The sequence below is a fragment of the Microtus pennsylvanicus genome, chromosome X (genome assembly GCF_037038515.1).
Source record: "Microtus pennsylvanicus isolate mMicPen1 chromosome X, mMicPen1.hap1, whole genome shotgun sequence".
NCBI lineage: Eukaryota > Metazoa > Chordata > Mammalia > Rodentia > Cricetidae > Microtus > Microtus pennsylvanicus.
In genome coordinates, this window is record NC_134601.1 from 117,485,580 (window position 1) to 117,607,475 (window position 121,896).

Genomic DNA, 121,896 nt, shown 5'->3' on the forward strand with positions numbered 1-121,896 from the left:
CCCAAGTATATTAGTAAGCATAGTTCCTTGGTAGCTTAATCTTGTCTGTATCTCCAAAGATGTTCTTGGTGAGATTTTGATAGGAATATTAAGAGACCTGCTTTTCCATTTGTTAAGATCAGATAATCTTTTGTGCGCTGAGTCATTCAATCCAGGGGCATGGCATTTTTATTTATGTATATCTTGTTCCTTGTTTGATTGTTATTTGGTATTTTTTTCAACACATTTAATCTTCCATATTTAGTGGCTGTAAATGGTATTGTATTTTAAGTTTTTATTTTCGTTACTAGTGTATAGTAGTAGAATTGAGTTTTGTGTATAGTAGTAGATTGAGTTTTGTTTATTTATAGTGCCTCCTTCTTGGATTTATGTATTCACTTAAAGTGCTTTGAAAAATTTTGGGGATCGGCCACATCTATAATTACATAATTTGCTGATAGGGACAGTACATGCCACAGTAAGCTTGAGGAGGTCAGAGTAGCTGGTTGTCTCCCTTTACCATTTGGGCCCTGGTTCTCAAACTCGGGTTAGCAGGCTCAACAGCAAGTACCTTTATTTTCTGAGCCATCCTGATAGCCCCAGAGTCGTTTTAATTCTCTAAACACTTGGAAATATTCACGAATGAAATGATTTAGCTATGAAAAAAACTTTTGGGACTATATTTGCATGTGTATCCATATTAATTTTAAAAGGGAGATAATAAATTTGAGAGAGAATGGAAAAGACACAAAAGAAGTTGGAGGCAGAGAAGGAGGAATGGAAATGGTATAAATACAGTTCTCTAACAATAAGTGAAAAAACAAAAATTAAATACAATTATAAATGCACTTTTGTGGTTATAGAATTATTTAAGTAATCCATTTTCATTGAATAAAGTCATTGCAGTTTGCACTCTTTGAGGACATATTCCATATCATCTAAGTTGTTGAATAAAGTCATTGCAGTTTGCACTTTTGGAGGACATATTCCATATCATCTAAGTTGTTGAATTTAAGCATGGAGACTTTTCATGGTGTTGCTTTATTATCCCTTTGATGTCTGAGGGTGTAATACCTAATATTGGCAATTTGTGTTTTATTCTTTTATATTTGTTAGTCTTGCTAGAAGTTTGTCAATTTTGTTGATTTTTTAGTAAAAAAAAAACCTTTTTGTTTTGTTGATTTCTCTGTTGTTTTTCAGTTGTCAATTATGTCTATTGCCTGTGTCTATTATTTCTTGGCTTTTGCTTATGGTGAATTTCTTTTGCACTTCTTTATCTAAGTTCTTGAAGCAGGTAGTTATGTAACTGAATTGAGAGTTTTCTTCTTTCAGTGTAAGTGTTTAGTGTGATAAATTTCTCTCGCAGTGTTAGCTGGATCTCACACATTTTGATATATATTTTTATTTAAATTTAATTCAGTGTCTTCAATATTTTCTCAATTATCATCGACATGTTTTACTTAGAAGTATGCTGTCTAGCTTCCAACTGTGAGAGGAGTCCCCCAGTATCTTACAAATATCGGTTTCCAGTTTTAATCCATCAGTCTCTTACAAATATTGGTTTCCAGTTTTAATCCATTAGTATTATACAGCATATTGCATATTATTTCAGTTCTTTTAAGTGAGTTGAGCTTTGTTTGATGGTCAAAATACTGTCTATTTTGTCCTATGGCACATACAGAGAACACATACTCTTCTCTTATTGAATAGTGTACTTTATAAATGTCCATTGGGTCTTGTTTGTTTATCGTTGGTATTGAGTTTATTGAGTTCTTATATATTATTGCTTATTTTTGTCTAGATTATATATCAATTATTAAGAGAGAAACACTGTAGTTTCCAAACAATTGTAGGTTTGTCCATTTTGTCTTCCAGATTCATATTATTCAGTTCTCTCAGATGATGTATGCACATTTAAGATTCATTTGTCTTCTTGGTGGATGGACCCTTCTTCACTATGGGAAACAATATCTCTGGTAATTTTCTTCAAATTGATTTGTACTTGATGTAATATCAACTTAGCCACTTTGGCTTTATTTCAGTAATAGCTACTGTTTTCACAATATATCGTTACTAACAGCCTACTTATAGCATCATATTTGAAGGTAGGTTCTTGTAAATACTGCATAGTACTGTCATGCTTTTAATTCAATAATACAGCCTGTTGATTGGTATTCTTCACCAGTGACAGGAAATGTGATTATGGGTATGTTAAGGAATGAATATAGCATTTGATAAATTTTTTCTGTCTCTACTCTATTTTAAATACTCCTGCTTGCATATAGGCTATTTGAATACTTTTAGATATGAATTATACTTTCTTTGTAGTGTTTTGGAGAATATATCCTCATATAGTTTTTTCATAATTTCTCTAGTTATTACATTATAGATATATAATTTATCAACTTACTGTATATTTGATCAGTTCAGCTGTGCCCAGAACTTTTATTTCCCTTTATGTATTCCTAGTTTCCTATTTATAAATATAATTACATCAAATATTTTCTCAACACTCATTTAGAAACACAGCAGGCAGTGTATCTTTTGTTTAAAAACAATTCAGACAACTAAGGAGAAGTAAAATGAATTGACTTGTCCTTTACTCTGTCATTCTTTGTTCTTTTGTTGTTTCTTTTCTGTTTAAAGAACTTCCTTTAGGGTGTGGGATGGAAAGGCATGGTAAAGGACAAAGGATGGGGAAGGCTAATACTAAAGACTGCTGCAAAGACTGTAACAAAATCTATTATAGATGCTTCCGAAAATGGAGTTACCCTATGACAGGGAGAGGGGGCAGTGCCTCCCCCAGACTCCAAAAGCTATCAAATAAAAAACTAAATATCAGATATAGCTTGCAACTTTTTTTGAATTGTTGACCAGTGGGGTTCTATAGACACTTTCAAACATTATGGGCTGTTGCCATTGCTCTTGACACCTCTCCAGAACTTGATGGTAAGACAGTTTTGCTAAAGACACCACACACTTGAGTCATAGAACACAAAGAAGTCAAGCTGAAAGATTCACTCCCATGGAATAACTTTACCAGGTTGTGAACTCTGTGAGCTACAGTAGCTCTGGTCTGACACAAAAGTGGCCAGACTGTTATGGGAGTAACCAATCACATTCCGATTGGTGTTAAGGCCTGCTCCACAAGAGGGAGCACATGCCTAGTTCCATTAACTGGGTCAAAAACCCATGGCTTGAAGGCGTAAGTCACAAACAATGCCACACCAGTTTGGAATTATGATTAATAGGGTGGTATTTATTTAAAGGGGAAAAAACTTACAGATCACTGTCAGCCCTCTGCATAACCAGGAAGGAAGTCAAGTCACCGGCGGAGCAGGAAGTGAAGAGAGAGAGGAGAGGGAAGTGGCCGCTTTTTTAAAGGGAAAGAGACCACGCCCCAAGGGGCTGGTATCTCAGCGGCGATAGGCTGGAGGAATGGGAGGACCTCCCGTAACACCTCCCCCTTTTGTTTAAATAAGAGAGTTCTAAACCTACTATGAAATTATATACAATAAGTACAAATATCCTATTCTAACTAGCTTAGGTCTTGTATAATAAATAACTTGGCCAAGTCATGAGAGAAAAGTAACTACATCTATATAGTCTTCAACCCCATCGAAGATCTGAGAAGGGAAATAATGTTACCTGGTTAATTAGGAAGTTCAGTAAAACAACTTCCAAAACATGCAACAAATCACAGAGACAACTAGCTACCTAGGCAATCACCCAAAGTCACATTAGCAGTGTTGAAGCAACCAACTTTGGCTAAGGCCTAACATAACTGACACACCATTTTCAAAGGCAAGCAACTTTCAAAACTATCTTACCCTGTCTTGGCAGGATAAGACAGCCCTGTTTTATCCATTGATGCATGCTCTGTATCTTTGTCAGTGGTTGAGGTATGGGCATTTCTTTGCCCCAAGGCCAGTTCTGCCAAAAGGAAAGGCTCCAGGTGGAGTGTCTTTGGTGCTCAACATTCTCTCGGGAATAGAGTGGTGTTGCCAGGAGCAATTGTGTCTCACTACCACAAAACTCTGAGTTAGATTAAAGGCCATTTTCTACAGCTCTTTGAAGAAGTTGAAGACTATCTATCTATACTGAGTATAATCTCTATATATCTAAAGAACCTGATTAGTCTAATTATAAATGACAAACTTAGATGACTATTAGTCTATATAATTCTCAATATCTATCTAACTTAAAGATTAAGACAATAAACAACTGTGAAACAAATGAGGACAATGACCTCCAAATATAAACAATGTACAAATATACATTGCAGTAGGTAAATATATATCAATACACAAACATTATATAAGTATCTTAATCAGAGGTAGAAATGTACACAGCAATATGGTAAATATATACAATACAATATATGTCAATACATAAAAATGTTTTAAACAAGGTAGAAACATGCATGCATACAATAGTCAATATAATTTAACTTTGTATCAATATACAAGAATCTATACCAATATATTTGTCTAAAAACAGTAACTCACAATTACAAATCTATTATCCCATCATCCCTCTTTTTTTTTTTTCAAAATGATCCCTGAGCTTATAAAATTCCTCCCCCAACCCTCAATCGTATACTAATTATAATCAACCCCTAAATGATGTCCCTAAACCCAAGGGCAAACTTTACTGGGAGAGGGGACGTCGTCCTCTAGAATTACTTCCAGCTGTCATGGGGGCGACGTTCTTTCTGGGGGATCCTGTGAAAGTAAAATGATGGTTAAATTTCAAGATCAAGTCTTTTAATATTGCCAATAGTCTCTGAGTATTTTGTGCAGGTCTGGCCAAAATGTTGTATAAGATGTGCACCATTTCAGCTAACCAAGTTGGAACTGTCTTGTGCAGCTGGTACCCAAAGCAGGTCTTGTTGTAGCGCTATCAGTATCATGACGTCATATCAACCAGGTGGAGTTGTTGTTATGGGGCCCCATCTTCTTCCTGGAAACTTCAAATGTCACTTCAGGAAAAACTCATTGTTCATTATGAAAAACTTAAGCATTAATCATATAGACATATATATATATTCAATGAAAGACATGATAGATATATTCAATGAAAAGTATGATAGATATGAAGAAAAGCAAAGATGTTTTCTAAACTCATATTTCTTTCTGTCCCACATCATGGCTCTTGACATGAGACAGAAACTCCAGAAACTCTGGGTTTTTCTCTTACTAACAGGCTTGGAATTGGAGAGGGACTGAGCCAGAGTCCAACTTCAAAACCAGCTTTATAAATTTAGAAATATGGTTTAATATTACTTACACAACCCATTCAGTTTTCTTGATATTTCCTATCGGGCAGGTATTTTTCCATCTGTCAGTATCCAAACATCCAGGGTCCCTTGAATTTCTCAAAGATGAGTGTTTTCCTGTGGAGATAAGAACAGAACCCTGCCCCCATTCTATATGTTTTTCTTACCACCTGTATGAATATAATCATTGTGGATGAGTTGTCATTTCTCCTTTCCAAGAGGTTTCTCTTCTTCAAATCGAAACTTTATTAATTTTGATGGTATCCACAATTTTTCTTCTCCTGTGGAAACAAGAGCAAAACCCCTTCCCCAACGTAGCACATCTCCTGGCTTCCACTGAGAGGTCAGCACATCTTTGAAATAAATCGGTTGATTTAGTTCAGCAGACTTTTCCATTATCCAATGTCTCTCTGCTGCTGTCGTTCCTTTCTCATTAGCGTTAAGAAAATTCAAGGTTAATAAAGCATTATGTAATCTATTTCTGGGGGTATTTTCGGTCCCTTTCTGTTTGTTCAGCATATCCTTTATAGTACGATTTGATCTTTCTATAACTGCCTGACCTGTAGGATTATTTGGTATACCTGTAATGTGTTTTATTTTATAATAATCAAAAAAGCGTTTCATTTTCTTAGATACATATGCTGGACCATTATCTGTCTTTATTTGCGCAGGTATACCCATGATGGCCATAACTTCCAATAAATGTGTGATTACTGAATCAGCCTTTTCTGAGCTCAGGGCAGTAGCCCATTGAAAACCTGAATACGTGTCTATGGTGTGGTGTACATATTTTAATTTACCAAATTCTATAAAGTGGAACACATCCATCTGCCAGATTTCATTTCTCTTAGTGCCCTTTGGGTTACTCCCTGCAGGCAACGGTGTTTGATTATAGAAAGAACAAGTAGGACATCTCTTTATAATGTCCTTAGCTTGTTGCCAAGTAATGGAAAATTCTTTCTTTAGGCCTTTACTATTGACATGATGCTTCCTATGAAATTCTGAGGCCTGCAACACACTTCCAATCAATAATTGATCAATCTCAGCGTTGCCTTGGGCTAGAGGACCAGGCAGACCTGTATGGGACCGGATGTGTGTTATGTACATCGGACAAAGCCTGTTCCTGATTATGTCTTGTACCTGGATAAACAATGAAGTCAACTCTGTGTCATCTGGTATAAATTCAGCGGTTTCAATATGCAAGATAACTCTTTCTGCATATTGTGAATCTGTAACTATATTAAGAGGTTCTTTAAAATCCCTTAGCACCATAAGAATGGCATATAACTCTGCCTTCTGGACAGAATTATAAGGGCTTTGTTCCACCTTACTCAATTCATCTGACTTGTAACCTGCTTTCCCTGATTTATTTGCATCAGTATAGAACGTACGGGCTCCAGTTATTGGAGCATCACGTACAATTCTAGGAAGAATCCAAGAAGTTCTTTTTATGAGGTTAAGTCTACCACTTTTGGGATAGTTGCTATTAATTTCTCCCAAAAAATTAGCACAAGCTCTTTGCCACGGTTCATTGTCTTCCCATAACTTTTTTATTTCTTCAGTAGTAAAAGGCACTATAATTTCTGCTGGGTCTATACCTGCTAGTTGACGAAGTCTCAGCTTACCTTTTATAATTAATTCAGAGACTTTTTCCACATAAGTTTTTAATTTTTTACTTGGTTTATTAGGTATAAATATCCACTCTAAAATAATATCTTCCCTCTGCATTAGAATCCCTGTAGGAGAAATTCTGGAAGGCAATATGACTAGGATGCAGCTAAGATTTGGGTTCACCCTATCCACATGTGCCTCCTGTAATTTTTCCTCAATCATTGTCAGTTCCTTTTCTGCTTCAGCTGTCAGTTCTCTTGGACTATTCAAATCTTTATCACCATCTAAGGTTTTGTTTAAATGAACTATTAGATCAGGTGTTATCCCAACAGCTGGTCGTAGACTGGAAATGTCTCCTAACAATCTTTGGAAGTCATTAAGAGTCTTTAACCGGTCTCTCCTAATTTGTGCCTTTTGCGTTTTAATTTTCTCTAACCCTATTCTGTAACCTAGGTAATTAATAGAATTTCCTCTTTGAATCTTTTCAGGGGCAATTTGTAATCCCCACCTAGGCAAGACTTTCTTTACTTCTTCAAACATCCTTTCTAAAGTATCTTTATTTGAATCAGATAACAAGATGTCATCCATGTAATGATAAATAATGGACTTGGGGAATTGTTTACGAATTATTTCCAATGGCTTACTTACAAAATATTGGCACAGTGTAGGACTATTGAGCATACCCTGTGGGAGGACAGTCCATTGATATCTCCTATTGGGCTGAGAATTATTATAAGTAGGCACTGTGAAGGCAAATTTTTCTCTATCCTTTTCTTGTAACGGTATAGTGAAAAAAAAATCTTTCAAATCAATAACTATAAGAGGCCATCCTTTTGGTAACAGAGAAGGCAAAGGAATTCCAGATTGTAGTGAGCCCATAGGTTGAATTACTTTGTTGACAGCTCTTAGATCTGTCACCATTCTCCATTTACCAGATTTCTTTTTTACAACAAACACAGGAGAATTCCAAGGGCTGGTTGATTCTTCAATGTGGTGAGCATCTAGTTGCTCCTGCACCAGCTGTTCCAATGCCTGTAGTTTATCTTCAGCTAGAGGCCACTGTTTGATCCATATTGGCTTCTCAGTTAGCCATTTTAAAGGTAGGGCTGTTGGTACCTCTAAAGGTTTGGTATTTGCTGTATGTTCTTGTACAGCCTGAATGGCTAGTGACCTTTTTCCATAATACCTCATCATATACTTCCCAGAATTATGAGTTCCTGGAACTACAGGAATGTTAATCTGGGTATTCCATTGCTGTAGCAGGTCACGGCCCCATAAATTTATGGCAATATTGGCTATATATGGCCTTAGTCTTCCTATTTGCCCTTCGGGCCCTATGCATTCAACCCATCTTGTGCTTTGTTTTACACGAGATAGGGTTCCAATTCCCAGGAACTGAACATCTACCTCTTTAAGAGGCCAATTCGGATGCCAAGATTCTGGGGTAATGATACTTACATCCGCACCTGTGTCTAATAAGCCTTCAATAAAAGTGCCATTTATACAGACTCTTAGCTTTGGTCTTTGATCATTAATAGAAGTCTGCCAAAATATACGTTTACTCTGTCCAACTGGGTTTTTTGACTCATCCTCCACATGGATTTCATCATTTAGACCAGTATTACTTTTTACAGCAGAAATTGGAGCTTTTAATTTTCTTGGTGAGGCACGTTCTCCACTGTGACTGGGAATGACTGGGCCACTGTTGGCTTGGGGGCCTGCGAGAGGCCCCTCAAGGAGTTTCCCGACGGTATCGGGTTGCCTTGTTTGTCTGTTGTTGACCTGCATTCATTGGACCAATGTCGGCCTTTACCGCATCTCCTACATATACCTGAAGGCCTAGGTCTCCTATCTTTGTCATTCCCAGAGGAGATAATATTCCTAGAAATTCTGTGCCTGCAATCCCTTTTCAGATGTCCTAATTTACCACAATTAAAACACCTGGCAGTTTGATGTCTCCTCATTGCTGTGGAAATCGCTTCTCCTACCCAAGATTCATCGTTATAGCTAAACGTCTCAACATTCATCGTATGCTGAATCCATTCATCCATAGGTGCTGATCTAGACTTTAAAGGCCCAATTATCTTTTTGCATTCTATGTTTGCATTCTCAAAAGCTAGAGATTCAAGAAGTATTCGTCTAGCTTCTGGGTCTGTTACCCCTATGTCCAGAGCCTTAATTAATCTTTGCAAAAAGTCAATAAAGGGTTCTCTCTGTCCCTGCCTAATTCTGGTATATGATTCAACCCTTTTTGCTGGATCTTGTATCCTATTCCAAGCATTTAAAGCTGCTTGGTGACATAGACACAGTACTTCATCATCATAAAGAGCTTGGACCTGTGGATCAGCATATTCTCCTGCACCAAGAATTTGGTCTTGGGAAACCTCAATACCTTTTGCTCTTCCTTGCTGTTCCATATGTTTGGATTCTTCTCTGAAATAAATTCCAAACATCAAGGAAGGTCCATTATCTAAAACTGCAGACACTAACTGATGGAAATCATGGGGGGTAGCTCTAGCATTAGAAGCCCAAGTCCTTATCATTTCCTTTACGTATGCAGAGTGCAAGCCAAAATTAACAATAGCTTGCTTAATTTCTTTTAGATCATTCATTGCTATTGGCGTCCATCTAGCTTCTCTGACTCCCTTTGAGCCTTTAGAAGTTGACGCTTTGTCAGAATTAAGTATAGGGTATGCTGCTAAAACCTTTGGTAAGCCAGTTCTAATAGCTGGTGTTGGCATTGTATCCTGTCCTTGTGCCTTATTACTCTGTTCACCAGCTCCAATCATTTCTTCAATCATTTCAAGTCTTTTTATTATTGTCTCTTTTGAATCCTTAATCTCCTGACCTGCATGAGTTTCTAGTAAAGATTGTATGGTTCTTAGGAGTGCCATGATCTTCCTAAATGATAGAATATGCAAAAGAATACTAAAACCTAGTAACCAGTAAATTAAGTTATCCCCATAGTCATATAAACCTTGCATGATATAACCCATTGTATTGGTAACCAGAACAGTAAAATTCGCGTTAGAAACGGGAACTGCCATATTACCTATTATCCAGCAGGTGGCGCTGTTGCCAAGTCTCGACGAAAACACGGTCCTGTTTCAGAGTCCGCCTAGTATTTGTTAAAAACTGGAAAATGTAAGTTGCTCAACAAAGTAAATGTAATTAAATCAATTCCAGAGATGGAACCAGAAACCAGAATCCAGGGGTAGAGAAGAGCAACCTGGAAGCCGCTTATGCCTCCACGTGACAGAGTCACCCTGAGGGGTTGCAGCTTTCAGCAACCGCGTGCTCTGGTTCGCGCCACTTAAGAGCTGTGCTTGCAAGGGAGATTTAAAAACGACTCAGAAAAGAGCAAACCAGGCGGGCAGAGACTACGCGGGCCTGTGGAGTTTAAATCCACAGGCAGCGGCTGAGGAAGCAAGGGCTCCCGCCAAGCTGAACAAGCGCCCGCCAAGCCGAACTTGCGGCCGCCAAGCCGAACTTCCGGCCGCCAAGCCGAACTCGCGGCTGCGAGCCGGGAGAGGTTCTAAAACCAAACGTTGGACGCCAAATGAAGGCGTAAGTCACAAACAATGCCACACCAGTTTGGAATTATGATTAATAGGGTGGTATTTATTTAAAGGGGAAAAAACTTACAGATCACTGTCAGCCCTCTGCATAACCAGGAAGGAAGTCAAGTCACCGGCGGAGCAGGAAGTGAAGAGAGAGAGGAGAGGGAAGTGGCCGCTTTTTTAAAGGGAGAGAGACCACGCCCCAAGGGGCTGGTATCTCAGCGGCGATAGGCTGGAGGAGTGGGAGGACCTCCCGTAACAATGGCTGGCTAGGTTGTAGCTACAGGGGAGAGCCTAATATGATAATTCTGCAAAATGGGTATAGTATTAAACTACCCTCAGGTTCTTACCATGATATATAGATTAGTGCACTGCTTCACCCTCATCAGAGAAGCTTCTTTTTGCAGTACATGGTGACGGATACAAAGACCCACAGGCTGGTCCTGTGCAGAGAATAACAGACTGTGCAGTGCTTATCCCCAAATGGGACATCTATGTCACAGTCCCTGCCACCAAAGCTTAAGGATCATTGTAGAAAGATTGTAAGACTCAGAGGTCATAGACACCTACGAGGAAATAGTGTTTGCTGGAAATGAGTCCTCACACACATGGACTCACAGTGGCCATGATTGTATGCACAAAACCTGCACAATATGGAGTCAGTCAAAATCCCAGCATGGATGGGGCAGGGGCTCACCCCTGACGGAGAACTATTGATGATTGCTGGCTGCTGTCGGAGAGAGAATGTATTTTCTTCAGGGGTGTGGGCTCTGAAAGGCTACCCATGCTCCTGGAGGAGATGGTTCTTCAGCCATACACATATTGGCCGCACAAAGTGGACTCAGTGGGTTTAAGAAAGAGCGGTTGGAGGACTAGAGAAGGAACTGGAGAGGACAGAATAGAGGGTGGGCTTGATAAAAATACATTATATGCATATATAAAATTATCAAACAAGAAAGCATTTCCTTTAGCCATTCTTTCAGATAGAGATGCACTTTTCAGCTCCACTGTTTTTCCCTCTCCTTCCAAGATTTTCATGACCCAGATGCTGGATCTCTTTTTTTAAAATGTAATTCAAACCATTTTTCTAGTTTATTTTTTTTCTGTTTTCCACATTGCTTAATCTTCTACTGTTCTTTTTTCAACTACATTGGCTATATCCTCTTTCTTCTCAATGTTTGTGTTTATACTCACTTATTAAGTGCATTCTTTGGATATTGTATTTTTAGATCTATAATTTCCATTTATTTCTTCTTTACATCTCCTCTTTGCATAGACTTTGTGCTTTATTAACTTGCTTCAATTATATTTGTCGTTGCCCAGTGAAACATTTTTATGAAAGCTGTTTTTTAGACTCATTTTATTGCATAGTCGGATAACATGCCATACATTTATTTTATTTTATTTTTTTTAGTTGTTGCAAAAAAAATTTCCCTCCCCCTCCTCGCACACATCGCTTCCTCCCCCACTCCCCTCCCCCTCTCCCCCTGCCCCCCACTCCATTCCCCCTCCCTCTCGAGAATGAAGAGCAGTCCAGATTCCCTGCCCTGCGGGAAGTCCAAGGTCCTCCCACTTCTATCCAGGACCAGGAAGGTGGGCATCCAAACAGACTAGGCTCCCACAAAGACAGTTCATGTATTAGGATCGAAACCTAGTGCCATTGCCCTTGGCTTCTCATCAGCCTTCATTGTCTGCCACGTTCAGAAAGTCCGGTTTCATCCCATGCTTATTCAGTCCCAGTCCCGCTGGCCTAGGTGAGCTCCCAATAGGTCAGTTCCACTGTCACAGTGGGTGGGTGCACCCCTCGTGGTCCTGACTTCCTTGCTCATGTTCTCCCTCCTTCTGCTCCTCATTTGGATCTTAAGAGCTCAGTCCGGTGCTCCAATTTGGTCTCTATTTCTATCTCTATCCATCGCCAGATGAAGGTTCTAAGGTGATATGCAAGATATTCATCAGTATGGCTATAGGATAGGATCATTTCAGGTTCCCTCTCCTCAGTTTCACAAGGTACTAGCTGGGGACATCTCCCTGGACACCTGCAAGCCCCTCTAGAGTCCAGTCTCTTGCCAACCCTAAGATGGCTCCCTTAATTAGGATATACATTTCTCTGCTCCCATGTCCACCCTTCCTTTATCCCAGCCATCCCATTCTCCCAAACTCCCCCCATTCTCCCCTTCTCATGTTTCTCACCCCATTTCCCCTTAGCCCCATGCCACCTCATCCCCAAGTTCCCAGGTTTTGCCCTGCAATCTTGTCTATTTCCCATATCCAGGTGGATGACTATATGTTTTTCTTTGGGTTCACCTTCTTATTTAGCTTATGAAAGCTGTTTTTAATCCTAACAACTCTCCCATCCCAAGTGTTGATTTTATTTAAAACTTCAGTTTCAACTAGCTTCTTTTGATATTACTTTGGAAGGGAAGTAGGAGGGATGGTCACTGTCCCTACAAAATAAGCATAGGTATCCAGGGTTCCTGCTAAAACTATGCTGACATCTGAGGGAGGTTCCAACTCTCCTTGGAGACTCCATTTTCCTGGATGGAAAGTCTTCTTACCATTTAGTGGTGAGAAAGCCTCCTGTGACATCACGCAGATGGATAGAGAAAATGCCTTAATTGCCACCAGGTGATAGTGGAAGATTATTGCCATTCAGGGATAATGTTTTGACCTCCTCTTCCACCTCTTCTGACACCACTCTGGAAAGCTGAGAGACCTCATTATGACTATGCACACTGTAAGTCTAGTCTCCTCGCCTAGTCTTTCTGGTGACATTTTAGTTTTTGGTGTTTATTTCATTTGGTTTTTTTTTTGAGGGGGCATGAAGGCCATGTTTCTTTCTGTCCTGTTTAGCTGGAACAGAATAGTTATTTTTGAAAGGTTCTGTCTTGCTAGACAGAACAGTACAACATCCTGCCTACTACTTTGGTTGCAGAGAACAGTTTTTTTCAACTATTATTTTTTTTGTCTGTTCGTGTTGATGTTCCCAAATTACAAGCAATGAGATTGTAACTAAGGTAGAGGGTTTGCTAGGCTCAATCCTTGGTACAACATCAATAATAAATAATGTAAAAATATAAATATAGATAAATGTGTAAAATTGAAGATTTAAGGAAGACCAGGTAGATGATGATGATAATTTCTACAAAACCTAGGAGATAAGAAAAATATGATGTGCTTAAGAGAGATATAAGATCTCCTGAGTAAACTGGGAGCATGGGGACCATGAGAGAGGGCTGAAGGGGAAGGGAGAGAAAGGGAGGGGAGCAGAGAAAAATGTATAGTGGAATAAAATCAACAAAAAAGATTATTCCACAAGAGAGAGAGAGAGCTGTAAGAAAGTTAAATTTACATGGACACTGTGCAAAGGATTTGACAGGACAGAAAGAGCAAGGAAGTTAAAAATCAGAACCAAGATTTTTTTTTAGTTTATAACACAGAAGGGAATACATGAATAAGGGCTTATGTATGGAAGATGGCACAAAGCATTGAGTGCCTTAGGGGTCAGAGATGATTTGGGTGCTATAGAAAGGCCTGATGACAATATAGTCTCAGATCCACAGTGACCAAAAAATGACTTCTGCTATGATAGCAGTGGTAGCAGCATCCGCATCTTTTGAGCCCCTTCACCCCAGAAGCCTATCAAACCCCAATATAAATAACTCCAAATAAGAAGAATTTAATTTACATGTTATCTAGGGAGAACACTGTCCCACCTGTTATTTTGTCTAATAAAAGTTTCAGAAAAGCAAGAATAATTCTTTTTTTTTCATCAGGGCATTGTGAGTATATATTTTTGGGATATTTGAACACAGAGGTTGTCACCTTAAAATGAATTCTGATTATAATAATTGTGAATGCACTGCGTTCCTATTAGATGTCAGATGCTACTCTAGTTGACAAGTTTTAAGTCATTTCATCCTTACAGTGTACGGTCCACACTAATTATTGTATTATCTCCGTTTTGTGCATGATAAACCTGGGGGTGTGGCAAAGAAATCAGAAATACGTTCAGAATTTCCATTGAATTAAAAGCTGGCAATAGCCACCTTGTCTGTTGCCACATTCATTACTAGAGAATCACAAAGCGCGATGCCTTCCAATTCTTTCCCCAATAATTACTGCAGTCCAGCTCTTGCATTATTTCAGTTGCCAGGGTAAAAAGGAACGGGTGTTAGTCTCAGTGCTTTCATCCCTGCCAATTCACTTGATCCATTACCCTTATTTTTCCTGCCTTAAAAAAGTGGGACAGTCATAGCAAGCCACCAACCCTCTAGCCACAGAGAACAAAAGCAATAAGATAGTATTGCAAAATATTTTGGAAAAAACAAAACCCGGAACACGTAGTAAATTACTATTCTACTCAGAGAGAGCTGAGTGGTGGCTAACGGAGAAAAGCAGGAAGTGGGGGAAACCACAGAAGAAAAGAGGGGCTACCTAGTGAGGTGGAAATGAAGAGAACAAAGGCAGAGGGAGACTTAGAAATGCCAGAGGTTCCTTTTGAATTTGATCTACTTCCTGGTTGGCTCAAGACTCCTTTAAGCATGGCCCATGGGTTTACCTTGGTGTCTCATAGATGGTCAAATGAATGCTTCTTTGGATCATTTCCCAAGTCTTCACTCTTGTCTCATCTTCCTCCTTCATCTGCTTTCCCAAAGATTCCCAACCTAAGTTTGTGTGTGTGTGTATGTGTGTGTGTGTGTGTGTGTGTGTGTTTATGCACATTTATTTTGCTTTGTGAAGAAATATACCTGGGTGGCTCTCTCAGGAGCAGAATCTCTGGACAGTGCTCAATCGTCTGTGCGTGACAGTGTATGCATGAGTGTATGTGTGTCTGTGTGTGTTTTCACAGCAGAATTCTTCTGCCTAGTGTAGATTTCATGCCACATTGATTGCATTTGTCTGCACAGAGGGGGCAAAGGAGAAGAAATTCAATGTGATCTTATTATAAACCATTTTTAAACATTGAAAATTCCCCCTTAATAATGCACTTCCAGGGTGGAGCAAATTTGGATCCTTTTGGAGTCAAAACTATAAACAGAAAATTCCTCACTCCTGCATTGAAGGCCACCACGGATCAACTTACTGCCTGAAAATCTGCAGATTCTCCCATCACATTGGCACAAACTCCGAGCAGACTTGAGGATTTCCATGCTGTCACTTTTAGGAAAGATTGAATAATGGCAGTTCAAAGCCCAGACTCCGTGTATTTGCATACTCTGTCTTTTTTCTTGGGAGGAATGCTGGCCATATTTCTCACCAAAATATAACCCCTCAAGAGGCATTTTTTTCCTGCATCTCCACTCGGAAAGAATAGACTATATATAATGCAATTAGAATTTTAAGGAACTTAAGTAAATTTGCAATCTCTTTCACATCCTTTCTGCACTCATTGCTACTCTGTCCCTTGTACAACACTACGGTATATATTGCTGTGTACAGCACTGTACTGTCCTCCTCCAACGACATGACCATTGTTATCTTGAAATCAGAATAGCTGTGATTACCTGCATGAGAACCACAGAAGACTGACCCAGCCTGTTGGCATTGCCTCATGAAAGAAGAAGGCGGCCCACAAGACTCCCGAGGAATGTGAGGTTGCTTCCTCTCTTCCTTCTCCCAAGATATATAAGCAATGAATAATTGCTGGGGGTGGAAGAAGACATCTTTCATAGGGTAGTTGCCAGTAAGCTGCCAGTGCAGTAAGTAAGCCCTCATTCACATCTTTTAAGTAAGTCCTATTGCACTCAATGGTTCACCAAGCTACACTTGGTGGAATCGTGTCTTTTGTCTGTCGTTGTGCTCTGTGTCTGAGATGTATAGAAAGAGACTCCCCAGAAAAAGTTAGGTGATAGTTGCTGACAGATCAGATAGTCCTAAAATCAAGTTTCAATTATGTATTCTCATCATTCAAAGGCACTCAATGACTCCCATTTGCCCATAGGATAAATTTCAAAATAGGAGCAGGGTGAAGCAATGTCTTCTGGACACAACAGGACTCCTGCGCTCAGGAACTCATCCAGCTGTGATTTCAGTCACAAGTCTGCAGAAGATCAAGCAGTCCATATTCTATCATGAAAGGGGAGAGGCTCGTGAGCTCCTACCACTGAAAATTGAAAATTAATGACTTCTGGGGGAGGGGAAACCAGCTGTCTTTAAAGGCTGGAATCCTGTTAGGTTGACCACAGTCCAGTGAATGGTCCCATTCCCATGAATATATGAGCAACACAAACTGGATTCTCTGAGTTGTTAAATGAAAGAGGAGGTGGGGAAATGGACTTGGAAGGAGTTGCAGGAAATAGTGAGATGAATATGATCAGAATACATTTACAAAACTAAGAATTAATAAAAATAGTATGTTAGAAATCTTGCTAGAAAGCTACAATAAGCCACACAGTATAATAGTATCGTTAGGAGCTTGTTGTAATAGGAGCGGTGGGGCTGCGTCCCCAGCACTCCAGCTGCCTGGCTAGCTTATGCCCCGAAATAACAACACTCAAACTGTATTCAGTTAAACACTGCTTGGCCCATTTTATCTAGCCTCTTCTAGGCTAACTCTCGCACCTGGACTAGCCCATTTCTAATAATGTGTGTAGCATCCCAAGGTGCGCTTACCGGGAAGATTCTAGCCTATGTCCATCCTGGGTCGGAGCTTCATTGCGTATGTCTCAGAGAGCAGAGCTATTGCATCTGCCCGGGAGCATGGCATCTCTGAGCTCACTTCTTCTTCCTCCCAGCATTCTGTTCTGTTTACTCCACCCACCTATGTTCTAACCAATAAAATGGGCCAAGGCAGTTTCTTTATTTTTTAACCAATGACCTTCCTCCATCAGGAGCTATAGAATGGTGGGATAGAATGGAATCTGGAAATAAACTCTTACGTTTGCAGTAAAAGATTTCTTTACATTATCTCTTATGGAGTCTCTTGTGGAATATTATTTCAAGATGTGTTAAATTTGTTTATGCTGTGGAACATTTAATGATGCAAAGATGTGTTGCATCCTTTATATTGCATTTGTTTAACTCAGTGAAGCTGTGTTACTTTGTCTAAAACACCTGAATGATCTAATAAAGAGCTGAATGGCCAATAGCTAGGCAAGAAAGGGATCGGCATGGCTGCCAGGCAGAGAGAATAAATAGGAGGAGGAAAAGAGAAGATGGAGGAGTGAGAAAAGGAGGAGAAAAAACACTATGGGCCAGCCACCCAGCTACACTGCAAGCCACGGATTAAGAAGGAAAGAAAGGAGGAAGGGAAAAAGGGAAAAGATATATGGATGGCATAATTTAGAAAAGCTGGCTAGCAACAAGCCAAGCTAAGGCCAGGCATTCATAAGTATGAATAAATCTCTGTGTGTGATTTATTTGGGAGCTGGGTGACAGGCACCCCAAAGATCAAAGACAAAAAAACAAAAACTAACCAAACAAAAATACCCTCCAGTCTCTTCAGTTTAGAATTTTTGTAAACGTGTCTTTCTCTTTCTCTTGCCTTATTCCTCTTGATTTCTCATCTCAACTCTTGACAGACCTCTCCCTTCTGCATATGGAAAACTCATCAGTGAAGATTTTCCCTGGTTTCCAGACCAGCAGCATGAGCTTGACTTGGGAACTGGTGAGGAAGGCAGCTGCCTGCTCTTCACCCCAGACCTGCTGACTCAGCACCTCTGGTGCAAGGATTCCACAGTCTGATGGAATGTCCCTCCAGCTTTGACAGTCCTTCTGATCAGGAACTGCACCCCTCCTGGGTGCTTTCTGGATCACTGGAGCCCCTGTCTAAGTTCTTGCGAGACTTCAGTGTTTGCCTTTCTCACTTGGCAAGCATCAGAAGCCTTCTTTACTTCCTTTGTCTCCCTGCTGTTCCCTCTCCTCCCTGTCTTTCTGACTCCACCACAGAGACTCAGTTAGCAACTACTGATTGGCTGTACTTAGGTGGCTGAGCAGACTTCACACATTTGGATAGCATCTTCTTAACTTTTACATCTGCAAGGAAGACACAACCTTCCAAAATGTATCCTTTAGTTCCCCCGGGCTGAAACAGAGTATCAGGCTGATGGCTTATGGTCATAAATCTTGCAGCACTTCTTAAAATTTAATTTTTTGGAAATACTGCAAATAATTGTTAAATACCACTAACTCATCAATTACCCATAACTAAGGCGGATCTCAGAAAAATCTTGACTGAGCCAACTTTTGTCAGTCAAGTAGCATAAGGCAAAGGGTCACTAAATAATGAAGGAGAGAGATAAATTTGATTAACCAGTAACCTCTTGTGGCTTTCCACTCACATCTGCCTCACTGGATTGAGAAGTCACCTTTTTCCATAAAAATATTCAGCCCAATCTCATGAGAGACAGGACGTTATCTCTGAACTCACTGGTAAAACAAGGGTCACTCTCACAGCCCTGAAATGGTGATGTTTCAGTATAATCTTACTGTATTTTCTCTCCTCTGTGAATTAAGACATGAACCCCAAATTTTAACACTTCCATTTCTAAGTTTCGTTTCTAAGTGCCGTGGTACTCAGAGAGAAGTTAAGACACAATACGTAGCTAACGTCTATTGAAAGCAGAGGGAAAAGGTTCTTTGTATAACCCCTCTGTGAATAAATAAGGCTTCCATGTTTTAACTCTATGACTCTAGTCTAGCCTGAAATGTTTCAACAAGATGTTCTCCTGTTCATAAACTATTCTGAGAAGAGTTAACAGCAAAGCTTTTTTTGATCTAGCATCTATTTAAAAGATTTTGACCATGAAACACCACTACAAATATATTTCCTTTTACATTACATTGATTTTCTATCATCATGTTATATATTATAAATACATATAGTATGTACATAATGAGGCTTATATAAAATACATTTTGAAAGGGTCAGATGTAGATAAAATGAGTAATATTGATATATTCATACTTTAAAGGATTTTCCAATCATTATGTCTTTCTACTCCCATTCTCTCCTTCCCCATCCCTCTTTTTCTCTCTCCTTCCCTCCTTTCTTCATTCCCTTCCTTCCTTCCTAACAGACAGCTATGTAACCCAGGCTGACCTTGAACTCATGGTCTTGTCAATGCCCCTAAGTGGTGAATTTGCAAGAACGCATCACCATGCCATTCTCTGCTATCGTGTTCTGATAGCTCAAGGGAGGCTATGCTGTCACGGGGAGGGGCATTGCAATTTCAGACACCAGCAAAGCCCAACATCTGCTAGAGGTTCCTCTGTGAGAAATGGCTTTCATGTTTCTCTCCAGGAAAGCTTTCTCTACGTGGTAAAACGATTAACGTGTGAACCGTATGTACTAGAGACACCTGAAATTCTGGGGACCAAACACCCCAGGAATGACTCTCATTCAGAAAAGAAACAACCCAATGCCTTGAAAGCTCAAAGGGATGAACCAGTGTTCAGTCTGCCTGTGAGTTCTCAGAAGAATCGAGCCCTGGTTGCAACCGAGCGTAACCCGCTAGTCAACATACTCTGTGGGCTTTTGGGGTCTGTATGTCACTTTCCTGCCCTCAGAGGACATTTCCTGCAATTGTCTCATGAATATGCTTGCATACAAATCTTTATTTTGAGGTTTGCTTGAGAAAGAGTAAGATACTTGTTAATAGCTTTTTAAAAATCATCACTGGTTTTGTCTATGCCCTACCTGTCTAGTTAGAATGTCATTATTTGGTGTAACATGGCTGAGGCTGAGTTCCTACTAGGGTGCAATTGCCAGGGCTATCATACTTTTTCTGGTTTGATATACTTACGTAAGCAGCAGTACCTTGATCTGTAGTTTCCTTATGAGGATAATATTTCAAGTTACATATCTATCTTTAAAGGGTTATTAGTTATATCCATGGGACATAATTTGAAATGCCCCTTCACCTGGAATGCAAAATGGTAAGACTTTGAAATAAACTGACAGGTGCCGCCACAAAAGAGCTCTCTTGTCAACTCTTCCTACTGTGATACTTTCCTTCCTTCCTTGGGACACCTCAAAAGCCACATAGGACACATGGAAAGGACTCGGATAGCAACCTAGATATTAAATAGCAGTAAAATTGAATCTGTTTCTCTAACATTTGCTCCCTGCACTGCAATGACTGTTCCATTCACTTCGGAGGTTTCATCTTTGCATTTTGGAGGCCATTGCTCTTCAGAATCCAAGGCCTTATTGAAAGAGTCAAAACCAACCAAAGGACTGGGGTTAATAACAGCAACAAATACTGGCTTACAAGGTAGCAACTTACCCTGGGGTCTGGGAAGAGGTTATAGTAGACTGAGCAGAAGTTCCATGGCTTAATATCCACAACCTTTTGAGTTTATTAGTTTGATGTCTGAAGGAAGAAAGAGTATTTGGGTACATGGAGGATGGAGGGATAGAAAGCTGGAGGAACTGGAAATATTCTTTCCTGTTTCCATGGCATGATTTTGATCTTTTGTAGAGAACGGTAAGGAGAAATGACATGGAAGGGGCCATTTTATGGCACACATACTCTGGTGAGACTAACACCCAGTAGTTTTGCTTTGGAGCGCAGGTGACAAAAAAATATCACACAGTGGAGAAGAGAGACATTCTCTGGCTGACGGCCCAAAGCAGAAAGTCTCTCTGGAATTACATCATCGACTATTTAGAGAGCATAGCAATGGAGTTAGCTTGGTGGAGAAACTGGAATTCTCCCCACCAGTGGCAGTCACAGTAGGCAGAGGCTATTATTGCTCCTTGTCTCAGCAGATGGCAGTGACCAGGAGAAGCCATTGTAGGGGAGAAGAAAACCTTGCTCGTGGTGGATGTGTAGGGCCTGAAGTTGCCATACTCCTTCCTAAGACCTCTGTGAAATTCTGCCAGGGACAATGAGAAACACTCGTTTGGGAAAGGGGGGGGGGTGCTATTCTGAAAGTCAGTAATGTTAAGGAAGCAATTAGTATCATGAAGCCAGGAAGTTTAGATTAATTAGAACTCATTTGTATCCTCAAAGAGACATTTGAGTGAGAATAATTTGGGCTTACTATGAAATAAGCAAATCATCACTTATATCAAGTCATTTCTCCACCTTGACTTGGCAGTACAAAACTGGCTCCACCGAAGGTGTAAGAACAATGGTTTTTCTAGCCTGTTCCCACCAGGGAAGTTTTGGGTGAAGGAGCAGATTCCGAAGCTTCACTTGATAGTGTGATTTAGAACAAGTGAAGAGGGGAACTAATAGTCATAGTGTTCCTCCTCAGCAGGTCTGTGGGGACAAACGTCTTGCTCTCCTGAGTAACAGAATTATATGTGTTGAGTATGCAGTCTCAGGGAGTGCATTGTATCGCATGGCCATCATCTGCATATCACTTGAGTATTTTGTGAGCAGAACCTTTAGATTCTTCCAAGCAAAGCCAGAGTTTATGGTAACAAGCACTTTCTTGAATGTGTAATTTATAAATCTGATTGTCCCCATGCAAATCCTTGCTATCTCATCTCCTTCTCCAGTTGTGATTGACTGGCTCAGCTGTGAAGGGAGGCCTCAACTTATCAAGATGTCCTAACTCTCCTTATGAATGCTATGGGACATTGGAGTAGAAGCTAAGACCTCCTGAATTGAGCTAAACCCCAGGCTAATGCGTGGGCTGCTGAAAGGCAGTCCCTTCTGGCAAATTGCTCTGCATTGGTTTCAGGTGGGTATTTAATATATTCAAGGAATTTTTGCGTGGGAGACACTGCAGGCTGACATCTTTGAAGTATTCGTAGATTTTTCCCTAGGATCCCTTGTATGTCTCGGTAAGATGCTTTCCTGTCTTTTAATGTAACAATTGCCAATTGTGAATATACATTGACTTTTCATGTTGCCCAGCTAAGCACATCTTATTTCCGCCTAGGATGCTATCTACACCGAGGCACACTTCTGAGTAATTTCCATGAAGGATTTGTTTTGGAATGGGTAAGAGAGATGCACGTTCGCTCGCTCATTTCAAGCTTCTTTGAAAACTATTTCTTCTTTGAAAAGGAATCTAAGTCCACCATAAATATTTCCCAGGGTCAAATTTTAGAAATATAATGAAAGGCTCAAACACTTTTAATCAGAAAGTAGTCAGTTTTTATTTGAAGTCCCGTATATACTGTTGGGAACAAGGGTTTAGCTTACATGGACAACGGGCAAATAAAACTTCGAGAAATATAATTTATTAGAAATTGTCAGGAATAAATTCTACAAGTAAGAGCCTTCAAGGGGGTTATAGCTATTGCTAACAAACTTACTCAAATTCCAATAATAACTGAACAGTTTTTCTCTAAGAGTAAGCACTTCACTTGGTAATTAGAATCTCAAGATGAAGTCTTGAACATTCATTAAGTACCCTCCAAACAGCATGACTAAGAGGCAATTAATAACAGACATTTAATACTAGTCAGATTTAGTAAACATTTGTTTCTCTTGAAACTTGTTGGTCATTTGCCAGATAGGCAAAAGGTTTACTTCATGGATATAGCATATCTTCTAGAAAATATGCTTGGCGTTTGAAAGTGGCGCACTGGGAAACAGTATGCTGTTTCCACGGTCTTGGAATGTCAGAATCCTGAATTCTATAACCATCGTCCAGCCAGCCCAAGCAATTGCAGGCAAGCAGCCTAATATTTCAGATCCTCTGGGCCCTAATCCCACCATGAAAGAAATATAATAACCCAACTCAGTTTCTTAATACTATTCCACCCTTAGCTGAAGGCTGTTTCTCGCCTTTGTTTTGCTTGCTTTCTGTGAGACAACTAATATATTTGATACCTTGAGATCATTTTAAATGCTTTTCCTTTTTTGCGTTCTATAACCAAACTATTGTAATACCAATCATCATTTTCTTGAATTGTTCTATAGTTTTAAAATAAGTAAGTAATAATTGTACACTTTTTGTCTGGAGAAGATGACTTAGGCTCCCTGAAGCATATCTCTAAACCCTGGACAACGTGAGTGGCAACTACAGGAGAACTCTGCAAAGGGAGGAAGGCTCGGCTTGGAATCTTACGACCATAGGGATGACACAGCAGCCATTATCTTCTTTCAGCTCTCATCAGTCGGAGAAGGCAGCTGGGACCTGGTATTTGCAGATCCATAGCCTGGCAACACAAGACAGCTGTGTTGGTTAGTTCTGGTTGCCATCTTGATTGACTTAGCAAACACCTAGGGCATTAGTAAAGCACCACATTTGGTGTGTCTGGGAAGCTGTTTCCAGAGAAGATTTAAGTGCTGCCCTGACTCCAGGCAGCACCACGGCAAGGGCTAGGGTCTTGGATTGAATTAAAAAGGAAAAGCCAGCTTGAACAATGGCATTTTCCTTTCTCTGCTTTCTGATGTGCCAAGATTCAAGCACTTCTCCCGCAATGAAGAACATACCAATTGATTGCCCAGTGTCAAATAGCTAACCCTGAAAACACACATACAAGTATTATATGGACTGAACAGATTATATTAAAAATATATATTTATACATATATGCATGAAATAGCACTTACTGACAAAAGAGCCCATGAGAAGGTGAAGAAAAATTGGGAGGAGTATATGGGATGGTTTAAAGAGAGGAAAGAAAAGGGAGAAATGTAATTGTATTATAACCTCAAAAAAAAAAATACTTGTTTTAAAAAAAAGAGAGAGAGATTGGAGCAGATTCCCATAGTGATGACTTTCCTTCTGTGATGAATTGCATCCCTCAAACCATGCACCAAAATCAATTCTTCCTCCTTTAAGCTGTTTTTGCCAAGTATTTGGTCACAGCAATGACAGAAGTAACCAGCACAATAAACCTAAGTACCCTCATTCCTCTGCCAAATCAAACTGTCCCTCTGGCAATGTCAAGTGAGCCTGTAGTGCTGGCAGGGAGGAAGGATCAGGGAGCCCCTATAAACAAGCAGCTAATGCAAATCCAGGACATTCTTCTGCCAAGGGACACTGGGTTGCCAGTTATCACCAACGCTGGGCTGTATATTAAGAGTTGTCCAGCCCTTAAAGTATTCTTCAGCCCTATGGCTCAAAAACTTCTTTTCTCCACCTTGAATCAGCTGGTGGCTTTGCCTGGGGAAACCCCCCCTTTTTTTCCCAAGGCAGAGAATCACCAGGAGCTGTTGAGTGCCTCGACATAACAAAGCAAATGGCTCACATTAACAAGCATTGCAAAATCTCTAAGTATTAAATGATTATCGAGGTTACAGTTCACCAAATTCTGTCAGAATGTGAATGCCAAACCTAAACATGGTGAATACCTCTTAAAATAAAACAAACAATGACCACTATTTACTAGCATAAAACAAGTGTTCAGAAACAAATGAAGATTTTTTTCATAACATCAAGATACAGAGAAATCATGACTTGAAATAAAAAAAAAACTGAGAGTTATTACATTACTAGGAAAGGAAAATCAGTTGCTGAAATTACCTGACTTACAAAACAATCATGGTTTTAAAATAAAGTTTTAAATAACAAGTGAATTCTTTTGAAATCAATGAAAAGTAGAAAAAAATTCATAAATGGTACAATTTATAAGAATAATGAAAAGACATTCTTCAACTGAAAAAGACAACACCCAAACTTTTAATTTTGTTGGTTCAACTTAAGAGTAAAGTAACTGATCTCTCAGCCCCAGGAGAACCAGCGTTGGGGTGAGTTTCTGGCCCGCGGCGCCAGCCAGGGACGGGGATCTCGGGGGTCCCTTGGCCTCCTGTCTTTCTTGGGCTCTCTGCAGGACCTCTATTCCCTGGTTACTGCCTCTTTCTTCCTGGCCCACCCAGCTTCCGTCCAGAGCCCTCCCCACTTGCCTCCCCCCCCCCCCCCCCCCCCCCCCCCGCCCTCTTTTGGCTCGTGGCATTGGGAGCTGGGTCCCAGTCCTCGGGGCGCCCGGGCAGGCTGCACTTCCTTTGTTCCTGTGGCCTGCCTGCACCAAGGAGGGTAGGCGCTTTGTTTGCGAGCTGCCCAACCAACACGGAGGCCTGATCTCTCGGCCCCAGGAGAACCAGCGTTGGGGTGAGTTTCTGGCCCGCGGCGCCAGCCAGGGACGGGGATCTCGGGGGTCCCTTGGCCTCCTGTCTTTCTTGGGCTCTCTGCAGGACCTCTATTCCCTGGTTACTGCCTCTTTCTTCCTGGCCCACCCAGCTTCCGTCCAGAGCCCTCCCCACTTGCCCCCCCCCCCGCCCTCTTTTGGCTCGTGGCATTGGGAGCTGGGTCCCAGTCCTCGGGGCGCCAGGGCAGGCTGCACTTCCTTTGTTCCTGTGGCCTGCCTGCACCAAGGAGGGTAGGCGCTTTGTTTGCGAGCTGCCCAACCAACACGGAGGCCTGATCTCTCGGCCCCAGGAGAACCAGCGTTGGGGTGAGTTTCTGGCCCGCGGCGCCAGCCAGGGACGGGGATCTCGGGGGTCCCTTGGCCTCCTGTCTTTCTTGGGCTCTCTGCAGGACCTCTATTCCCTGGTTACTGCCTCTTTCTTCCTGGCCCACCCAGCTTCCGTCCAGAGCCCTCCCCACTTGCCTCCCCCCCCCCCCCGCCCTCTTTTGGCTCGTGGCATTGGGAGCTGGGTCCCAGTCCTCGGGGCGCCCGGGCAGGCTGCACTTCCTTTGTTCCTGTGGCCTGCCTGCACCAAGGAGGGTAGGCGCTTTGTTTGCGAGCTGCCCAACCAACACGGAGGCCTGATTTCTCGGCCCCAGGAGAACCAGCGTTGGGGTGAGTTTCTGGCCCGCGGCGCCAGCCAGGGACGGGGATCTCGGGGGTCCCTTGGCCTCCTGTCTTTCTTGGGCTCTCTGCAGGACCTCTATTCCCTGGTTACTGCCTCTTTCTTCCTGGCCCACCCAGCTTCCGTCCAGAGCCCTCCCCACTTGCCCCCCCCAGCCCTCTTTTGGCGCGTGGCATTGGGAGCTGGGTCCCAGTCCTCGGGGCGCCCGGGCGGGCTGCACTTCCTTTGTTCCTGTGGCCTGCCTGCACCAAGGAGGGTAGGCGCTTTGTTTGCGAGCTGCCCAACCAGCACGGAGGCCTGATCTCTCGGCCCCAGGAGAACCAGCATTGGGGTGAGTATCTGGCCTGCGGCGCCAGCCAGGGACGGGGATCTCGGGGGTCCCTTGGCCTCCTGTCTTTCTTGGGCTCTGTGCAGGACCTCTACTCCCTGGGTACTGCCTCCTTCTTCCTGGCACACCCAGCTTCCGTCCAGAGCCCCCCCCACTTCGCCCCCCCCTCTTTTGCGTCCAGGCGGGCTGCAGTTCCTTTGTTTCTGTGGCCTGCCTGCACCCAGCAGGGTAGGCGCTTTGTTGGCGAGCTGCCCAACCAGCATGGAGGCCTGATCTCTCGGCCCCAGGAGAACCAGCATTGGGGAGAACCAGCGTTGGGACGAGCCAGGGTTGGGCACGGAGACCTGATCCCTTGGTGCCAGGAGAGCCAACATTGGGGAGGCCGCGTTGGGTAGGCAAGGAGGCCTGATCTGGTAAAAGAAGATCCATAAGGGAGTATTTGGAAGAAGAGATGGGCAGACGCCAAGGCAAGAATTCGCCCAACAAACTGAAAAGCAACATGAAGCCACCAGAAACCAGCGACCTCACAACGGAAGGACATGAACACCTTAATCAAGAAGGAGAAAAGATTGACTTCATGAAAGTGATTGACGCCCTTAAACAGCATGTAAAAAACGCCCTTATAGAAATGGATGAGAAATATAACAGAAAGTTTGAAGAATTGAATAAATCAGTGAATGATACCCTAGAAAACCAAGGAAAAACAATCAAACAGATAATGGAAACAGTTCAAGACTTGAAAACTGAAATAGAGGCAAAGAAGAAAACACAAACAGAGGGCCGGCTGGACATGGAAAATCTAGGTAAACGAATAGAGACTACAGAAACAAGCATAACCAGCAGAATACAAGAGATAGAAGAAAGACTCTCAGATTCTGAAGATACCATAGAGAAAATAAACACTATGATCAAAGAAAACAGCAAGTCCAACAAACTCTCATCACAAAACATTCAGGAAATATGGGACACAATAAAAAGACCAAACCTAAGAATAATAGGAGTAGAAGAAGGAGAAGAAGTGCAGCTCAATGGTCCAGAAAATATATTTAATAAAATTATAGAAGAAAACTTTCCCAACCTAAAGAAAGATATACCTATGAAGGTGCAAGAAGCATACAGAACACCGAATAGGCTGGATCAAAAAAAAAACATCCCCTCGCCATATAATTATCAAAACACAAAGCATTCAGAATAAGGAAAAAATATTAAGAGTGGCAAAGGAAAAAGGCCAAATTACTTACAAAGGTAAACCTATCAGACTTACACCTGACTTTTCCATGGAAACCATGAAAGCCAGAAGGTCCTGGATAGATGTACTGCAGAAACTGAGAGACCATGGATGCAAGCCCAGATTACTATACCCAGCCAAGCTTTCGTTCACTATAAATGGAGAAAATAAGATTTTCCAGGATAAAAACAAATTCAAACAATATGCAGCCACAAATCCAGCCTTACAGAAAGTAATAGAAGGAAAATCACTAACCAAGGAGTCCAATAATGACCACAATAACTCAGGCATCTAGAGACCCTTCATCAACACAAACCAAAGAAGGGATACACACAAACTCTAAGACTAAAAAAAATGACCGGAGTTAACAACCACTGGTCATTAATATCACTTAATGTCAATGGTCTCAACTCACCTATAAAAAGGCACAGGCTAAGAGATTGGATAAGAAAACAGGATCCAACATTCTGCTGTTTACAAGAAACACACCTCAACCACAAAGACAGGCACCTACTCAGAGTAAAGGGTTGGGAAAAGGCCTATCAAGCAAATGGACCTAAGAAACAAGCAGGTGTGGCCATACTAATCTCTAACAAAGTTGACTTCAAACTTAAATCAATCAGAAGAGATGGAGAGGGGCATTTTACATTCATAACAGGAACAGTTCATCAGGATGAAGTCTCAATCCTGAACATCTATGCCCCTAATATAAAAGCACCCACGTACATAAAAGAAACATTGCTAAAATTCAAGGCAGCCATCAAACCGCACACACTAATAGTAGGAGACTTCAACACTCCTCTCTCACCAATGGACAGGTCAATCAGACAGAAACCTAACAGAGAAATAAGACAATTAATGGAGGTAATGAAACAAATGGACTTAACAGACATCTATAGAACATTCCACCCAAATAGGAAAGAATACACCTTCTTCTCTGCAGCTCATGGAACCTTCTCGAAAATCAACCACATAGTCGGTAACAAAGCAAACATCCACAGGTACAAAAAAGTATTACTAACCACCTGAGTCTTATCAGATCACCATGGATTAAAGTTAGAATTCAACAACAAGGCTACCCCCGGAAAGCCCACAAAGTCATGGAAACTGAACAGCCAACTACTGAACCATACCTGGATTAAGGAAGAAATAAAGAAAGAAATTAAAGTCTTCCTGGAATTCAATGAAAATAAAGAAACAACATACTCAAACTTATGGGACACTATGAAATCAGTCCTGAGAGGAAAGTTCATAGCACTAAGTGCCCACTTAAAGAAAACAGAGAAAGCTCACATTGGAGACTTAACAGCCCACCTGAAAGCTCTAGAAAAAAAAGAAGCAGACTCACCTAGGAGGAGTAGAAGACTGGAAATAATCAAACTGAGGGCTGAAATCAATAAAATAGAAACACAGAGAACAATCCAAAGAATCAATGAAACAAAAAGCTGGTTCCTGGAGAAAATCAACAAGATTGACAAACCCCTATCCAAACTAATCAAACGGCAGAGAGAGAATTTGCAAATTAATAAGATCAGAAATGAAAAAGGGGACATAACCACAGACACAGAGGAAATTCAGAGAATCATTAGATCTTACTACGAAAGCCTATATGCCACAAAACTGGAAAATGTAAAGGAAATGGATACTTTCTTAGATAAATATCATTTACCAAAGTTAAATCAGGACCAGGTGAACAATCTAAATAGACCTGTTAGTCGCGAAGAATTAGAAGAGGTTATCAAAAACCTCCCTACCAAAAAAAGCCCAGGACCAGATGGTTTCAATGCGGAATTCTACCAGAACTTCCAAGAAGACTTAATACCTATACTCCTTAATGTATTTCACAATATAGAAACAGAAGGGTCATTACCAAATTCCTTTTATGAAGCTACAGTTACTCTGATACCAAAACCACACAAAGACTCAACCAGGAAAGAGAATTACAGGCCGATCTCACTCATGAATATCGATGCAAAAATCCTCAACAAAATACTGGCAAACCGAATTCAAGAACACATCCGAAAAATTATCCACTATGATCAAGTAGGCTTCATTCCTGAGATGCAGGGCTGGTTCAACATACGAAAATCTATCAATGTAATCCAGCATATAAATAAACTGAAAGAAAAAAACCATATGATCATTTCATTAGATGCTGAAAAAGCATTCGACAAAATTCAACATCCATTTATGTTAAAAGTCTTGGAGAGATTAGGGATACAAGGGTCATACCTAAATATAATAAAAGCTATATACAGCAAGCTGACAGCTAACATCAAATTAAACGGAGAGAAACTCAAAGCCATCCCGCTTAACTCAGGAACACGACAAGGCTGTCCACTCTCGCCATACCTCTTCAATATAGTGCTGGAAGTTCTAGCAATAGCAATAAGACAGCATAATGGGATCAAGGGGATTCGAATTGGAAAGGAAGAAGTTAAACTTTCGTTATTCGCAGATGATATGATAGTGTACATAAGCGACCCCCAAAACTCCACCAAAGAACTTTTACAGCTGATAAACAGCTTTAGTAATGTGGCAGGATACAAGATCAACTCCAAAAAATCAGTCGCCCTCTTATACACAAAGGATATGGAAGCAGAGAGGGAAATCAGAGAAGCTTCTCCATTCACGATAGCCACAAACAGCATAAAATATCTTGGGGTAAATCTAACCAAGGAAGTGAAAGATCTATTTGACAAGAACTTTAAGGCATTGAAGAAAGAAATTGATGAGGATACCAAAAAATGGATGGACATCCCTTGCTCTTGGATTGGGAGGATCAACATAGTAAAAATGGCAATTCTACCAAAGGCAATTTATAGATTCAATGCAATCCCCATCAAGATCCCATCAAAATTCTTCACAGATCTGGAGAGGACAATAATCAACTTTATATGGAAAAACAAAAAACCCAGGATAGCCAAAACAATCCTATACAATAAAGGATCTTCTGGAGGCATTACCATCCCTGACTTCAAACTCTATTACAGAGCTACAGTAATGAAAACAGGGTGGTACTGGCATAAAAACAGAGAAGTCGACCAATGGAATCGTATAGAAGACCCGGATTTTACCCCACAAACCTATGAACACCTCATTTTCGATAAAGGAGCTAAAAGTATACAATGGAAGAAAGAAAGCATCTTCAACAAATGGTGCTGGCACAACTGGATGTCAACCTGTAGAAGAATGAAAATAGACCCATATCTATCACCGTGCACAAAACTCAATTCCAAATGGATTAAAGACCTCATTATCAGCCCGAAAACACTGAACCTGATAGAAGAGAAAGTGGGAAATACCCTACAACATTTGGGCACAGGTGATCGCTTCTTAGGTATAACCCCAGAAGCACAGACATTAAGGGCAACATTGAATAAATGGGACCTACTAAAACTGAGAAGCTTCTGTAAAGCAAAGGACACTGTCACTAAGACACAAAGGCAACCTACTGACTGGGAGAAGATCTTCACCAACCCCGCAACAGACAAAGGTCTGATCTCCAAAATATATAGAGAACTCAAGAAACTAGACTTTAAAATGCTAATTAACCCAATTAAAAAATGGGGCGCTGAACTGAACAGAGAATTCTCAACAGAAGAAGTTCAAATGGCCAAAAGATACTTAAGGTCATGCTCAATTTCCTTAGCAATCAGGGAAATGCAAATCAAAACAACTTTGAGATACCATCTTACACCTGTCAGAATGGCTAAAGTCAAAAACACCAAGGATAGCCTTTGCTGGAGAGGCTGTGGAGGAAGGGGTACCCTCATCCATTGCTGGTGGGAATACAATCTTGTGCAACCACTGTGGAAGTCAGTGTTTCGGTTTCTCAGGAAATTCGGGATCAACCTACCCCTGGACCCAGCAATACCACTCTTGGGAATTTACCCAAGAGATGCTCTATCACATGTCAAAAGCATTTGTTCAACTATGTTCATAGCAGTATTATTTGTAATAGCCAGAACCTGGAAACAACCTAGATGCCCTTCAATGGAAGAATGGATGAAGAAAGTATGGACTATATACACACTAGAGTACTACGCTGCGGTAAAAAACAATGACTTCTCGAATTTTGCATGCAAATGGATGGAAATAGAAAACACTATCCTGAGTGAGGTATCCCAGACCCAAAAAGAAGAACATGGGATGTACTCACTCATAATTGGTTTCTAGCCATAAATAGGGGTCACAGAATCTACAATTGGCGAACCTAAAGAAGCTAAGTAAGAAGGTGAACACAAGGAAAAACATATCATTATCCTCTTGGATAAGGGAAGTAGACAAAATTGCCGGGGAGAAAAGTGGGATCTTGGGGGTGGGGTGGGAAGGGGGTAAGGGGAGATGGGGAGAGAAAAGGTAGAAGGGAAGGAGGCGGGACTTGGGGAAATAGGAGGATCGGGATAAAGGAAGGTTGGATAGGGGAGCACGGAACCACAATTCTTAGTTAAGGGACCCACTTTAGGGTGGGCAGGAGAATTGACCCAAGAGGGGCTCCCAGGTGCCCAAGCTGAGGTCCCCAGTTAGTTCCTTGGGCAGCTGAGGATAGGGAACCTGAAATGACCCTATCCTATAGCAATACTGACGAATATCTTGCATATCATCCTAGAACTTTCATCTGGCGATGGATGGAGATAGAGACAGAGACCCACACTGGAGCACTGGACTGAGCTCCCAAGGTCCCAATGAGGAGCAGATGGAGGGAGAACATGAGCAAAGAAGTCGGGACCACGAGGGGTGCACCCACCCACTGAGACAGTGGAGCTGATCTACTGGGAGCTCACCAAGGCTAGCTGGACTATTACCAAAAAAAGCATGGGATAAAACTGAACTCTCTGATCATGACGAACAATGAGGGCTGATGAGACGCCAAGGACAATGGCATGCAGTTTTGATCCTATGCAATCTGCTGGCTTGGTGGGAGCCTAGCCAGTTTGGATGTTCACCTTCCTAGATATGGACGGAGGGGGGAGGACCTAGGACTTACCACAGGGCAGGGAACCCTGACTGCTCTTTGGACTGGAGAGAGAGGGGTGAGGAGTGGGGGGAAGGGGAGAGGGGTGGGAGGAGGGGGAGAAGAGTGGGAGGAGGGGGAGGGAAAGGGGAGGCTGGGAGGAGGTGGAAATTTGTTTTTTTTCTTTATTCTTCTTTTATCAATAAAAAAAAGAAAAAAAAAGAAAAAAAATTAAAAAAAAAGAGTAAAGTAACTATGTCAGCATGTAGAATCAGTCAACTTGAAGACGAATTAATAAAACTTAGTCTAAAAAAGCAGAAATCGATTGTAGAAAACAATGAACAGATTCTTAGTGACCTGTGACACACTAATAAAGGATCTACAATTCACAACAGCAGAGTTCCAGAAGAATAGCACAGAGAAGCTGAAAGAATTATTAGGACTCCCCATTTATCACAAAGAAAGACATAGATAACAGAAACAAAGCAAGCCTCAAACATCATAAATTCAAATGAATCTAAATGAACATACATCATAATTAAGCTCCGAACATAAAAGGCTTAAAGATGCTTCTTGAAAGCAGAAGAGAAAGGATACATTACCTATCAGGGAACCACAATTGAAATGACTGGGCTTCATATCAGAAAACACAAAATCAGTTCTTAAAAGCTGGAGGATTCTTCAGGAATTAAATGGAAATCAATATATTTGCATATGAAGGAAAAAGAGAATTTATTGTTCTCAGACCTACCTTTTAGACTGACTAAGGGGAAATTCTTCAAGATGAAAGCAAATAATGAAAGAAGGGATCTTAGGGCATTGAGACGGAAATAACTGAAATAGGAAAAATATGGCTGATGCAATAAAATAGCCTCATAAATTTTAGAACAAAAGCTGCAGTATCACCTGTCATCAAAGTCAATGTGATTTTAAAGTCTAAAGGGATGAAGATAAAAGTAGGTATTTTTCTCTTTATTTGAAGTGGAAAAATTTTATTGACAATAAATTCTAATACAATATATACCTCTGTTGTAATAGCTAAAATTTATTTGCTATTAAGAAAGCAAACTAAAGAGATACACATAGAAACACTATAAGCAATTCAAACTGGATTAATTCAAAAGTTCAAGTAGCTCATGTAAGACAAGTGAAGGAAAACAGAATACTGAGAATTTGAAGACACTAATTAACAATAAAATAGCAGAATTAGTTCCCAAATACCAGAATTTATGTTAAGTATGAATGGGGGAAACTCACCAATAAAAAGACCGAGATTGCTACAATGAATTGAAAAAAAAAAGACTCAACCATGTTGTTCACAAAAATGTCACCACAAATCCAGTGACATAAGTGGAAAGTAAAAGATGGAAACAGAGAAGCCAAACAAACATTAGCTATACCAAGTGATAGAAGGAATATCAATATTAAAGTGGAATTCAAAGAAAGGAAAATTGCTAGAGACAAAGAATGAAATTGCATAATGCTAATGGCAAATATCCCAAGAATAACTGTGTATCCACAAAAGACCCACAAAATTAATGAAGCGTAAACTAAGCTAGATGAAAGGAGAAATACATAAATTTACAGTTAAGCAAGGGATACAATTACTAAACAGAAAACCAGAAAGGATGTAAGAGCTGAAAAACAGAGCCAACCAGTGAAACACAAGCTATGCACCATCCAGCAACAGCAAATACTCCTATTTTTAATCCTCCATGTAATAGTTACTTAAATAGATAATCTTCAACCATACAGTCAATCTTAATAAATTTGAAAAGGCTTAAACTGTTCATGTCCTCTGCTAATATTGGCATGAAACTACAAGTCAGTAATTTTTTAAAAATTGTCAAAAAAAATCAGGACTTCTAGATAATCTATGTGGCTAGGAGAATGTCCTAAAAGAAAACTTTTTTTTTGAGACAGGGTTTCTCTATGTAACAGTCCTGACTGTCCTGGAACTTGCTTTGTAGACCAGGCTGGCCTCGAACTCACAGAGATCCACCTGCCTCTACCTCCCAAGTGCTGAGATTAAAGGCATGCACCACCACTGCCTGGCAGAAAAAAAAACTTTAAAAAAAATATAGAAATGAATAAAAAGGAAATGCAAAATAATAAAATATGTGGGATGCAACTGGGCAGGGAAACTACAGGCACCAAGAACTTACACGAAAAAAGAGAAACTGTTTTAAATCATAACCTGAAAACTAGAAAAAGTAAAACACAAGCCCAAAACAAGCAGAAAGAAGTAAATGATGAAAGTCAAATAATCAATAAAATTGAAAATCAGAAGAAATAGTAAAAATTAGTGAAATAAAAAATAGCTCATTAAAAAATGGATAAGGCTTTAGGGAGAGACAGAAAAGAAAGAAATCATCAATATCAAAAATGTTTGGGACGCTGTCACTACAGGCCTTATAGAAATTGGAAAGATAATAAGGGAATACCACAGATAATTTATATTAATATAAATACAAATTTTACTATATTATGCTATATGAATTCTATTATTTATCTATTGTTATTTGAATTTATATTACTATAAATTTAGAAGTAAAGGTTAAATTATTTAAAAAATACAAATAATCAAAGCTCAAATAAAATAATACAAGTAACATAAATAGTCCTATAACTGCTAAAAAGGTTGACTGTATACCTTAATAACTTTCTAAAAAGCATATCAAGGCCGAGGCAGTTTCATTAGAAAAGACCACCAAATATTTAGAGAAAAATTCATAGTAACTGTGCATAACTTTTTCAAGAAAATAAAAGTGAAGGAAAATATCCTAATTTATAATGTAAGACAAATGTTGACATCAGAATTCATACAAAAAGGAAAACAGATAAACATCTATATTGTTCATGAACTTACACACAAATATTTTCAACATAATATCTACTGGACTCTAGTAAGATACAAAAATAATACATCATGACTGAGTAGAATTTAAGATATGAATTTCAATTCAAAATTTAATTATAATCCTTCATATCAGTCAGAATAAACAGGTGACAATATTAACTGATTTGAAAAAACCATTTGACCAAATTCAATATCCTTTCAGTCTTGAAAGAATAAAAAAAAGTGATGGAGGAAGGTCATTGGCTAATAAAGGAACTGCCTTGGCCCATTTTATTGGTTAGGACATAGGTAGGTGGAGTAAACAGAACAGAATGCCGGGAGGAAGAGGAAGTGAGCTCAGACTCGACAGCTCTCCTCTCAGGAGCAGATGCCTCAGACAGAGACGCCATGCTCCCAGCTCCCGGGAAGATGCACGTGATGAAGCTCCGACCCACGATGGACTTAGGCTAGAATCTTCCCGGTAAGCGCACCTAGGGGCGCTACACAGATGATTAGAAATGGGCCAAGCAGTGATTAAATGAATACAGTTTGTGTGTTGTTATTTCGGGCATAAGCTAGCCAGGCGGCTGGGGTGTTGGGGACGCAGCCCCGCCGCCCTTATTACTACAAAAAAGCCAATCTCTCATAAGGTCGATATAGAGAAATTATCATCTTCTATTGCAAAAATATGTACATTTAATTTGTAGATAACATCATGCTTATGATTTAAAGACTGAATGCTTTGAACCTGAGATTAAGAATAAGGTAAGGTTGCCTATGGTCAACATTCATGCTAAACATAGTACTAGAAATTTTAGTTGTCACTTCAATGAAGTAAGGAAAAGAAAGACATACATATTGCAAAGAAATAAAACTGTCTATAATAGTTGATGATATCATTACCTATATCTAGAAAATCTCATGAAATTTCTATTTTTAAAAAGCCCTCCTAGATCAGTTAGTAATAATAACATAAAATATCAACCTTTTTCTATGTACTGAAAATGAACATATGGAACTAGAGATGTAAAAGCCAAACCATTTACAGTTAATTTTAAAAAATGAGAAAGGCAAAACCTTAGTGAGTTATATCAGGATCTGACGACTGAAAATTTCCATGTGCTAATGAAAGAAATGGAAGAACTTAATAAATGATGATACATTTAGAATTATGGATTGGATAATTTAGCATAGCAAATTTACCCAAATTGATCTAAACACCTAAAGCAAGTCTTACCAAAATTCCTGTACATTTTTCTATAGACATAGAAAACATTAGTCTAAAATTTTATATAAAGGAAACAAAGGAGGGATGCATTGGTGGTATGAACCTTTAATACCAGCAGTCAGAAGACAGAGGCAGGAGGTTCTCCATGAGTTTGAGGCCAGCCTGTTCTACATAGCAACTTCCAGAACGGCCAGGACTCTGTCACACAAAAAAGGAAGAACAAAAGGGAGGGATGGAGGGAGAAAAGGAAGGAAGAGAGGGAGGAAGGGACTAGAATAGCTGGAACTGTCTGCATAAGGAAGAAAGTCGGAGCAATCACTACCTGGTATTAACATTTGCTGTGCAGTCAGAGTATGACTGTCTGTGGGAACACGAATTAGCACATAGATCAATACTACAATGAAGAATTCAGGACTAGATACACACACGCACACACACACACACATGGTCAAGAGTAACTGCAAAGAGGAAGAGTAGCCTTTTCAATAACTAGTGTTCAAGCAATTGGACTTCCACAGTTAAAACTAAAATAAATCTAAGTCAAATCTTATTATGCTCCATGAAGATCACATTAAGAAAGTGAAAAGACAAGAGGCTGAGAAAACACTTGTATAAACCAGCAAAGGATTAATGGGTTAAAAGCTAGTAATTTTCAAATTTCAGCAACTAAAAAAGACAATAATTTAGTTACAAAATGGGAGCCGTGAATATATATTTCACTGAGAAAGACACAGAGTCAAGCAAGCACGTGAACAGGTGTTCCACATCATTGACCATTAGGGAGATAAAATTAAAAACACAACTGACGTTCACTATACACCAATTAGAATGGCTAAAATTAAAACAAACATCTCTGATACCAACAGCGGCAAGTATGAGGAGAAATGGGATCCCCCGTCCATTTCTAGGAGTAATAATAAAAGGCTCCGTCACTCTATAAAGCAATGCATAAAAACAGCAAGCATCCAGTTACATTATGACTCAGCAATTGAACTTTTCAGAGTTTATCCTGGAGAAATACACTTCAGATGTACTCAAACATATGATAGAGAAAGAAACGATGGCATGTGTATATCGTTGGAATACTATCCAGCAAAAAAGGGAACTATTGATAAACACAGCAACATGACGAATGTCCAGTGAATTATGCCAAAAAAAGCAATCTCCCAATGTTACACACTGTGTGATCCCATGTATATAACACCTTTTGAAATGACAACACACATACCCACCTAGATGAAAAACCGAAGAAATCTGAGTCAGATTGGTGAATTGTATCAGCGCTAATATTCTGGTTGTGATACCACACTATAAATTTGCAAGCTGTTACCATTGAATGAAACTGGGGAAAAGGTACAGAGACCTTACCATGTTGTTTCTTACAGCTGCATCTATACATATGTCAAAATAAAACATTTTGTTAAAAAAAGGAACAGAGCCACAAAACATAACTGACAGCCCCAAAATAGAATCTACTCAATACCAACTTAGTATTAGTTGAGAAAGAATTCCCTATAAGAATGTAGAGACATTTGGACAACTGCTTGTGCAAAATGATACAATTAACATCCTGAAGATGTTTTGATTTGCACTTCCCTAATTGCTAGGGATGATGAACATTTTGTGAGATATCCAAACAAATAGAAATGAAATTATTTAAGGTATATTAGGTTTTATCCAAATAGCAGAAGGAATTATTACAAAGCAGATGACGAGTGTACTAAATTTTATAAAAAATAAATTTAATTTTTTTTGTCCATTGAAAATAACAACCCAAACTCACATGACGAAAAAGAAAATGTGTAGTTTATTCATTACTATCATGACATTTATTTGTGTTAAATAAAGGTATGTACATGCTAATAAAATGCAAACACTATGATTTTTTTGAAGACTGAGACAAGGAAAATAAACTGGCAATTCCATTAAGTATCCAAGTAGCAAGCTCATAAACAAACAAAGAAAAGCCCAGCCTCTTTAATAGTCAGAGAAAGATATATTAATGCACTCATGATACATGTGCTCTCAAGACCTCGCGTTTCGAATCTTCGTCTGAAAATCAGCTTGACAACATGTAAAATGTTTCTGAGCCTGTCCCCAAAACATTACAGCAGTGTATTTTTTCTGATGATTACCTTTTTTTCTGACAACATTTATATACACAGAGATAAAAAAAAATGTTGTTTATAATGGCAGAATTTGTAGGTACTTCCTTTCAGTAGAAGCGGGGAACAAGTAATGCTATTAAATCCACTTAAGAAAATCGATTATGGTCCCTTCCCCACTGATTACAGCCCCAACAGCCAGTCAGCAGGTAAGACTCCTGCAGTCAGCTACCTCCGCCACCACACAGAGATGCCTTGGAGTGCCCCACAGGCACAACCTCCATCTGCACCTGAGGGGTACTTCCTGCACCCCTCCCCCCCCACACATCCCAGCCCCAGCAGCTGGCCAGCAGGCAAGTCTCCTGTGGCCAGGCCACTCTATCACCATCCCCAGCTGCTACAAAGGCCCCTGGAAGCACATCCCCACCTGTACCTTTGGAGCAAGAGAAGGTGTAAGAGGACCCCAGAGGCACCACTCCCACCCGCAGCGGTTGAAGGAAGAGCCCCAAAAGCCAGTCAGCAGGCAAAATTACCGTGGCCAGACCATTCCTTCACCAGCCTCAGCAGCAACAGATGCCACCCAGAGGTGCAGGCCCCTACTGCAACAATTGAAGGAAAAGCAGCCCTCTGAAACACCAACACTACCTGCATCAATTGGATGAAGAATCAATAACCGTACCTATGATTACCCCAAACCCAGATGGGTAAATGGCAGTGTAAGAATACATTCAACAACATAAAGATCAATATGGCACCACTAGAACCTAGTGGTTCTATAACAGCAAGACCTTAACATCCCAATGTAGATGACACACAAGAAAATCACCTTAAAAATAAAGTAAATTTATGAAGATGATAGAGGTCCTTAAAGAGGAAATGATAAATTCCCTTAAAGAAATAGAGGGAAAGACAAGCAAAACATTAGAAGAAATCAATAAATCCCTTAAAGAAAGCCAAGAAAAAAAAACAATCAAAGAAGTGAAGGAAACAGTTCAAGACTCGAAAATTGAAATACAGCCAATAAAATTAAAAAACCACAAACCAAAGGAATTCTGGAAATGGAAAATCTGGGTAAATGAACAAGAACTAGAGATGTAAGCATAACCAACAGAATACAAGAGATAGAAGACAGAATCTCGGGTGTTGAAGATACTATAGAGGAAAGAGATTCATCGGTCAAAGAAAATGTCAAACCCAACAAATTCTTAACACAAAACATCCAGGAAATCTGGGACACCATGAAAAGACCAAACCTGAGAAAAAGAGGGATAGAAGGAGGAGAACTCCAGCTCAAAGGCACAGAAAATATATTCAACAAAATCATAGAGAAAATTTTTCCCAACCTAAAGGTTATCCCTATGAAGGTACAAGATACTTTCAGAACACCAAATAGACTGGATCAAAAAAAGTCTCCTTGTGCATAATAATCAAAACACTAAACATCCAGAATAAAGAGCTGCAAAAGAAAAAGTCCAGATAACATATGAAAGCAGACCTATCAGAATTACACCTGACCTCTCTCGATGGAGACTGAAGACCAGAAGGTCCTAAACAGATGTTTTGCAGACACTGAGAGATCACAGATGCCAGCCCAGACTACTATACCCAGCAAAGCTTTCAATCACCATAGATGGAGAAAACAAGATATTCCATGACAAAACCAGATTTAAACAATACCTATCCACAAATCCAGCCCTACAGAAAGTATTAGAAGGAAAACTCCAACAAAGGAGTTAGCTGCACCCAAAATGAAGAGACAATGGATAATCTCACACCAGAAAATCCCAAGGAAGGGAAGCACAAACACACTACGACCATCAACAACAAAACCAGAAGATAACAGGAATTAACAATTACTGGTCATTAGTATCCTTTAATATCAATGGACTCACTCAACTTGTCTATAAAAAGATACAGGCTAACAGAATGGATATGAGAACAGGACACATTCTTCCGCCACATAAAGAAACACACCTTAACTTCAAAGACAGATATTACCTCAGAATAAAGGGTTGGGAAAAGATTTTCCAATCAAATGGACCTAAAAACAAGTTGGTATAGCTATTCTAATATTTAACAAAGTATATTTCAAACTAAAATTGATCAAAAAAGATGGAGAAGAACATTTCATATCACAGGAAAAATCTATCAAGATGAAGTCTCAATTCTGAGACTGAACATTTATGCCTCAAATACAAGAGCACCCACATTTGTAAGAGAAACATTACTAAAGCTTTTAAAGCACACATTAAACCCCACACACTAATACTGGGAGACTTCAACAACCCACTCACACCAACAGACAGGTCTGCCAGACAATAGCTTAACAAAGAAGTAAAGAAACTAACAGAAGTTATGGCTCAAATGGACTTAACAAACATATATAGAACATTTCACTCAAACACAAAAGAACACATCTACTTTTCAGCACCCCATTGGAACTATTCTCTAAATTGAAGTTAGAATTCAACAACAACACTAAGTACAGAAAATCTACAATCTTATTGAAACTGAACAATCCTTAACTGAATCACCAATGGGTCAACTATGAAAGCAGTGCTAAGAAGAAAGTCCATAGCACTAAGTGCCTAAGTAAAGAAAGTGGAGAAATCTCACACTAGCGAATTAATAGCACATCTTAATAATAATTAATTAATAGAACAAAAAGAAGCAGACTCACCCGGGAGGAGTAGACAACAGGAAATAATCAAATTGAGGGCTGAAATCAACAAAAGAGAAACAAAGAGAACAATTTAAACACTCAGTAAAACAAAGAGTTGATTCTTTGGTAAAATCAACAAGATAGACAAACCCTCATCCAAACTAACCAAAAGTCAGAGAGAGATCATCCAAATTAACAAAATCAGAAACGAAAGGGGGACATAACAGCATAAACAGAGGAACTCCAGAGAATTATTAGGTCATACTTCAAAAACCTGTACTCCACAAAATTGAAAAACCTAAAAGAAATGGATACTTTTCTGAATAGGTGCAACTTAGCAAAATTAAATCAAGACCAGATAAACAACTTAAATAACCTATAAACCCTAAGGAAACAGAAGTAGTCATTAAAAGTCTCCCAACCAAAAAAAGCCCAGGGTCAAATGGTTTCAGCACAGAATTCTACCAGAATTTCAAAGATCTAATACCAATACTCCTCAAATTGTTCCATATACTAGAAACAGAAGAAACATTGCCAAACTTTTTTATGAGGCTACAATCACCCTGATATCCAAAGCACACAAAGACTTTACTAAGAAAGAGAATTACAGACCAATCTTCCTCATGAACACTGATATAAAAATACTCAATAAAATACTGGCAAACTGAATCCAAGAACATATGAAAACAATCATCCACCATGATCAAATAGGCTTCATCCTGGAGATGCAGGAATAGTTCAATGTAAAAAAATGTGTCAGTGTAATCCGCCATATAAACAAACTGAAAGGAAAAAAAACACATGATCATCTCATTAGATGCTGCAAAAGCATGACAACAAATAATCCAATTTAAAGAATACATTTTTGCATACCTCCAGTACTGTTACATTAGTTGTAACTTTTTTCTAAAGCTGTAATGTATTTTTCCAAATGTCCTCTTTATTTCTTCATAAAAACAAGGATCTGTCTAATAGAAGGTGCATGTGCATACACGCATGTGTGTGTGTTTGAGAGAGAGAGGGAGGCGGGAAGGGAGGGAGGGAGAGAATGAACTCAAATGATAGCAGTCCACAGTTTATCCGACATGGCCACCAAGTTCGAGGCCTGCATTTGGGGAAAGATGTTAGTGAATGAGAAACAACTATATACAATGTGTGCAGGCATGGAACATCGAAGACAGGTGGGGACACTCTATGGATCTGCACAGCTGAGATCAAACCTAAGAGTTCTGCAAATATTCAACCCCAGGAGCCTAGTTCTATGTATTGGTTCAATGTGGGAAGAGGTTATAGCAGTGATGAATGGCTGAAGGCTGTGGCTTTTTTTTTTCTGAGTAGTGCCCACTGTACTTCCCTCAAGAACATGAGTAGCCTGTGTGAAAGAGGCCAGCTCTCTGGTAGTGTGGCTCATGAATCAAGTCAGGATAACCTAAAGGTGGAAGAGTATCAGGGACTTTCCTGAGACTGGCCATGTTGAGCAATCTTGTGAGAGCAACTAGATGTCTATCTGTCATAAATGTGATAAATCGCAATTAAAAACACCAACCAGGCTGGACAAGACATGTTTCACACTTGTTCTCCTTCCCTCTGATAAAATTTCTCAGTTCATAGGAGCTGGATATAGCCCCATGGTCGAGTCCATGCTTGGGATGCCTTGGGTCCCAGTCTAGTGCCCAGCACCACCCCTCCAAATGGTTTTATATGTACAATTTTATAATTCAAAAAGCTCTACAGGGTGAAGAAAATCAAAATGATTAAAGTCTCTTTTGTATTAGACATTGTTTTCCTGTTTAAAAATGAATGACAGGGGCTGGAAGATTTCTCTTTCAGAAGACCCAGGTTCAGTTCCCAACATCTCTATTAGGGGGCTGGCAATGGTCAGTGTCCGTGGGATTTAGCGCCCTCTTCTGGCCTCTACAATGCACTTGCACACACACAGGCAAAACACCCATACACATAATATAAAAATAAATACTTTTAAACATTGAGCAGAGCAACTTTGCAACTCTTTTTATCTCCTAAAGTCACAGTCACAGAAACACCACTGGGTACATTGGAGAGATTTTTAAGGAATGAAGTAGGATAAAGCTAACGGGCCTCGGACACACCTAAGGGGATGATAGAATGATATGTATGTTGCAGCAGGGACTGCCTGGGAAACCCATTGCCACAGTCTCTTCATGATGTACATGCTAGCAAGATCAGACAGGCGATTTGTGGGGGTGGACTAAGCACTGCCAACAGCCAAGCAGGCTGAAGGCTGACAAAGCCCTCAGCAGGCAACAGCACTCCTTTCAAAAGACTGAGGAGGAGGTGGAGTCTCGTCCTACCCTTAGTGTTAGGCACTAGAGGGCTGTGCTTTGGGGGTGACTGTGCTTATCTGAGGGTCACAGTTTGTTGCCTCATTTAACAATAATACTGTTGCATTGAAGGCTCTGAGTAGGTAGTGTTTAGTGATCAGTTTTGGATACCCTTATTGGATATTTTAATACTAATTACTAAGGGTACTTTCCCTAATTTTTTCTTTTCTTAGAGAGAAATCTGTCTCACCTGTGAATGAATTTTTAATTATAAATCTTTTCTTTACAACCCTACTAAAGCTTTCCTCCCTCCTCTCTTCACAGTTCCTCTACCACCTCCCCTTTGCCCCCCCACCTCACTTCTCCTCCGTTTCTCTCCAAAGAAGGGCAGGCCTCCCATGGGTATCAATCAAACATGGCATATCAAGTTGCAGTAAGACTAGGCACCTCTCCTCGTATTAAGACTGGGCAAGGCAACCCAGTAAGTAGGAGAAAAGGGGTCCCAAAAGCAGGCCAAAAAATCAAAGATAGCCCCTTCTCCCACTGTTACGAGTCCCACAAGAAGACCAAGCTACACAGCTGTAACATATTCAGAAGGCCTAGAATTTTTAAGAAAGATAAATTGAACATCTGGAAAAAGAATAGGATTTGGCACATACAAACATATTTATAAGGGTGTGTTGTATAGGTGTGCATGTTTATATATGTATGTATTCATATGTGGGATGTATTGTGCATGTGTGCGCGTGCACAAACACACGTGTATGCACAGTTCTCCTCTGATCCTCCTCACGAGTTTGGTTTCTCTAGGGTTCATTTCAGAGCTCTCTTGTCTTTGCTCCTTCATGTACCACACCCACGCCATAGTTAGCAAAGGTATTCCGTCAAACAAAGGAAGTAACTTCTTCCAAACAAATCTGGGTCCATTTTCTACTCAAATAAAATTTACAGCCCTATTAGCTCATGTATCTGACTCCAAATCTCTATCTCAGCTATGACTCTGGCTATAACTTTCTTTTGGCCATTTGTTAGTGACTTTGTATGGAATCTACTATGTCTCTCACATGCTGCCTTTTTGCTTGGCTTGTACAGCTCTGTGCTGATGTGGCTAACCTCACAGCCTCAGATGATAGCCATATAATTCTAAGACCTGGCTTTCTCTGTTTACACCTCATATTCACTCGGTTAGAATACTTGCAGAAGGAAATGGGTATCAAAGCTCCCTGGGAATAGGAGAGCAAACAAAGATAAATTTGAAGGAAGATAATAATAAATTTGACAGTCACATACCTAAGGCCTCACACATGAGAGAGTTAAAGTGGAGTCGATGGAAAATATAAACAGAGCATCCTCCCCTGGTGTTTAAAACTAAGTGAGAAAGACAAGACATGAGGGAAAAGACAGCTATTATGGGTCTAAGGAATTAGCGACCTCAAGAGGGAAGCTGCACAAAGTCACACAGAGCAGTGACAGCGGCAGAAAGAAATAAATTCTTCTAGCCCCCAGCACAGGAGTTTCTGCTTTGCCAGAGGTAAAACATGCATTGAAGGTTCTGATAGAGTGGAAACCACTGTGCATACAGATGACCTGCCAAATTCAGCACAGTCGTGGATCATAACCTTGTGCCTGTTTACTAATGTCTTTAAGGTCAGATTATGCCTGCCATTATTCATCTACTTCTCTACACCTTTTGTTAGATTTATCTAAAGAGTAGCCCTTACTTCTGAGATAGTACTAAATCAAAGCAATGACAATCCTAGTATGGTGTATAGCTCTTAGGATGCTTTCAGCCTGCCAGCAATAGAGATTTGGCCTAAAAAAAGTTAACTGAAAAAGGCATGCATTCATTTACATAACATGATGTACAGGCTTCTAGCTCTAGAGTTGACTTTTCCAGTTTAGTAACAGCCGTGGACCTCAGTTTTCTGTCTTGTGTGTGTTGCTTTCAGCATTGCTTCCTCCTGGACCTACCTCTCAAGACCCAGGTTGGGCCCTGGCATAATTATTAATAGGAACTCCTTTCCCAGTGAGTAGTGACATGGTCTAGATGCTCAAGCACATGATTGGTTGCATTGCATTTCCACTGTCAGTCGCAAATGGAGTTATACCAACGACAGTCGCATCTGGAGTTATACTAGCGACAGTCACATCTGGAGTTATACTAATGACAGTCGCATCTGTTGGGATAAGGAGGGATAATGTCCTAGAGAGTAAGAACTTACCCATGAGTCCTCAGCAGATCTTTTCTTTTATCTATTTGACACATCTTAGAGCAGGAGGGATGCAGTTTTTCTTAGATCAAACAGATCCACCCTAAAGCTAGGATCACATTCTAAAGCACCTAAGTTTTACAGGAAAGGGGTGAGTGTCTGACGATTAATTTTTCTGCTAGACAAGAGAAATGAAGACTACAGAATGGAACTTCCATAAGCAAAGCTCTCTACGATGAGCTTGATTCCAAATCATGATACTTTCTCAGAAATTTTTTGTGAAATGGAAGGAACCACTCTGCGGATTATGAGATCATACAGAGCTCACTTGGACCCCAAGATACTGCAACATAGGACGAGAATGTTACATTATTCTTCTTTGCATTCTAGCATACAGCCTAGCGCTATAAAGTCGTTGCTGTTTAGCATACACTTAACAGAAGGACATACTCACGAATCCTTTGTTCAAGACTTTGATAATTTTATTCAAAGTCCACAATTAGAGATGAACACTGAAGCCCTCACCTCTACCCCATACAGACCACCTTAAGCACCTCTACCCCATACAGACCACCTCAAGCATCACCTTTCTGTCACCATTGCCATTCTATCAAATGTCAACACCTTTCCCTTTTGCCCATGGGCTCTGTCTATTCCTTGTGCAAAACTGTCATTTGCACTGAACTGTTTCTCTGAATGGTTTCTGTCTGCTTTCCTTAAGCCTGGATTTGACTTTAACCCTTTGTGTTTTAATTGACTCTTGCATTTTTCATCATTTTTCACTTTGCGCTGTGATTATGCTGGTAAAAACCCACCGCACTCCTGCATCCAGTAAACATTGATCACCCCCAAATCATTTGAAAATACGTCAACCTTGGGTACGTCATTTGCCTTCAGTCAGTAAGAAAGTACCAATACTGTACTCCCACCCACCAACACTCTACCATCTGTAACTACTGGGCTTTCATTAACCCTTTGAGAACCTCATGTGAACTCATATAGGTAATGATCAGTTACCAAATCAATTCACATATATCTTCTGCAGAGACAGCTCACTAGTTGTCACTGTCTCAGCCTATACCCAGGGCCTAACAACTTTATAATCTTGGTCTCCAGCTTAGATTTTGAACTCTAGACCTGCTTATGCGGCTACCCAGTAAATCCACATCTACTTACCCAGAACTTCCCGAGACAGACACTGGTTGGCATTCCAGCCAGGCACTGGATGTTACTATTTCCATGAGCTTCTCATACATGCAGCTACCAGTATCTCCCTATACTTGACAAGGACTCTCTCAAACTGACAGAAAATCGGCACCTCTCACCTACCTTCTTCACCTCTTCACTGAGTGCCCAAGAGTTCGCCCGTGGGTTTAAGCTCCAGTCTCCCAGGGTGGAAATTATACTCTGTCTTGCACTGACATCTCAGTTTGCCCTCTGTGCTTCTCTACTAGTGTTCTGTTCGACTCCAAATCAACATTTTAACCTTCCAATTTTTGTCTCAGGATTGCAATTCATGAATCATCTCTAGCCCCAGATCTGTTTCCCAGGGACCTCTATCTTACTGAGTACACCCTACCCACCCTGACACGTGAATCAACCATTCCACTTTCTCCCCTTCCCCAGCCATTAGTTGCTTCTATATCCTGAGAAATACTTGGCTCCAGTTCCTACTGTTCATTGGTGCCTACACGACCTTGACTTGATCCCTCGATATCGCAAATATAGACAGTCTCACTTTGTCTCCCAGCTATAAGTCTCTCCAACCCTGTCCATCACCCATTAATATGAAAGAACAAACATGTCAGTTCTCGGTCTACACCTTCCTTTATCACTTCGTGGCTTAGCACCCTTTAATGGTTTCCAATTACTATAATGAAAAACTCCTTTATAGGACAGACCAGGACCTCGAGTGACACCTAGCTTCCTTTTTCCTTCTTCTCTGCCATTCTATGAAGCCATTGTTCCAGAATCACGAGATATTTACAGGGTCTAGAACCCACTTACATATTCAGGCATTGATACCCACTGTTCCCTCCATTTATAATGCCTTCCTCTTATTTCAGAGAACTCCGGTTCATTTCCCAGCATTCTGTAGCTGTTATCATGTGAGTTCAACCTTTCCTGGCTTCTGTGCTCACTCTGCTACTCTCCACTCTTCCTGGTAGGTGGTCACTTAGCCTACTTCATTACTTACTGTGTATCTTGTTCCATCACGGTGTGTTAAACTTTACTCATCAGTTTGCAAAGAAGGGTCAGTAACCATTTCTCAACCATCTCCCTAAATGACATTTTTTAACTCAGTGGCTGGGTAATGAGTATGTAAATATTGATTTATATTCATTATTTACATTTTAGTTATATATGTCTATAAAATTAATTAATACTATATTTATATATTTTATATTTATCATTTAGTGTCACCAAATATTAAAATTACAGATCTCAAAAACCACCCTTGGCCCACCCTGGAAGATCATTGCTACTTGTGGTTTCCCACTGGTTTGCACGCCCTTTCTTCCCTCCACTTTATCAGCTCTCCTTCCGTATTATTGCCCCGTTTCTTTCCCAAAGCACCCTCTAACCTCCAAAGCAGACCAACCCTTCTTTTTTTCCTCTTCAAGGGGAAATGTAGAAAGATGCCACTGTACATTTCTTTGGAAATGGGAGTCATGATGCCTGTTTATTACACATTGGTCTGATTCAATATAATCATTCTTGAAAGTATATATACACCTCAAAGGGCTGCTATATGAATCACAACTGCCAGCGAAGATCAAACATTAACCCGGCATTGTGATGAAGCCAACAAAAGAAACAGCTAGTAATTGCCTTCCAGGATATATATCAAGTCTCTACCTTATATACACATTCCCCCACATCACACACACACACAAAACGTTTATGGGTCTTTCATCCATGAACTTTCTCAATTATAATTGCCCAGCTGTGTCTTTAGTTGTATTCCAGCCAGGTGCTGGCAACTGAAACTTCACATATCTGATCCAAGAGCTCTGAATAGAGGAAGTCGCCAGCTTTCTGAAATGACTGAAGACACGTCCTTAGCAAAATAGTTCCACAGGTACTGTGTTCTCTAGGCTAGCTTCAACTCCCAAATCCTGTCTGACCGAAGCTATGGATGTGCTGCTGACAGTCATTACTATCAACTCTCAACTTTTGATTTCTGTCCCTGTATCAACTGACTTCTAATTAAATAAACTTTTCAAAAATGAGCAATATAGGATGAAGTACGGGTACTAGCAGGGCGACTTCTACAGCATTTGGGGGGTACATACAGAAGTAGTCTAAAGTCAGTACAAAATAATTCTTTATTTGCAGAAACTGAATACATGTTATTCAACTTTACACGAAGGCAATTATAGTGTAACTTTTAAATACCTTTTTATGGAGAAAGTCCACAAAGTGCCCACAGAGGTTCTAATTTGACCCTGGATGCCACCATATTGTGTTCTCATCATATCATTGTTAGAAGGAAAGCTTTCGCATACAAATGCAGGTTCCCATACTAGTTATGAGCGGGAGGGTAAAGTGGAAGCTCTCTAGGTAGGTATTTTGTATTCTTGTGGTCATCCCAAATTCTAGTAGAGAAATGCTAGGATTCCTACCCACAGTGTTGAGACTTGAAGGGCTGTAAGATTCATACTGTTCTCTGATCTGGCTACAGTAATTCCTGCTCTATTGCTCTTTCTCAAACACCATAATCTTGTTTTGATTAATAGAGAGACAAAAATCCTCTACGCCTTTGAGGATTCATTAAACTAATGCAATTGCCCCCTTTGCCATCTTAAACATTTTTTAAAGGATTTAGACTTCAATAAATTTTGATGATCAGTAATATTATTGATTCATACTTTTTATTTATGGGTCAACAACCACGTCTTCATCATGCCGGCAACTCCAGCTTTTACATTGCCCAGTATCTGGCAAACACTAGGTCCCGAATCCATATTAGATTAACATGTGACTCACATCTTAGTTGGAAATGATATTCTGTTACTGGACTAATTTTGTCTTTGCTAACGTCCTGCCTTTAGAACACCATCTCTGACCTAGACCTAGCTGGCTGCTCCTTCCTCAAGCCCATTTCCATCACCCAAACACTTTCCCTCTTAAGCTCTGCTCTTCTCTCCTTTTCATCCTAAGGTCTAGAGTGGTCCCCAGCTCTCCTGGAAGCAGCAGGGTCCCCGCTCCTCTGAGCCTTCCCAACACTCCCCCACACCCCCCCCCGCGCGTACACACACACACACACACACACACACACACACACACACATCTCGCCTCCAGGTCCCCAGCCTTCTGTCACCCCGCACCGCCCACAACCACGCCCTCCCCGTGGGCGAGATCACCTGTCCCTCCTCTGCCGCCGCCTCCTTCGGTACCCTTTCGCTCCCCTCCTGCTCCCCTTCCTCCGCCACCTCCCCCAAGCCCTCCTCTTCCCCGCCTCCTCCCACCCCTTGGTGTATATAGTAAAGGCCAGGCGCTGCACGCAGACACCCACTCGCCCGGACACAGGCACACACGCACAGGCACAACCGGCAGAGTCAGAAGCGGCAGCAGCGACAGCGGCTTGGTGACAGCAGCGGAGTAGGCTCCCACCGCTGTGCACCCCCTTCAGGCGACCGGCGGCGAGGCCAGACCAAGAGAGTTTCCTCACCGGCGACCACCCCGTGGCTTCCTGGAGGCGGCGGCCCCGATCGCGAGGTAGCAGCCGCTGCGTTCCGGTGCGGGCCGGGGTCACCCCCGCCCTCCCTAGGCGGACCTGCCACCGGGACGCAGGGGCACGCCAGGCTGGGCGCGCCTGGCGGGGCCCGGCGCCCCGGGAGGGGCCTGCCTGCTCCCGGGGGCAGGACGGCGCCCAGAGGCCGGGGCCAGTGGGGAGGGCCGGGCGGGGGCGGGGACGCCGGCCGAGGCCACCACTTGTGCGGCGCGCCCAGGCCCGGCTCCCGCTAGCCGGCGCCACGCACTGGCCGGCCCGGCCGGGGACAGTCGGGAAGGCGGCGCCGGTGGTGGGGCGGGGGCCTCCTGAAGTCGGTTTCGGGCCGCCACCAGCTCTGGCACTGGGCACAGAGGGCTGCGCGCGGCGCACTCCGTGCCCGAGCACCGCACCGGGCTTGTCTCGGTATCTGCCATTCTGCCCTAGCCAGGAAAACCCGGCGCCTTCCAGGCCCTTCGAAAGATGGATTCTGTTGACGTATCTGGCGGCCCTGGCGAGCTGGGTGGAAAGTTGGGTTTTGCCAGATCGTGCTGGGATCCTCTTTGTGCCGCTCAGCGAGTCCCGCATCCCGCTGATCCCGCTGGAGCAGGGTGAGTGCGCGTCGGCACCCCGGTGCCCCCCAATGCCCAGACCCGGGGTGGCCGCACCAGCTCCGGCTTTCTGCCATGTTAGGCACCAAGAAGCGTCCTCGCTGCCTTTTTTTTAAAATGCGTTCATTTCAGTGGCGCCTTTTGCTGCGGAGGGAGTTATTGCCTCTCTGCGTGTTAGCTTTTTTTTTTTTTTTCCGGGACTGGGGTTGTGCTCTGTGTGTTTGCTTGTTTGCTGTTTAAAGCCCGACTATTGTTCAGAATAAGCTCCGCCTGGGTGGGGAAACGGCATCCCACCACAGTTGTTGGCGAGGGGTCGAAATGTTGCCAAACAGCTGCTGCTTTGTGTTTCCCTATCCGAAGTCCGTGGAGTAGGTTTGGGGCACCATGGACGGGTGGAGAGACAGACAGGGCATGAAGAAAGACGGTGGCTTTGGAAAGAGCGAATTGTCACCCACCCCGTGGCACTCAGCCTCCCCTCTGACTGCCAAACTTTTATGAATATTCCTCTTGTGAAAGAGAGAAGTCTAATGAATTTAGCTTATTTTTTAAAGGAGGCAACCCAGCTTTAACAATGGTTTGGGAACTTAATCAATGAAAAAGGGAAGGGAGGAGGAGAGGCGCTGCCACCATATCAGGGATGTGGCTGCTTCTTGCAGAGTCAGGTAGTGGAGAAGTGGGTGGGCTAGGCAGGGCGCAGCGTTTGGGGGCCGCATACCTACAACTATTAGTAGCTCTTACCTGTATCCGCTGATACCACCCACCCTTGTGCCCTCAACCTTCTGGGCTGCCCCCGGTCCTGGCAATGGGCTTGAGAGGCGGCTTGCGGCAGCGAGAGGGCCAGCCTCCCTCATCTGGCGTTTTTAAGGATATGTAAATATTTTGCTGAGGATAAGTGACATCAACAGAATGATATTCCGCAGAGCCCGGGTGTGCAGCGATGATAAATAGATACAGCCAAACAAAGTTTTGATAACCGCGTATTCTCATGGCTCGCTCTGTTTCGTTTGGTCTTTGTTTTTGTTGGTTTAGCATTATCTCGCATCCTCTGGTGTGATCCCTTTATTTAGCCAATATTGGGAGGTTCTCTTTCGAACACAGAGAAAAGCGGTCAGCAGGGAGAGAACAGTTCTTATCCTTTTCTGCATCAGGCAAGATTTTCTTCGCTTTCCCAGGGTCTCTTTCCCACCGTTTTCTAGCTATCTTTTCTTGTCTCCTTTTTAACCATCGCAATTGTGTGCTGGTAGACCAAGAGACTTCAGCTAACTTTGAAAACGTTGTGGCAGAGTCTTTGTTTCAGTAGTATACCAGGGGGACAGCAGAGAGGTTAGTAGGCAGGGAGCCCCTCCCCAGGGTGGTGCTATGCTTTTTCTTCATATTTTCTCCCAGAAAGACAACGGGAGAGCTGTGTCACTTGCATAAGCAAGGATGGACCCTAAGGCACAGAATCACAAGCCATAAGCCTGGTAGCTTCAAAATTCCTCTGGCCCTTAGGAGCTTAGGGAAGCTACTCCCCAATTCCAGACAGCCCCGCCCCACCCTACACACAGAGATACAGTTTCCTGCCAATGGCTATTCCCTTCTAAGCCTGACAGATGCCCACCGAGTGCATGGCCAAAGTGGCCCTGGCACTTTGAGCCATCAGATTGAAACTTGTGGGGAAGGGAGGCAAGGCTGTTTTGTTACCAACTCAGGCCTACCCAAGGGGTTCCTTTATTATTCAAAGACTCCAGGACCACCTGCAGGGAGGTTTGGGCCAAGAAAGCTGCTCATCCCTGGAACAAATGAGAATGCTGTTTCCCAAGTGGTGCCAGTCACTTGCTTGAGAGCAGGTTGATAGGCACTTAGGCAGGAAGTATAAAGCCAACTGCAGAATCTTTTATCCAGAAAACAGAGGCAAAGCAGAGCAGAAAATAAAACAACAAAAATCAAAAAACAACCAACCAACCAACCAACAAACAAAAGTCCATAGGTTTGGAAGTGAGTGAGCAGGTGTGGCCTAGAGAGCTTCAATGCCAGAAGCCAGAGGATTCTAGCTCCAATGGCTCAGGGACTAGGGAGAGTACTGGTCTCCTAAATCCCTTGAGCCAGAATGGAGCTATTCTGTATGTGCAGACAGCCACACACATGGCGTGCTCCGAAGCCACAGGAAGAAAATAGCAAGTGTCTGTTCTCTGACTCCTCCCCATCCCTAGATTAGTGGGGAGGAGGGAAGAGGTGGGGAAAAAATTGGAAAGGAAGCTAACATTTGTTCTTGCCCTGTCTGCCAGGGACCGAATATGTGGCAAACCTTCTCAGTGACCCTGTGACCCCAGTGAGGCATTATTTAACAAATAATTCTCAGAGAAATTGTCAGTCCTGATCTGATTCCAGACTTTGGTGATTATGATTTAAAACAATATGTCTCTCTGCCCCTGCCCAGAGCCCTTTATTTATTTCTCCCAAAGGCCAGAGTCCTCAACCCATTTCTCCTTCATAAAATATGGCACCTAATTAGTGTGTGTGTGTGTGTGTGTGTGTGTGTGTGTGTGTGTGTGTAGGGGGTGGGGGAGAACTTACCAGTGGACCTGTGCTGCACATATGTGCCATGTAAATCCAAACTGGTTCCTGACTCTTTCAGATGGTGCCCTTTTATTTAAGAATCCCCCAAACCTACTGTTACTAGATAAATGAAAGTTGAGTGACCCAATGATGAAGTCGATGGACTGAACAGTGGCGGAGAGGGAGCCATAAATCATTGTCAATGGAGATGGAGCAGGAGAAATCCAGAGGTCTGTAGGTTGGACGCGGACACATAGCTTTTAGTGTCATGCCCCAGTTGGAGCCCCATTCTCATGAGCCTAGATTCAATCCTTAGGACACCCATGTGAGGACGAGGCTAGAACTATTCATTGCATTATACAGATAAGGGAACTGAGATGACCAAGGCCTGTGGTAGAACCAAATGGTAGGTGAGGAAGCTTTGATTCTTTACTATCTCTGAAATTCTAAATAAATATGAGGAGGGGATTTCCTATGCAAGTCTCTGAACCTCCTTCCAATCATAGGGCCTTTAGATCCTAGCAATTCCAGAGCCACCAAAGAGCCACCGTTGAATCCATAAACGAGGGACTAGCCACCCCTCCAATGGGAATATGAGGAGAAACTTAGAGAATGAGGCTTTCTATGAGGGCAAAGATGGCTAATTGCACTTTCCCCATGCACAAAAGCCTATGTGGGCTTCTGAATTAAGCTTGATTTGGGGGATCAGGATGACGTTCTTGCTGTAGAGTTGGAAGCTCTTTGTCTTTGGAGAATGCCTCTGATTGCCACTTTTCCCTCCCACCTGATCATCTGCCTAGGTGCCCATCATCTCATTCTCCCTACACGCATGGCCTCTCCTCTGTGGCTCGCAATTTTGGATGAGCCTCTTGAGTCTATGACTCCTCTGTCCTCTGATGGCAGCTGGGCGAAGGACATTTTGGCAGCCACATTAGTACTTTGGGGTTTCACACATGACCCCCCTTCTTTTCCTTGCCAAGAACGCACGCGCGCGCACACACACACACACACACACACACACACACACACACAAATGCACAGACACAGGCACATGTAATTTGATCATGTTCCTGTATCTGATTCCCCAAATTAGATTGTTAACCCACAATTGTTATTGGACGATGTGCTTGGCTTTGGTGGTTTTCTTTCACAGCCCCTGCCTTGAACAAACCAGAATAGCTAAGGTAAAGGTAGTTTAACCAGCAGCTGCCTAGAGTAATGGTGGTGGTACTTACTGGTTTCCTCACGGCTGTGGGGCAGCTTCTGCATGTGGGCATGGTCTGGGTTAGTCAGTTTGGGTTCCTGGAACCCAACTGGCTAAACTACTTACCTTTGAGCAATGTAAATTTATCAGTTCCAGAGACTGGGAAATCCAGAATCAATTTGCTATCTCACTCACTGTCTGGTGAGGGCCTTTTAAAATTCATAGAAGTGACTTCTCATTGTACTCTCCCGTGACAGAAGGCACAAGTGAATTCTCTGAATGTTTCTCTCTCTTTCTGTCTCTGCCTGCCTTCCTCTCCTCCCTGGTACTAGGGACTTAAGTCAGGGCCTTGTGCATCTTAAGAAGGTACTCTACCACAGATTTCCCTCTCCTGCCCTCTAGGCTCTCTTTTATAAAGGCAATAATTCCTTTGATGGGGGTTCTGCTCTCATGATCTAATCATTTCTTGGAGGCCCCCACTCCTTAATCTCATCACCTTGGGGATTAAGATTTTAACATACGAATTTCTAATGGAGGAACACATGCAAACCTTCAGAACATGCATCTTTTCCGTGCATTTCTTAAATGCCTATTTTAATCTTTCTGGGCTCCCAGAACACCCTAGTCTTCATAGTTTCAATTTCTATTGTTATCATCAGCTTTGTCAATTCCATATTTATAAGAATTTTGGAGCACACCCTTTTTATGTCTGTCACTCCCCTTTCCATGGCCTTTTAGCTTGCAGCTCAGCACTAATAGGAATTCTTCATGGTCATGAGAACATTCTATATACTACGTACTATAAAATACAAAAGGCATTGGCACACATGGCTATGGAGTACTTGAAAGGCAGCTTGTCCAAAATAAGGTGTGTTGTAAATGTAATATATGTATTGGAATTCTAAGGGCACAAAAAAGAAGGCAAAAGAGCTCATTCATCATTTGAAATTATATTGTGATATTTTGGATCCATTGGTTAAATTATATAAAATTAGAAATAATATTGTTTGTTTATTTTCGTTTTTTAATGTGACTACTAGTGTATTGTAGATTGCTATTCTATTTCCATCAGACACAGGCTTCCCGGCCACACTAACCACCAATTTTGTAATGTCATAGCACCTGCAGATGCGCTGGGGTGGGGCACTAAATCCCTCTGTCTCCATGACAGATGGGAGGCCTTGTGCTGACTCAGTAGGCACAGCGGCTGACATTAGACGAGCGTGCTTTGCAGTAACTAAGGTGCCATTGGGGGAGTTCCCCACCAGGCATGCCTGTGATCCTGCTCTGAGAAGTGTGGGCTGCAGGAGCCTAAAGCAGAAATCCAGGCAGAGCTGGGGACTAAAGGTTAGGCTAACTTGAACAAGATGGCCTCTTCCCTTTCTGTTGGCCTCACTTCTTCTGAACGTCCAGGCTATGCTCTTATCCCTTTGAAGGAGTTATCTCCTGCCTACACTACTGATTTTCTCACACCTGCCTAGTGACAACAGAAAGTACTGTCTTTCTCAGGGATTTGTGCTTGGAGAACAATGTGCCCAGTGGATACCCTCATGCTGAAAATGGGTTAGTCGAGAGCTGTGGCCATTCTTAAAGAAGAAAGGAAGGTCCACACTCTGTCATCTTTTGACAGCTTCATGCAAGCAACAACAAAGACACACAGTTTCTCTAAGAAACACGGGATTGTTTCAAAGAAACCCAATATCGCATACCCCAATAGTACCACCGATACGGCTACCTGAGGAAAGGAACCCCCAGGGATGGGAGAAAGATTTCAGCTGGCACCGCGAGATCACCTCAGCCATAGCCATACATTCCTGGGCCCTTCCCTGGGTGCTAGGCAAGGCATGAATAGATGCGAGAGGGATGGAATAATGAACTTGGGACCGTGGTGATTTATAGGTCAGGCGCCTGTGGCTCTGGCTCCTGAGGGCGCTGCCCCCACAGGGAACCCTTGGCTGACCTCCTCAGACTCCTCGGAAGGAGCTGGTTTTGTTTCCCATGGCAGAAACAGACTGTTTACTGGAGCGCAGGAAGAATCCGACATTCTGGCGAAAAATAATTCATTAACAGCCAGGGTATTACCATTTCCCTGGAAAAGCTCCTCCAGCTGCACTAGAGCAACTGTTCTTTTTCAGCAACAGAGCGAGTCTTGCTGGCAGACACGACTGGCTCTGTTGGGGTGTTTTTGTTGTTGATATTATTTTTGCCTTTGTATGGACGGCCACTTTTGCCTTATAATTCAGAGAAAGAAGCAGAGAGGTCTGGAACAGTCCAAACGATGTATGTTTCAGCCCGCCTGTCTTCAGCGATTCAACCTCGCAAATCTAAGCTGACTTGAATAGCATAGGCTTTTTTTCCCTAATCATTCCCCACCCCGCCACCACCCCTATCCCCAAGCTGGGGGCACTGGAGATCCACACAGAATGTTCGAGAACTGAAGGAATTCCAGGGAATCCCAGCACCTGCTCTTACAATCCTTTGAAAGCAAATTGGCTTGAAGGGTCCCCTCCAGCTTCCCACCACCTCACCCCAGGCAGAACTTCCTATCTTGATTCTGTGGAATTCTGTTGTTACTATTAATTGGTACAGCGGGGCCAAAGTATGTTATTCATCATCCCAGTTCTGAGGACACTGGGACAGCCAGAAAAGCGTCACCAAGAGAATGAGCTGCTTGCTTTGGTCCCTAAAGAATGACTGAATCTATATGCATAAAATGAAATGATTCCAGAAGCTTATAATGATTTGGAAAAAAGTAGCCTTTTAATTATTTATATTTATTTATGTTTAAACAATATTTTCTCATTTTACATACCTATCCCAGTTCCCACTCCCTCTTCTCCACCCACTCCCTCCACTTCCACATCCCACCCGCACCCCAGAGAGGGTAAGGCTTCCCATGGGGAGTCAGCAAAGTCTAACACATCACTTTGAGGCAGGACTGAGGCCTTGCCCCCTATATCTAGGCTGAGCAAGGTAGCCTTCCAAAAAGAATGGGATCCAAAAACCCAGTTCAAGCACTACAGATTAATCCTGGTCCCACTGGCAGTGGCACAACATACTTTAAAAAAGTGTTTTATCTATTTGTGTGTGTGTGTGTGTGTGTGTGTGTGTGTGTGTGTGTGTGTTGGTGTCTCATGCTCAGAAGGGTGTTCCCAGTTAGCAAAAAAGGAAAGAACGTCTTTTCCTTGTTTTAGCTGTTTTAAAAGAAGCAAGCCTAATTGCTGTTTGAGTGAGACACAATATATTGATTTTGGTTTTGTATGGAACATAACTAGACAATCATTTTATTTTATGAGATATTAATTTCCATCAATCTAGACTGTTGAAATATGCACTTTAAATGCTCCATTTCTTTACTGTTTCAATATACTGGCTGAGAATGTTTGTCACGTATGTAGAAAAACAGTACATATGCCCATATGTCCTTAGTCAATGAATATATAAACTAACCTTAGATGTTTGAAGACAGTATTTTTTCCCTTTTGTTGACTGCCAGGATTATGTGTGTTAAAAGCTAAGTATCTTTGGCTTTATCTGGAGCGGTTTCTCCATATTGACCCTACTGACATTTGGGGGCAGGCCAGTCTTTGTTGTGAGAGAACTGTTCGGTGTACTGCAGGATGTACCAGAGACCAGTAGCATCACCCCTCCCTCTGTCCTGAACCCTGCCAAATGACCCATTTGTGACAAAATCACCACGGTTAAGAACGCTGGTCTAGAGCAAAATTTAATAAGTAATTTGTGGGTTTCAGAAAATTCAATTTGAAATAATCAAAGATACAATGTCCTTCCTTTGAATCTTATGTATACAATTCACGGGGGCAGTTGGAAGTGGGTCATGGTCCTGATTTAATTGTGGATGGATGTATATGATTTCTATGTACTGAGGTAGGTTTAAAAATAAACTTTTAAAGGCAAGCAATCGAATAAGTTGTAGGTGATTGGAGGACATATTGTGGGAACTCACAGCTTTTCTGCCTAAGAGAACAGGCTTATTCTCCCTGATTATTTTTCACACACACCCGATTCCAGGTGTGACATCAAAGCCACCAGACATCTTCAACTGCCACTCCCTCTGCTCTTATTTTTCCTGTAGCAGCTTAATTCGGAGCCTCAGTGGGCTTAGGAGCACTCGGTTCCACCAGACACATTTCAGACTGTGACATCCCTTTTGCCCACTGCTACAATCTGTGTTTTCTGGTACTCTTGAGAACAAAAGCCAGTGGGAGAAAGGTGATGCATTTTCCACAATTACTGGACCTTCAAATTGAAGAGGGCCTCTAACATTCGCATGCTTATTACTGTGCAGGAACGCCTCTGTTTGGCAAACTCCTCTAGGAAAAGATGCCAGCAGAGGTCCTTTGGGTAGCAGGAAAACATGACAAATTATCCCTCAAGACAAGCCCCAGGCCACATATTTTTTTCTCGTGGTCTCTTGAAATACTAGAAATTTCTGCATGCTGCACAAAGATATCATGGGGGGGGGGGGGGGAATCCGCATCCTGCCTATTATGTAGAAAGCAAAAGACAGAATGTGGATCCTTCTGTAGACAAGGAAAATGTTCCCAGCCCATCCTGGCCATACCAGTCTCTCAGAGTGAAAAGACTGTACAGGTGTACTAGTAGAGGGACAGCTGGTCAGAAAGGAACTCAGTGGACGGTGGTGTAGTTTGTAGCCACTCCGGTCTGACTGATCTTTTCCGCAAAGTATCTGTGGTATTCAGAGTGTCACACCTTCTTCCTGGCTTAGCCAGCATGGACGATGGAAAGGTGCGCATCTATTGACTTGCCAAGGCTGCAGTCCACCTTCCTTGGTGAGTTCGAGCCTCAATTAAAGAATGTCCTGAAAAAAATAAAAAATAATAAAAAGAGTGTCCTGAGTTCTCCCTATTGTTGGAAAGGGAAAAGCAATAAACTGGCCGTGATCCACAATGTGCTGGACCCAGGCAGATAAATAATTGATTTGCAGCAGGAGACACTTGGTCGTTCCGAGCTGCCAGCACTTGCAGATCAGGATTTGGGTGATGGTCGCAGCACTGGGAGAGGAAACAAGATCATAAATCTGGGCTTTGGAGGCTAGTGGCGTGGTGCAGAGGCCACTGGGGCTACTGGTGTGTACAGACAGGTCTGCGTGGTATGTTGATCCTCAAAATAATGGCAATGGGAATGGCTGTGAAAAACATTTAGACCCTTGTCATAAAAATGCAAACAGTCTTCCTGCTATAGGAAAAGGCTAAATAAACTCTATTGCAGCTGTATTAAGTAGAAACAGATTTGAAATAGTGTGTTTTTTTCCCTTTTTCTGAGACATTTATAGCAGGTTGGGCAAAGGCTGCCACTATCTTTTGTGACTCCGGAAGAGTGTTTTCCAGATGGTCCTTGATGTTTTTCTCTTTACTAAGCTTAGCTGAACATGCCTCACTTGGGAAAGTTCATAGGAACCTGTATTATTTTTTTTTCAGACCACAGAAGCCATTGATTGGCTAACAAATCAGTGGATGGGAATGGGCTGAACCTGCACTGAGGGATGAATTTCCTTTTGCATTTTATAAATGAGACAAGCATCAAGGAAAGCTTAAAGAGTGGGTGCTCTTTAACTATTTATAGCAGGGCTTGGAAGACCATACAGGGCTCGATTTCCTATGAATTTGCATTTATTTTTTTCTAATGCAATGCTCTCCTCTTTGCTAAAACTCAGCAACATTACTGTTTCCTTCCCAATATCTCATCTAAGGAGCGCATGGATACGTTTCAGATTGAGCAATTAGCTCTGGCTGCAGTTTCTCTTTGTGAAAAACAAACCCCACTAACCTTTCACACTGAATATGAAACTATTGAGTGTGAAAATACCAGTGTGAGATCATTTGTCTTAAGATCTTTTGTGGCTTATAACCTGAATTTGTTTTTTTTTTCTTTTTTCTTTTGAAGAAGAGAAAGAGGATTCTTTTCTGTCCTCTGAGATAGGACACACCCACTCCAGGACCTCCAGCTCTTAGTAGCTAAGTAGATGAGCCTGAGGTCAGCAGAGCTGTCCATTTTTCTTAGTGTTAAAATCTCTTTATGATGGATCAAGATAGCCACTGGCATTTGGGTTTTAGCATCTTTATTTAACAAAATCGAAAGTTGTTTAATTCTTTTGTCATCTATTTTGGGGTGTGTGTGTATCTGTGTGTATGAGTGTGAGGAGTGCTCACATGTGTGTGTGAGTGTGTGTATTATTGTACTTGCATGTGTATGTGGAGACCAGAAAACAACCTCGGCTGTTGTTCCTTAGGTCCCATCTACCTTGGCTTTTGAGACATAGTCTCTCATTGACTTGAGCTAAGCAAGCAAGCAGGCGAGCTGGACAGTGAGCCTTAGGAATCCCCCAGTCTTCACCTCTCCGGCACTGGGATCACAAGCGCATTCCACCATGCTCTGCTTTTTTAGTGTGTGGTGTCTTTGGCTCACCTTGAGGTCCTTGTGCATAGGAGCTTTACAGACTGAGTTATCTCTTCGGTCTGTATACTGCATTTTAAAATTGATGTATTTTCTTTTTAGTTTTTCTGTATGTGTGTGGGTATGTGCACATGAGTGGACATGCTCGTAGAAGCCAGAGGCATCAGATCCCCCTGGATCTGATGTTACAGGCAGTGTGAGCTGACCACTGTGGGTGCGGGGAACCGAATTCTGGTCCTCTGCAAGAACAGTTCACTCTTTTAAATCCCTGGACCATCTCTTTAGCCCCCATCCTCCTTATAACAACATATTTCTTATCTACAATATTAATAAGTCTGGGATTCTCCCCAGGAGATAGTATATCAATAAGGGTAGCCTTTGTTAAGCTTCCTGTCCTGGGAAGGAAAAACAAAACAAAACATGAGCAAGGGTCCTGGGGCTGCTACTGTAAGTCTATTACTCAAGTCTCCTGTCCTCTGACCCCTAGAAAGCTGCTTCTTCCTAAATCCCATGTAAAAGATGGAGTTATGGCTTCAGATGACTATGAGGGCAAAGTTGGCCCATCACACTCTGACATCTGAGCAGGCAACATTCACCCTTATCTTTGGATTCTAAATGCCAGTATCACTGCCAGTTCCCAGGGGCTTAAATATCCTTCACCTTCCCTTTAGCTCTGCCCACCACCCTATGAATACAAACTTCAAAAGCATGCCCCCTGGCCCGGCCTAGCCTCTGCTGTGCTCTAAACGATTTGTGCTTGCTCCCTTAACTGCTGTTCCATGGGCCTATGCCAGCTTCCTTTTGCTAAAGGGCTCCTCGGGTAGCGTCTTTTCAGCTGAAGAACATGTTCCTGGTGAGTTAAAATAAAACCTCATTCTTGAAGCTCTCTCTTCGTTTTCCTAACCCCTTCTCCTTGTAGATTTCCTGACCAACCTGCAATCAGGTGCCCTGTTAGGCTGTCTCTGGGTTTGTACAGCTGTTCTGGGATGGGTTATATTTAGCTTATATGCACGTCAGGGTGGTAAGAATTGACAGGAAGGTCTCAAGATTTCTGGGGCATAGTTCTAGGTGGGAAAAATCCCTGAAGTCTAATGTCATTACGTTGGCTGTTCCAGGCATTGTGGGGTTTAGTGACAAAGAGACAGAAAGGTTGACAGACACGGAGAGTGGTGGGGAGGGCGAGAGCAGAAGAGGGAGAAAGAGGTGGGGGAAGGAAATAGAGGGAGAAGAGGAGGGAACAATGAGTGAAGAAAGGAAGAAGAAAAGCCCCTCACCCCCTCACCAAATGAGGTTTTCTGGCTTCAAGAATGACTCACTGCTAATCTGTCATTCCTCTGAGTCAGGATGCCACCTCTTGGGCCTACTAGCAAGAAGTAGATATTGCTTCAGCATGGCACTATCGCTACATCCTGTCAATGACAGCTGCTTATATAAGCTCTGAAATCTGTGATAGAAGCAGTGACTCTACCCTTAACAGGGTAGACGGCCCATCAGAAGATCATAAGAGCGGCAGTATTCCCTGTCATCTGCCAAATCCCTGCTACAGGTTGGACATTGGTACTGAGTAATGTCGTGTCCGTTCTATTAGGTGGCTATTTGAAGCCCCATGTCACAGAGAAGCACTCGGGTTTCAGAGCGTGCTTCTTACAGTACAAGATCTTACAGCTCATAGACGTTGGAGCTTACATCTTAGACATATGTTCAATAGAACTTCAGTGATGGAAAGATGCTGCACTGTTCATTCTAGTAGCTGTTACCCATGGGTGCTAGGAAGGTGGCTAATGTGACCTAGGCCACAGGTGTTAATTCTCCTCACCTCATGGGGCTAGGAGCAACTGTACTGGATGGAGCAATCCTGGAAGGTACTGATCCCAAGGCCCTACTCTACCTCCCTGCTCTATGTATTATGTTAAGTCTTCCTCTATCCTGATCCAGAATAGTTCATCATTTCCTAGGAGCCCAGTGTGCTCTAGTGTGCATTTGAATCATTCCCCACCCCCACCCCATGCTGTAGATGGCAGTAGTCCCTGGCTTAGAGCAGCTGAGAGAGGCTTCCTTCCTGCGGATGTGCTAGAGAGCTGACCCCTCTTCTAGCCCCACCTTTGTTTGGGTAGCATCTAAATTTGGTGACTACCTTTGACAACTGTTCTAGAAAGTATTGGCTTTACTGTGGGCACCTTGCAGGGAGGGAGTGTTGTGGAAAGGCAAGCACAGGATAAAGGAAGAGACAAGGTCTCTAGGAATGGTCTGAGCACCCTGGCGAGTCAGGGCACACCCTGCCAGAATGACCCATTTGCTGTCCCATCTGCTGCTGTCTGTGATCAAATGGGGACAGAATATTTAGCTAGGAAAGAAGATGAATGAAGTCAGTAAGACAGATAAGGAAACTGGGTTTTCTCCCTTCCTCCTTCATTCCCCCCCCCCCCATGGCAGTCTGTGCATTATGGGGGGGAGGGGCAGAAGCTCCAAGCCCTGGGGCTAAAAAGCCGGATGTGGTCTTGTTGACTCTTGATCAACAATATTTTGAGCAGTACTCGTTTGAACAATATTGAGAATTCTCTTGTTTAAAATGGCAGGTGGAGAGCAACAGTCACATTTTCTTCTAAAAGGAAGAAGGGCTAAGGGGGCTTTTCTTGGGAATATGGAAGCAACGTGGAATTAGCTTCTTTTTTCTAAGTATGCGCAACTCTATTCTATTTTTTTTCCAAGAGAATCTATGCTTGCTTGCTTTCCTCTCTATGTCTTGCCCTCTGTTTTCTTCTTTCTTTTTTGATTTTGGTTTTTGTGTTTTGAGAGCAGAAATCATGTGTCATTCCTGTGGCTTGGTCTTGTACCAACATTCATTCTCTTGAGTCAGGCAGCACTTCCTAAAGCCCATTTGAATCATAATCTCTGACAATCCAACTTTTCCTGGCTATTGGCCAGCGTGCCCATAGCCTCTAGATGCAGATAGCAAATCCTTGAGGCCTCCTTTCCCTTGTCATGGGGTGTCTGTTCCTATTAATTGATGGTAAAATGTGAAATTCACTTGCTTTTGAGGACTTTCACCTTCCTACTATCTAATTCTGTGCTACCTGCTCAGAAATGAGATCAGCTAGTGCAAACACACCTATAAATCCCAGAGCCTGACCCTCTCTAACTAACTTTTGCCACCTTCACTCACGAAAGCTGAGCCCACCTTCCTTTAGTGAACTCCTTCGGCTTTCAACTCTCATTGGATTTGGAGTGTGAAGTACTTCACCTTCCATCCATCTGAGACGTTTCTGTGCTTACTCCTAATGCACTGCGTGCCTCTTTCTTTCTACGGAAGACCATGCTCACTGCTCTACCCTCTCATCCACCCCTTTCCATTATTGGGTACCCGTGCAACACCTCTTTTCCTTTCTAGTCAGGAGTAATGGAAGCCTAGTCTTAGGTTATTGGTCATAAAATCTTGCAGTGATCCATGTTACTCTTTGAGCCTCTAATTCTGAATAAAATATGATAAAAACAAATGAATGGGTCAGAAGGGTCTTTTGAAACTACTCTCTTTCAGTCATAACCAAATTAGACAGACACAGACATAGCCAAGAATACCTTTCACAGGCAGCCTTTACAAATACATACATTATTTTCAGTAGGTCAGCCTTTTTTAAAACTCAGGCATGTAAATGATCTTGCTGGTTCAGGCTTTGACCAAGCCCAGCTAGTAAGAGGGAGTTGGCTGGTGGCCTACCGCTAGCGTGACTGGCCATCTGTCCTATTTTCTTTCCCTGATTGAGAAAGGTTCCTAGGATATGAGATTTTCAGTTTCAAAATCCAGACAGTCCCAGCAAACCAGGACGAGTGGCTCATCCCCCACCCCTTTCCAAGGGAAGCATTGCAACATGGACAGCTGAACTGGGTGGGGCCCAAAGAATGGAGACAGTTCAGCCTGGGGATTTGGCATGGGGATGCCACCACAAAGCACAAAGGGAGTCTGGGAATAGGAAAGGCAGGAACGTATCCCAAGCCCTTTCACATATCTTCTTGCTTCCAGATAAAATGCTTCTCCTGGAATAGGAGCCTGAAAACTCCATTCTGCTGCCCCAGACACTAGAGTCCTTGTTATCCTGTCCTTCTGAGGCCTTGTTTATACATTTCAGGTGAATGTCAGGTTGAGTGAACTAATCTTTTGGATTCTGTCAGAGTCTAGGACTTGGAGATCTTTAGTGGACACAGGAATATTTTAAATTGGGCCCTGGGTGATATAAAAATCAGTTTTGTTTTATATAGTATCTTTCTATGCCTTTGAAAAGATTGGGTTTTGTAAGAGCACCAAAAAGCTGGCTCGTCACCAGCACTCAACCATTCAAACCTTTATTTCTAAGCTGACTGGAGCTCTCCACTATTCACAATTCTTCTGAGCAAATTACGGTTTTGAAGTGTTCAAAAGTTTCCCTTTCCCACCCTTACCGCGACAATTTCTCTTGCAGAATGAACAGAATGTAAGTAAACAGAAAACACGTTGTAGATGGTAGGCAAGGGAAACACTTGAAATAAAAAGCCAATGAAAGGGACTTTTCTTCCCTTTGAGGCTTGGTATAAGCCTTCAACGACATTCAGAATGCAGAAAAAGTACTGGAAAAAGGACTTTGAACATTTACTACAAAGAAATAATGATTGAAAAGATAGCTATATCTATCCAAATTTGAAGGTTACACAATATGCTCATGTATTATAGTATCGCAAATATCAGTGCATGAGTACAATTTTTGAGGATGTATCAGTTAAACATCAGAAAAAGAAAAGTAAAAAAGTAAAATTAGAAAATACATCAGAGGGGGCAGCATACTCATCTTGGAATCCCAGTTCATTTTTCTGGTGGCACCTGAAGCCTGCACAGTAGGAATAATTGGGGCAGTCAGTTAGGAGCAGTTCAGTTCAGAGAAGAAAGGATAAAGAGAAAAGAAGAAAAGGCGCAGAAAAAGAAGACCACAATGCCTCTGCCCACAATGCCTCTGGTAGCAAAGGGGTGGCAAGAGCCCCAGTGGGACTTGAGTCTTTGGAAAGACACAATCCTTTAGGGTACCACAATGTTCTAAAATGAGTCTGTGGGTGGCAATGAGTTTTTTCATTTATCTGTGTCCTTCCTTCTGAATCACTTTGTGTGGGACAGGCATTAGTCAGGGCAAAATTGCCTACAATATATTCTTCCCTGGGCATAAAGGATACAGTGAGTGAAACCTTAAATAATAGCATCAGCATTTTAAAAAGGTTTTCTAGTTCACGTATAATTTAAAGAGGTCAAAAGTTTTAAGTAGTAGAGCAACACAGCTCACTTGGATAATGTTTCATTTTGAAAACCTCAGTCATAAGATGGGGAAAGCTCTCAAAATGATCCACCCTGGATTTTTATTTTCAGATTTTGGTCTAAAATTCTGAGAGATACATGCAGAGAAATACCCACATACTACTCAATGCACAGCTTGAAGAAGTCCTACAACCAGCATCCCTATATCACCCACACTGCAGTGGAGACAAGGGCTGTGCCAGCTTCCAGAATTCCCGCATGCCCTCTTCATCACCCTTACCAACAGTAGCTATGGACTAACAGCTTGGACTTGCTATGTCACTCGCACACAAGAATGTTTTTGATCGTTTTGTTGTGTTGTGTTGTATTTATGGCAGTGCCTCACACCATAGTCCTGGCTTTCCTGGAACTCACTATGTAGCCCAGGCCAGCCCCAGACTTACCGCTCTTCTCTTGCCCTGGTATCTGGTGCTGGGCTTACGGCTTACAGGCTTGAGCTACTACACCCAGTTGACATTTTTCAAATTGTAATTTGGGGCATGAGTACTAAAGGAAAGCAAAGTCTTTATCATTTCTTAAAAGAGGTGAAGAGATTTTGCAATGGTTTATTTTCTGGGGCTGCTCTGAATTAAAGCTATTAAGCTAGAAGTTTCCAAACTAGGCTCTCACTGGCATACGAGTTGGGGGTGACTAGTCTCTAATGCCTGGGATTACAGCCAGGTTGTAATCCGTTACAACCTGCTCTTCTCAGCACCTCTATCAAAGGCAGCCACCAAGCTTGCTTTATCTGTCTTATCAAAGCCGCTGTCTGGTCTTTCAAAGCCACGTGGCTGGAAGCACTGAGCACAGGACAACAAAATGGCCGATGGTGGCCCAAATGTATTGGCCTTTTCAAAAGCAAGGCCAGGTCCAGCCGCTGAAATAGCATATCTGATATGGACATTTTTTCTGCAACTTCCAAATGAGATTATGATTGATGAATTTCACATCCTCACAGGTCTCGTCATATTTCTCGATGTGCTTTCTGCTCCTTTTTTTTCTTACTGCAGGAGGCAAACAGCACGGAGGCAGGAATAAAGCAATGGAACATACATCGTAATGTGTCTGGAGCAGCATCAGAAAAGGACTTATTTGTTCTCCTGGGCTGTGGAGTGCTGAGTGATTGAATGCTCGCCAAGCTGTCAGTTTTATGAAACAAATTCCCTAACCTCCTTGGCCCAGAGCTTTGCTCAGTCTGAGATGGAAAAGAAATAACTTTTAATAGAAAACTCATTGCTAAAATCTAAGATAAGATTTCAGAGTTCCTTCCCTCCTAAGAGTAAAATGAAATATTGAAGCAAGCACTTGATGGAAGAGAAGGGGACAAGCTATTAGGGAACCTTATTTTTTTCAGTTCTTGGTTAGCACACTGTTAATAAAAATATTTAGACTTTTGTGATGCATAATGCATTTTTATTCCTAGTGAGCTGGCCTGTTTGTATACACAGATGTTTCCTGTGCTCTTTCTATCATAGCTGCTATTTGTTCTGAAACAATATTTCGAGCAGGAAACAGAATCTTATGTTAAGAACTTAGGCAACTCACAGACTCTTTTGGTCTGAGTAAGAATATTTTCATTTCTAGGTATAATACTTAAGGAACTGGGTGGGGAAACTCCTTTTATTCAAGAGTGTGGAAAACATTTTAATAAAAAGCAAATGCAAGGAATGCGGTGTATGGAGACACTAGACAGTTCTTCCCTTGCCATTGAGATTAAACCTGACTGATTCATCCAGGCTAGTTCATTGCTGAAGGGCTGCCTGGCCTTTCTGTCTCCTTTCTCACTTTGTCAATGCCGTTGTGAGTAATGCCTGCCCTTTCATACAGCCCCTCAGTGTGTTCAACTGGGTTCTGAGTCTTTCCACAACATTGTCCTCCAACAGCTTCCATTCCAGCACCAGGAACGCCGTGGCAACACGGCTCAGCAGCTCAGCCTGCTCCTTTGCTACAGTACTGAGGCTGTGGGAGGAAAGTAAAATCAAATGCACGGGCCGATGGGCTAAGGAAGGAAAATGGGGATTTACACATCAGCACTTCAGAAACAATGAGGTGACCCTCTCTTAATTGAAAAATGACAGAATGCCCTAATGAAAAGCCAGGCTCAGGATTCAGTCCCTCATATCTCCTCCTGCGGTGACCCTTGTGAGTGAATTCTGAAGTGATCAGGCAGCGTATTCAAATAAGATATCATTAAGTATGATTACACAAGCGACACATCACCCCATGTGGCTGACTTGCCAATGGCTGCCTTAATACCAGGAAAGGAAAGGACGAAGCACAAGGAAGCCTCCTTTTCTGTTTCATTACAAACCTATTCTCTTTAATCTCTCGGTAATCTTTTATAATTATAAAATTAATATATACATCTTACAAATTAAATATAGAAAGATGACAGGAAAAGAATATCATTCATAGTTCTGCCACCCAAAGATTGTATCAATCAATGTTTTGCTTTGTGTCCTTGGAGACTTTTTCATATATATATGAAACCTTCTCCAAGAGTTTGAAAAGTATATCCTACAGTGCAAAGTCTCCTTGTAATTACATTGATGAACTTCAAAACTCAGCTAACACACATTTTCCTAATCATCAGTTTGAATAATGAAGCGAAATCTGGTCTTATTGCCTTTCCTGTGTGGCCAAAATATTGAGCAAATGTATTCCCCCTCTTCTATTGCCAACACCTCAATATTGTTGACTATCAAATCCCTTAGTACCTAGAACAGCGCCCGGCACCTTGCAGTTTACTTAAGAAATACAGCTGAATTAGTGAATGTATAACGAACTAATCCTCACATAACTCCCAGGATGCTCTCACTGTATCCTGAGGCTGACCTCTCCTCAGCACCCTTCACTACTGCTCCATAGTCGTCAGACTGAGCTGTAGCTGTCCCTTGACCGACTGGATCTGCTCCCCCATGATTTCCATGTCAGAACGTAGCCAAGGGAAGCAAGGCCCAGTCTTTGGAGCTGGACATATTCGATTCTCAGATTGGTACCTAAGGAAACAAGTGTCTTTCTCTGGGCCTCAATGATGCCTCTGTACAACAGGCAGTGGTGATGCTTGTCTGGCAGGAATCATACTAACAAGTATGCAAAAAGCCTGGTTTACAGGAGGGATCCAACATCTGAAGCTACTAGTATTTTGCCTACTTTTTAATGACAGAATAGAGTCCTGGAGGTCCTGGAGCATTGCCTTGCTCTTTATGTGCGCACTCATTTCATCTGACAGGCATGTGAAGATGTCTGGTGACTGAATTTGTGTCTCTACATCAAATAAATCAGAGAAATAGCAAAGGACGCAGGGGCTTTACTAATAATAATGCTTCTTGGCCTTCTGCTGTGGGTGCACATACTTCCTGCACAGCAAGGTATCAGCTGCATTGTCCCTGTGTGGTCTGTAGGTAGTTGTCTCACCAGTGAGTCAATGACCCTTCCACCATGGTGTCCTCAGTCTGGAACCCGCAGTGCCCATTTCTAAAGATTTATTCAATACATACTGGTTCAATAGGTACATGAATGAATGCATGCATGAATAAATGAATGAATGAAACATATCACATTATACATATGTTTCGGTGGTATCAACTACCCATATGGACTTCATGGGATTTCTAAAATGAAAAGAAAACACAAAGCAACCAAATCTTGGAATCATATCTTGAGCACTTGACTCCATAATGCAAGCCTCTGACACACAGACACAGACTTATTGGTTCTGCCAAGTGCTGGCCTAAGGGCAAAATGACAATTCCTCTTTGTTTTGATTATTAACTCCATGGATCCACTGGCTAGCATATAAAGAAAGGTCTTTTGAGAAAGAGGTGGCAATGCGTGTGTAGTAGTTTCTTGTCTGAACTTTTAGCTTGAGTTATATTCATGCTGGCGTCTCTTTCACACAAAATCTGATGAGCTGGCATTGATTTTTGACAGCATCTCAAATCTTGTGAAAGTCAGAGTTGGGGGTTAGCATTATTTTTTAGTTTCATCGCAGATAGTGGCAGGACAACCTTGATAATAAAGAGAGTCCTTAAAATATGTTTTCTTAGAGTTCTTCCAGAATAATATTTAAGAAACATAAAATAACAGTAAAAAAAAGAACTGAGCTTCTCAGAGCAAAGGCCTCCTGGTATTATCAGATTTTCCGAGACTGGCCACAAATAAAGACACGGTTGCTGAGATAGGTTTCCTTGCCTAATTCACAGTGGCAGTGATTGCCGGTTAGATGTCAAAGCATACTTTGTCCATCTCCCCTGACACTCACAGTTAGACTACATTTCCCAACCTCCCATGCAGTTGCATATATGGCATGTGCCTGAATTCTGACCAAAGAATGGAAAGAGAATAATATGTGCACCTCTGTTCAATTGTTAATGCTTCCTAGGTTTTCTTCCAAGCTCTTTCCTAATCTTCTGGATGTCAAAGATGGAAAAAAATTCCCGTGGACACCTTGTAAGCTACTTTCAAAGACGCCAGTGCCTTCTCTGCCTAGGGACTGTCATTTCATGATGCAAGTGCCTACTGAGCAGGGCCCACCCTGGACCATTACTAAGCGTGAAATTAACTTCCATTAATGAGCCATTACAAGTTGGGAGCCATTTGTGAGATGGCTTGCCCAATCTTAACTAAGTCTTTATTGGGTTTTGTTTTAAAATGGCTGTCAGTTTTTAAAGACAAAGGCCTTTATTAGGAATGGTACGTACACATGTATCAAGAATTGTTACAGCAGTAATAACCATTTCCCAACTTCTGCAAAGGTACCTTCCTTTTTATAGCTGTAGATACAACTCCAAGTTGGAAAGCCCTGAGTATTGCCCATCACGGCTGGCACAAAGAAGTGGAGCTGAAGAGGCTCTTTGATGAGACAGTCTAACAATGGACAGGAAAGCAGTTTGTCACATTCCCGTGGCACACAGCTAGTAAATAGTGGTGGCTACTGTTGAATCTTTTGCCTGGCTTCAGAATAAAGTTGCCCCGGAGAACCAATAATCAAAGACATTTATATATGAGTGGGGAGCCTATGGGGGAGCCCTTCTTCCTTCCTCATTTCTTTCATCACTCCCTCCTTTCTTTCTTTCCTTCCTTAGCATGGGGGTATCATATAGCCCAGACTGTCCTTGAACTCACTATATAGCCAAGACTATGAATTCCTAATCCTCCTGCCTCCACCTCCCAAATGATGGTATTGAAGGTGTATGATATCATGCCCAGCTCTTGTCTTTCATTCTTTTGAAGTACAGTCTCACTAAGTTTTCCAGGTAAGCCTGGAACTCAATGTTCATTCTGCCTTAGCCAGCTAAGTACTGCAACTACAGACTTCTACTGGCAATAGCCTGTAGGCTAGAGAGAGGGAGAGAAGGAGATTGTCTGGGCTAGCTGTCACTGCAAAATTCCTGTTGAAGATGAAACTGAGGGTTGCAGGACAGTTACTCCTCAGAAGACATAAGCCTCATGTGTCAGGATAGATTTTATGGTTAGTAGGTGGCTCCAGGCAGATGTTTATGGGCCCAGCTGTGTGTGCTCTGAGATGGCCCTGCCCATGAGAGTTATTCCAGGAACTGTAATGATGATAATGGTGATGGCAGTAGTCATGGTTGTAGGGAGAAGAAGATGATTACCCAGACAGTGCTGTGACAGCTCAGAGTGGACCCAGGGAGGAGCATGGGTTGCCTGTGCTGTGCTGTGTGTGTGCTGTGCTGTGTGTGTGTGTGTGTGTGTGTGTGTGTGTGTGTGTGATGTGGAAGGCTGTATGTATTAGGAATGTTCTATGTTGTATTATGTAGTTTATGCAGTGCCGTTGGAGGTGTACTGCAGTGGTAGAATGGAGACTGAGGGTATGTGACATTTCAGCTAGTGTGGAACATGGGGTAGAATGTCTGTGGAAGGTGTGATGTGTGAATGTGTTATGGTTTTAAAGGAAAATAGAGTAAATCTATACTCCTTTTGTACCTACCAAATACTTGTTCATTTTTAAGATTTTTCTTCTGCTTTTTCTATTGCCTATGGCAAAAATAAAATGCTAGGTTCACCCAAGAGAACCTTTTTATTTTAGCTAGGCTCTCCCTCAGAAAGCCAAGATCTAGTAAAGGGCTTAATTTTCCATTGGTCACAGACAGAAGGAGTCAGAGTATCTTCCAGAATAGCCTGATTTTACCTGCTAATTTTTTTTAGCTTACTATCCCACTGTATTTCCTTATGGAGATGTATAAATACAATACGGTAGAGTTTGGTGATAATCTAACCCAGGCCCTTGCACATTCTAGACAAATACTCTATCGCTTGGTAAGAACTGATGGCTTGTAAATGCATGTGTCTTCACCCATCTAATCACCTCTGGATCAAAACAGAGTCTACTTCCAGACTTCCCCAAGTTTTCCTGATCCCTACTCTAACCAAGATCTTCTGAAATCAAACATTATTCTGACTTCTGTCTCCCTGAATTAGTTTTGTCTCTTCTATATTTTCCCATAACTGGAATCACGAAGTACCTTATGTACTTATGTAGCTGGCTGTTTTCATTTAGAGAGTGCATGTGAGATTCATCGTATTGCTGCCAGTGCTCATAGTTTCTTCCCCTTTATTACTGCGTAGTGCTGGATTGTATGGGTGTATCACAGTTTGTTTATCTAGTCTCCTGCTGATGGACATCTGGGTGGTTCCCAGTTTGGGGCAATTGGAAGTAAAACTGCTATGAATATTCTCAAACATGTCTTTTGGTGGCCATATGCAGAGCTGTCTTAATGTTGCCTGTGATAGATAGCATTTGACAAAGATAGAGCTTGCAAAAAAGTAACCCCTTGCCAAAAACCAAACAGCAACAACAACAAAACCCTGAATAGCCCAGCAGGGTTAAAAAAGGAAACAGTTGATTGTGTGAGGCCTGTCTTGAAACTGACTGCTTCTCTCCCTTGGGAGACAAGGACATTGCACAGGAAAAGATGACAGCCTCTTTGGGAACAGAGCTCTGCTGCAAAACAGACATCATATCTAAGGGTTTCAGTATTTATGGAGCCACTACATACAGTGATTAATTACTCTCTGGGTGTGCATTGGAGTCTTTGAAAGAGCCACTGCTTGCTTCAGATTCATTGAATTGGGATTTGGGTGCTGAAGTCAAAATTTGCTTATTGGATTCTGGGTGCTCTTGCAGCTCTGCTCCAAGACTACAGGACTGGCCCAAAGGAACGTTTGATCCATGCAGAGGACAAGCAAGATCCCTGGTAGCTTATGACCCAGGAGCATCCCTCATCCAGCCTTGCAATGGGATCGTAAACCCCAACTTCCTACTCCTTGGAGAAGAGAAAACTCAGATTAATCTCCAGTGGCCTAGAGCATCATTGCCTATAGCAGTTCGCTACTCATTGACACTTCCTGACTAGGCCACCTTCCTTTTCCTGGCTTGGGTCCCCACTCTTCCATAGGTACTTCTCGACAGTCTTATGTGTACTGCATACACTTGGATCTTAGTGTCAGCATTGACTTTGGGGGATTCCTCCCAAGTACAACTATGCACCATCTTCAAGGAGAAGTGTTCTCTAGTATGACACATATATTAATATGGTTTGAGAATTTTGAGAATTCTGTAGTATCCTTTGCATCACCGGCTCTGGGGGTTAAGACATCACCAGATGTCTTTGCTGTGGAGAAGTTTGTGATTAGTGGCCAGCCCAGGGGAGGCCAATAATAAATAGTATTTAATTTTCAAGATGCAATGAAGGCAGGCAGGTTTGGTCCCATTGCTCCTTGTCACTGTCACTACCAATACTGTGCACAGCGTATACGTGACCACAGAAAAATGTAAGGAAATGGAATCACTTAAGACATGGGGATTAGACTTATAAATTACAGATTGAAAGGGAAAGGACAAAAAATATATCTCTGCCACGACAAGTATTTCCTTAGAAAAAGAAAGTGAACACAACCAAATAAATAGTTCTAATTTGAAGGAAGAAATCTTTGTCCCTCCACATCCCTTCCCTCCTTTCAGTTCTTTCTTGCCTTCCTCTCTTCTTTCCTGCCTCCCTGCCTTCTGTCCTTCTCTTGTTTGGTTTTTGAGACGGGTTCTAATGTAACCCAGAATGGCTTGTAACTCACGTTGTGCTATGGAGCCAGGGCTGCCCTCAAATTCCTATTTCCTTTCTCTGCTCCCCAAGTTCTGGGATTACAGGCATGTACCACCATACCCAGGTAAATGGCAAAAGACTCTAGAATGATTGTTTTTGCTTTCATTTTTCCAAAATGTAGCTCTAATGTAGATACTGACATTTTGGGGAGAAAGATCATACTACACAAAGCAGTTTGTCTGCTTTCTTTTACATCTTTCCTTGGAGTATGATTCTTTTCACATAATTTAAGAAAGGGAGTAGAGGAGGAAGGGAGGGCTCAGGGAAAAGGGATATAATCAGCCACAACATCTCAATGATTAGAGTCCGAGTTCATGGCTCTGCAAGGATAAACACACGGACCTATCTCAGTATGGGATTGGGGCAGGGGAGGCCTACAACATCTGGAGACTGCAAGATGTCAAACTGCAGATTTGGAGTTTGTTTTATACACACTCAGGGCACAGCTAGATCAAGAAGGCTATGGCAGATGGATCGGAGGGCAAAGATAAACTCAGGCTGTATAGAATGTTCACGGGTGGCAGTAAGAATATGCACTTGTGATTTTTGAAGGGCTCTCATTTGCATGGCGTTCCTTTTCACCTGGGGCAAATTTGGAAGCACACAAGCTGTTTAAGTTATATTCTATTACCCTTTCCCCAGCCACTGTACTTGCCTGGTCTGATCCAGCACAACGCCACACACAAGTTCTAATTGTTTTTGCTGTTTCACCGGCTGCAGAATTAGAAGCATCCACTGTCTGGGAAAAGTGGGTCACGAGAGTTCCTGACTCTGCTATGCTGCTAATGGATTCCTGAATGACAGTGCAGGAGTGCCTGAAGGTGACATTTGAGCAGAAGAACAATGTGCTCGCTCACTGGTGATTCTGTGCATGAGTCATCCTTTTCCCCAGCATTAACACGTGTGAGGAAGGACTCACAGATTATAGGTGCTGGGGAAATGAACGAGGCACTGAGAGGCTCATCTGCAAGCAAGTAAGTGCTTTTATTGGGCTTTATCTCTTTCGCTTCCTCTTCCTGGGCCAGTATACCATTCTGCCACTTACTTTTCTTATCGCCACTCTCTTCCCTAAGCTTCCACCACAGCAACTTTTTTTCCCCAGGCCTGCTGCCCAGTGAACTGGCAGGGCACATTAGATAATCTCCTTTCACAGCCCATCCCCCTCTCCACCTCCAGGCCACCATGTAGAGTTTGCTATTCCCATGATGCACTGTGCAGTGCATCTCTTGCTCGGTCTTCTCGGGAACCTCTCCCTTGCTCTTCCTTATAGCTTATTCTCTTCCCTTACTATTCTATATTGTTTCTCTATATTATTATAGAACGCTATTGTCTTCACACACTGCATAGGAAGGGCAAGCACACCGGTTTGTAAGGAAATAAATGAACCTTTACGTTTCCCCCAGGACAAAAAGGAAATGGAGTCAAGTGATAAAGACCTAGACAATGTCAAGTTCGCCATATGGGCATTGTTCTTGCCAGTTTATATAGAGCTGTGAGTAGCTCTCTTACTGGCTGTCTCCCCTTTTTGTAAAAGTGCAGTTTTTCTTAGAACACTTTCTTTTAGCTTCACAAAATGGTGATCATAATCATGTCTGAGCCAAGCCTATTGCGTATGCGCGTTCGTATTTCATTTGAAACCTGCCTACAGCGATTCCTACAAAGTCTCCGATTCACTCAGAGTTATCCTACCTTTGGGTGCCCTAGGATCCTAGAAGAAGAAAATAGAATAAATCAACATAAATGATCTAATAAAATCTTCTTAAATAGCAACCAGGTAGTAAATTAACATACACGTGACCTTTGAAATGAACATGCACAGGGAAGTCGAATCCAGCAAGTAGCTGGCTGAGTGCCTGCCCTTTACTAATAGGCTGAGAAATAGAGCTGCTAGAAAGATGTTTAAAATCCGACTTTTATAAACACACACACACACATACTGTTTCCTTTATTTGACAAACTCTAATTTCATTGGCATTGACAACATTGCCTTCATTAAGCATGCATCTAATAAATGAGATTAAACAACTAACTGCTCAGTTTAGTCAAATTCAATTTGACAGAAAAGCAGGTATATAGAGTACTATAGTTCCAGAGGAGGTAAGAATGCTTTTCTTGGGGTCGAGTGACGTAACTTCCTTGATCAGAGTTACAACAAGTATCTCTATTGTTGCTTCTGTATTTGTTTCATTTTATTTGTTGAAGTATAAAGTCAGTAAAATGCACTAGTCAAGCACACAGGTTAATAAATTTTTGCATATATATATATATATATATATATATATATACACACATATATATTTGTAATGTATCCTCCGAATCAAAATATACAACATTCCTGTCTGTCAAAATGCAAAAGTTCACTTCCTAATCAATACAGCTTCACTTCCCCGTCTTCAAGGTAGCCACTAGATTAACTTCTAATAGAAAAGATCAATTTTTTCTGGGCTTGAATTTCATGTAAACTGCAAATATTTTCTTCTTTGGTTTATTTCACCCGGGATAATGTATTCCAGACTTATCCACAGCATTGAGTATATCATGAATTCATTCGCAATCATTGCCTCCTGTTATATGGCATGGTACTTACCAGTGGGGGAACTTGATTGTTTCTGGCTGTGGTTGGCTCTTGCCCCCATGTTTCGTTCTTTTTTATCAATTTGTTCTTTGATGAGTTCATACATGTATACAACACATTCTAGTCATAGGGTTCCCTCCACCCTTTTCCATCCGCTTTACATTTTCTAGACAGTCTAAAGATAGACACTTAGAAACGAGCAAGCACGATAGGACTGTGAATCAACTTACTCCATGCTAGCGGGAAACTCTACTCACCGCACATCAACGCGTGCTCTAGGCCTGCAGTTGTGGAACTCTTTGGGTTTCCTTTTCCTAAGATTCCAGTTCAGCTCTAGGATACATTGTCACATATCTAGCAGAAGTGCTGGGGTGCCACACACTTCAGTGTGTCATTTCCTTTGACCCTGACGTGGGGAAAGATAGGTGAGCTTAAGAAAGAGATGGCAGTTGAGACCTAGAGAGGGTCTTCGGGCATCTAGAAAGGAAGGAAGAGGAGCAGTTTCTCATCTGGAATGTTCAGGTATCTGGCACTGTGTCTGCCTGTGAGCAGACCCAAGGACACAGCTTGGTTTTGGTTATCTTTACTGACCGTTCTGACACTTCCCGTTTTCTGCATCCTGGAAGTAAATTCTTCTTGCATTTTCATAAGAAGACAAACTGTTCATGTGGTAGAGCTAGGGTAGGCAGTGGGCATTTGGCAGAAGTGGACACAAAGGGGTGCCGCTTTCTTCTATCAGATGAGGACAGCAGCTGAAAGCACACACAATATGTCAGCTCTATGAGCTCCCAGGGGGAGAAGGCAAGGTATGAAAGTTGGATCTGGTGTTATGATAATGTAAGAAGGTGAATTGTTTAACTGTGCCCTTTCACCTGCTCAAATACTGACCAGCCCCAGAGCCTTCCATGGGAAGCCCCTCATTTTAAGGCAAAGCAAGATGGCTGATCACCTTAGGAAGAGGACAGATTCTACTGTGCTTCTATTACAGGCCATGCTCTTTGCAGGTTTTAGAGGCTAGAGTGGTACCTGGCAAGGGCACAATGATTCCTGTCTCCCTTCTAGAATATTTTCTCTGGAGAGAAAAGGGTGGGACCAAAGAAGTCGTTGTAATATACCATAATACTTCCCTAAATAGGGATAATAAGGCAAGGAAGGCTTTAATTGAAAATTTTTTTTAAAAAAAAAACAGGGTCTGTGGACATAGTAATCAACAACCCGTTATTTGTCTCCTAAGCATAGCCACAGAATTCTAGAGCTGAGAGCAAAGCACTCACAGTAAACGCAGGTATTCTCATAGTGACTGTGGGAAAAGAGGGTGGGAAGAGAAGGAAGTGCACAGATGTAGGCCTGTGGATATAAGCCCTTTGTGCTGCTTAGGTTCCAAGCAGGCAGCAGTGTTTCTTTTCCTGCTTTGAGAGTCCCAGTTGGGTGGTGCAAAACAGTGAGTGTGTAGTGAACAGGAGTCTTTGGCATTGTCCATGACTGTAAATTCAGATTGACAAGCATGCCCTGGCAAACCTTCCCCATCTTTTCAGGTCACAGAGATAAAGTGGACAGGGGCAAGGATGATATACTGGAGATAATAATTCAGTATGTTTGTAAACAGGGCTCCAGGGTTGGAAAGCTAGTGCCAGATTTTCTACGTTGTGTTACAACAGAACAACATGTACTTCTAGATATCTTAAACTAATGGAGATGTACTATTGCTTAAGAGGCCCAGTTATTGTTGGTTAAAAAGAAACATTTTAATGCACTTGAAAAATATGGCAGCTGTTATAAAGGCTACAAGGCCAAGCTAATACAAGCTAGCAGATACACACACACACACACACACAGAGGGAGGGGGGAGAGGGATGGGAGAGGGAGGAGGAGAGGGAAAAAGATAGGAAGATAGAAGAGAGGGAGAAGGAGAAGGAAGGAGACAGGAAGAATTAGACCGACAGACACACACAGATAGATCAGAGACAGAGAATAACTTTTGAATAGTTTACTTTTCATTCAGTAATTATGCAACAAAAAGATAAACCCCTTGCCTGGATAGGAAGAGCCAGATCTTTAGTACAGCACCAGAGACACAGCCAAGCAGGGCAAGTCCTGATCCTCAGCTTCTCTTTCTAGTCCTCTTCAGCCCAGAGGGACTACTAATGATGTTTCCCTGAAACGATGTGTCCTTCTATTGAGATCTGTTGAAAACATAAGGATAGGGATGGGTGGTTTTGTTTTTTGTTATTTTGTTTTTTTCCCCCCGACTAGGAAGTTTCTGTTGTTTTGATTAAGTATTAGAAATGGTGCAGATATATTGAGCCAATTTCTTCTTTCTCTACCATGACCACCATGCAAGGAAAACAAGAGAGATCCTACCAAAGCCCGTTTTCCCTTTGGCTGGGTATTGTCTGGGAAAGCAGTGTCCCATTCGCCTTCTCTGAATGCTGACCTTTCCCGGTTTCCAGCTCTCATGCAATTCCTCCCAGCCTGTGACAGGTGGAGGAGGAAGCTCATCAGCCTCCCCTGGATGACCTCCCGGCTTTCCTCCGCAAAGAAGCAATAATGGAGGCTTATCCATGAGGAACGAAGTGCCTCTTCCCTTTGCAGTTTCATGATGCCTTTCTTTGTAGCGTGTTCAGCACGGCTTGGCCTGATTTATGATTTTTTTTTTGCCATCTGGTTTATTTCTCTTGTTGTTTTGTATTGTTTTAAATCTGCTCGGGGCCATCTTTGACGGAGTCTTTTTTTTAAAAAAAAAATACAAATTACAAAAGCAAATCCTGAGAGTGTCATCTGAAGGTTAGGGATGAAAGAGAAGTTTAAATAGGACTCTGATCGTCCCTGTGAAGTCCAGTAGCTAAAAATAACGCTCCTTTAACTTCGCTGATTATGCAATAGAGCACAGTCTCACACGCGAGTGCTGGTGGAATGTAGCAGTTGTTGGGAGAATTCCTGCGTGGGCTTTCTTCAAGGGAGTTCTAGTAGTTCTGCGAATCACTGAGTTCCCTTAGCTAGTGATTGAGCACCCACTGGGTGCAAGGAATGCTGCTAGCTACTTTGTGATGCTGGTGTGCTTTAGCCAGGCCAAGATGTTGTTTTCACTTGGTCTGGATTCAGTTTTTAGCCCATGTCACTGTATCTAACAGTAAAATGAGGCAAGAATGAAGCGGGCAGACCTCCTTCCTTCTAGAGGAAGAAAGGATAGAATCATTTGAAGAAGGGACTCCTTGGGTACTGGGTGTTGTCTGTGTTCTGGGAAGTCATGAAATATCAGTGATCTGGATAACCATGTTTAAACCATATTCTCATTAAAACCAGCAGGCCTGGCTTTACCAGACAAAGAAATTCTGAAACAGTTTTGGAAATACATTTACAAGAGTAGAATTCATAAATGGAACTGTACAGTTCGGTTGCACTGGTTAGATATAAGGCTGGATGTGCAGAAGGGAATTTTACAAGGATGGGTTCAAAGCTCTAAAAATGAACTTGCCTAATTGGTAGTAATGATGTAGAGCATCTTGCTGGAAGGCAAACAAATCTCATATCTAAAAATATTTCTCTTGGATGTAACAGCAAATGGAGCATCAAACAATGCTTACAAAACATCTCGGCTAAAGACATTGCAAGGGAGTTACGGACCATAGGTTAGAAGCTAGTACTTTGATGGGCTGCTCCCCACAATTTGAAAACCTTGTCAAGAGATTCCTAAATTCATCTAACCTAAGTATCACCTTATAGAGAGTTTTGACCTGCATATCCCTGAACCCAGTCTGTATGGGCTATGTCTACTTTTGTACTGCTGTGATGACAATGCCTGTCCTGTCTAGGTTTTTGCTTGTTTTGTCAACTTGACACAAGGTAGACTCATCTTGGAAGAGAGAAAATGAAGATTGGTCTATAGGCAAGACTGTAAGGTATTTTCTTGATTAGTGATGGATGTGGAAGGGTCCAGCCCACTGTGGACAGAACCACTCCTGGGCAGCTGGTCCTGGTGATAGAAGAAAGCAGGCTGAGCAAGTCATGGAGAGCAGGACAGTAAGCAGCACTCTCCAGTAGCCTCTGCTTTGGTTCCTGCCTCCAAACTCCTACCTTGAGTTCCTGCCCTGGCTTCTATTCATGATGGACTGTAAGCAGTGTGGCAGAATAAAACTGTCGTTATAACAATAGAACCCTAACTCTGACAGTGCCTGACAGATATAACTTAAAGGAGCAAAGAGTTGTTTGGGTTCATGGTTTCAGCCCTTCATGGAAAAGAAGACACGGTGGAATTTGTGGCCTTGGGAACATGTGGCAGACTCCTTGCGCCACTGTAGAGCACAAAGCATAGCTGTCATTGGAACAAGAAACAGGGCTCTGCTAGTATCCTGCTAGCTAAGGGTTCTTCCCACCACTGAAAGGAGCCACAGTTTCCTGACATAGTGTCATCAGCTGGTGAACAAACATTCAAAACACAATGCCATGGAATACATTTCAGAGTCAAATTATTAGCACCATTAGACTGATTGGGTCAGACTTTTGAGTGTCAGATGGAGTCCAGAAAGCACTCCAGGGTACTTTAGGTTAGAAAAGTGCTGCCCTGGTCCATTTATCTGTGCAAGATCCTATCTGTATCAACCTAGGCAGTTTTGTCTGCAAGACAAGAAGAGAATCAAATAACAAATCTTAGGATATGACATTGACTAGGTTGTCCATGTGTTCATTAGCTCAAGACCAATCGTAAATCCCAATTAACTTTATAATTCCTTCAAAGGGTTGCAAATAGAGTCACACACACACACAATGATTCTCAGAATTATCTGTGCTCGTTATTATTGTACTGAGTTCTTAAGACATGCACCTCCTCCTGAGGTGGGGAGCCAGAGGCATAAATAAGTTTTTGGATCCCTTAATTTTCAAGATGGTTGGAAAGGTGAATTGTGATAAGTGAATAAAAAGTGGAACCTTAGTGGGCAAACAAAAATTCAATAACACTCCACTGTAATCCATATGCATTGTGAGGATATTTTGCAGTCTCCCATTGACCTTCCCAGCATCTTTTTACCCATTATAAACTTTATTTTATTTTTATAATGCCCATTTTACATATGACCCAAATGATAAATAGTATAATATTTTCTTATGTTATTTTTTTTGTGTTTTTTCCCCAATTACTTACTTACTTTCTTTCTTTTTATTGATTTTATTGAGCTATAAATTTTTCTCTGCTCACCTCCCTATCTCTCCCCTCTCCTTCAACCCTCTCCCATGGTCCCCATGCTCCCAATTTACTCAGGAGATCTTGTCTTTTTCTACTTCCCATGTGGATTAGATTCATGTATGTCTCTCTTAGTGTCCTCATTGTTATCTAGGTTCTCTGGGATTGTAATTTATAGGCTGGATTTCTTTGTTTTATGTTTAAAAACCACTTATGAGTGAGCACATATGATAATTGTCTTTCTGGGTCTGGGTTACCTCACTCAATATGATGTTTTCTAGCTCCATCCATTTGCCTTCAAATTTCAAAATGTCATTATTTTTCTCTGGTGTGTGGTACTCCATTGTGTAAATGTACCATCTTTTTCTTATCCATTATTCTGTCTAAGGGCATTTAGGTTGCTTCCAGGTTCTGGCTATGACAAACAAAGCTGCTATGAACATATTTGAGGACATGTCCTTGTGTCATGATTGAGCATCCTTTGTATATATGCCCAAAAGTGGTATTACTGGGTCTTGAGGAAGGTTGTTTCCTAATTTTCTGAGAAATCGCCACACTGATATCCAAAGGGGCTGTACCAGCTTGCACTCCCACCAGCAATGCAGGAGTGTTCCCTTTACTCCACAACCTCTCCAGGATAGGTTGACATCAGTGTTTTTGTCTTTGGCCATTCTTACAGGTGTAAGATAGAATCTCAAAGTTGTGTTGGTTTGCATTTCTCTGCTGGCTAAGGATGTTGAACATTTCCTTAAGTGTCTTTCAGTCATTTTAGATTCCTCTGTTGAGAGTTCTCTGTTTAGGTCTGTACTCCATTTTTTTTCATTGGATTATTTGTTCTTTTGATGACCAATTTCTTGAGTTCTTTGGATATTTTGGAGATCAGACCTCTGTCTGACCCAGCATCTTTATTTAGGCATCTGGAACCTCATTTCAAATAGAAGGAATTAGAATGATGATCACAGTCACAGATCAGAAACGGACCCAGCAGTCAGGTCTAAGCCTTTAGGGTTCATCATACCACGTAATTCCCTCCACCCTAGGTCTGACACTGAGGAATCACAATCTGTTTTTTCCTTCTTTCTCTCCCCTCCTCCATCCCTTCCCTTTTCCCTCATAAAAAATATTCTAAATCATGAGTCTTGCTGTGGGGTCCAGCTTAGAGATCTGCTTTGGCTCTTGCTGGCCTCATCCAGGTCCACTCTTCTCTTCAAAGATCTTGGACTTCCCACAGGGCAGGATACCCTGCCCTCTCTTAAGGAGGGAAGAGGAGGGAGAAGGGGGAGCGGGGGAGCAGGAGGGAAATGGGAGGAGGGGAGGAAGTGTAAATTTTTGAATGGAAAAATAAAAAAAGACCTTGGTAAGCACTGTATGTACAGTTCTTCTCGGCTTTGGCGTGCTTTAGATACAATAAAGGTGGGACCATTTGTTTCAGAATTATATGTAAGTTCCTTTTATTTATTGAGTGGAATTAAGCAAAGGAGCTTTAGGAATCCCAAATTCCAATCTGACAGCATTAAGAAGCTGTCAAAGGGCATGGATATTGGCAGCTTCTGCTATGTGCGATTTTGGGCCAGTGTTGTTCTCACCCTCTGGGCAGGAGTGAATAGCTGTAGCTTCAGGAATTAGAAGAAAGGAAGGCAGACAGCAAGAAACTACAAGAGGCAGCTCTTCTCCAGAGGTTTTATAGAGGAGCAACAAGTTCCAGGTTGGAACTTTGCAGAGGCTCATGGATGACTTTACCACCCTTTTCATTCCTTTTCTGAAAGGTGGTCTCTGCATCAAGGCCAGGATGACTCCAGTTTGCACTATTAACAGTTGAAATTGGGCAAATCTTGGCTGTAGGCAGGGTAGGGTTAGGGAATCCACCCATAAGAACTTCTTTGGTCTCCCCTACCCACCACTTGTCAGTAGAACTCCTTTTCCCCCAGCTATGTTACTGAAAAATATCACCTTGGTGTTGCATCAGCTGGTGTTGTATAGGGCCTAGTACCACTGACTTAGAATTATAGTAGGAATAGGAAGGGAGGAAGAGATGTGCTGCGGTTGCAGGGACACTAGGTTGGGAATGCTGGCAGGACCCCAAAGCTCTCCTTTTCTTCGCTTAACCAGCAGAGATACCACCAGAAAGAAGCATGTAAAAGTTTATGGAACTTTACTACCCAGTTTCTCCATTTATATTTTTCCATGCTGTCTTTTTTTTTTCTTACCAATCCTTGGTACACAGTTTTGTGGCTCTAAACACTCTAAGTTGCCTCGGCCAGTGGTTATGATAACAGACTTTGAAGCTAAGGCTGCAGTAGGTTTAGGTTCCAATTCTGCCATTAGAGTGCAAGTTTCTTATTTCCATGACTCAGTGCTTTCACTTGTAACGTTGTGGTAACAATCTTATTCTCTTTGTAGGGTTGTTGTTTGTGCGGTTTGATTATTTATAGGCATTTAGTAGCATTCTTGGTACATAATAAGCATTTAGTTTACATGTTTTGCAAATAAAGCATAAAGATTCTGGACGGAAAAGATCTGATAAACACAGTCATTCAACAATTGTTTATTGGGTGTTGAACAAGGCTCCACCCTTACCTTGTAGTTGCTCTGAATTGGGTCACCATCCTACAGTAACTTAAATAAGGCTCTGAGCCATTGTTTTGCATCCTGAAGGGAATTACAGAGTTTACTCTCTTCCTCTTTGGATGAGGAGCTGCTCTGGGAGCAATGCCCATGGAGGGGCTGTGCTCTCCCATACAGTGTCAACATCAAATGCTCGGCATGTCACATGGCTATAGGGCCACATGCAGAGCTTCTTACTCATCAAAAGGCGAGTGCTAATTTACTCTGCATGGCTTCAACATCCCACACGACAATGACTCAACTCCGTTGCTCTTCAGTTATATATAATATATATTGAACACATTAGTCACTATTTCATGCCACTTGTGTGAGAAATTTGAGACATATTTTAAGTACATTCTTCAGAAATATTATTCTCTCTCACTTCCTACATCCCTCCTTCCTCCAAACACATATCCACTGAATACCATCTATGCACCAGCTGCTATTCTGGATGTTGGGTACACAGTAATGAACATGGTAATGGGGCTTTCATTCCAGATAAGATAGTAAAGACAGACTATACAGAAGTCAAAGGAAAGAGAATAGTGTGCCAATGGGATAGGCCCCGGAGAAAAGCCATGCAGAGACTGATGTGAGACAGAGTAACTGGTTTGGAAATAGTTAAAGAATCTTCCCAAGGCAGGGAGCTGTTTTGACTTCCGATGAAAAGTCCAGAGGAAGATGCAGCAGCTATGGCGAGGGCTTTGCAAGCTGAATATACAGTCTGTGGACAAGCCCCAATGCAGGAAACAGCCTGTGTCTTTGAAGGAAAGATGTATTCTGAGCAAAGACGAAAGTCACTGGCAATGAGGCTGGAAAGAGTTCAAGTTGGTTCAGATTGGGCAAGGCTCTGTAGGGCTGCACGTTCCTCACAAGGAGATGCCATCCAAGAGCTTTATGCAGATGAAGAAACAATCGGATTTGTTTTTTTTAACATTTTTAAAGATTTATTTTTTATTTGTATGTATGTTTGTGTGTATAAATTTATGGTGTGTGTGTATCCAAAGAGGACAGGAAGCATCAGATCTGCCGCAGCTAGAGTTACAGGCAGTTGTGAACCACCTGACATGGGTGCTGGGAACCACACTCGGGTCTTCTGCAAGCTTGCAGCAAGGGCTCTTAAGTGCGGAGCCATCTCTTCAAGCCCCTGATTTATGTTTTAGAAGATAGGAGTGAGTAAGTATGTGGAACACTGCTCATCTAAGATAAGGGACAAGAGATTGTCTCAGTATATTTGACCACATGGAGGTCAACTTGACCTTAGCAAGAACGATTGCCAAGTAAAAGTGGAGAGCAGCTCCTCGCTTTGCCTTTTGGTTTCAGAACACAATAGCACTATCAAGCACCAGGCATTTGCATTTAATAAGGTTGATAAGTCAATACTATTTAATACTAATTTAGTCAGCTTTTAAGGCATGAATATCTTTTCTTTTTTTCGCCTACCCCAGGAAAAAGACATTATAACGGTCACAATGGTAGTGGGGATGCCGTCTTTGGTATCAAAGATGATGTGACTATTTGCCGTTTGGTAGCTTGTCAGTGTGTCAGTCACAGCTACACACACACTCACAAACACACGCACACACATCTCCCTCCACATGCACACCCCACATACACACTAGTCCTCCATACCAGCCACGGCCCATGTTCATTACAGAATGGCTGCCCAGTGCTAAAATCTGCTTTGACTTAGGGTAACTATCATGCTCCTTATAAATGGGCTATGCAAAATACAGAAGGGTTACCTCAGTATCCTCGGAGATGTGGTCTGATGGTTATCCTCTGCATGGCCTTTTATTTCCAATGTCCACCCAGCCTCATAACCTTGTGTGAACTTTTAAGTCCAAGAACGGTAGGAAATCCCTCAGCATAAATCCTTGAAGGGGCATTTGAAGGCATATAGAAACTCATTTTTGGTGGAAAGTGACTATAGAGGAAAAACATGTTTAGCACAAGCTTAAATATTAGCCGTGCTTTTTATGCGGTCTTCCGCAGCATTTTGGAACCCGGACATTTTTCCTGACTGATCATTCCCTTTGATTTTTTTTCCTTCCACTGCTTTGATTTCATAACACAAGAATAATATTTTTCTGGATTAAATTTCTTGTAAGTAGTCTTACCCAGGGGATATTTTAAAATTTAAAGATGATTCTATTTTCTTATAAGCATCGAGACGTCCATGCACAAACATCTAACAGGTTCTGTTGAGCTAGCTAGCTCTTTTAAAGGCATGACTTCAAATTTTCTTCTTTATTATACCTCCTAAGTCAAAGTCCCATCAATTTCGTGCTGCTACAAATACCGAGAAGAGGTGCCTCCATCAATACCTGCATACTGGATAGAGGTCTGGGCCTGAGAGTTTCGCACTAATGCATTGTGCCTTCAAGGAGCACGCAAAGCTTGTCAATCCCTCCACATTAAATACCCATCTTCATCATGCTGACTAAATCCTCAAAAGGTCACTACTGTCCTCCCTCCCAACTGGCAAAATTGAGTCCTATTGACCATCCACAGACACCTTCTTTCTGCAGTTAACACACCCTGGGAAATGAATAGCTGTCTTGAGGAAAATCAGGCATGAAGTCCTCCTTCCCTGGCCTGTTGGGATGTCTAAGTGCTTAACTGGCAGGGCCTTCTTATAAGCTTTCTTCTATCTCTTGTCTTGGGCCATTGAACTCTAGGTCTATGCTATAGGTTTTTTTTTTATTTTAGGTTCTGGCTATGACAAACAATGCTACTATGAACACTGTTAAGCAAATATCCTTGTGGTTTGAGTGTGTGTCCTCTGAGTATATGCCCAAGACTGGTATCACTGGGTCTTGAGATAGGTTGATTCCCAGTTTGCTGAGAAACCACCATACTGGTTTCCAAAGTGGCTGTACAAGTTTGTATTCTCACCAGCAGTGGCGGTGTGTTCCCCTTACTCCACATCTTCTCCCACACAAGCTGTCCTCCGTGTTTTTGATCTTAGCCTTTCTGACAGGTGTGAGATGGTATCTCAGAATCATTTTGATTTGCATTTACCTGATAACTAAGGATGTTGAGCAATTCCTTAAATATCTTTTGGCCATTTGAGATTCTTCTGTTGAGAGTTCTCTGTTTAGATCTGTTCCCCAATTTTTTAGTTGGATTATTTGGTATTTTGATGTCTAGTTTCTTGAGTTCTTTACATATTTTGGAAATCAGTCTTCTGTCTGATGTGGGGTTGGTGAAGCTCTTTTCCCATTCTGCCATTTTGTCTTATTTATAGTGTCTTTTGCCTTACAGAAGCTTCTCAGTTTTAGGATGTCCCATTTATTAATTGTTGTTCTCCGTTTCTGTGCTACTGGTGTTATATTCTGGAAGTGATCTCCTGTGCCAATATGTTCAGTTGGCACATACTCTTCGCACTTTCTCTTCTATCAGGTTCAATGTAACTGCATTTCTGTTGAGGTCTTTAATCCACTCAGACTTTGTGCATGGGGATAGGTATGGATCTGTTTGCATTCTTCTACATGCTAACATCCATTTATACCAGCACCATTTGTTGAAGAGGATTTCTTTTTTTTTCTTTGTACAATTTTGGCTTCTTTGTCAAAGATCAGGTGTTCACGAGTGTGTGGATTAATGTCAGGGTCTTCAAACTGATCCCATTGGTCTATGTGTCTGTTTTTACACCAATACTAAGCAGTTTTTATTACTATAGTTCTATAGTAGAGTTTGAACTCAGGAATAGTGATGCCTCCAAAAGTTCCTTTATTGTACAGGATTGTTTTAGCTATTCTGGATTTTTTGTTTTTCCATATGAAGTTGAGTGTTGATCTTTCAAGGTCTGTAAAGAACAACTCTAGACTGACAGCTGTGGAGCCTCCACGGGGCCTAACTAGGAACCCTGCTTATGGGAACAGTGTGTAGCTGAGAGGCCCCTGGTAGGACGGGGATCTATCCCTGGTGCATAGTTAGCTTGTTAGAGCCCATTCCCTACGGTGGGAGGCCATGCTCAGCCTTAATGCAGAGGGGAGGGGTCTGGTCCTGCCTCAACTTAATGGGCCAGGCTTTGTTGACTCTCCATGGGAGACCTTACCCTTTGGGAGGAGTGGGGAGTGGGGTAGGGAGGAGGCATGAGGGGAGTGGTAGGAGGACAGATGAGAGGAAGAAATGGGGTTAGAATGTAAAATGAAATTTAAAAATAAATATATAAAAATAAAAAATACTTTTACTTTGTCGTTGACGTTTCATACAAATATATCATGCATTCTAACCAGACCATTGCATTACCCTCTTCGATTCCTCTCCTAATCTCTCCAGATCTCTTCTTCTCCTCTACAAGTTCTCTCCTATTTTCATTACACCGAGTTCTTAGCTGAAAGCCTGCAAATCCCAAACCGTAACGCCCTAAAGGGAGCAAAGCAACTCTGGACTTTGCCTCAAGTGCCCTTCTCTTGTCTGCTGATGGAAGTGAGATTGTAAGACCATGGTCAGCCTGAAGTGCCGACATTCCACCCCTAGAGCCAGTGGATCTCTCTCTAACCAGAACGTCAGGTACTCAGGAGGGGAGCCATCCATGGACTGCATCTTCTTGGGATGATTCCAACAAGCAGATTTTCTGGGTCAATAGATATGAATGCATTCAAATTGCCCTCCAGAAAGTTCTTAACCTCCTTACTTCCTTATCAACATGCATATGTTACACTGTGTTCTTCATCGTTTACTCATTTGTCAATTCATTCACCTATTGATTCAGCACCCAGACTGTATACCAGGCAATGGCTACCCAGCACCAAATGCACTAATCACTTCCTACCTAGCCTGGCCTTGAGTTTTCTTTTGGCCTCTCTTAAGAGCTCTTGGGACTGGGTATGGGTTGCTCAGAGACTGGCCAGCCAGGATATGCTCTCCACTTATGAGGTGGGGATTGTGGCGTGGGCAGATCATAGAGAAAGAGTCTTCAGCCCTGTCTGCTTCTGGGGGTCACATGTGAACCTTTTACAGCCTGATTTCTCAGTTCCATTGTGGACGATTCAGATTTCACTGATCTGGGCTGTGACTTGGGCATCCTGATCCTTCAAAGCTCCCTTATCCAGTCTCTGGTGTGATTACCATTACTCTCTCCAGACTCCCTTCCTAGGGACTCTGGCTTACTGAACACTCTCCACCGGGCCTCCACCTTGTTTCTTGACCTGTCACTTTAGATTTGGTTTGATGTTAATTGTTTCCTCATACGCATCTTGCTTATGATGGAGCATAAGAAACCAGCCTATGCCAGGTTTATGTTTGAATAAATAACCATTGTTATGGAAAACTGTTGTTGAACAAAAAAAAATCACTCCCTTGTCATCATATTTATTGCTTATTTATAGTTTCAAACATGTCTCATTTTATTTAGCCTTCCACAAAAAAAGGTCCTTTGACATCCTATCTTTTATTATAATAATAGCCAACCCTATTGTGTGGTTACCATGTGCCAGGAACTAATAATAGTAATTGGTTTGAATCTGTTGCTTCATTCCCATTAACAAGCCTGGGGCATCCACATAGAACTATCAGTCCTTGTACCTGTGAGGAAACTGACATATTCAGAGGTTATAAGACTTGCTCATACTCACATAGCCAGCCTGGGTACCTCTGTCTCCTTTAATGACGTGCAGTCTCTGTTATACAAGCCAGAAGGTTTTCTCTCTGCCGCGTGATGTCTTTACATTGGGTTTCCTCCTTTAATTGGAACTACAGGGAATGAGTGAGTATGCACCTGGGAGCTGTGAGGGTCCCCCCCCCTCAGCTAACACCATGACAGGGTGCTCAGACAGAGTTTGGGAAGAAAATCACTGTGCCACTTAGAAGACAATCAGTTTTGCGTCTCTTATGTTGCACCCACTGAACTGGGGTGTCTCAGTCTGTGGAGAAACAGCTTACCTAAGTAAAACCAGATGGTTATTACCTACCAAGGGATGCCAGGCTCTTCTGCCTTTCACAGTGTCATACCTACATACTTTTAGAATAGTCTCAGAGGGAAAAAATGAGAGGCAAAGGAAAGCCTGGGCATGATTCAGAAACAGCTTGGATTTGTCTGTCTTTGAAAATGCGAAGGGCGTCTCATCTGCTACTTCTCCTGGGAGAAATCAGCGGCTCTCGGAAGTCAGTAATTGTGATCTTGAGTCACAATTTCTTCAGCTGAATCAGAGCCCGGTATGGGAAAGCAAGCTGGACCCAGCACGTGTGTCTGCTGCCGTAGACAAATCAGCAAGGGGAGAGCCTGAATCTGCCTCTTAGAAGGAAGGAATTAGCCAGCCTGAGAAGAAAATAGATTTGAGAAATGCATTTTGCCTCAAGGTTCAACGGGGGAATGCAGGTCAGATTTACCCAAATGTCTTTAGTCACGGTTCTCTCCCCTGTTTTTATCTCACACCCAGCTCAGAGTTTCAAAAGAGAGGGCAAAGGTGAACCTTTACACCCGTGCTCTTAATAGTTCCATTCACATCAGTAGAAATAAGAATTCTTTTCAGTTTCTAAGCTGAAAGTGTGTTATTAAAATATATGCAAAATCATTACTCTACTTGTGTATTACTCAACTATTTTCAGCTTATTAAGATGGATCTCTACTTCTGTCTTTGTGATCATAGTGCTCAACTCAAATTCCAAAAACTGTCACTAACATACCTTCGTTTTTTTTCTCCTGAGAATAAATATCACCTATGATAAGAAAAGAAGCTGGAAATATTCACATGGATTTTGACATAGCCCTAAGGAGTTAGTCATTAAAGAATGTCTGAATTCTAATTAGCCTTCAAATAATCTTTTCCGTGGTAAAACACTTCTGCTTGGAAGCACACCGTTTCAATATGCTGTTTGTCACCTCATTACCTGAAGGCTGCTTGGAGGCATTTTGTGGAATTCAAATCATTTGAGAGCACAAAGGGGCTGTATGAAGTCTCAGAAGATATGCAGAACTTTGAGTCCTAACTCTAGCCCTGTTGCTAACATGGCTCGAGACAAGCCGCCTCCCCAGGACCTTCTGTTTCCTTGTCTGTGAAATGTATTGTTCTAATTTTTCTAAAATGGAAATCAGAAGACTGTACGTAACAACCTCTCCCTTTCTTTCCTACTATGTAAATTGCTGGTTTCTTTCTTTCACACACAACACACATGTGTGTGCATGTGTGTGCATACACACACAACGCACAAACATATTCATGTATGCATATTCATACTCATGACCTTGTATATCCCTCTCCTTAACTTCTTGGAGTTGGAAATGATATCATGCATTGGAGTCTCTTCTCCTTTTAGGTCTTTGTTCATGGAGGTTTTGGCCGATCAGTTATAAAACAACAAAAATGTGATCCATAAATGGAACAATGCCATGAAACTTGTATTATAATTGTGTACATGAGGCCCCCAAATTAAAAATGAATCTGAATCTGGATGATGATGCTACTAATGACAACTAGAAAGTTCCTTAGAACCCAGACATGATTCGAAGTTGAACATTCGATAGGAATTAGGAAATTCCTACTTCACTAGTAGGTATCATTTCCCCCCCATTCTGTAGGCAAGGGAAACTGTAGTCCAGAAGAGCTAAGTCATTTTCCTAAATCCACACAGTTTTCCCCAGGTAGAACCAAGGTTTGTGTGCAGGTTCAATTTACAAGCTCACATCTGTGCTAATAGATCACAAAGCTTCTTTTATGTTTCCTATTTGAGGGCTAAACATGGTGGATGCAAGTGGCTGTGCCTAGCCTTTTAATAGGGATATTGACTATTCTTCTCCACCATGTAAATTCAAAGGGAAGACTTTGCTTTAAGGAACCTTGGACTGCCTGCCTTTCTCCTGCATATCTTGAGAACCGTGCAGGAGAATCAGTGCCATTGCTTTGATGTCCCTAACACAGGACCTTTAGGAGGAACAGGATCCATTGTCAAACTGACAATGTATTTTGTCCCTAGCTGACTTGCTGGTGACCTCCTCTCTCCCTCCCTGCCCTTCCACCCACCCTGTCCAGATTCAATATTGGCATTTCCTGGAAAGCAGTTTTGGCTCAGAACCTGCTATCTAGCCCACAATCTGAGGCCAGCTTTGCTTGTGGCCTCTGTTATTTTACTTCATAGAATGCTTCTATTTGGGGCCTGCTGTTGCTGCTTCTTTTGTCCTATGGTAAAAGGTCCCTGGCAGGTGTCATGGGAGGTGCCCTTTCCCCCTCGCCACTAGAAAGAAACCTCTGCTCTGTATTGGGTCAGTGGTGAGCAAATCCCATAATGTGTGTTCAGAGAACCACAGGGACTTCTTTCTCTCTGGAATACTTCTGTACTATCTGAACTGTCTTTCTCCTTAAAACGGGTGATACACAGCATGAAATACAATGATTCATAAGTGGTCAGATGGTCTGTGCTGACAATCGACAAGCACCTGTGCCAATTGAAAGCATCAGAGAGACAAGAAAAAAGCATGCCCACCCCCATAGGAAAGCATATTAGGCTCATTTCCAATCCATCCCCCTCCTCTTTCTTTCCTGTAACAACCACTTTCTGATTTCTAATGCCATGGTATTTTTTTTGAATTGTTTTTCTCATTTGTATCAGTGAAGCCCTGCAATATGCGTGCTTTTGTATGTGGCTTTTGCTCAACACCGTCTTTTGAGCTGCAGCTGTATCACTTCAGGTAGCGGCGGTTCATTGCTCTAAATTGGCGAGCAGTATTCCATTGTACAAGCTTGGCATAGCCTAATTACCCATTCATCTGTTGACAAACATGCAGACTGTTCCCAGTGTGAGGAACCTGGGAGCAGAATTGCTATCAACGTCTGTTATAAGTAGTTGTGTGACTGTGTATTCGGATTTGCAGGAAAAGGACACGCATGAGCAGAATCACCAGGATAGAGGAACTTCATTGGAAGCTGCCAGGCCTGCACCAGGTCTTCGTATTTTCAGTGATAAGATCACTCAGGTGTGTGTGGGGTGTGTGTGTGTGTGTGTGTGTGTGTGTGTGTGTGTGAGAGAGAGAGAGAGAGAGAGAGAGAGAGAGAGAGAGAGAGAGAGAGGAGGGAGGAAGGAAGGGAAGGGAAGGGAAGGGAAGGGAAGGGAAGGGAAGGGAAGGGAAGGGAAGGGAAGGGAAGGGAAGGGAAGGGAAGGGAAGGGAAGGGAAGGGAAGGGAAGGGAAGGGGGAAAGAGAGGGGTAAGTGTGTGTACTTATTCATGTGTACGGGTGCAGATGCACACCCACCGCAAATGTGTGCAGATCACAGGACAGGCATGTGAATCAGGCTGTTGGTGTTAGTTATCACCACTTTGCCTTCTCCTGAGACATGGCCTCTTTAAAGCTACCCTAGCCAGGTTAGCTGGCCTATGAACTACTGGAGATGCTTGTATCTCTGCCTCCCCTCTCCCCATAAGGGCCTGCTGGGGTTACTGTGTTACTGTGTCTGGCTTTTACACTGGTTTTGGAAATCCACACTTAAGCCCTCAAGCGTGTGCCGCAACACTGTTACTCATTAACCCACTTCCGGGGCCCTTGGTGTTTTGTTGTTGTTGTTTGTTTGTTTTAAGAATTTTCAAAAATGTCTATTGCTGGGCTAGAGAGTTGGCTCAGTGGTTAAAAGCGCTGCCTGCTCTTCCAAAGGTCCTGAGTTCAATTCCCAGCAACCACATGGTGGCTCACAACCATCTGTAATGGGGTCTGGTGCCCTCTTCTGGCCTGCAGGCATACACACAGACAGAATATTGTATACATAATAAATAAATAAATATTTTAAAAAAATGTCTATTGCTGCCTGCTCAGACACTGACGGTCCTGTGGGAGGGAAATGGGGTGTTAATTTTTTATAGACATGAGTTTTTTGTTCATGATCTCTATCCCTAAAGTAGTCTTTCAGGGCTAAGAGATATCTTGGGCTGCCTCAGGGCCAGCTGAAGGCCAAAGAGTGTTGGGGGGTGTGGCAAGATAGGGAAGAGGAAGGAGGCAGAAAAAAGTCAGGACCGAGAAGGCATGCGCAGGAAGCACAGAGGCACACCACAGTAGCCACAGTACAAGTCTCAAGGGGAAATGGTAACACACACACACACACACTAAGAATTTGACACATAAGTAGCTAGCAGGCACAGTCCAGTTCATAGAGCCATTTAGGGAGAACATCAGGATGTCATTTTCTATTATTATCATTAGTCATTACTATTACTAGTATTTGTAATTATTTATAATTATTATTAACTATTATTATTATTTTGAGATAAGGTCTCACATAGTACAGGCTGACCTCGTACTTGCCACGGAGCTAGTAACCTTGAAATCCTAATCCTCCTTTTCTGGGATTAAGATATCCATCACCACACCCTGTTTTTGCAGTGCTGGGGACTGAACCCAGGGCTTTGTGCATAGAAAGCAAACACTCTACCAAGTGAACCACATAAATCTCAAATATTGATGTGGATAAAGAGATGATTGGAACAAGAGAGACTTGGCTCTAGAGCGGTTCCCAGGTGTCCAAGGAGATGTCCCCAGCTAGGTCCTTGGGAAGCAGAGGAGAGGGCGCCTGAACTGGCCTTATCCCATAGCCACTCTGATGAATATCTTGCATATCACCATAGAACATTCATCTGGCAATGGATGGAGATAGAGACAGAGACCCACACTGGAGCACTGGACTGAGCTCCCAATGTCCCAATGAGGAGCAGAAGGAGGGAGAACATGAGAAAGGAAGTCAGGACCACGAGGGGTGCATCCACCCACGGAGACAGTGGGACTGATCTAATGGGAGCTCATCAAGGCCAGCTGGACTGGGACTGAACGAGCATGGGATCAGACCAGACTCTCTGAATGTGGCTGACAATGAGGGCTGACTGAGAAGACAATGAGAATGGGTTTTGATTCTACTGCATGTACTGGCTTTTTGGGAGCCTAGTCTGTTTGAATGCTCACCTTCCTAGACTTGGATGGAGGGGGGAAGGCCTTGGACTTCCCACAGGGCAGGGCACCCTGACTTCTCTTAGGACTGGAAAGGGAGGGGGAGGGGAAGGGGGAGAGTGGGAGGAAAATGGGAAGCGGTGGGAATTTTTAATAAATAAATTTTTAAAAAGGGATGATTGGAATTTCAAAGGCAACAGTCGGAGGCTGCTAGTTCATTTTTTGGCTGCCATAACTCAAAATAATCACACAGAAGCTATATTATTTGTAATACTGTTTGATCAAAATCTTAAGCATATTTTTAGCTAGCTCTTATATCCTAAACTAACCCATCTCCATTAATCCGTGTATCACCAAATGGCTGTGGCTTACTGGGTAAAGTTCTTTCTGATGTCAGGAAGGAATACATGGCTTCTCCCTGACTCCGGTTTCTTCCTCCCAGCATTCAGTTCCATCTTCCCCGCCTAGCTCTATTCTGCCCTATACAGGCCAAAGCAGCTTCTTTATTCATTAATCAATAAACGCAACACATATACAGAAGGACCTCCCACACCAAATGGCAGCCTTACGATGGCAGCTACTGTGTCCCCAATGTGAGAGCTGTGGCTGACAAGGATAAGGGCTTCACTGAGTCAAAGACAGAACATGTCCTTCTGAAAAGAAAGACATCTCAGCTTCTATGTCAAGTACGTAGAGATTCAGGGAGCTTATAGCTACAGAGAAATCTACCCACCCTGGTCTGGGGATCAGAAGGGGAAGAATGAGTCAAGGATCCCATCAATAAAGTAGGAATGGCCCCTGCATACTTCTTGAGATGATATTTAAAGCTGCAGAAGCTATTTGGACATACCCTTTGCCCATGGAAGCCCAACTTGTGTAGCAAATGTTCTCATCAGTTTGGTCATTCCAATGTGGCAAGAACTTCTTGTTTCCTTAGATGAACCAGTATTTTTGGAAAGAAACCCAAAAGGAATGCAATAATGTTAAAAACGAGGCGAAAGTTTGCTATTGATGACACTCCCCTGGGCAATGGTTGGGGAAAGACTCTTGAATGACAATCTTTGCCTAGAAAAATCAGTATGTTGCACAAGGGGAAAGGGCTCTTAGAGCACGGAGCTATAGATGGTGAGCTCACTCAAAGTAGAACCCACCGAGATCTTATTACAAATGGTCTCAGGTGGAGAAAAAGGCAGCAGATCCAAGTTTCCCTGTGCTACAGATCAGCAAACCTTTCATTAAAGGTCCAAGGAGCAAAGGAAGGGCTGTTCTTGTAGTTTCCTCTGATAAGAAGTCAGGTGATCTGGCTCTCCCAGTATGTCTGTTTGCCTGTGTTATAACAGGGTCCCCGTTTTGTATTCTGCCACCTTCCACTGACTGGCATAAACCTGGCCACCTGAGGAGCTTCACGGCTCAGGAAACAAAACTGCTGACGGCCCTGCCTCTCTCTGCCTCTCTCTGTGCCTCTCTGTGCCTCTCTCTGCCTCTCCTCTCTGCCTCTCCTCTCTGCCTCTGTCTGCCTCTCTCTCTCTGTCTCTCTCTTCCTCTCTCTGTCTCTACTCTCTGCCTCTCTCTGCCTCTCTCTGCCTCTCTCTGCCGCTCTCTGCCTCTCTCTGCCTCTCTCTGCCTCTCTCTGTCTCTCGCTGCCTCTCTCTGCCTCTCTCTGCTTCTCTCTGCCTCTCTCTGCCTCTCTCTCTGTCTCTCTGTCTCTCTCTGCAACTCTCTCTGTCTCTCTCTGTCTCTCTCTGCCTCTCTCTGTCTCTCTCTGCCTCTCTCTGCCTCTCTCTGTCTCTCTCTGCTTCTCTCTGCCTCTCTCTCTGTCTCTATCTCTGCCTCCCTCTGCCTCTCTCTGCCTCTCTCTCTCTGTTTCTCTCTTCCTCTCTCTGTCTCTCTCTGTCTCTCTCTGCCTCTCTCTGCCTCTCTCTGCCTCTCTCTGCCTCTCCTCTCTGCCTCTCTCTCTGTCTCTCTCTGCCTCTCTCTGCCTCTCCTCTCTGCCTCTCTCTGTCTCTCTCCGCTTCTCTCTGCCTCTCTCTCTGTCTCTCTCTCTGCCTCTCTCTCTGTCTCTCTCTCTGCCTCTCTCTGTCTCTCTCTGCTCTCTGCCTCTCTCTCTGTCTCTCTCTCTGCCTCTCTCTGCCTCTCTCTGTCTCTCTCTTTCTCTCTCTCTGTTTCTCTCTCTTTCTCTGCCTCTCCTCTCTGCCTCTCCTCTCTGCCTCTCTCTGTCTCTCTCTCTGCTTCTCTCTGCCTCTCTCTCTGTCTCCCTCACTGCCTCTCTCTACCTCTCTCTCTCTGTCTCTCTCTTCCTCTCTCTGTCTCTCTCTGTCTCTCTCTGCTTCTCTCTGCCTCTCTCTGCCTCTCCTCTCTGCCTCTCTCTCTGTCTCTCTCTCTGCCTCTCTCTGCCTCTCCTCTCTGCCTCTCTCTGTCTCTCTCTGCTTCTCTCTGCCTCTCTCTCTGTCTCCCTCACTGCCTCTCTCTGCCTCTCTGCCTCTCTCTCTCTGTCTCTCTCTTCCTCTCTCTGTCTCTCTCTGTCTCTCTCTGCCTCTCTCTGCCTCTCTCTGTCTCTCTCTGCCTCTCTCTGTCTCTCGCTGCCTCTCTCTGCCTCTCTTTGCCTCTGTCTGCCTCTCTCTGTCTCTCTCTGCCTCTCTCTGCCTCTCTCTGCTTCTCTCTGCCTCTCTCTGCCTCTCTCTCTGTCTCTCTCTGTCTCTCTCTGCCTCTCTCTCTATCTCTCTCTGTCTCTCTCTGCCTCTCTCTCTGTCTCTCTCTGCCTCTATCTGTCTCTCTCTGCCTCTCTCTGCCTCTCTCTGTCTCTCTCTGCTTCTCTCTGCCTCTCTCTCTCTCTCTCTGCCTCTCTCTGCCTCTCTCTGCCTCTCTCTGTCTCTCTCTGCCTCTCTGCCTCTCTCTGCCTCTCCTCTCTGCCTCTCCTCTCTGCCTCTCTCTCTGTCTCTCTCTCTGCCTCTCACTGCCTCTCCTCTCTGCCTCTCTCTGCCTCTCTCTGCCTCTCTCTGTCTATACTCTCTGCCTCTCTCTGCCTCTCTCTCTGTCTCTCTCTCTGCCTCTCTCTGTCTCTCTCTCTGTCTCTCTCTGCCTCTCTCTGTCTCTCTCTGCCTCTCTCTGCTTCTCTCTCTGCCTCTCTCTCTGTCTCTCTCTCTGCCTCTCTCTGTCTCTCTCTGCTCTCTGCCTCTCTCTGTCTCTCTCTCTGCCTCTCTCTGTCTCTCTCTCTGTCTCTCTCTGTCTCTTTCTCTGCCACTCCTCTCTGCCTCTCCTCTCTGCCTCTCTCTGTCTCTCTCTCTGCTTCTCTCTGCCTCTCTCTCTGTCTCCCTCACTGCCTCTCTCTGCCTCTCTCTCTCTGTCTCTCTCTGCCTCTCTCTGTCTCTCTCTGCCTCTCTCTGCCTCTCTCTGCCTCTCTCTGCCTCTCCTCTCTGCCTCTCTCTCTGTCTCTCTCTCTGCCTCTCTCTGCCTTTCTCTGTCTCTCTCTTTCTCTCTCTCTGTTTCTCTCTGCCTCTCTCTCTGTCTCCCTCACTGCCTCTCTCTGCCTCTCTGCCTCTCTCTGTGTGTCTCTCTCTTCCTCTCTCTGTCTCTCTCTGTCTCTCTCTGTCTCTCTCTGCCTCTCTCTGTCTCTCTCTGCCTCTCTCTGCCTCTCTCTGCCTCTGTCTGCCTCTCTCTGTCTCTCTCTGCCTCTCTCTGCCTCTCTCTCTGTCTCTCTCTGTCTCTCTCTGCCTCTCTCTCTGTCTCTCTCTGTCTCTCTCTGCCTCTCTCACTGTATCTCTCTGTCTCTCTCTGCCTCTCTCTCTGTCTCTCTCTGCCTCTCTCTGCCTCTCTCTGTCTCTCTCTGCCTCTCTCTGCTTCTCTCTGCCTCTCTCTGCCTCTCTCTGTCTCTCTCAGTCTCTCTCTGCCTCTCTCTCTGTCTCTCTCTGCCTCTCTCTCTGTCTCTCTCTGCCTCTCTCTCTGTCTCTCTCTGTCTCTCTCTGCCTCTCTCTCTGTCTCTCTCTGCCTCTCTCTGTCTCTCTCTCTGCCTCTCTCTGCCTCTCTCTGTCTCTCTCTGCCTCTCTCTGCACTCTCTGCTTCTCTCTGCCTCTCTCTGCCTCTCTCTCTGTCTCTCTCTGTCTCTCTCTGCCTCTCTCTCTGTCTCTCTCTGCCTCTCTCTCTGTCTCTCTCTGCCTCTCTCTGTCTCTCTCTGCCTCTCTCTGCCTCTCTCTGTCTCTCTCTGTCTCTCTCTGCCTCTCTCTGTCTCTCCCTACCTCTCTCTGCCTCTCTCTGTCTCTCTCTCTGCCTCTCTCTGCCTCTCTCTGTCTCTCTCTGCCTCTCTCTGCCTTTCTCTGCCTCTCTCTGTCTCTCTCTGCCTTTCTCTGCCTCTCTCTGTCTCTCTCTGCCTCTCTCTGCCTCTCTCTGTCTCTCTCTGCCTCTCCTCTCTGCCTCTCCTCTCTGCCTCTCTCTGTCTCTCTCTCTCTGCTTCTCTCTGCCTCTCTCTCTGTCTCCCTCACTGCCTCTCTCTGCCTCTCTCTCTCTGTCTCTCTCTTCCTCTCTCTGTCTCTCTCTGTCTCTCTTTGCCTCTCTCTGCCTCTCCTCTCTGCCTCTCTCTCTGTCTCTCTCTCTCTGCCTCTCTCTGCCTCTCCTCTCTGCCTCTCTCTGTCTCTCTCTGCTTCTCTCTGCCTCTCTCTCTGTCTCCCTCACTGCCTCTCTCTGTCTCCCTCACTGCCTCTCTCTGTCTCTCTCTTCCTCTCTCTCTCTGTCTCTCTCTGTCTCTCTCTGTCTCTCTCTGCCTCTCTCTGCCTCTCTCTGTCTCTCTCTGCCTCTCTCTGTCTCTCTCTGTCTCTCTCTGCCTCTCTCTGCTTCTCTCTGCCTCTCTCTCTGCCTCTCTCTCTGTCTCTCTCTGTCTCTCTCTGCCTCTCTCTCTATCTCTCTCTGCCTCTCTCTCTGTCTCCCTCACTGCCTCTCTCTGCCTCTCTCTCTCTGTCTCTCTCTTCCTCTCTCTGTCTCTCTCTGTCTCTCTCTGTCTCTCTCTGCCTCTCTCTGCCTCTCTCTGTCTCTCTCTGCCTCTCTCTGCCTCTCTCTGTCTCTCTCTGCCTCTCTCTGCCTCTCTCTGCCTCTCTCTGCCTCTCTCTTCCTCTCTCTGTCTCTCTCTGCCTCTCTCTGCCTCTGTCTGCCTCTCTCTGTCTCTCTCTGCCTCTCTCTGCCTCTCTCTGCCTCTCTCTCTGTCTCCCTCACTGCCTCTCTCTGCCTCTCTCTCTCTGTCTCTCTCTTCCTCTCTCTGTCTCTCTCTGTCTCTCTCTGCCTCTCTCTGCCTCTCTCTGTCTCTCTCTGCCTCTTTCTGCCTCTCTCTGTCTCTCTCTGTCTCTCTCTCTCTGCTTCTCTCTGCCTCTCTCTGTGTCTCCCTCACTGCCTCTCTCTGCCTCTCTCTCTCTGTCTCTCTCTTCCTCTCTCTGTCTCTCTCTGTCTCTCTTTGCCTCTCTCTGCCTCTCCTCTCTGCCTCTCTCTCTGTCTCTCTCTCTGCCTCTCTCTGCCTCTCCTCTCTGCCTCTCTCTGTCTCTCTCTGCTTCTCTCTGCCTCTCTCTCTGTCTCCCTCACTGCCTCTCTCTGCCTCTCTCTCTCTGCCTCTCTCTCTGTGTCTCTCTCTTCCTCTCTCTGTCTCTCTCTGTCTCTCTCTGTCTCTCTCTGCCTCTCTCTGCCTCTCTCTCTGTCTCTCTCTGCCTCTCTCTCTGTCTTTCTCTACCTCTCTTTCTGTCTCTCTCTGTCTCTCCCTGCTTCTCTCTGCCTCTCTCTATCTCTCTCTCTGCCTCTCTGTGTCTCTCTCTGTCTCTCTCTGCTTCTCCCTACCTCTCTCTGCCTCTCTCTGTCTCTCTCTCTGCCTCTCTATGCCTCTCTCTGTCTCTCTCTGCCTCTCTCTGCCTTTCTCTGCCTCTCTCTGTCTCTCTCTGCCTCTCTCTGCCTCTCTCTGTCTCTCTCTGCCTCTCCTCTCTGCCTCTCCTCTCTGCCTCTCTCTGTCTCTCTCTCTCTGCTTCTCTCTGCCTCTCTCTGTGTCTCCCTCACTGCCTCTCTCTGCCTCTCTCTCTCTGTCTCTCTCTTCCTCTCTCTGTCTCTCTCTGTCTCTCTTTGCCTCTCTCTGCCTCTCCTCTCTGCCTCTCTCTCTGTCTCTCTCTCTGCCTCTCTCTGCCTCTCCTCTCTGCCTCTCTCTGTCTCTCTCTGCTTCTCTCTGCCTCTCTCTCTGTCTCCCTCACTGCCTCTCTCTGCCTCTCTCTCTCTGCCTCTCTCTCTGTGTCTCTCTCTTCCTCTCTCTGTCTCTCTCTGTCTCTCTCTGTCTCTCTCTGCCTCTCTCTGCCTCTCTCTGTCTCTCTCTGCCTCTCTCTGCCTCTCTCTGCTTCTCTCTGCCTCTCTCTGCCTCTCTCTCTGTCTCTCTCTGTCTCTCTCTGCCTCTCTCTCTGTCTCTCTCTGCCTCTCTCTCTGTCTCCCTCACTGCCTCTCTCTGCCTCTCTCTGCCTCTCTCTCTCTGTCTCTCTCTTCCTCTCTCTTTCTCTCTCTGTCTCTCTCTGTCTCTCTCTGCCTCTCTCTGCCTCTCTCTGTCTCTCTCTGCCTCTCTCTGCCTCTCTCTGCCTCTCTCTGCCTCTCTCTTCCTCTCTCTGTCTCTCTCTGCCTCTCTCTGCCTCTGTCTGCCTCTCTCTGTCTCTCTCTGCCTCTCTCTGCCTCTCTCTGCTTCTCTCTCTGCCTCTCTCTGCCTCTCTCTCTGTCTCTCTCTGTCTCTCTACCTCTCTCTCTGTCTCTCTCTGCCTCTCTCTCTGTCTCTCTCTGCCTCTCTCTGGCTCTCTCTCTGTCTCTCTCTCTGCCTCTCTCTGCCTCTCTCTGTCTCTCTCTGCCTCTCTCTCTCTCTGCCTCTCCTTGCCTCTCCCCTTTGTCTCTGTAAAGGCTGATGAAACACATGGTCAATGCTGATGAAACACGTGTTCGGTGGCTCATTTATGCAGTAACCATTCAAAGAACAGTAAACAACTCACGCTAATACATCAGCTCCAATCAGGAAGGAGCAGCCAAGGGTGCTTGGTACTACAACAGCAAGGAAGTTAGTATGACGGAAGTCTGGCGTCTGGCTTGAGGCATTTGGGCTACTTTTGTGGCTGTGTCTTTTAGCCAGTGGGTTTGGGAGGCTCTGAGCATAGAGGAAGCAGCTCAGTAGATTTTCCCAGATGGTGAAGACAGCCTATTTACCCCCTACTTAGTTTTGTGAACACTTGAGAGTGGGTCCCCGGAAATACTGTATAGAACTGGCAACTGTTACATTGAGTTGTAGCAACAAATTGAAAATATACTAAAGCTTAAACATAATGAGCATTGGTTTCTCAGTCACACAAAGACCCCAATGGATGTTTCTGATGGATACCCTACCTCTAAGACTAGAGAGCGGTATATAGGCCCTCACATCTTGTGTTCAACTGTCTTCATTAGGTGGCTTCCCACAGGCCCTTATGAAAAGGATTGGAGCATCACATTTGAAAGGAAGGTTTCTATGAGCCAGGTATTGAAGTGGGTCCCACTACTTTTATTCCCCGTTGATTGGCTAGCATTCAGAAATGATCACCACTAAGTGCAAGGTAGACTGGAAACTGTAGTCCGGGAATAAGGGGAGATAAATGGGATCAACAGCGAGTCAGTCAACCCTAGATGAAATGTTCTTGGGTGGGCTGGTGTTGCGCTTCTGCTTGGGAAGCAGGCTAGTTCTGAGGCATAGTCAGCCTTCCATTACTGTCACATATATCTGAGACAATCATCTTATTAAAAAGATGGTTTATTTTGGCACTCAACTTTGGAAGCTTCAAGCGACAACATGGTTGATTGTTCCTGTTACTTTATTGCCTATGGCAAAATAGCACGTTGGGGCATGGAGTGCACAGAGAGGCAAAATGCATCCATCTCAAAGTCAGTCAGTGAAGAAGAGAGGAAGAAGAGGTCCAGACATTCCATTATTCACTTCAGGAACATATTTCCAATTGTCTAAAGAGCTTCTATAAAGCCTCACCTCTTAAAGTTTTCCCTGGGTCAAAGATTAAGCTTTTAACACTTGGACCTCTGAGGTACACGTATCCAAACTATGTTACATAGGAAACAAGAACTGAGCTCTAAACAGGTAAGGGACAGCTGATTCTGGCTGTATCCTTTGGGGCCCAGTAAACACTAGTGACAGTGATGGGAGAGAAGGGAACTAAGGCAGAGGTTGGCCAGGAAACGAAAGCTAGGCCTGTCCAAGGTTCAGAATTAGGCCAAGCAATTATGAGTTCTAAAGCAGGAGACATTACCTACTCTCCCTACCCCCATGCAGGCTCCCAAGAATCTCTACTCCACTTCCCTCCCACCTTCCTTTCCTGCAGTGAGTGTTGTTCATGTTCTGGAAAGCTTTGTTCCTCTCTCCCATCAAAACAACCATTTCCTGGGGATTCACAGGGCTGGAAGGAGGTAGGAAACAATAATCCAACAAATCAAATCCCACCAAGGTGGTAGCAATCTGCCGCGGTTGCTGAGAAACCGATGAGAAAATGAATGTAGAGTACCTTGCAGGGTGCCTGGCACTTGCTAAGTCAGAGCTCAGTAAACAGTTTATCATTATCTTCCCGTGGATGTGTGAACAAGAGGCTGTAAAGAATCAGGTATTGAGGAGCTAGCAAAGTCCTGGGAACTAAATTGCTTCCTCCTGTCCTTCCCACCTAAATGTCTCATTATTGAACTGAGGCCTTGTACTCATTGAAAATTGTCCTGGTTGAGTTGGCGATCCTTTAGGGCACGAAGTTCATTGCTTAGGGTGACTCTGAAAAAGCTGGACATCTGTCTAATGTTCCGAGCATCTTTGTCTCTTTTCCAGGCAATTACTAGTCCTGGGTTCCAGCTGCCCAGCTAGCTGGACCGTGCTGGACACACCTGTCCTCTTATGCATTTCCTCCAGTCTTGTACTTGTAGAAAACCCTCCTCTGCTCTCCTATTTTTTCTGCTGAGATGCTGACCAAGTGGCAAGATGCAGTGCATATTCCCTGTGCCATAAAGGTTACATGATGGGAAAACACTGTGAATGGAACAGATGAGAAAGAGGAGTGGACATAGTTCTTGATTTGAGCATCACCCTTGTTTCATTCCTACTTGATCACACACAGTGTGTGTGTGTGCATGCGTGTGTGTGTGTGTGTGCGTGTGTGTGTGTGTAAGTAATCACATGCATTCAGAAGGAACTCTTTGCCTAAGTAGGAACTAACGCCTATATTCTCCATTGCCAGCTAGCTAGATGTTCTAGAGCTGATCTGTTCCCTTCCCCACCCAACCTCTGTGTTGTTTATGCCACATTAGCTTAAACCATGACACTTGCTTTAAGATAAATACAATGAATATTTAGTGACTTGAAACAACTCAATATCCATAAGATCCTGCCAAGTGTATTGTTCTTAAGAGAGTTGCCCCCAGGCAGAGGGATGCTTCTGAGAAAACAGAATTCAGGAAAGAAATCACACTGTTTAAAAGATAAGTAAGCCCTCCGCACCCCATCCACACATTGTCTGCATACTTTTCGGAGCAAGGTTGCCATCATTATCACCGTCATTAGCATCAGGCGGTGCGCACTAGGAGGTGAAGTGGTGTTTATTTAATTTTGGTCCCTGAGTTGGAACACAGGATTACTAGAGGAGAGACTTCCTCTGTTATTTATCCCAGGGACGTCTTGCAAATAATATTAAAAGGTCTTTCTGGAGGGCCTCCAGATACATTTCACCAAAGGAACATATCAACTAAACTGACCATCTCTTCAAAAATTTGCTTTTGATAGCTAGTCCTCTCTGGTCTCCTTGGGAGCCTTGCTTTTTACAAAATCTTGAGTTACATTTCTCATGAGCTGATTCATTTGAGGCCTGGGCATTGTTATTAAAGCATAATGTCTTCTTCACATGAGGCAGAAAAGGGTCCACCTTTTCTGGGGAAACACATGACCTTGCATAGTGGCCTAAATTAGTGATGTCATGATCACTGACATTTTGAAGGTATGGTTGGCATAGGCGATAATGTTGGCATCCTGCCATGTCCCTCATATTTACCTCTTACTAGAGGCTGCTTACTTCAAACACCTGCGACTCTCCCTAAAAGTTTATTTTTTTAGGTTTGGTCTCTGGAGTGCGCTAGGCCTAGCCTGCATGCTGGTTAGTTCGAAGTGTCAAAGAATGAACACATCTTTCACTAGCCCTTGACTAGTGATGGCTGGAATCCTAGCCTCTCCGTTGCCATAGCTCTGGAGAACATGCTCTTCACTATTCCATGCCGTTCCCTAGTGGAACTAAGCTCCAGTTGTTTAAGTTGGTAAGTTGCTTAATAATTTTGCTTTTTTTCCTTTCCAGGCTCTCTGCTTCATTTCTTCTCTGGTCTTTTCTGACCCGCCCCCAAATACACTATTTTCCAGCAATTCTTTGTCTTAAGGTCTTTCTAAGTGGGAAACCCAAAATAACTTGCCAGCTGGGCTCACTCAAAACCAGCAACTCTCCCTGCAATCTTCCTCACCATGCTCATCACCAGAGGCAATGACCATTGAGTTTCATGGTAAAGCAGGAACCAGAATAGTGGGAGGCAATCAGTCCAGTAACCCGGTCCCATGAAGAAAAGACCATCTGGATATTGCCCAAATCTCCATACTGGAAAGCACAAAATGACCAATTTCCTTTTGGATGAGAAATAAATGTTTGCTTATTGAGTCTCTAAAGATATGACTAACTATCTCACGTTCGTATCCTTCCTTAACTTTGAGTGCCTAAAGGCGGAGGCCATGCTACACTCAGGTACCGTTTTAACACTGCCAGCTAACTTGATTATTTCTTGTAAGGTCTAGTCTCTATGGAAAGATATCAAGATAGACCGGAAGGTTCTTCCTGATTAGTGTCTCGAAGTTTCTCAATTAGAATCCCATTTCTTTTTCCATGGCTTTATCATTCCCGGCTTACATTTATTATATCTGTCAGGGAAACATAATGCTTGAGCTTTATCAGTCATATACCTAATCAAGACAGTCGAGCACAGCACTGAAAATTAGTTTATTAGCTTCTTTCTAGAAAATCAAATTTTGATTTGGGGGGGGGACTCAATTCTGACTGCCCAAGGGGAAGCAGGAAGTGCCAGATGTAAGGATAAATGCAAGTAAAGACGAGAAACAGTAAGAAGGCACACATGTGTAGATTTTCCTAGGACTGGGAGCACAGAAAGTCTGGAGTGAGTGTGTTTGGTCATTTTAAAAGCAGAGAGAAGTCCTGCCAAAATGAAGACCATCTTTCTTATGCTCTTGTGGTACTTGTTCTTGTGAAGTGTACCCCCAAATTCAGTTTCCTTTATGTCTCCTCTCAGCATACCAGGAAACAGCTAAGCTGCTGCAGCCTTTGCACCTTAACACTGCCCCCTTGTGGCCCACTGAAGAACGTTCATTCTGTGTTTCATTCCCTCACAACTCCCCTAGAGATGTTCTAACACTTAAGCTGAGCAAGCTCTTTCTTGCTTAGGCATACGTATTTTACTCTGGCCTAGTTATCACAGAGTCCCTCTTTGCTTCCTGGTTCCCCCTTATCCTTTCCTTTATCTTCCTGCTCTCCAGGAATCCTTTGTTCTTGTGAGTGAGAAGATGACCCTATTACCATTGGTAAGTGGGGAGAGAAAGCTACCTAAGCCCTTGTGCAAAGAAGGAAAACCAAAGGATTCTAAGTGAAACTATGCATAGCTAAATGGCAAGAACTTCAGAATCCTTGAAAGTGCTCATGAATCCACATATACAAGATATATAAAGTTTTGCTCTTGTTCTTTCTCCTCTAGTCTTCCTGCCGATTTTTAAAAATATTTCTTACATCTTTTCCTACCATCTTGAATTTCTGATACTGTGATAACACTATTGTCTCTTTTCGTTTTTTTAAAATATGATGGTAGAGCCAAGGAGGACAGCGCTGAAGGTCTAGGTCTTGATGAGCCAGGCGCTGGAGCAAGTACTTTACTTAAGAGAGCTCTCTTCACATTACAACCATCCCACATGAGAGGCCTTTATTTTTCAGTCTTACAGAGAGGGAAACTGAGGCTTGGAACTAACTTTCCCCAAGGCTATCCAACCGACAGTTAGTAAAAGTTGAAGTTTGAGCCTGGGCCCAGAATGAACTGGCACCATTTCTACACCAGTGCTTGATGAGGGGCTCACAGGCCTTAAGAAAAGGGAAAACACTGAACCCAAGTCCTCTGTACTCCTTCTTTCTAGTGACCCCTCAGAGGGTCTATTTCTGGCATAGTGGTTTCTGGAAAATGTCCTTCTAATGACATAGGATTATAAACAATCTTTTTTCCCAGAACAAAAATTTAACCTTTGTATCTCAATCTAATTAGAAGTATTTTCTCTTTCAGAAGGCAGGTTTTTCCCCCCTCTTCATTCCAAATTTAAGAGGTTTCTTTGTTGCCAGAAAAAAAAATTCCCTCACACCCTAGCTCTTCAAGATAACAGACCAGGCCTGACCTCAAAGGTGACTTGTGCTTTTGTGCAAACTGCCCTTCTAGCTCAGGCACCTGAGAATGTTTGGAGGCTGGGTGTCTGGTGGAAAGTTGTAGAGGCTCAGCTGAAGGCAGGGATGAGCAGTGGTAGTTCGCACAGGTCACTGTCGATTTAAGCAAGCCCTACCACCTCAACAGGTCCTCGTGATTGTATCCTGTGATGCTGGGGCGTTCTTCTTCCCTTCTATGGAGACTCATCAAAATGTGAGGAGAACATGTCTCTCCTCCTAATGTCAGGATCGGCCCTCTATAGAAAATAAACACTGGCCTCTACCTAGAGCAAGTCCTTGTCCTCATATCACCCCCACACAGCTGTCTAGGAACTGGTATTCCCTTGTAGAAATGTATTCCTTCATCTCCATAGGAAATATGAGCCTGGAAAGAACAATAGAGAAAGCAGACAACCTTGGGAAAGTGTGGATTTGGTTTCTGCCTTGAGAACTAAGCCAATAAAAAAGGTGATGTCTCTTTAGAGAAAATAGAATAGGAAATGCAGGTCTAGACCACAGTAGGTCCCCAGATAATTTTTGAAAGGATGGATAAATGAATGAACACAAATCTGGTTTCCTACTCCTGCCTTATGCTAGGATCTGCAATGGTCTCAAGGGCCATTGTTAATCCTTAGGAGTCAGGCTAGCGACAGTTAGGACAGTAGATGAGAAAATAAATGGAGAGCTTTATGGCATTATTTACCAGAAAGAGAAAGGAAGTAGAATGACCCACCCAGCCAGGCTCCCAGATTTCTCTTCAACTCTTCTAGAGGCCAACAAAGACATGGTGTATCAGGCCTGAGAACTGGGGCTTCCCTCTTTTCAATTCTGCTTGGCTCACACGTTCCTCAGTGTCCTTTAACATCTGAAACAAAGACAATGGGTCAGATAATGTGCTTCAGTGGAAGAAACACAGTTTTGAGACCCAGTGTTCGCTGTGCTGTGTGAACTTGAAAAAGCCACTTGACCTCTGGGTGTCAGCTTCCTGCTCTGTAAAACTGGAAGGATGGATTGGGCTAGTGACCAGTCTAAACTTATTTAGACAGAAGAGCCCTAGAAATCTAACTGGACTCTGCCTGAGAGATTTCTCTCTCTCTTGCTGAGTGGCAGCATTTCCTTCATATGCTCCCATCAGGGAAAAATGTACACACAGACACATAAACACCGCCTGTGTTCCTATGTTTTTGTATTAACATTGCTACAGGAATACAGTGAGAATGAGAAGTATGAGATGATAAACTGAACATATATAACTTTTGTAGCACCCTGGGCCATGCATTTCTCTTTTTCTCCAGGACCATCTTCAAACTGTTGATGTCAATGGCCAGTTAATGACACTGGATCTGTGCTCGCCATAGATTTTAAACCAGTTTAGGAGCAGATCTAATAACTGTATTCACTTTCTGACAAAACTTTCCACAGTCAATGCCTATCTTTACTAAGGTTGGTCTCAGCTGAAATCTGTACGACCACCATAGCTTTAATAACATAAGTAGTGGTTTCAGTAACTCATTTCCAATGTTAATTTGGATCATCACATTCCTTTTGGAGGACTGTATAAGTTTCTGCACGTAAAATAGAGCCAAATGTAAGGTGTGTGACTACTTTGTGTTGTTTTTCATATTGTAACCAATTTAGGAATGCGTTCAAGTAATAATTATGTTCAGAGCTTTGTGCGATGTTTAAAGCTCAGAAAATTCAATCACTGGAGTAAGTAATTGACAATTACTACACCCCGTGGGGAGAGAAAACCCATTTTTGAACCCAGTTGGAGTTGCTTCCTAGATAGTGCACCCTGGGTCCTGAGTGGTGAAACCATATGTGTATATGGCATTAAAGGACAAAAATACGCTGGCCAATAGTTAATGGCCAGTGATTTTTTTATACAGAATTGGTTAATTTACTGAGGGTATTGTGTAAGTCCTAGTCAAAGGTGGAAATGGAATAGGAATGGGGACTGAATGGAAGGGAGCAGGATTTTCTCAGAGGGCCCTAGCAAACCACCCTTGCAAGAGGGAGAAACTTCTCACCTCTTCATGAGATTAGGGTCCATAGGGAGACAATGTGAGGGCCAGAGGGAGGTTGAGAGGGTTTGGGGTGATAATTGTTTCCGTGTTTTCTGTGACTTAAGAAGGAAGATCAGTCACTAGGAAAGCCAGAAAGCTGTCCTGTGCTCTAGCTGTAGGTTGAGGAGCAATCCTGATTGCACATTAGAATCACCTGGTGAACCTTATGTACTCCAGGACCCAAGCTGCATCCCATAATAGTGGAATCAGTCTTGGGGGTGGGATCCAGGCATTTTATGTTTTAATTGATCCCAGGAAATTCTAGTGCACAGCTCAGTTTGAGAACCAGTAATAGGCAAGTGCTTTCAAACCTTAATATGCGTACACATCGCTCAAGGATCTTGTTGACACGAAGATCCTGATTCAGTGGATCTGGGTTTTGGCTTATGATTCTGCATTTCAAACAAGCTTGTGAGGGATGCTGTTGTAGCTGCTCCAAGGACTTCAATTTCAACAAGGATGTAGACAGTCCTGCGGACCAGACATAATTGATAACTGGTACTTGCTCCATATAAACTAGGGCTATTGGTGTTTTACCACTGGAGAAAATAGCTCTCCGGAAACTTCCAGGATGCACAGCCATGTGACATGTAACAATGCTTTGATCAAAAATGGACTGCAGTACAATGGTTATTCCACAAGATTGTATCACCAAGTAACATCATAATCATATCCGATTGTCCAGACACAGCCTGTTGAGTTTACAATTGACAAACTTGACCAACACTATGGATCTCAGCATATATCAAAGTCATTAAGTGACATGTGTCAATCATTTAAAAAATAATTGCTATAGGGAAGAAACTTGTCTTGATTAGAAAAAAATCTAGGTGAGATTTATTTTGTTGGAATAGGATAATGAGTCGCATTTGCACCCTGTTTATGATAAAGAGCATCACTGGGAACAGGCGTAGTCTTTGATTCCTCCAGAACTCCTCAACAGGGACAGAGGCCCAAAGACGGGATTTTTAAACCTTGCTCGAGCCTCTTCGCCTAGAATATGTCCAAATTAGCCCAGGTCATTAAAGTTGTTTTCCCTTAAGTGAAGTCCACTTTCTGAATGACCTCAGTTCAGTAATCTCAAGGGCTCCACAGGGCCTTCAAGCAACAAGTGATCTTGGCTCAAGTTGCTATGAAATAAATCCCTTTCCACTTGCCCTCCACACTGAAGTAGCCACTCCTGAAGTCTTTGCTTAGAGCTGCTTGATTCCTCAGACCAGGTACCCTGTGCAATCGTTTGGCTAGCTTCTATGGTGAAGATGCTTTCAGTTCATAAAATACAGTCAAACCTTTATCTAGATGGTGATCTGGGCCTCTAAAAGGGCTCCTAGTATACCCTGTAAATGCATGGCTCAAAAATCAGGCTTTCCCTGAGTCAGGGACTTTGCCACTGGAGTTTATAGCACATGCTGAGATTCTTTTAGTTTGAGTTGGCACAGGGTCTTCAGGGGTGCTTTCAGTGGTATGAGTTAGGATGTGACTGAGGACATTATGGGTAAAGATAGTAGGTTATTTGCAAGCTGCTGTGTGTGTGTGTGTGTGTATGTTTGAGAGAGAAAGAGAGATACACATAGTCTTAAATATCCACAATAAGGAAATAGGTGAATTTTAACATCTGGAGAATGACCAAATTATCTGAATGGAAATAATCAAGTAGCTTGCTTTTTAGATGAAGCCACAAATGAAGCCTCCTTATAAAAGAAAGTAGCACTTATATAAACATATGTCAGCTTAAAGTAGATTCCTGTGCAATGTTGTGGAAGAGACAGCCAGAGAAGCAGGGTAGCTTCTACGGATGGTAGGTGCGGATGTGATTCTGCTCACTGACTTACCACCTGGGAGATGTATCTGAGATCACCTCCATCATATATGTGGTTCCTTATAAAGAGAATAGTCATTCTGAATTTTTTCCTGGTTACGGTAGACAAACACAGAATGGTCCCACATTCTTTGTCCACAAAATCCTTTCACATATATACTGTCTCATGGGAGTCCCTCACAGTGGAGGTGGCGGCCACCATTATGCTATCCCATGACACCACGGGCCCACCCTGTACTCTTCCTCAAAGTTCATATACCTCTGTTGTAACTGGTCTTGCTGCGCATTGGCCACTCTAGGTCCTCGTTTTCTCACCTGTCAGAAATGTCTGGAATAGGTTAGAGGAATGCTTATAAAATTCAACACCTTAGTTCACCAGGATTCTACAAATGGCAACCCCATGGTCAGAAGACAAAGGGTGACAATGCCAAGCCCAGAAATGCTTGAATATTCATTCATGTACCAATTCATCCAGAAAACATTTCCTAAGTGCCTACTGTTCACTAAACACAATGTCAGCTCCAAGGAGGAAGGCAGTCTGCTGCTCGTAAAGAAACAAGGAACTACACAAATTCAGTATGAGGGCAGAGTCGGGACTAGACAAGGTTAAGTCTGAGTCCTGTGGGATTTCCGTGAGAATAAAGGAAGTGTCTTTTGAGCTGGGTCCCAACATCTAACCCATAAGCAGAAGTTAGCTGGGTAAAGACAAAGGCCAGAGAGGGCTCCAGGCTGAGGGGTCAGAACCTGTCTGTGGCATAAGTTGATATTTATAATACAACAAATCTTTGACTTTACAAGCCTCTAGGTCCAGCTATGTTCTCAGACCTTCCTTTCCCACCATTCTACATTGCTATTTCTCCCAGAGTCTGTCTGGGGGACATATAGGCTACAGGGGTGAGGCCGAGCAACTGACCAAGAACAGAAAATGAAAGTAGGTCCAGAGTGCCCATGTGCCATGCTCTTCTTAGCCATCATTGTCATCATTTACTAGATCTCGATCTCTCCCCCCCCCCCCCGTGCGTGTGTTCTCTATTTATCTCCTTCCACCATGCTCTTAAACACAGTGATAATGAACATAGGAAAAATGGTTGGTGAGTTTTTTTAAAACTATATGAAAATGAAGTTTTAGGAAACCCAAACACAAGGAGACATTCCCTGCTCCCTTTGCTTGAGCTTAAGTTAGTGGTTGCTATGATGCTCTTCGATTTGAAAAAGCCCAAGCGCATCCTCTTCCCACACTAATCAGCAGCTTGGCTGAGTGGGGATGATGGGCCTCTACTTCCTTCGAAGTCATTAACTACCTTCTGGCCTCATCCTCAGGGAGATAGACTTGCCCTTTGAACCCTCAATTCATGAGTTGCTATTTTTATTCTCAGGGCGTACATAGCCAGGACTTCTAATACCAGCTTCTGCAGCAGCAATGGCGGAGGCATCACCCTCTATCATCACCCCTTGTCCACTGTTGACATTGTACGGAGCTGTGGGAGGGTATTGTTTGCCAGGTTGAACAAGAAGAGCTGGGACAAGTAGAAGAGAGAAAATGCCTTTCTGGAGTGTGACAAGCTAGATGGTGGAATCTGTTTGTATTTTCTTGACCGGGGTATCCCTGAGAACAGTGTCATACCTGGTAGAGAAGAAGCAGCAGAAACAGCCCGTTTTGGCATGCCAGTGACCCTCCAGAGAAACGGATGGAGTTATTCACAGGCAATCTTTGGCTGAGACTCTTATGGCAAGAAAGGCGGAAGTGAGACTGTCCAGTGGCTTCCTTTCTTTTTTACTCCCGAAATACTTCAAATTCATTTCCTCCACCTGCACTCTGGAGTGGCCTGCATGCTGTTTAGCTTGTCATGTCTGTTTCCAGAAACAAGGAGGCCCCAGAAAAGAAGGACCTGCTAGTCTTCCTGTCACTTCTGTGACCTGAGGACAGGTGGGTACCGGCTAGTAGGCTGAGCGATGTCCTGCCATTGGTCCTCTCGTAGAATTGCCGTAGTCACTTCAGGCTGTACTCCCCAATAACAGAAACGCCAGTGAGGACGAGCTAGAGCAGAGCCCCAGGGAGAAACCAGACTTCTGACAGGTTCATGAGTTTGTTGGGAAACACGTGGCCTCTACTGTGACTAGGTCTTATTCTCAGGTTGTCTTTGCTGCAGTTCTCCTCAGGTGATTGTTCTGGCTAGAGACCAAAATACGGAGAGGATGCCTGAGAGTGGCCTGGAATTCTAGTTCCGCTTTCAGAGTATACTTAAGCTAGTTATCTGACTTCACTGTGGAATGAATTTCCCTGTTGACCAAATGGGCATGATTCTAGTCTTCTGAAAACGTCATCTCACAGACTGAGCAGTCAGTCATGCACTGGAATTTCTCAGCAGAGGGTGGAGCCAGGCAAATGTGCAACTACTCCATATCTTGCTGTCTGTGGGAGGCAGCCAACCGTGCAAAGGTCCCTTTTTCGTGGCCTTATCGGGACAATGCTGGGAAAGGCAGCAGGCATGTTGGGGTAGAGACCTCTGGGAAGTCCCCTACCCTGGCAAGGTCCAATCCTCCCACCCTGATCAGGAGAGTTCTGCAGGAGGTGGCAGGCCTAGATCAGGGCCAGGCAGAGGGAACTAAGAAAGTTTCCCAGGAAACAGTGAGGGGCTAGCACTTGAGGTGAAGGCATGTGCAAGTGACTGGTAGAGAGGCATTCAGAGAGTTGCCTTCTTTTCCTCAGGAGTGGGTGAGGGGAAGTTGAAAGAAGGAAGGACTAGGGAGGGAGACTATCACTTCTGGAAATCTAAATAGACACAGTTCTCATGAGGAAGTACAGAAAACTCAAAGATGGCACAGAGTATGTCTTGGTTTCTGCTTTTACCTCTTAGTCATCAGTCTTGTGCAGGTGTCTGGAGGTGGCTTCTCTGACAGTTGCTGCCCTTGTCCTTATCAGTTCCACCTAAGCTTCTCCTCATCTTTTTCTCATTCTTTCATGGGAGTTCCAGCCAGTGTATGATGTAGGAGGGTCTTCTGTCTATCTGTTGCTTTCATTGGTTAATTAATAAAGAAAACTGCTTGGCCTGATAGGTCAGACCATAGGTAGATGGGGAAGACAGAACAGAATTGTGGGAGAAAGAAAGCAGAGTCAGGCAGACGCCATGCTTCTCCTACCCAAGACAGATGGTGGTTAGACTCATGCCGGTAAGCCACAGGCAAGTGGCAATACACATTAATAGAAATGGGTTAATCAAGATGTGAGAGTTAGCTAGTAAGAGGCTAGAGCTAATGGGCCACACAGTGTTTAAATGAATACAATTTGTGTGTTGTTATTTCGGGTGTAAAGCTAGCCGTGCAGGAGCCGGGTGGGATGAAAAGCAGGCCTGCTCGCCTCATCACTACAAGTGTGAGGGACCAGTTGGACCTTTGTAGAGGAAATCTTCGATTACTACAGCCTCCACAGGACTGTGTGCCTCTGCAATAAACGTTTAGCCAGCTGTTGCTGCTGCCTCCTCTGGTGTGTTGTTTCCCCCTACAACACAACATGCTACAGATCTTGTCTGATAGAAAACGTACAGCTTCTCTAGATTATAAGGTTCATGAAAATAGAAGCCTCATCTCTTACTCATAGCTTAAACGCTAGTCCTCAGAATGCAGTAAGCATACACAAAATAAATGAGTTACATAAGTAAATGAATGTATGCATGTGAGAATGATTGTCATTTTGAAAATAAGACGTTTTCTGGGCTGAATTAAGGTTCTGTCTTCTCAAGAAGAACTAAGCCCTTTGGCTAGGCTTTCTAGAAGCAGGCTGCCTCCCAACTGTCCTAAGGAGATTTCTTGCCAAGGTACTGGGTCAACTTGTAGTTTCCAGAGGGCAGATTGCCCACAGGGACACGGGCTTTAAGGTCCTCCCTTGGAATTACTGCAATGTTTCTTGCCAAAAGCATGACACACCAGTTATACGCTACAGAGCTGTTTGTACTTTCCCCACCCCCTCTTTCCTCAAAGCAACTCCTTATTCTGTGCATTTGACATATTTTGATGGCTTGAAAATGTCTTGGAATTGTTCATTTGTTAAGACTGCATTCCTATAGTAAGACTGCATTTAAAACACCGAGATGTGGCTTACCTCTCTCTCTTGTTTGATAGATTGTGATGGCAGTTTAGGGGTGAGAGGATAAGGGCATGATGACCACAGTACTAAAGTCTGGTGTAGAGGGTTCTTCTATGTGTTGCTTTTATTTGTTAATGAATAAAGAAACTGGCTTGGCCTATAGCAAGGTAGAAGGAAGGCGGAGTCAGAGAGAAGTCATGTAGCCCCTCCAGACACAGATGCCCAGACTTTCCCCAATAAGCCACTGCCTCATGGCGATACACGGATTAAGAAAAAAGGGTTAAATTAAGAGTAAGAGTTAGCCAATAAGAAGTTAGAGCTAATGGGCCAAGCAGTGATTTAATTAGTACAGTTTCTGTGTGGTTATTTCGGGGCTAAGCGGCTGGGAACTAACTAGTGGCCTTCTTACAACAGAAGTCTACAAAGGAAAGACAGGTGAGGTCAAGAATCGGTTTTGCCTCAGGCTTTTCCAGTGAAAATGAGGATTATTGAATTATTATTAAGCCCAACCACACTCCAGGGCTGCACAGATCCCTGAGTTAGACATGGTGCCTGCCTTCTCCATGGTAACAAGGCTAAATATGGACGCGTTTCCATGGAGAGCCATACTGCAGCTGCAGCCCTGCTTCCTCCAGGAAGCATCCTCTCTGGGCTTCTTTGGCCCCCTAGGAAGTGGCTGTCAGTGTTCAGGAAGCATGTAGGGCATCAAGACCATGGCTTTCACCTTGGACAGTTTTTGTTTCCAACAGATCCTTCATTTCTCCTAGACCTGGACCCATCAGCTCTCCTTTTTCTTGGTAATTAGATGCTGGGGGAGGGCAGGGGTCACAAAGATGGACACGTGAGCCTAATGGGCTCGATGACCATGCATGAAAACCATTCCATTTTCCCTTTGCTCTGAGGAGCGGGGTTTCCCAGGATCAGAGCAAAGGGAATGTGATTGGCTAGTGGGAGACAGTAAGACAACTATAATGAGCCTTGGGTAAACACACTGCTCTCTCAATCTCCAAACCTATTGGAAGAATTTTTGCCACAGAGTTCTTGAAATGCTTTCTGAAATTTTCCATAATTTCAAAACAATCTCATAATTACATCTACAAAGAGTTTTTCTAATGTGCCATTCTATAGCCAAAGACTATTCAAATGAGACAAGGTTTTGTTTCTCTTTAAGGGAAAGTAAGTCTGCTGCCTTTCCAACTTTGAACTAGCTCAGATCTCTACATTTAACTGTCTGACAGAGCAATGTGGAACGAAACTTTGTTTTTGTTGAAAGATCAAAATATAAGCTGAGTATTAGGCTTAAAAATATCCTGTTTAACATCACTTGGCTATTTAGAGATTACATCATGTGTGTTTATAACTTAATCGCCTGTTAAATTGGGTCTTTATAAGCACAGCTGATCATATGGGTGTGCTCGTGTATATTAGGAAATATCTATAATGAGTATGTATACATAGCGAGCTGGATTGTGCTGCCCAGTTAACTAAGCTATGGAAACTATTTTGAGACTGGAGAGATCTTGCGAGGCAGTTAAAAATAGTCTCTTAAGAAAGATTCTCATTGTGTGTTCTGTGTTGCAGGCCACGTGGCACCAGAGCCAAGTGATGGACGACCTGCAGTCCCAGAACCTCTCTATGGACATGACTGATTCTTCTCCCACTCTGGCCAACAACAGACTAGAGAATGGCATGGCCCAGCTGATAACTACTGAGGCTTGGAACATCAACTCCACTGACCTGGTCAAGAAGGCCCTGGTGACCGTGCCGACCCCATCCATTCTGAACCCCCCAGCTGAGTCTCAGAGTGGCATGGCTCTGAAGGTAGCGGCCACTGTGCTGCAGCCCCTGTGCCTCGGGGAAAGCCCGGTGGTGATGCCCATTCACATGCAGGTGGAGGGAAGCTCTGCCCAGGAGCTCAACCCCAACGGCAATGCCACCTACGTGATGACAACACAAGGCCCCGTACAGCTGCCAGTGGTGTTAGAGCAGCATGTTTTCCAGCACCTCAACTCCCCCCTGGTCCTGCCACAGGAGGCCCCATGCTCCTCCAATGCTATCCACAACAACCTCTTCCAGGGGGCCAAGGACTCTGAGGCCCAGCCTCAGCTCCTGGACCTGCGGATCCCAAGCCAGCCGCAGGAGCCCACATTGCCATTTGAAGCTGTGCTCCAGAATTTATTCCCCACCCAAGGCTCTCTGGGCCCTCCACCTTGCCAGCCTCCTCCTGGCTATGCTCCAGTGCCTCCGCAGCCCTTTAACTCTCCCTTGTCTCCCCTGGTCCCACCAGCTACCCTCTTGGTGCCCTATCCTGTGATTGTCCCCTTGCCAGTGCCAGTGCCCATTCCCATCCCTGTCCCAGTGCCTCAGAGTTCTGAATCCAAGTTCAGCCCCAGTTTCCCCAAGCCACCATCTTCCTTCAGCCTTCACTCCTTCAAAGGCACCCAGACCACCCTGGAAAAGGATGAACTGAAGTCCCTAGACATCCTCCAGCCAAAAGAGTATTTTCAGGTCAGCCGCCACACAGTCATCAAGATGGGGAGTGAGAACGAGGCACTGGATCTCTCCATGAAGTCAGTACCCTGGCTCAAGGCTAGCCAAGCTAGCCCCCCTGTCTTCCAAGAGGATGCAGCCCTAGACCTGTCCCTGGCAGCCCACCGAAAGGCCGAGGCTCCCCCAGAGACACTGTATGACAGCAGCAGCGTGTCGGCAGACAGCCAGGGTCACACTGCGCTGGAGAAACTTCCTAGCAGTATGGACATGACTTTTGCCCCTGCCAAGTCTCGCGAGGCCTCGGCCATGATGGATAACCACATCAACGGAAGCAATGGCACTGAATTGGTCAGCCAGTCCAGCCACCCTGGCAGTGAGGTGAAGGCTGAAAATAACATTGAGATTGTAAGTGAGCCCCAGACAGCGAAGGTCATTGTCTCTGTTGAAGACACTGTGCCTACCATCTTCTGTGGCAAGATTAAAGGCCTCTCGGGGGTATCCACCAAAAACTTCTCCTTCAAAAGAGAAGACTCTGTGCTTCAGGGTTATGACATCAACAGCCAAGGAGAAGATTCCCTGGGAAATGCCGAGCCCCTTAGGAAACCCATCAAAAACCGGAGCATAAAGTTAAAGAAAGTGAACTCCCAGGAAATACACATGCTCCCAATTAAAAAACAACGGCTGGCCACCTTTTTTCCGAGAAAGTAAATAAGGGCTTTAAAACATTTTTATGATTAGGACATGGGGAAAGGTGCATTGGTTTTTTAAAAAGTCATCTAAAACAAATTATCTTTGTTAATTATTTTGGGGTGTAGGTGGGAGGCAGAAAGGCAAATTAGCTAGAATCATTTTCTTTTTTAATTTTTGACTTTTCACAAATGAGTAAATAAGAGCAACCTATTTTTCAAGCAGATTGCACATTTTTTTGCAGCTTTAATGGAATATTGGGTGAATCAGAGGGGTAAAAGCTATTTTCATTGCCACAAAGTGCTTTGATGATGTAATACCTAATAAAGGGTAGGATGAAGATTTCACAATAAACGTTTGTTTGCACTAATTGGTTGCAGTATTCTGTCATTTGTAAAATTTACATTTCTCAAGGGGCATGACTGACCTAAACTCTGGCTTGTAAAGACTCTCTAATTTATTACTGTTTAGAGACCTAAGCTCTTCAGGCATGTTGGGAAATATTGCCTTGTGCCCCCAGAGAAGGAGGATTCAGTGAGTGTATGGTCTCTAGCAAGTCACTTTTCCCTCTGCGCCTTTTTCGTGGCAAAGGACTAGGGAGGGTACAGAGAGGTGAGTTTCAAGTACTTAAGGCCTATTTCGTTTCTAGTTATTCTTCTTGGACTTCCCACATCTTAAAAACAAAGGATTGTAAAAGAAAACCAAAGTGCCTTTGGTTGGCACTGAAGCCCATGCCTGTAGTTCCACCCCTCTGGTGGCGGAGGCTAGAGGGTTGTAAGCTGAAGGCCAGCCTGGGCTTCATAGCAGGTCCCTTTCTGCCCCCAAAAGAAGTACTTCCTCTTCTCTTCTAGTACCTCAGAGTTAACTGGAAATGGCTGCTCTTAGGCAGGGCAATAAGAACATTGTCCTTAATGATTTGCAAATCTTGTGAGTCAAGTGTTGCAGGTCACTAAGAATCAGATGAAAATCAACATCATATGAATTTAGACTACAAGAAAAAGTCTTTGTTGGATTAGCTCAGTCGTTCTCAAATGAGGATGATTGTGTACCCCCTTCCCCTCGTCCTGCAACCACCACTACCAGAAGATGGCTAGTTGAACATCTTATGATGCAAGATAGCTCCACCCCCAACAAAGAATCACCTGAGCCACAATGACAACCACGCTGAGGACTGCGAAGCCCTGGCTAAGCCACTTCTTGATGGCTGGAAGCAATGCCCTTGGAAGGAGAGAACAGTGGCTTGCTCTTCCATGACAACATAAAGCCACCCACACAAATGAGGCGCTGTGAGCAAGTGTCTAAAATAGACCTGCTAGGTGGCACATCGTACTTGGGTCTGAAACGGTGCTGGCGAGAGACTGATTAGAGAAGGCCTGCTTTAAAACTGAAAGCTCTTTCTGTCGCTTTTTTTGCAATTCGTATGTATCCAGCTGTTACTGTGAACATGAACAGGAGGAAAAGCGGTTGTAAGACTGTTCTTTTATTACCCGTATCTCTGTGAATAGGGTAACAGTTTTAACTGGTCCCGAATCATAGAACCAGAGTGGATTTGGATTTTTCTCTTTCCTGCACTTTTTCTGTGCTGTTCGCACTTCTTTTTGCAAAGTGCAACCAAATAGCTGGTCAACTGCCTGGGCCAGTCTCATTCTACATCAGCCAGATGCCATCTTTTCAGACTTTACATGGTATAGGCTGTCCTCATTTCTTCTTCCAGTGTGAAGTTCTGGCCCTGTCTCCTAAGTACAGTATGCATTATAGTCTCAAATCAAATAGACGTGTGCTTTGGGACTAGTGTCGCCCATTTGCTCGCTATTGCTTCTCCCTAAGCTTTGAGTAGTTTCTGCTGTCATAGAGGATGGCGTAGACTTCTTCTCCCAACCAGCAGGGCACATGTCTTCACAACAGATTTGAGCTGGTTGTCTAGATTTGGGGAACAAAACTTACAATTTGCTATTAGAAGCAAGTCCTTAAAGCAATAGACATACAAGTAGTAAAGAAGGCATTTGTAGACTACAGTTACCTTAAGAACCTCAAACCACAAATTTCTCTTGGTTGTAAGGGGAATTCCCTTCTGTCTTCAGATGGAAGCTATGCTTTGGGGAGGAAGAGCAATTCCATCTCTAGA

At 43.1% G+C, this 121,896-nt stretch overlaps 1 protein-coding gene across 5 annotated transcripts; it reads left to right on the top strand.

Moving 5' to 3' along the window:
* The first annotated feature begins 50,299 nt into the window (after positions 1–50,299).
* Positions 50,300–120,141, top strand: Rai2 (retinoic acid induced 2). Of its 5 annotated transcripts, none has more exons than XM_075957949.1 (3): positions 50,300–50,668; positions 94,065–94,166; positions 118,176–120,141. In XM_075957949.1, the coding sequence occupies exon 3, from the start codon at positions 118,200–118,202 to the stop codon at positions 119,790–119,792; it is 1,593 nt and encodes a 530-aa protein (XP_075814064.1). In that variant the 5' UTR covers positions 50,300–50,668; positions 94,065–94,166; positions 118,176–118,199; the 3' UTR covers positions 119,793–120,141. The 5 variants fall into 5 exon arrangements, with proteins under 5 accessions (XP_075814064.1, XP_075814061.1, XP_075814060.1 ...); XM_075957945.1 differs by lacking the exon at positions 94,065–94,166 and adding an exon at positions 107,704–107,748 and having other exon boundaries at positions 50,362–50,668; XM_075957948.1 differs by lacking the exon at positions 50,300–50,668 and adding an exon at positions 50,894–51,271.
* Positions 120,142–121,896: the final 1,755 nt, after the last annotated feature.